Source organism: Sminthopsis crassicaudata, chromosome 1 (genome assembly GCF_048593235.1).
Source record: "Sminthopsis crassicaudata isolate SCR6 chromosome 1, ASM4859323v1, whole genome shotgun sequence".
Taxonomy (NCBI): Eukaryota; Metazoa; Chordata; class Mammalia; order Dasyuromorphia; family Dasyuridae; genus Sminthopsis; species Sminthopsis crassicaudata.
In genome coordinates this window covers 398,426,024-398,547,919 of record NC_133617.1, presented here as the reverse complement: position 1 = coordinate 398,547,919, position 121,896 = coordinate 398,426,024, and the positions used below count along the sequence as shown (strand labels likewise).

Sequence of the window (121,896 nt, the reverse complement as noted above, 5' to 3'; positions counted from 1 at the left end):
AAAAAATCTCTGCTTAAGGACGCTTTTTCTTCTCTCTTCTCCCTCCAGGGCTTCCGGACAAGATGCACATGCCGCCGGTAGGGCTATGGCAAAGCCTTCGAGGGTCACTTGAGGAGTAAAAGACCCTCTGTGAAGGAGGATTGCCGCGGTGCAGGCAAATGGTGCGGACAGCCTTGTCGCGCGGCAGGTGACGTCAGAGACCCAGGCCGCACATTTCTTGAAGGCCCGGGTTGTTGCCTCCCTCTAGGTCTGTGTCACCTAGCGTGCTCAGTTCCGCTCCTCATCCCTACCCTGGGAAGCTACTGGGAAGCCTTTTCCTGGGAGTGAGAAATGGCGCGGGAGCTCCGCGCACTGTTGGTGCTCTGGGGCCGACACGTAAGGCCTCTGCTCAGGCCGCGGGAGCCGGGGCTGCGGACTATCGCCGGAGGTAAGGCCGGCAGGGGCGACTACCCTCGCCCCCGCAGCTTCCTCGGGCCGTTCCGGAGAAAGAAGTGAGGCGCGGAGCGCCGCCGGGGGAGTTGGGCTGGGGAGGATCCGCGGCCGGCTGCGGAGGAGCTCCGACATCGGTCCGAAGGCAGCCCACGTGGGATTTCGGAAGCGGGGCTGGCCCTGGGGGATGCTGATCACTCAAAGCCACAAGTGTTTTCCTTCTCGTTTCCATTTAAGACTAAGATGTAAACGGTGTCATGCTTTCTGGCTTGGTGTGATTATTGATTAGTGAGCGCTTCCCAAAAAATCTGCCAATAACCACGTGTGCCTAGCGTAGAAGTAGAAGGAGCGGTGGCGGCCGCCGGAAGAGGCGTGACGGGAATGTAAGAGCCAGCTCCTGCGTGGGTAGGGTTAGTCTTATAGAGGGGGACGCTAGCGGGAGCCGTGAGATACTCGCATACTAAAGAGGCGTGAAGTGTCCGGGGCGCGTGCGCACAGTGGCGCTGTGCTGGAAACGCCGAAAGGACCAGAGAGAAGACAGGGTCTCAGACTACGAGGTCAGGTTAGTTTGAGCGGAGTAGATTGAGGGAAATTATAATGAGAAATAAGGCAGGAAAAGGAAGTGCGGTGGAGTAATGAAGGCCAGGCTAAGCAGTTCGATATTTACCTAGTAGGTAATAGGGAGTCGTTTAAAATTTTGAGCAGAGAAATCATGAGAAATCGTTTTGCAAGGGGGTGGGGGTGGCAAGGCCTGTTAGGAAGCTGATGCAATAGATTAAGTAATCGATAATGGAGAGAGGGAGGAGGGAAGAGACAGACAGGGAGAGAGAGAGAGAGAGAAAGAAATGGTGGAAAGAGAAAAATGAGATGATTGGCTGTGAGAGATTGGGGAGAGTTAAATCATTGACTTCTAAAATGTTGGAGGCAGTGCCTGGGTGGTAGCACTGACTTAAATTGTGAAAACGGGAGGAAAATTGGGCACTACCACTAGAGCACAGCGGTATGTGAAATAACTGGGTTCAATTAAAACAGATTTATTAACCTATACAATAAACATTGCAAGTTTTATTTCATTAAAGAATTTGTTATATGCAATTTATACTTTTGCTGCAATCACTTGCTTTTGTGGGATTTTATTGTAAGTATGGATGGAATATTTCGAAATTTTCTTTAATTCTTCTTGAAATTATAACTTTGAGCACATTTGATATTAAGCATACCACTGATCTATCACGTTTAAAACCCATATTAACATTTTCGTATACTGTATATAAAACAGCAAAAAGATTGTATGTGAAACTACAAATCTTTATCGCTTTCTTTTTAAGTATCTAATAAATTCAACATAGTTTTATGTTTAAAGCCTGTCCTGTTTTTTTTTTTTTTAAATCTCTAACTTCCTTTATGTCTCTCTCTCCCTTTCCTCTCCCTTTATTTTCATTGAGACAAAAACAAAACAAAAAACAAACCCATTTATGCATAGTCAAGGCAAATTTTGACATTGGTTCTCTGAAGATAACTGACAGTTCTGTACCTTGAGCATCAGGAGTCCTGAACAACATATTTCATCTGTTGTATTCTGGAAAAGGGGCTGGTCGCTGTGTTTCTAAGTCATTCAAAATAGTTCCTCCATCTAATCTTACACTTATCATGTATGTGGTTTTTGTTGGTTCTGTGTGAAGTGATTCACTCAGCATGATTTCATACAAATCTCAGTTTTCACTGAATCTATTCCTTGGATCATTTCTTATGGTGCAAAATAATCTAAAACATTTATATACTGTAGTTTGTTGAGTCATTCCCCCATTGACTTAATTTCCAGTTCTTTGATGCTACAAACAGATGCTATAAATATTTTTGTACATAAGAATTCTTTTACTCAGCCTTGATATATTTGGCATAGACACTTGTGGCATCACTGGGTCAAACAACTTTAACTTTGGGGGCATAGTTCCAGATTGCATTCCAAAAAGGCAACACCAGTAATGTACCATATGCTTGTTTTCCTGAAGCCCTTCCAACAATTGGCCTTTTCTTTTTTTGTTGTCTTTGGTAATAAATGTGAGGGGGACCTCAAATGTAAGTCATTTACATATCTTGGATATAAAACCTTTATTGGAGAAACTTAATGCAAAGATTCCTCCCCTCTCCCCAATTCACTGTTTCCCTTCTGATTTTTAACTGCATTGGGTTTGTACAAAAGTTCAAAATTTTTATGTAGTAAAACTGTCCATTTTATCTCCTGTTATCCTTTTTTTCCTACTGTTTGGTTGAGAATTTTTACTTATAATTTCTAATGCTATCCTTCCTTCTCTAATTTGTTCATGTTTTATGTTGAGGCCCTATAATATCTCTTTGGAACTTATTGTGGTATATTATATGACGTGTTGGTCTAAATCTAATTGCTCCCTAACTATTCAGTTCCTAGCAATTTTTGTTAAGTAGTGGGTCCTTACCCTAGTAATTGGGTTTGGGGGTTTATTGAACATTGAACTACTATGGGTTTTTTGCTTCTGTAGGTCACCTAATCTGTTCCATTGATCTAAATCTCTATTTTTAAACTAATATCAAATATTTTTGATGACAATTATAATTATAACTTTTTTCGTTGTGTCCCTTTCGTTGTATTGTTGACCTTTTGTTATTTTTTTTTAGCTCTAATTAATCATTTGATAGTTTGTTTAGTATGGTGTGGAAAAGGTTAAGTAGTACTGTCTTTTAAAAAATTATGAATATTTTATTTATCCCTAGATACACTACAAAAAAACTTTTAGCATTCATTTTTACAATATCTTGAGTTCCAGATTTTCCTCTCTTCCTCTCCTCTTTCTCTCCCCTCTTCCAAAGAAGATAGGCAGTTTGATTTAGTTTACACACGTGCCATATGCAAAACATTTATACACTTCATAATTGTGAAATAAGAAACAGATCAAAAAAAGAAAATAAGGGGAAAAAGTATGCTTTGATCTGCATTCATAAACGATCAGTTCTTTTTCTGAGTATGGATAGTATTTTTCTCTATAATTTCTTAGTTGTCTTGGATTTCTCTATTGCTAAGAACTGTCATGTCACCCACAGTTGATCATCTCACAATATTACTGTTATTCTGTACATAGTACATTTTTGCTTTGTATCACCTCATGAAGTCTTTACAGATTTGCTGAGAGCATCCATCATCATTTCTGATAACACAATAGTATTCCATCATAATAACAAACCATAATTTGTTTTGTCATTCCCCAATTTATGAGTGTCTTCTTATTTCCCAGTTCCCTGCCCCCAGAAAGGAGCTGCTATAAATGTTTTCTGTACATATAGATCCTTTTCTGTTTTGTTTTTTATCTCTTGGAAGGTACTGCTAGGTCAAAGGGTATGCATAGTTTTGTAATTCATGAGGCATAGTTCCAAATTGCTCTACCAAATAGTCTAGATCAGTTCACAATTTTACCTTCCCCCCCTTCTCCACTGTAAAAACTTTTTCGTCCATCTTTTATTTGAAAAAATTCTCATTCTACCCCGTACTACCTCTCCCTTTTCCATTCTCTCATTAGGTTCCTCTAACCCCTTAATTTTGTTTTTTTAGATATTCCTTCACATTCAACTAACACTTATATCCTGTGTGTGTGTGTGTGTGTGTGTGTGTGTGTGTGTAGTCATTCCTTCCAACTACCCCAATAATGAGAAAGTTCTTATGAGTACAGCTGTCACTTTCCTATTGGATGGGTGCACATGGCTCTCTTTATTATAAGTCTATTGGAATTGGCCTGAATCACTTCATTGTTGAAAAGAGCCACATCCTGCTTTTTAAGGTGTTTTCTTCAGTATCTTTTTTGTATCTCCTTTACCAAGCTGTTGTCTTTTTCATAATTTACTTGCATCACTCATTTCTCTCCCCAGTTTTTCCTGTATCTCTCTTACTTGATTTTCAAAATTCTTTTGAGCTCTTCCATGGCCTGGGACCAATTTAATTTTTTCTTGGAGGCTTTGGAAGTCAAAACTTTGTGTTATCTTCTGTGGATCTGTTTTGATCTTCCTTGTCATCATAATGTTATGTTCAAAATCTTGTTCTGTTGCTTGTTCATTTTCTCAGCCTATTATTTGATTTTTAACTCTTTGTTAAAGTAAGGCTCTGTTTCCAATGTGCAGAGTCCACTGTCCCAAGCTTCAGGGGGTTGGTGCAGCTGTTTTCAGGGAACCTGTAACTTTTCAGTTCTTCAAGGTATAACCTCTAAGGAGAGGTATGTTTACTCCTGTTCTGGCTTATGTTTTGGTCTGTGAGTGACCAAAAGCACTCTTTTCTGCCCAAGAATGGTGTTGAGAGTCCTTGCTTCATTATGGCCACAAGTTGTAGTGTGCTAATATTCCATCTTGCCCTAAGACTCGGATTTGACTACGGACAAAACAGTTGAGAACTGGTTCAGTGCTAGCAAAGAGCCCCCTTGTAATCTCTCTCTGATCAGTTGTTTGACCTCCTTACTGCCTGTGGACTGAGAGTTCTGGAAGCTACCAGCCCTGTTACTGCTAATTCAGGGGCTCTCAAGGCCTGCTCCTGGCTTGCTGGGGCCAGGCTTGTGCTATTGTGCCTGCTCTGCTCTGTTTTACTCTCACCCTGGTGCATTAGACCTATCTTGCTGATCTTCCAGATTGTTCTGGGCTGGAAAATTGTTTCACTCAGGTTTTTTTGGTAGATTCTGGTGCTCTAATATTTTTTGAGTCATTATTTAAAGATATTTGGAGGGATTTGGGGGAGAGCTCAGACAAGTCCCTGCCTTTACTTTGCCATTTTGGCTTTATCTCCTGATAATTTTAATATTCTAGGGTGCCCCTAAATATGAGCAACTACAATCCCTAGATAATTCAGTGAGGTTTAAATCAGCCAAATTCCCAAGCCATTGAGCTGGGTTTTTTTTTTTTTTTTCATCTCTTTTATCAGTTTCTGAGCCTTTTGTGATATGTTGATGCAAAACTATTGTGATATTCAATCATTATTTGGGAATTTTTGTAATTCCGGAATACTGCTTCTCAGTATGTCAGTACATTCATTGGAGTTGGCCTTTTCCTAGTAGATGCATGTTTCCTAAGTCCCTTTAATTCTTTAAGCTGATTTTAAAAATGGAATTATTTAATAACCTAATCTTTAATTTACAAATTGTATTATTCACATTACAGAAATAAACTAATAAAGCTATTTTAACAAATTTCCTTTTAGGAAATGATTTTTCTTCGTTGACTTCACTCCTATTCTACTTGATGGAACTGGTATTGTGGAAAGAACATTAGATCTGGAGTCAGATAACTTACATTCAAATTTTATCTTCAGTACTACCTCTGTGTGATCTTTTGGCAAGTCATTTTTCATTCCTGGTCCTCTGTTTTCTTAGCTGTAAAATGAAGAAGGTTGAATTAGATTGCCTTTTATGTCTCATTTAGCATTAGATATGTACTCAGATGATGTTCATTATTTTTAGGGTGAATTAAAATACATTTAACTAGTCAAGCTACTAGTGTAAGAGAAAACAGTATATAGTCCTACTTCCCAATGGCTACTCCAGCAAAAACTGTCAGACCAAGCATTGATTAGGAAATCTGAGGAAAAATCTTTTGAGGTGGGAATCTTTCTAGCCCCAAATCACAAATTTGACTCATAAGCAAGTGATCAAGGCAGAAAATATGGATGAGGGTAGTCCAGGATTTTAGACCCAGCCTTGGACTTAGTCAACAGTGTGGAATCTCCCAGAATGACTCCTATTGTAGAATTAGCCTTGGGGGTGAATCCTGATTTGAGAACAGAGTTAAATAAGTAATACCTCCATAAAGGATTGGGGAATTTAAATGTGGGCCCCAAACAATGTTAAGCCAACAGTGCAATAGCTCTGAATCTGCTGTGCCTTTTAGCTAGTTGATGGGGAAATGGGATCTATTGTATCTATTAGAGCAGGGTTTTTTAAACTTTTTCCACTTGTGATCACTTTTTTGCCTGAGAAATTTTTACACAACCCTGGGCATATAGGTATATAAAATAGATACACAAATCAACATTTACTCATTAAAAAATTTCCATTCAGTTACATGACAGATTTGAGAGTCACAATCTACAGCTTACAAAATTTTGTACTAAAGCATTTCCCACAGCTGTGTTACCTATACATAAAGCTTTCTGGGCATCAGAGAGCCTAGCAGGACAATAATCAGACTATGACCTTGATCTAACATAGAGCTTGCTGAAAGTATGTAGCTTCTTGACTTAAATTGAACCCTTCAAAAAAGGTTTTTTATTTTGTTTTTTTTTTTTGTTTTGTTTTGTTTTAATTTTTATATTTTATTTATTATTTTTATTTTAGCATTTATTTAGCATACATTTTATTTATTTTTATTTTAGCATTTATTCCTGAAGACTACCCAGGATCATCTAATATTTGAATCAGCTATTTACATATCTATTGTATATAAAACTTGTGCACAGAACCTGCTCTTGAAACAATGTCCCAATTCTGGAAATAAGTCTGGAAGAGTAAATAAAGAAAAAAGATAGGAACTATCATGATGCTAGAGATGCTCAAGACAAAAACCTGAAAGAGAATATAACACCTATAAGCAGATCCTCTGGGAAAAAGAGAAAACAACGTAGCTTTGACAAAAAGTCAACTATAATTCTCTTTTTTGTTTCTTCTAAATGTATTTCTACATTGATAATACTGCATAAGGAAAATCAGATCAAAAAGGAAAAAAGTGAGAAAAAAACAAGTAAACAACATCAAAAAAGATGCAAATGTTATGTTGTGATCTACACTCAATTCCCATAGTCTTCTCTCAATGCAGATGGCTCTCTTCATCCCAAGTCTAATGGAACTGGCCCGAATCACCTCATTTCTGAAAAGTCCCCTTCCTCAGAATTGATCATTGTATATTTTTGTTGCTGTGCACAATGATCTCCTGGTTTTGCTCATTTCACTTAGCATTAGTCTCTTTGAAATCATCCTGCTGGTTGTTTTTTAAAGAACAATAATATTTCACAACATTCATACAAACCATAACTTCTCCAGCCATTCTCCAACTGATGGGCATCCTTCAGTTTCCAGCTTCTTGCCACCACAAAAAGAGCTGCTACAAACATTTTTGCACATGTGGATCTTTTTCTCTTTTTTAATAATCTCCTTGGGATACATATGGCCCAGGAGAGGTACTACTAGATCAAAAGTTATGTACAGTTTTGATAGTCTTTTGGGCAAATAAACTATAATTCTTACCTAAATGAAAGACAATTTGAATTAAAAATTCTTATTAATGAAATGACATTGCTAGAGCAAAGAAATGGAAAAGAAAAAAGAGTTGACATCTTAGTGCAAGAGTTAACAAAAACATAGCCAAGCAACAGACCCCTTGAAAGTTACAATGGGCCAATCGGATATTATTAACTCTAGTTAAAGGTTATGAACAGGCAGATTTTTAGAAGAAGAAATCAAAGCTACCATAGTCATATGAAAAAATATTCTAAATCATTACTGATTAGAGAAATGTAATTTAAAACAACTCCATGGTACCTATCAGATTGATTAATATGACAGAAAAGGAAAATGTCAAATGTTGGAGGGGATGTGGAAAAACAAAGGAAATTAATGCAGTGTTCGTAGAGTTGTAAATTGTTCTAACTATTCTGAAGAACAATTTAGGACTATGCCCAAAAGGCTATTAAACTGCATACCCTTTGATCCAGCAATCCCACTACTAGGTCTATATTCCCAAGAGATCAAAGAAAAAGAAAAAAGGGCATGTATATAAAAAAATGTTCATAACAGCTTTTTTTGTGGTGGCAAAGAATTAAAAATTGGAGGGATATCTATCAGTTGGAAAATGGCTGAATAAATTGTGGCTTGTGATTGGGGTTCTGTGCTATAAGAGGTAATGAGCAGAATGCTTTCAGAAAAGCCTGGGAGATTTATATAAACTGATACAAATGAGCAGAACCAGAACACAGTACACAGTTACAGTGATAGTATATGACGATAAATAACTCTGAAATGACCTATATGATTCAAGACAATTCTGAACAACTTAGGATGAAAAATAATGCTACATGCTTCCAGAAAAAACTGATGGGACTATTTAATACAGATTGAAACATACTTTTTTTTTTTTTTTTTTCTTTTTTGGAGAGGGTCTGTTTTTGCAACAGGGTTAATAAAGTGTTTTACATGACTTCACAGGTATAATCTATATCAAATTAGTTTTCTCAAGAGTGAGGGATGGAGTAGAAAAGGAAGGAGAGAAATTTAAGAAATGCCAGTGTTAAAATATGTTTGCATTTCATTGAAAAAATAAAGATTTGAGATAATAAAAATATTAAAGACAAAAGAAAAAAATGAAGAAAACCTAAGGTATCTTGTAGCAAAAACAGTTGACTAGAAATCAAGGAGAGAAATAATATAAGAATCATTGGATTAAATGAAAAAGACAAGTCCTACAAAGAACTTACATATCATTTTTCAACAAATCATTTAAGAAAATTGCCAGACATATTTGAACCAGATAACAAAGTGGAAATAGTTACTTTGTGAAATAAACCCCCAAATGAAAACTATCAGGAACCGTATTGGTGAAAATCCAGAGCTTCCAGGTGAAATAAAAAATTCTGTATTCTACCAGAAACATTGAAATCAAGTACTAAAAAACTACCATGAGCTTATATAAGCTTTTAGCAATTATTAATATGAAGGAGTAGAAAGCTTGGAATATAATATACTAAATGTAAAAGATAAAACCTTTCAAGCCAGCAAAACTGAATGTTAATGCTTCTGGAGGGAAAGTGAGTATTTAATGAGATTTAAAGGTCTTACAGACATCACTGAGGAAAAGATCAGAGCTTAGCAGGAGCCTTGAAATACTGAGGAATAAAGAGAAGCATAAGCATAAAACGAGCAAATGGAAGACACTTTTATAAGATAAAATGCTTATATTCTAATATGGGGGTGATAGAAATCTCAGAAATTTAGTAGTATCATTGGTTATGAAATTAAATGTCAGAAGTGGGGGGCTTGTAATTTTATTATGTTTTGATAATCTTAAAAGAAAATGAAGGTTAAAGGAATACTCTAGGTAAGAAAGAGGGAGGAGCAGGGGAAGGAAACTTACTTAAATTGGGAACCATATAGAAGACTACAAATGAAGGGATTAGGGAGTGAGTGTTATAGAAGTCATATATATATATATATATAAATGAATCTTTAAATGAAGTCATATAAATAAATCTTGGATAAATATAGATGAATATTAATAAGGCAAAGTTTATTTGCAGAGGATATATATGTAACTTCTAGCCTGGGTCTCACTCAAACCAATTCCTTTGATAGTTAAGATATGATGGTGGAACGAAGGGGAACACTTGTAGATCATTCAGCTGTTAAAAAAGCCAGGGGTAGATATGCAGCAAAGACACCATATGCCTGATATGGCTAAATAGAATTTCTTGCATTTGAATTGCCCCATAGTGGTCTATTAGCAAATCACTCTGAGTTCTCTTGTATCTATTTATACTCAATCACAAACGATGTCAACATTAGCCACTTGGGGGGGTGACTAGTCCCTTTTCAGTTTCTAAGCCATATATTTAAACATGGTATCTGGAATTGCAGCTTGCTCTGCTTTCAAAGATTATTCTAAGGCATCCAGAAAAAGTGTCATTGAGATCACTTCATATGTGAAGTTACAACCCCCACATTTCATTACTTAGGGTAACGTTATTAAAAATCGTTTGCTTTTGATCTTTTGCTTTTACATCACTTAAATTCTTCTCTTTTCTCTCTTATCCTGCCCTTTCTCCCAGAGAACCATTTCTTGATTTTTTTTTTAAGAAAAAAAATTCACCAAATCCAATAAATCTGACATTATCTGCAATGTTCCCTCACTCACTACATTAACTACAAAAGAGTGAAAGGAAGTGAGGCACTTTTTCTGTGGGGGAGATTATTAGTGAAAGAATAAGCAAAGGAGACCATTGGATTAGTTGGATAGGAAGAGAACCAGAGGAAAGAAGATCCTGCAGGAAAAGGTGATGTGTCAAGTGCTACAGATCAGTCAAGAAGAATCAAAGTTGAAAAAAGGCAATGAGATTAGGTTATTAAGAAACACTGGTAACTTTCGAGGTCAGTTTCTTTTGAAAGATGTGTACTTAGCAACAATAAAATAGCCAGAATTCAGGAATGCTGAATGCTAATTTAAAATGCTCATTTATCTAGATTTTAGCAGAACTTTCAGTAAAGCATTTTGTATCATTCCTGTAGAGAGATGATTAGAGAAAACTTCATCAAATAGTGGTTGAATTATGGGCCTCAAAGAATAATTGTTAATGGTTCAATCTGTCTGGTGGGCCCTAGAGATTTAAATGGTCTTGGCCTATTTAACTTATTTGATTGGATAAAAACTTAGCATGCTCATCAGAATTACAAGACTGGGTGGGACAAAGCCTAATGATAATATAAATCTAAAAGTATTTTAATTGAAAAGCCAAATAAAATGAGATTCAGTAAAGAGAAAAATAAAGAGAAATTCAGATAAAGATAAATAAATATAGTTGTTACTAAAAAAAAATCAGTTTCATGGGTACAAGATGTAGAAGACATAGCATTCTGAAAAACACTATGGAGGTCATAGTGGATTGTAAGCTTATAATACTTATGAGTCAGAATGATTTCATAGCCAAAAAAACCTGTGCTATTTTGGGCTGCATTAAGAAAGAAGTATCTTCCGGAAATAAAATAATTAATTCCACTATACCCTGTACTTATCAGATTTTACCTGGAGTTCTCTGCACAATAGTTTAATAAGAATTCATTAAGACATGGAAGTGTTCACAGAGGAATAGTCAGTATGGAGTAGTGCAGGATGAGGCCTTCAAATTTTTGAAGGTAGTTACGTGGAAGAGGGCTCAATTTATTCTGTTTGGCCCCAGAAGACAGAATCAAAAGCAAAAAGTAGAAACCGAAGAGGCAAATTTAGATTTTTTTCCCCTTTTTTTTCTTTGTTAAAAATTCGTTTTTATTTTTAGTTTCTTATTTTCTCCATCACTTTCTTTGCCAACCATTGAGAAAGCAAGAAAAATAGAATCTGTAACAAATATGTATAGTGATGCAAAAAAAACTTTTTTTATTAGCTGTGTTCAAAAAAAAAAAAGGATAGAGAAGAATATATGCTTCAATCTGCACATTGAGTATATCAGTGCTCTGTGTGGGAATAGACAGCTTGTTTTATCATGAGTCCTTTGGAATTGTTTCGTTATTATGTTGCTCTAAGTTATTAGATTTTTCAAGATTATCTTTACAATAATGCTCGCTCTTTATAATTGTACTATTGGTTTTGCCTACTTTGTATTAGCTTATGCCAGTCTTCCCAGGTCTTTCTGAAACCATACCCATCATCATTTTTTTTATAGTATATGCATTCATGTACTATAATTTGTTTGGCCAGTTCCCAATTGATGAGCACCCCCTCAGTTTTCCCTTCTTTGTCACCACTAAAAGCTGCTATAAATATTTTTGTACTTAAGGTCCTTTTTCTCTTTCTTTGTTATTGACAATACAGTAGCAGTTTTGCTGGATAGGAGGATATATAGCATTTAATATTTTTTTTGAACCTAGTTTCAAATTGCTTTCCAGAATGGTTAGATTAGTTTGCAGCTCCACCAATAGCGCTTTAGTTTTTTTTTTTTTTTAACAGCAAACTAAACATTCTTTTTTATTTTTTTAATTTTTATTAAAACATTTTATTTTATTATTGCTCTGTAAGAAATGACCAGCAGGAGGAATACAGAGAGGCTTGGAGAGACTTAAATCAACTGTTGCTGAGTGAAATGAGCAGAACCAGAAGATCACTATACACTTCAACAACAATACTGTATGAGGATGTATTCTGATGGAAGTGGAAATCTTCAACATAAAGAAGATCCAACTCACTTCCAGTTGATCAATGATGGACAGAAATAACTATACCCAGAGAAGGAACACTGGGAAGCGAATGTAAATTGTTAGCACTACTGTCTATCTACCCACGTTACTTATACCTTCGGAAGCTAATAATTAATGTGCAACAAGAAAATGGTATTTACACACATATATTGTATCTAGGTTATATTGTAACACATGTAAAATGTATGGGATTACCTGCCATCGGGGAGAGGGAGTGGAGGGAGGGAGGGGATAATTTGGAAAAATGAATTTAAAAAAAAAATTTTATTTTTCAAAACATATGCATGGACAATTCTTCAACATTAGCCCTTGCAAAACCCTGTGTTCCAATTTCCCCCTTCCATCCACCACAACCTCTCTAAGATGGCAAGTAGTCCAATATATGTTAAATCAAATATATGTATACATATTTATACAATTATTGTACCACAAAAGAAAAAAAAAAAGAGAGAAGCAAAATAAAATGCAAGTAAACAACGAAAAGAATGAAAATATTCTGTTGTGATCCACACCCAGTTCCCATGGTCCTCTCTTTGGGTGTAAATGTCTCTCTTCATCACTGAACAATTAGAAGTGGTTTGAATCATCTCATGGTTGAAGAGAGTCATGTGCATCAGAACTGATCATCATTTAATCTTGTGGTTATCATGTATAATGATCTCCTGGTTCTGCTCATTTCACTTAGCATCTGTTCATGTAAGTCTCTCCAGGCCTCTCTGAGATCATCTTGTTGGTCTTTTCTTACAGAACAATAATATTCCATAATTCCATAATTTTTCAGCAACTCTCCAATTTATGGGCATCCATTCAATTTCCAGTTTCTTTTCTTTTTTTTTTTTATTGTTATAATTATAACATTTTCTTTGATAGTACATATTCATAGGTAATTTTTTTTTTTTAACAACATTATCCCTTGTACTCCCTTCTGTTCCAAATTTTTCCCCTCCTTCCCTCCACTCCCTCCCCTAGATGGCAGGCATTTCCATACATATTAAATATCTTATAGTATATCCTAGGCACAATATATATGTGCAGAACTGAATTTTGTTGTTGTTGTTGTTGCAAAGGAAAGATTGTATTCGGAAGCTAAAAATAATCTGGGAAGAAAAACAAAACAAAACAAAACAGTGCTCACAGTTTATACTCATTTCCCAGTGTTCCTTTTCTGGGTGTAGCTGATTCTGTCCATCATTGATCAATTGGAATTGGATTAGCTCTTCTCTATGTTGAATATATCCACTTCCATCAGAATATATCCTCATACAGTATCATTGTTGAAGTGTATAATGATCTCCTGGTTCTGCTCGTTTCACTTAGCATCAGTTGATGTAAGTCTCTCCAAGCCTCTCTGTATTCCTCCTGTTGGTCATTTCTTACAGAACAATAATATTCCCTAACATTCATATACCATAATTTACCCAACCATTCTCCAATTGATGGACATCCATTCATTTTCCAATAGCGCTTTAGTAAACCTATTTTCCCACATCACCTCCAACATGCCATTTTCCTTTTCTGTCTTCTTAGCCAATTTATTGCCTATGAAGTAGTACCTCAAAAGTTGTTTTTTTAATTTGTATTTCTGTAATTATTAATGATTTAGAGCATTTTTTCATACTATTTTTGAGTGTTTTGATTTCTTCTAAAAACTATCTAATCATAGCTTTTGTCTATCAAATGAGGAATGGCTCTTATTCTTTTTAATCTTTCAAAAGTATTTTATTTTTCCAACATATAGTTTCCAACATTCATTTTTGTAACACTTTGTGTTACAAAATTTTCCCCCTCTTTCTCTTACCCCTTTCTCCCTACAGACACCAAGCAATCTGATATAGATTAAGCATGTAGAATCCTTTATCCATATTTTTCACGTTGTACAAGAAAAAGCAGATCAAAAGGGGAAAAACCATGAGAAATAAAAAAGCAAACAGACAAAAAAGGTGAAAATTACTATGAATTTGATCCAGATTCAGTCTCTGTAGTTCTCTCTGGATGCAGATAGCTCCTTCATCACAAGTATATTGGAATTGCCTTGAATTACCTCATTGTTGAAAAGTCAAATCTATCACAGTTGATCATCACATAATTTTGCTGTTACTGTTTACAATATTCTCTTGGTTCTACTCACTTCACTCAGCTTCTGTTTGTTTAAGTCACTCCAGGCTTTTCTGAAATCAGCTATTGATCATTTCTTATAAAACAATCATATTTCATTGCATTCATATACCATAACTTACTCAGCCATTCCCCAAATGAAGGTTATCCTCAATTTCCAATTCTTTGAATGGCTCCTATTATAAAATTGATGCAATTTTCTACATATTTGGGAAATAAGACCTTGTCAGAAAGATTTACCAGTTCTTGCTTTTTTTAAGTTCTTTGGTTTTGTTTGTATAATAACTTAAATTTCATGTAATCAGTTATTCTTTTTGTTTGTTTACCTCTATATCTCTTCTTTGGTCATGAACTTTTACCTTAACCATGTACCCCAGATGATTTCTTTGATGATCTGCTAATTTTCTTATGATGTCAACTTTTATCTCTAAATCATGTACCCATTTAATATTATTTTGGTATATGATGTGAGATTTTGGTCTGTGCTTTGTTTCTGCCAGACTCCTTTCCAGTTTTCCCAACAATTCTGATCAAATTGTGAGTTCTTTCCCCCAACGTTGGAATCTTAGGATTTATCAAACTTAATCCATTCTACTGATTAATTTTTTTTAATCTCTGGTTATTTTATACAGTATCTCTCTGTTTCTTGTCCAGTATCAGGTTGTTTTGATGATTGCAGCTTTGTAGTATATTGTGAGATCTGGTATTACTAGTTTCCCACTTGCTTCCTCCTCTTCTTCCTTTTTTTCATTGATTCCAAGATCCTCTGTTCCTTCAGATAAAGGAGGAACTCTGTACAGTTATATAAAATAGTTCTGTGTAATAATTTGATTGGCATGGTACTGAATAAGCAAATTAATTTAGCTAGTATTATAATTTTTATTGTATTGGTTTGGCCTAGCCATTAGGAATCAATATTTCTCTTAATTATTTAGCTCTTTTATTTATGTGAAGATTGTTTTTTAATTGTGTTTATATAGTTCTTATGTGTCTTGGCAAGTAGACTTCCAACTATTTTTTACTCTTTGTAGTTATTTTAAATGGAATTTCTCTATCCTACCAGATTTAGTTGATAATATACAATAATATACAAAAAGGCTGAATGAAGATTTGTGGGAGGGTTTTTTTTTTTTAATGTCCTGAACTTTTGCTGAATTAATTGTTTCTGCTAGTTGAGTCTAGAAATCTCTAGGTAAGTCATCATATCTACAAAAAAGTAATAGTTTTGTTTCCTCATTGTTTACATATATTTCTTATTTTACTGCAATAACTAGCATTTCTATACAATATTGAATAGTAATGATGATAGCAGCCATATTTGCTTAACCTGTGATTTTATTATTAGAAAGGCTTTATAGATAATGCTTTTTTTTAGTTTGATAAATACTAGTTATCTTTTTCAGAAAAGAATCATCAATAGTGTTTTAATTTAAATAGAATGTGTGTTATGTTTTGTCCAAAACATTTTCTTCATTTATTGAAATAATTGTGATTTCTGTTTTTGTTGTTAATATGGGCAGTTATACTTACAGTTTTCCTGATTTCGAATCAACTCTACTTTCCTGGTATAAATCCAGTCGAGTTTACTGCTAAAATCTACTCATTAGTATTTTTAAAATTATTATGTTTATTTAAAAAAGGAACAATAGAAAAAAGAATAACAGAAAAGGGAAATAAAACAAAAATAGAACAAAATATTGTCTTTATTTTTTAAAAAATTTTAATTTTTAATTTTTTTTCTCAAAAATTTTAGTTAATTTTTATTCAAGAATTTACTCACAGGCAACATGTTTAAGAACACTTTAAAAATAAAAAAATGTGATTTTTAAAGGTCAAACTAAAAAAAAAATCAGCAAATATGACATTACTAAAAGAAAGATGATTCTCTTAATAAATTAACTTCTAAAAAGTTTTGTGGAGCCAGAGTTTATACATAAAGAATCTAGATGATGAAATCCATTCAAAACAAATAAAGTAAAAGTCAAAGATAACAGGCAAATGTTTTGATAAGCATAACCATCAGCTTCATTCTTCCAAAAGATGAAAACAAACATCAGACTCTGTGACAAAATTCAAATGTTTCAGTATTTTGACTTTAAAGTCTCTTTCTCCAGGAGCAAATCTGCATATCTTTGTTGAAGTTCCTTTTCTCTTTCTTGCTGTCGCTGGACATCTTCTTTTAAACACTCCAGTCTTCTTGGAATTGCTGAATCCTCATGTTTCTTTAACTCCTCAAAAGTACGAAGCTCCAAGTGAGCTTGCTCTATTTGGTCCCATAAATCATTCAACTGTTTCATTAGTTTCATCGCTCAAGATTGGTAGCCACCAAGCAAAATTTTTATCTTTTCCATTTTTGCTGCTCTTTTAGCTTCTGTGGTCATGTGATCCCTGTTTATCTCAAATCTCTTTTCAAGAGATTCAATCCTGCCTTTTTTGCTAGCCAAGTTGGTTTGTGTGTATCGGCTCTGCCCAGGTAAATATAAAACTTGACTGTAACATTCAGCTTGCCATGGCTCATTCCTTGCTTTACTACTTCTATCTCCTGTGTCAAAAGGTCTTGAGCCTTCTTCAGTTCATCTTTGGAGAATTTCTCATAGGGTTTGTGTTCTAGATAAGTTATATTCTCAGTACTATTATTTCCAGATCCTACAGTTTTCCCCTTTTTATTTCCAGCTTGTTCTCCATAAGGGTGATGGAGAAGATCATAATGAAGCATTGTAATAATTTCTTTTTTAATCAGTTCTTCACTTTTCTGTAGGTCTGTTAGTGGTGATTCTACATCTAAGGGTCTTAGGATAGTTTCATTTACTTCTGAAGGTCTTGGCAGATCCTTCTGAACAGCTTTGTGCATTTGTTTTAATTTCTTTACACGTTCTGCATCTCGGATAGCCTGCTTTCGAGCATCTACATCAGCAGCATCTTCTACATAAGTTTCATCAATTTCACAGTCTTCTAGCTCCTTTTCAGCATTTTCTGGGAAAACAATCTCAAAGTCATTCTTGGGAGCAGGAAAGCCCATCAAACCTAAAGGGAGATGCTCTCGAGATTCTCTTTCCATCTGCTTTACATATGAGGGATCATTGTAATCTGCCAATCCCTCTTCAGAGTTTATGTTTAACTTGTCCCTTACAGGGGTTCTGCCTGGGGTAATGCCAACAACAGGTTTAGGAGTCATCCCACCTCGAGGAGTCAATACTTCAGCTCCATGAGAAGGAATCCTGAATGGGGTAGACAACTGTGTTTGGTATCTGAATGATCTGTCATTGAGGAGTTACACCAGAGAAGTCACTCTCATGCAATGGTGTATTAAGACCACCTTTCAGTGAGGTGTTCACATTGGTAAGAGCCATCAAGTTCTGTGCTTCCTGCAGAATTCGATTTTGGGCAGCGGGAGTTTTGGGTGTCCTCAGAGCAATACTATTGTTGGTGACATTATATTCAGACAAAAGAGTACTGGAAGCAGAATTCATTATGCCAGATTCCTCTACTTTTTGACATGCAATTTCACTTGCTTGGCCAACTTTTACAACTTCCTGAAGTTCTGCATCTGAAATCTGAGGTGCAGGAAGTACTAATTTTTGCTTCTCTTTTTAGTAAATTCTGATACTCCACTGTTTTGAAGAATAGCTGATGGCAAATCAGACTCCTTTTTTCTTTTCAAATGCTGTTTGTCCTTCTTCCTATCTCTACTTTCTTTTTCAGATCTTAACTCCCCATTAAGATTGTGGGGTAATTTCTTAGTCAGCATTAAGTGCCTGATAATTTTCTTCAGATGTATCATAAAAACCTGGAGCAGGCTTTTTTTTCAAATGGAATTTCTGCATTATAATCTACTCCTCTTTTCTTTTTCCTTTTCTTCTGAATTTCTATGCCAGCTGCTCGAAGTTCTCTTCTCTTTTGGAGGGCAGCAAGGCGCCTTGATTCTTCCAGTTGCTTCTCTCTTGCTTTTCTCTTGGCCTTTTTTCCCTGGGTATTTGCCAAATGGGCTCTAGCTTCTGAGAGCTCTCATTTCAAGTTCATCCTCATCCATATCAATTGGATCAGGCCTAGCTGGTTTTGTTTCGAACAAAACATTGTCATGTGCCCAGAAGAACATCAGGGAGCATTTGAAATATATAACAATAAATTACCAGTTCAAAGCAGAATATATAATAGAAGAAGTTATATACACGAGTGTCCGTTTTTTCTTTGCTCCCTTGTAAGTTCTTTTCTTTTACGCTGTGCACTTTTTTTCTTTACTGTTTTTTTTTTTTTTGTTTGTTTGTTTTTTTGTAAGTAGATATGATTATAGGATCTGTGGTCTTTTATTGTGTCTACTGATAAATCTGTACAATTCTAATTGTAGCTTCAGCATATTTGAATTGTGTTTTCTTGTTTCTTGATCTCGGATTTCAAAATTTGGCAATACTATTCTTATGTGTTGTCCACAAAGGATCTCTTTGAAATAGTGATCGGTGGATTTTTTTCTATTTCTACTTTTCCCCACATGTCCTATCACACTAGGACAATTTTCTTGGATTATTTCTTGCATTATTGTGTCGGTTTTCTTTTTTTTGTCACTTTCAGGTAATTCAGTTTCTCTTTTTAATTTTTCTTCAAATCTGTTATTTTTCTTATAAGATATTTCGCATTCTGTTCTATTTTTTTCATCCTTTAACTTCTGTTTTGTTTTTCCTCCAATAGTTTATATAGTATTGAAATTAATTGTTCTTTAAATGTTTGCTAGAATTCACTTGTAAATCTATGGCCCTTGAGATTTTTTCTTTGGAAGTTCACTGATGGCTAGTTCAAATTTTTTTTTTTTTTTCTAAAATGAGGTTATTTTAAAATGTACTCTATTTCTTCTGCTAATCTGGGCAGCTTATATTTTATAAATATTCATCCATTTCATTTAGATTGTTAGATTTAATGGCATATTATTGGACAAAATAACTCCAAATTATTGCTTTAATTTTCTCTTCATTGGTAAATAACCAACCAAACAAAAAAAGGATGAATACCCATTTCATTTTTGATACTGCTAATTGTTTTATTTTTTTTAAATCAAATTAATTGAGTTTTTAATATAATTCATTGTAGGTTTCTTTTCATAAAACCAGCTCTTCTTTTTCATTTATTATTTTAATACTTTTCTTACTTTCAGTTTTATTAATCTCTCCTTTGACTTTCAGGATTCTTTATTTGGCATTTATTTGGGGATTTTTAATTTGTTCTTTTTCTAGCTTTTTTAGTTGCATGCCCAATTCATTGATCTGTTCATCTTTCTCTGTTTTACTGATGTAAGCATTTAGAAATATAAAAATTTCCCTAAGTACTGCTTTGGCAGCATCTCATAAATTTTGGTATACTGTCTTATTGTCATTCTCTTTGATTAAATTGTTGTTTTTATGTTTGACTCTCATTCTTTTTTTATTAATTTTATAATTATAATTTTTTTTGACAGTACATATGCATGGGTAATTTCTTTTTTTACAACATTATCCCTTGTATTCACTTCTTTTCCAAATTTTCCCCTCCCTCCTTCTACTCCCTCCCCTAGATGACAGGCAATCCCATACATGTTAAATGTGTTACCATATATCCTAGATACAATATATATGTGTAAAACCAAATTTCTTGTTGCATGCTAAGAATTGGATTCCGAAGGTAAAAGTAACCTGGGTAGAATGACAATAGTGCAAACAGTTTACACTCAATTCCCGGTGTTCCTTCTCTGGGTGTAGCTGTTTCTGTCCATCATTGATCAACTGGAACTGAATTAGATCTTCTCTATGTTGAAGATATCCACTTCAGTCAGAATATATCTTCATACAGTATCGTTGAAGTGTATAATGATCTCCTGGTTCTGCTCATTTCACTCAGCATCAGTTCATGTAAGTCTCTCCAAGCCTCTCTGTATTTATCCTGCTGGTCATTTTTTACAGAGCAATAATATTCCATGACATTCATATACCATAATTTACCCAACCATTCTCCAATTGTGACTCTCTCATTATTAAGAATTAGATTATTTACTTTACAATAATTTTTTTAAATAATAAATTTTTATTTTTAAAATATATGCAAAGATAGTTTTTAACATTCACCCTTGTAAAACTTTGTGTTCCAAATTTTTCTCTTTCCTTTCCTCTCACCCCTTCCCCTAGACAACAAGTGAGCCAATATATGTTAAACATGTGCTATTCTTATATACATATTTCCATATTTTTCCACATTTATCATGTTACATTAAAAAAAATCAAATCATAAAAAAGGGAAAAGAACCCACATGTGCAAAAATGTTTGTGGCAACACTTTTAGTAGTGGCAAGGAACTGGAAATTGAGTGGATGTCCATCAATTGGAGAATGGCAGAATAAGTTAGAGATATATCATATCTAACATCTCTAAAATTCTATTTACTTTCTTAACATCTTGTTTATTTTGTGTTTTTAGATTTGTCTAGTTTTGAGAGGGAAAGATTGAGGGTCCCCCATTAACATAGTTTTACTGTCCACTTCCTTCTGAAATTTGTCATCCTTTAGAAATTTGGATGTTATAACATTTGGTGCATAGATATATAAATAATATATAGTTATTAATTCATTGTGGTATCTTTTAACAAGATAGACTTTCCTTCCTTATCTCTTTTAATTAGCTCTATTTTCTCTTTATCTAGGATCATGAAAGCTACCTCTGCTTTTTTTTTATTTCAATTAAAGTATAATAGATTCTACTCCAGCCTTTTACCTTTATCTCTGTGTGTGGATCTCAACATCAAATGCATTTCTTGTAAACAGCATATTGTAGGATTCTGGTTTTTAATCTTCTTTGTTAACCACTTCTGTTTTATGAGAAAGTTCATCCCATTCCCATTAATAATTAAGATTACTTATATTTCCCTTCATCTTATTTTCTCCCTGTTTATACTTTTCTGTGTCTCTTTCTTTCACTTTGTAGGAATTTTGTTAAGTTTGTCTGGTTTGCTTTTTTTTTTTTTTTTTTTTTTTGAAGCTTTGCTTATAGAGATTTTCAAATCATTATCTTGAACTTCCTTGTCAATATAGTAAGTAGCTTTTTATGGTCAGGTTCTTTTTCTTTTTGCTCATTCTTCCAGCTTGCTTCTTGTCTCTGGACTTTATTAGTGCTAGATTCTCTTCACTTCTGTGTACATGTCTGACTTGAGCGCTTATCCTTTTATTTCATTCTACTACTTTCACAGCTCAATCTGGGAGCCTGAAAGTTTCCAGTGCTTTTAAAGTGGTATAGATCGTAAAATGGTCAGATTTTTGCTTAAGGAAAATCACCTTACCAGTAGTATTGTTTGGAAGGACACATTGAGGCAAAGATATCAATTAGGAGCCCATTGTAATATAGGCTGAAACTGATGAGGGCTTGAACTGAAATGGTGTATGTATGAGTAGATGGGGTGCTGGAGATAATTTGTAGTTAGAAATAGCAAGACTTAGCAACTGATTATGGGATAACAGAGGTTTTGAGCCTGAGACTATATAAATGGTGGTGTCTTAGTAAAGTTTGGTAAAGAGGTGAGTTTGATGGGAAAGATAATGAATTCTGTTTTGGACATAAGTTTGAGAAATATCTAGTTGAAAATATTTAATACCATACAAACTCATGAAAGAGATGATTATATATTTTTATCTGTGAGTCATCTGGCTTAGAGATAATAGACTTTGGGGAACTGATGCATGTGTGTGTGTAAGAGAGAGTGAATGAATGAATGAATAAAAACAGTGTCAATTGTAGCAGAGTTCAAATAGGATGAGGAGTATCAAATGGGCATCAGATTTGGCAGTTAAACCATTGGTAACTGAGCAATTTCAAGAATTTCCCATCTGCTTGGAAAGACAAAGTTCATGAATATTTGAAAAGTCAAATAATTGTAATATAAAAAATATAACAAGAATTCATTTTCAAATGTATGCTGCATATTAAGAGATATGAAGCCAGTGTGAGTTATTAGGTCAGGGTAGATAGGCTGCATGGAGGTAGAAGGGTTTTGAATTGAGCTTTCTTTGCACTATAGTAGGATTTTGGTTGGAATGAAATTTTTTTTTAAATAATTTTTTATTATATATTTTTTTATAATATTATCCCTTGTATTCATTTTTCCAAATTATCCCCCCCCCTCCTTCTACTCCCTCCCCCCGATGACAGGCAATCTCATACATTTTACATGTGTTACAATATAACCTAGATACAATACATGTGTGTAAATGCCATTTTCTTGTTGCACAATAAGCATTAGATTCCGAAGGTACATGTAACCTGGGCAGACAGATATTAGTGCTAACAATTTACATTCACTTCCCAGTGTTTCTTCTCTGGGTGTAGCTACCTCTGTCCATCATTGATCAACTGGAAGTGAGTTGGCTCTTCTTTATGTTGAAGATTTCCACTACCATCAGAATATATCCTCATACAGTATTGTTGTTGAAGTGTACAGTGATCTTCTGGTTCTGCTCATTTCACTCAGCATCAGTTGATGTAAGTCTCTCCAGGCCTCTCTGTATTCTTCCTGCTGGTCATTTCTTACAGAGCAATAATATTCCATAACCTTCATATACCATAATTTACCCAACCATTCTCCAACTGATGGACATCCATTCATCTTCCAGTTTCTAGCTACAACAAAAAGAGCTGCCACAAACATTTTGGCCACATATATGTCTCTTTCCGCTCTTTAGTATTTCTTTGGGATATAAGCCCAGTAGTAGCACTGCTGGGTCAAAGGGTATGCACAGTTTGATAACTTTTTGGGCATAGTTCCAAATTGCTCTCCAGAATGGCTGGATTCTTTCACAACTCCACCAGCAATGTATTAGTGTCCCAGTTTTCCCACATCCCCTCCAACATTCATCATTGTTTGTTCCTGTCATCTTAGCCAATCTGACAGGTGTGTAGTGGTATCTCAGAGTTGTCTTAATTTGCATTTCTCTGATCAGTAGTGATTTGGAACACTTTCATGTGAGTGGATATAGTTTCAATTTCTTCATCTGAGAATTGTCTGTTCATATCCTTTGACCATTTATCAATTGGAGAATGGTTCGGTTTCTTATAAATTAGGGTCAGTTCTCTATATATTTTGGAAATGAGACCTTTGTCAGAACCTTTGCTTTTAAAAATATTTTCCCAATTTGTTACTTCCCTTCTAATCTTGTTTGCATTAATATTATTTGTACAGAAACTTTTTAGTTTGATGTAATCAAAATCTTCTATTTTGTGATCAATAATGATCTCTAGTTCTCCTCTGGTCATAAATTCCTTCCTCCTCCACAGGTCTGAGAGGTAGACTATCCTCTGTTCCTCTAATCTGTTTATGATTTCATTCTTTATGCCTAAATCATGGACCCATTTTGATCTTATCTTGGTATATGGTGTTAAGTGTGGATCCATATCTAATTTCTGCCATATTAATTTCCAGTTTTCCCAACAGTTTTTTCCAAATAATGAATTTTTATCCCTAATGTTGGTATCTTTGGGTTTGTCAAAGATTAGATTGCTATAGATGTACCCTTTTTTGTCCTTTGTATCTAATCTGTTCCACTGATCTACCGGTCTATTTCTTAGCCAATACCAAATGGTTTTGGTGACTGCTGCTATATAATATAGCTTTAGATCAGGTACACTTAGACCACCTTCCTCTGAGTTTTTTTTTTTTCATCAGCTCCCTTGCAATTCTCGACCTTTTATTCTTCCATATGAATTTTGTTGTTATTTTTTTCTAGGTCATTAAAATAGTTTCTTGGGAGTCTGATTGGTATTGCACTAAATAAATAGATTAGTTTGGGGAGTATTGTCATCTTTATTATATTCGCTCGGCCTATCCAAGAGCACTGAATGTCTTTCCAATTATTTAAATCTGACTTTATTTTTGTGGCAAGTGTTTTGTAATTTTTCTCATATAATTCCTGACTTTTCTTTGGTAGATGGATTCCCAAATACTTTATACTCTCAACATTTGTTTGGAATGGAATTTCTCTTTGTATCTCTTGCTGTTGCATTTTGTTAGTGATATATAAAAATGCTGAGGATTTATGTGGATTTATTTTGTATCCTGCCACTTTGCTGAAATTTTGAATTATTTCTAGTAGCTTTTTAGCAGAGTCTTTGGGGTTCTCTAAGTATACCATCATGTCATCTGCAAAAAGTGATAGTTTGGTTTCCTCATTTCCTACTCTAGGAATGAAATTTTTAACATTGTTCTTCTTCACTTGGTCTTTTTTGTTTTTGTGGCACATTCTGTCTCTTAATGCTTTCTATTTTGGGTGACCTAAACCACTAAATAATTTAACACTAGAACATTGTAGTCTATCATTGAGGTTTGTGGTTTTTCCTTTGGGGTATTGGAGGAAAGAGGAAAAGGAAGAAGCAGTGTAGATAACATGTTTGGTATCTGGTTTAAATAGTGTTACATTATCAGTTTGAGACTTAATTCTAAATGTCCTTATTCACCTGAAATCTTGTTGGTCACTAGGCAGGTTTCTAATTATTATAACCTCAGAATTGTACTGGAAAATTGAAATCTCTTTTGGAAATTACAAAAGATCATACACTTCACCTCTTTAGTTTTCCTGGTTCTGGGTTCTGTTTTGAATTTTCACTTGATAGAAAAAGTAATTTTGGAATATTTCCTTAGATTTTCCTATTTCTTATGGAGCTTGTTTATATTTCCCTCTTCTAACTTTTTTTAATGGAGCCTTTGTTTAAGGCTTAGTTAAACAAAGTTCAAGAAGAATGTATAAAGATCCCTGAAATGGCTCATAGTTGTTTTTGGTTTGTTTGTTTTTTTGTTTTGTTTTTATTTGTTTCTTTGTTTTGAAGTCACAAAGATTAGAAGAGCAAAACAGTTTACCAAATGTTGTTCAATGAAATGAAGCACGAATTACTTATTAACAGTTCTTACTAAAGTGAAAAATTAGCAGCTTTTCCCTCGTTCGCTATTTAAACCTTTTCATGGTCAGTAAGTCAACAGGTCCTGATGAAGGACTTGTTCTATGTCTAATATTGTGCTGGTGCTGTAGGGGAAAATAGAATGAACATGGCTTCAGGGGCAGATATTTATGTGAACATGTGAAAATGGCATTTGTGAGGAACAGGGAGCAAACTGGACTGGTATGGAAGAATAAATTAAGGCTGGACCAGTTGTTAAATGATTTTCAGGGCCAGAATAAGATATTTAGATTTGGTCTGAGAGGCAGTAGAGAATCAACCATATTACTTTCTTATGAAGCCAATGAGATTTATTTTAGAAGACTCACCTGTCATTAATATATGATAATTTGAGGTGAGACATGAAAACAAATTAAGGAGAATTTTGAAATAATTCATGTATAATTGCCTGAAGAACTGACAACACTTTATGTCTATGTAGATATAATTGAAACTATTGGGTTTTCAAGCACTTGGATGTTAGTTACAGTTCCTTTATTCTAAGTAGAATGTGACTTTTCTGAGATGAGGGACTGCTTTATTTTTCATTTTTATATCTCCAAGGCCTATCTAGCATAGCACCTATTTATATAGTGGATCCTTAATAAATGCTTGTTAAATTGAATACTTTCTTGGTTGTCCTTTAGCCTTTTTAATTTCCTCTGTCAGGAATTCTTGTCTGGCATCTTAGAGCAATAGGTCATTCATTGATCTTTTGCTATAGTAACATATATAGTAACATATCTTGTTCAGTTGTTTTTTTTTTGTTTTTTTTTCTAAAGGAACTCATTGAAATTTAGCACTGATTTACTTTGTTATAACTCTCCAAGTAAGAATAAAGCACATTAGAAAAGTGTTGACTGAAACCAAATGGCTAGAATGGCATTGATTCTTTAAAATTAATGCTCAAATTCTCTTGGACTTAGAAAAGGGTTTCTCTTAGGAGAGAAAAAAAAAAAGTGAATAAGATTCTTTGAATGAAAAAGTAGAGCAATTCTTTTTGTGGTGGCAAAAATTAGAAATTAAGGGAGTGCCTATCATTTGGAGAATGGGCAAACAAATTATGGTATATTAATATAATGGAATACTATGATATTTTAAGAAATGAAGAAAAAAAACAATTTCAGAGAGGAAACATAGAATAATTTGTATGGATTGATGCCAAATGAAGTAAGTAGAACCAAAAGAACAATTTATATTATAATATCAACATGTAAAAACAATTCATTTTGAAAGATTTAAGAATTTATGACCATTGTAATGATAGTTAATCTGAAGAATTGGACACAATTTTGGATATAGTCAGCATGAATTTATTTTTCTTGACATACTTATTTGTGATAAGGACTTTGTTTTTCTTTTCTTTTTTTTTTCCCCCCAAGTATAGAAAAGGAGTGGGATGGAGGAAAAGTTGTTTCAAAATTGGTAGAAAAATGTTTTTAATAAAAGCAAAAACAAAACAAAATGATAGCACTTATGGTGCCAGCCATTGAAGTTGGTTTTCTTGATATCTTTTTAAATTTTATTATATGTATGTACCTGTCTTGTCTCTGCTAAATGATCAGCTCCAAGAAGGCAGGGACCCTATGATACCTATTTTCTTTCTCCTTCTACCACTCTCCCTCTCCCCCCTACCCCTTTTCTCTTTCTCTCTCTGTTCTTTAATTTATAATTTTTTCTTTACCATCCTTCATTCATTTATAATCTCCTTTGGCGAGATACACATTGATTTTCACAGAGCAATTACTCAATAAGGATATTTAGGATTCTCTATAATATGGCTTCTACTTAATCTTTCCAATCTTATTTCATATCACTATTCTTTTTTAAAAAACATTTCCCCTGGGGCAACTAGGTGGCACAGTGGATAGAGCACCAGCCTTGAATTCAGGAGGATCGGAGTTCAAATGTAGGCTCAGGCACTTAACACTTGTGCTAGCTGTGTGACCCTGGGCAAGTCACTTAACCCCAGCCTCAGAAAAAAAATAAAATAAAATTTCCCCACTGAGTGGATGCCCATCAATTGGAGAATGGCTGAATAAATTGTGGTATATGAATATTATGGAATATTATTGTTCTGTAAGAAATAACCAGAAGATGATTTCAGAAAGGCCTGGAGAGACTTACGTGAATTGATGCTGAGTGAAATGAGCAGGACCAAGAGATCATACTTTAATAACAGTATTGTATGATGATCAATTCTGATGAATGTGGCCCTCTTCAACAATGAGATGAACCAAATCAGTTCCAATAGAGCAGTAATGAACTGAACCAGCTACACCCAGAGAAGGAACACTGGGAGATGACAATGACCCAGTACATAGAATTCCCAATCCCTCTATTTTTGTCCGCCTGCATTTTTTATTTCCTTCACAGGCTAATTGTACACTATTTCAAAGTCTGATTCATAAATATGAACATGTATACATGTATTATATTTAACTTATACTTTAACATATTTAACATGTATTGGTCAACCTGCCATTTGGGGGAAGGAGGGAAAAAGTTGGAACAAAAGGTTTTGCAATTGTCAGTGCTGAAAAATTACCCATGCATATATATGTGCAGAACCGAATTTTGTTGTTGTTGCAAAGGAAGAATTGGATTCGGAAGGTAAAAATAATCTGGAGAGAAAAACAAAAAATGCTAACAGTTTACACTCATTTCCTAGTGTTCCTTCTCTGGGTGTAGCTGATTCTGTCCATCATTTATCAATTGGAATTGGATTAGCTCTTCTCTATGTTGAAGATATCTACTTCCATCAGAATACATCCTCATAGAGTATCATTGTTGAAGTGTATAATGATCTCCTAGTTCTGCTCGTTTCACTCAGTCTCAGTTGATGTAAGTCTCTTTAAGCCTCTCTGTATTCATCTTGCTGGTCATTTCTTACAGAACAATAATATTCCCTAACATTCATATACCATAATTTACCCAACCATTCTCCAATTGATGGGCATCCGTTCATTTTCCAATTTCTAGCCACTACAAAAAGGGCTGCCACATTTTGGCACATACAGGTCCCTTTCCCTTCTTTAGTATTTCCTTGGGATATAAGCCCAGTAGTAGCTCTGCTGGATCAAAGGGTATGCACAGTTTAAGATAGTTTTCAACATTTATTTTTATAAGATTTTGATTTCCAATTTTTTCCTCTTTCTTTCCCCCTCCCTCCAAATCTATTCCAATATAGGTTTACGTATATAATTATATTAAACATTTTTCCCCATTAGTAACTATTTGCATTCTTTTTTCAGTTGGACTGCCCTGTTAGCTCTTTATTGTACAGGATGTGCCATCTCTTTCCTTCATGTCTTTACCTTCTCTCTGCCTCATTGAATCCTTAGCTTCCTTCAAAGCTGAGCTCATATTGCCAAATCTTACTGTAACTTTTTTTTTTCCTGAACTTCCCTACCTTTTCCATGCTGTTATTACCTTCTCTCTTGAGATTATTTTGTATTTACTTATCTGTGTATATGTAGTTTCCCTTCCAGCAGAATGCAAACTTCTTTCCCATTAATTTTGTTTGTTTTTGTCTTTGTAGTCCTAGTATCTAACATTTTTATTTGCAAGTATTCATATAATAAATGTGTATTGAATTGAAATGATTGGTGAGTAGATGGCATAAGACAGTATAGTAGTTCATTGACAGGTTTCATTAGAAGTCTGGAGACCTAAGGTATAAATCAATTATGTTTTCTGAATTTCCTCAAAGTCCTAGGGTACCTTAGTTTTTGAGATGTACAAGGAAAGATAATCAGAATAATACAATTCAATAAAGTGTGGAAAACTTTGTAACTTCAAGTACTTCATTTCTTGTGGGGAATTATGGACATTTTGACAAAATTGACAGCTTAAAAAAATCTGCATAGAGGTTAGAGTACAATAGAGTACAATAACTTGTTCAAGCTTGGACTTGGAGTCGGGAAGACTTGAGTTTGAAATCTACTTTAGCCACTTAGCTGTATGTCCTTGGACAAATTATTATCTCCTTAATGCTTCAGCTTCCTCATCTGTAAAATGGGGAGAAAAATATAATTCATCTTACAGGGCTTTTGTGGGTTAAGGTGGGTTAACATGGAAAGCACTTTGAAAATTTTAATGTGCTATATGAATAAATACTATTGCTATTATTTTCCAACCATTTTGAATTTTTTTTTTCCCCAGGAAGACTCTCCCCATGTCTGTGGAGAAATGTCAAAGTTGTGAGCCCTATGCGGAACTTGGCTGTTTCTGGCATCAATGGTGGACAGAAATATAGCACCCAAGCAGCTGAAGATAAAAAAGAGGAGCCACTGCACACTATTATCGGCAGTACAGAGACTGTTCAGGGTATTGAGAAGGAACTGAATTGTCTATTGCTATTGGGCTCAACAATTGGAGATAGTTCAGATGATGGAAGCAATTATGTGATACAGCTATTTGTTAACTTTGAATATAGCAGGTTGCAGGCACATGAGATATCATACTTTCCCCCCTAACAGTAAAGACTTCTGGCTTTCATCCTAATGTATCTCACACCCTCTGGTGGCTACCTATAAAACTAGGGGATGTTGATTTTACTAGTGATCATGGTTACTGTATGAGATTCTACAAGGATTCCTTTTTTGAATTCCTATCTTTTGTTCCCCAAGGATTATAGAAACTATAAAGATGAACCTCATAGCCATTCTTGAAATCTGTCCATTTCTGGTTTTCAGTGTCCAGGTAAAAACAGAAAGGATGAGATATAAAGGGATGGTGTTAGATTCAGTTTCTTGAATATAGTTTAGGGCTGATAATCAAGTTAAAAAAAAGATTTACTTTAGAGATTGCCAGATAATTGTGCTGTTCTATAATCTCTGAAAAGAATATTTAAGACCAATTCCAGTTTTAAGGTATTTGCCAAATTGATACTAATAGAATCTTTTTTTAAAGCATGATCCAGTGGTACAGTCATTTTTATGTGTTTTTTTTCTCATCTATAATTAAATTTTTTTTTTTTGTCAATTAGATGTTAAACAATTTTTAATGTATTTTTTTAAATTTTGTGTTCCATATACTAATCTTTCCTCTTCCCTTCCCTCCCCTTTCCCTGAGATTAGTAATCAAATATATGTTATTTCTATATTATTAATTTTGACCAATATCTATCTATCTATTTATTTATTTATTTTAAAGATTCATATTATTTGAAGTTTTCATTATGTAAAATGTTGGTTCCAGGCTACCCAATGGAAATAGGCATTAGGACTTCAAATAATAGAATCATTTCAGGAGAGTGAGTTATTTATATTAATTGATTCCTAGCTATAGTGTTAGTGTCTTTTTCATTCTGTTGTAAAAAGAAACCCTAGAAAGCCTAAATCCATTGATCAAGGTGGGAAATACAGTTATTTTGTAGGACTTCCTTACCAGTAAGACTCACACAAAAGTTATGTGTTCCTAAAATGTTCAGTGATTCTCTTCATACTGTTCACTATTTTAAAAAAGAATTGCAAAAATCATTAAAAGTAACCTCATTGCTAATCATTTTAATGTATCCTTTCAGGAAAATAGAAATTAGACTTCAGTGGCTATGTATGTAATTATTTGCTAGGTTCTGTCTCCAAACATGAATTCCAGGCTGAGACAAAGAAGCTTTTGGACATTGTTGCTCGATCATTGTACTCAGAGAAGGAGGTATAGTATCTGTAATCACTCCTATTGCTGGCATTGTTTCTTTTGGCAAAGGTGTGTTTTTAGACAGTTCTGAGGAATGCCAGATAGTATGTTAGTTAAGAGAATGTACTGAACGGGCAGGTTCTGTTCTAAGTTACCATAGAGTCCTTTAAACAGAAATTTGTTCCTAGTTTCACTGATAAATATAGCCAAATGGTCCTTTGTATAGGTTTACTCTGGAAATAATTTAATTTAGTTGACAATTTAAATCAGTAAATCCCCTTAACAAGTTAAAGGGGGTGATAAGAAATTGGACTAATTTAAATCTAAAATAACTAAAATTCCATTATGATGAATTTTTGATATACATTATGCTTAGTAAATATGCTGCTGCCTCCTTTAACTAGTAAGTTTTAGAGAGTTGTGAGAGGATTGCTTAAAAATCGGCCAGTGAGCCATCTTTATAGAATATCTATTATATGCTGTATAACAAGCTCTCTGAGGAGCTTAGAATTCTGAAAGACAGAATACTTAAGAAATGAAAAATAGAAAAGAGTAGGGCAGCTAGCTAGTGGCGCATTGAGTAGATAGAGCACCAGTCCTGAAGTCAGGAGGACCCGAGTTCAAATTTGATCTCAGACACTTAACACTTCCTAGCTATGTCACCCTGGGCAAGTTACTTAACCCCAATTGCCTCATCTTAAGTGTGTGTGGGGTGTGGGGGGGCATTTACTGTAGAACATAAATACATAATTGAGTATTGTTTTACAGAGAAAAGTAGAATAAAAGGGTAAATTGTATATTGTAAGAGAAGGGGGTCTTAAAAGAAATATTATTGTATAAAGCCCAGTTTTAAGTACCTCACTTTACCCTAGATTCAGTTCTTCTTGAGGTTAATTTAGATACTCTGGGCACTGTGTGTAATTTTGAATCATATATATTTGTCTGTAAAGTGAAGTCAGTCATAACTTGTTTTCAATTGTCTCCGATAATGTAGTAAGCCTTAATATGTCTGTAAAATACATTTGATTTCTGTTTTTAATATTTAATTGAATAGAGATATTTAATTGAAACTCAGTATTTGGAAAAGAAGCAGTAAACCTTTCTCCCTTTATGCAGTAGAAGAGATATGGTTTGGCTACAAAAAATTCCTTGATAGCATTTATCTTTTATTTTAGAATTTTACATGGCAGTTTCTAACATAAATTCAGAAAAATTTTCAGGTTGTGGCTTTATCTCTCCTGAAGAAAGGGTTTTGTGGAGAAATCTTGAGGAAACCCCCTTGTAATTAAAAAGTCAGGAAAACCTCTATGTTCAAAGAATCTAATATGATGAGATGATTATTCCCAATTCTATGGAAATTTAAATTGTAGATAATTAAATATCACAGTGTTTACTACAGATTGCTTCTATTTTATATCTTTTCAATAGGTATTTATAAGAGAACTGATCTCCAATAGTAGTGATGCCTTAGAAAAATTGCGCCATAAGTTGATTTCAGAAGGCCAGACATTGCCAGAAATGGAGATTCACTTGCAGACAGACACTGAGAAAGGGACCATCACAATCCAGGTATTCCTTTTAAATATCTCTCCTTCTCTTTCAGCACATCTAAAGAGATTATGGAAGGATTTATGTTACATTATAGCTAATGGGGATATTTTACTTATTAATTTCAGAAAGTGGACATCCTACCCTTTTGTTCTAAGTTGATAAGTTTGTAGGAATATAGGATCTTAGAACCTCGAGCCTTAGAGATCAAGCATGGAACCTTGAACATAATAGGTACTTAATAAATAAAATAAATTGAGTCAGGTATACCTTTATTATTTTCAGATGAATTCTGAAAGGTTAACTGACTTGTTCAAGATGGCACAGCTAATTAGTGATACAACTGTAACTCTTAACCACGTTTTTCTAATTTGATCGCCATTGATGTAGACATTCCCTTCATCACTATAGATCTAAATTATCTTTTCCTTTTCAACCTGCGTATTTCTTATTCATGTTCTCTCATAAGTCCTTTAGAGAGGATCTGCCAAATACCTTTGAAGCATTTCTCTGTGTATTTTTACATATAACATATAGATTTCATTAGTGATAGCAAAATGCTTAACTCAGTGCTGACACCTAGTAGAAACTGTCTCTCTGAAACTTATTTTTATAGTCTTTGCTTATATTGTTTTTCTAGTTCTGATTTCTTCACTTACATGAGTTCATGTAAGTTTTTCCATACTTTATATTCATTATTATTTCTACATGGTAATATTCTATTACATTCTTGTATTACAATTTGTTTGGCCATTTCTGAGTCAAACACTGGGTTATTATATATTTGTATTTGGTGCTTGCTAATTTCATCTGATTCACAAATCCTACATTTTTGTTTTTAAGCAGAACCAAATCATTTTGATTTTTTACTCCTCTATAATATAGTTTGAGATTTGAGAGTATGGTATTCTTCATTCCTATTTTTCCCCCTTGCTATTTACTTAAAATTCTTTGTTGCTCCAGTTGTATTTTGTCCAGTTTTATAAATTCCTTTTCTATTTTGACTTTGGTTAATATGTGACTTCATTAAGAACTTCTTGTATTAGCAGTAGAGAGACAAAAGTAATGATTTATTTAGATATGTAATAATATGAAATATCCATTGATTTAGAATAGGTCTTAGAGGAAATCTAGTTTATATGTAACTACAGTAAACCTAGTACAAGTTCCTCTTTTGTATATTTCTAATTGTTAGGAAATTTTCTTTGACATCAGGCCTAAATTTTACCTCTTTTCAACTTTCATGCAATGTTCCTAGTTCTGTGTTTTGGAATGTAGTAGAGCAAATTGAATCCCTTTTCCATTTGACAGTTTTTCAAATACTGAAATACAGCTATCATGTCTCCTTAAGTTTCAAGTCTTTACATTAAACATTCTTGAGACCCTTTGCTGTCTTAGTTGCCTTCCTCTAAATGCTCTCCAGCTCATTAATGTCCTTTTAGCACTAAATTGTAGTTCTCCTGATGTGGTATGGCCATGATAGAGTGTAGTGAGATCACTTTCTTAGTCCTGGACATGATGCCTCACAATATACTTCAAGGTTGCCAATTCACACTGTGGAATCATAGAGGACTGACAGTTCAGATATTTTAAAAAACAAACTGCTAGTGGTATGCTAATAAATGTTTTATAATTGGCTCTCCACATGCTTTTGAATTTAATTTGCCTTATCGCTAGTTTGTCCATTACTTTTTTTCAAGTCTCAAGTTCATCATTATCTCAAGTTCATTGACAAAACAATAAATCAAGTTCTGGTTTTTAACAGTTATTGGCTCCTAAGGTGTAAGTACTCACACTGAAAATATAATACTAGGTTTTCAGAGATGATACAAACTGCTGTCTAGCCATGCATCACCCACTTTATATTTGTCAACTTGATTATTTTAAAATTTTAATTTTTAACTTAAAGATGAAAAAGTATTTCCATATATTTAGCTGACTATAAAAGGGACTATATATGAAATTATGAATTTCCATTTCAGACTACTTGTGCTTAATAAACTACACACATTATTTTTATTTTATTTATTTTTATTTTTTATAATATTATCCCTTGTATTAATTTTTCCAAATTACCCCCCCTCCCTCTATTCCCTCCCCCCGATGACAGGCAATCCCATACATTTTACACACACATTATTTTTAAAACTATCCTCTTTCTCTCCTCTTCTTTGCATTTAAAAAAATGGCCCCAGGGTAGGGGAGGTATCAGGATTTCTTACCCCTTTTTTCCCCTTTCACCTATACTTTTTTAAAAAAATGCAACAAACAACAAAACAACAACAAAAAATTTCTTACAGTGAAAACATGCAGTCAGACAAAAAAATATATATTTCTTTCTACATCAAGTCCATCCCTTCCTTGTCAGGAAGTGCTCCATCATAGAGAATATGGTTGATTATTGCATTCATCACAGTTTCAAAGCTGTTTTTCCTTAGAATGTAGGTTTTTTGGTCTATATATTTTTCTAATTCTGCTGACTTCACTCTGTAACCTATAGTACCCAAAAATCTCTGAAATAATCCCTTTCATCATTTTTTTACAATTCAGTCATACTATATTACATTCATTTGCTGCACTTCAGCCATTTCTCAACTGGTAGAGACCCCTCTCCTTCCTTCCTTCCTTCTTTTAATGGTCTTTTCAAAATTAGGAAGCTTGTTTTGCTTACTTTCCTGATATTAACACTTCGAACATTCTCAACCTGATTGTTTCCCCGTTGAGTTTGATGTATTTCTACTTACAAACTCTGTGTGTTTGTTCAGTCCTCCTTTGTCCTTTTCAGATAAAAATGAAGTTAATTTGATGCCTGCTTTCCTCACCCCCTCCTCCCATGTTTGTATACTTAAGTAACTCACTTATGAGAAGGAGCAAGTACCAACACTTCTTTTCCTTCTTTCTAATTTTTAGTATGTACCTTTTGCTCTTTCACTCCTTTATACACTTCTACAAGCATTTATCTGTCTTATCTCCCTTATTAAACTTTTTTTTTTTTTTTTAAGCAAATCTTCATAATATGTATATTTTAGCAGAACAAATCCCCATATTGGTCTTGTTCTGCATTCTTTCTCTATCAGGAGGTTTATAGTGTGTTTTATCTTTGGTACTCTAGAATCCTGGTTTATCATTGTATTAATCAGAGTTTGCAGGTTTTTCAAAGTTGTTTTTCTTATATAATGTATGTAATTAGGAAGGACAATAACATGGCAACATTGAATCCAGAGTTTGAATTTGATAAGGCATGAGTGTTGATAAAGAACAAAGGGAGTAAAGGATTTGACATTAAACGATATTGTAGCTTTGAACAGCTATAGGATTCAAATTGGGAAGGGAAGAAAGTGAATTTAGGACAAGGTGTTTTCATTACTGTGAAAGTACTGAGGGATAAGGGGAATTGGAGATTCTGATACCAATGGTTTAGGAACAGGGTGTGGATATAGTAAAAGATCAAATTTGAACACCAACCTAAGTTCTGAGAATTCCTTTATTACTTGGTCACAGGGACAGTGAATTTTTCAGCCACAGGAACTTTCAAGAAACATCTGTGAAGTGATTTTTGTGTAGTGAGTGGTCATTTTAGTATTTCTAATTATTTAATTGGTGCATTTTCCCCCCTCCTTTTTTGAATCAAGTTTATCTAAAGTTTTTCTTTTTGTTTTCAAAGAAAGTTTTTAATCAGTTAAATTTTTCTATTTTTAATTTTGTTTACCTTTGGTTGCCAGATTTTCTTTTAAAAATTTTTTTCATTCTTTGTTAATAAAATTATTTATAAATATAAATTTTCTCCTAATAACTAATTTGATTATATCTCCAAAATTGTGATATATTGTCAATTATATTTTATTAAATGAAATTATCCATTGTCTGATTTATTGACCCATATTTTTTAGAATGATATAATTTAATTTCTACTTAAGTTCATAACTCTTCAAATGACCTTTATGGTAATTTTTATTATATTGTGGTTAGTAAAAGATATGTTTAATATTTATGCTTTTCGTCATTTGTTTTATAAGCTTTTTAATGTCTTAACACACATAGTCAATTTTTTTAAAAGATACGATTTTGTATTCCCATTCTGACCCTAGAAATCTATATCTAGCTTTTCCTGAATTATTCAGGTATTTAATTTTGTTGTTGTTTTGTTGTTGTTGTTGTTGTTGTTTTTGTTTTTGTTTTAAGATTTATTTAGATCTAGGGGGCAGCTAGATGGCACAGTAGATAGAGCACCAGCCTTGAAGTCAGGAGGATCTGAGTTCAAATCTGGATTCAGACACTTAATATTTCCTAGCTATGTGACCCTGGGCAAGTCACTTAACCCCAGTTGTCTCAGCAAAAAAAAAAAAAGAAAGAAGATTTATTTAGGTCTGAAGTGGAAAATCACAATCTTTGAAAATCAGGATGATTAGACTTTTACTAACTTTCTTCCTATAATATGATTAGTTTTTCCATCTAGTACTTAGTAATTTAGGGGGTTCTTAACCTGTTGGGGCATGGACCTTTGGCTGTTAGGTGAACTTCCTTCTCAATAATATTTTAAATGAATAAAATAAATAGTATTATAAAGAAAACCAATTATATTGAAATGAAGTAAAAAAAAAATTTTCCCCAATCCAAGCAAAAGGGAAATTAGGGAACTGAAATTTATCCATAGATCCCTTTGGGATCAGGTTAAGAACTCTGAACTTAGAAACAGTTCCACTTGTGCATATATTTTGAGTTTGGATATTAATACATTATTTATAGTGCTCTTTTCTTAATTATATGTATTTTTGCTGTTGCTTTGCCTGAAATCATTATTGCCATTCCTTTGTTTTTTTACATTTGCCTGAAGTATGCATAGTAAATTCTATTCCAACCCTATATTTTGTGGTTCAGGTATGTTTTATGTAAATAATATGTTAATGAAGAAACAAAATAAAGAAAAACTTCTTTAAAGAGACACAGAAGAAAAGAAACTCTACCAAATAGAAGAAATTTGAGAGCTAGGAAAGGAGAGATTGGATGTAACCAAATTAAAAAAAAAAATTAGTTGAAACATCCTTACTTAGAAAATGGATAATATAAGATTACTATATTATTATAAAATTTCATAATAGTAGTAAGAACCTTTAATGTTCTTCCCTTGGACCTGGACAAATTAACAGAAAGCAAAGCAAAAGGGAGAATAGGGATGAAAAACTTGGAGAATTTAGAACTAAAGGATTTATAGGTTATAATGAATAGGTGTATTAGAGGGTATACATGTTTCTCAGCACCATATGGCACATTTTCAAAAATCAACTATGTACCACAGAAATTTTAAATTTTAAAAAGCAAAAATATTGAATGTGTGCCATATATAGATGATCACATAGTAAAAAATAATGATTATAAGGAGTTACAAGCAAAGGACATAGAGATTTGATGGCATCCTGCACATTGTGATTAATAAATCACAAAAATAATTAATGACTAAAAGACAATGATTAATGTCAAGATAACACAACAACATTTCTGGAATGCAACTAAAGTAGTTCTTAGAGGAAAAATTATATTCCCTTTCCTCTCTCCCCCAAGATGCGTGAACAAAATAGACAATTACTGAACATGATGTAAAATTGGAAAATTTTGAAAAATGAAAAATAAACTGGCAATAAACATGGAAGGGGAAATCTTAAAATTAGAGAAAATGGGAAAATTGGAAAGAGACCAAAAATTAGTTTCTTGAGAAGACTTAACAAAAAAAAAAAATTAAACCAACCTGGAGGAAGATCAAATTAACAAAAAAAAAAAAAAAAAAAAATCAAAAAACAATGTAAAGTCATAATAGAGAACAATAAAAAGAATTTTCAGGAGAAACATTATTGAATTCTACTTTGTACTGCATTTTAAAACCCTTCTGCCTCTTAGGAAAAGAGAAACAAAGTAAAGTATTGAATTCCAAGAGCTCCTATGCTTTTTAGGCTCATGTGATCCTGACTATGTATCCTTGAAAAATGAACCTTTTTTCTCCCTTTGTTCACAGTATTTTTTTCTTTAACCTGAAACTCTGCATTTATTCTATGATACTCCCAGTCGTTTTCAGTTTGAAGTTTCTTTCATCTATTCCTGGGATTCACATGACCAAGCTTTCTTTCCTTCCCCTCTCCTTCAAAACTTCTTGTATTTATTTGGCAGTTTTTCTCTTGTAGATAGGTTACATCTGTTGAAGCAAAGTATTGGCATTCCACTATTTTTAGGCAGAAGTTTTTCAGTAGTATTTTCCATTTTTATGTAAAGATAGTGTTCAACATTCATTTTTGTAAGATTTTGAGTTTCATATTTTCTGTCCCCACTCTCTTTTGCCTCTCCCTTCTCCAAGCCAGCAAGTAATCTGATAACGATTATACATGAGTAATCATTTTAAGCATATTTCCCTTTTAGTTGTGTTGTAAAAGAAAAACCTGAGCAAACAGGAAAAAATCATGAGAAAAAAAGCAAACAGGAAGAAAAGGTGAAATAATATGGCTTCGATCCTCATTCAGTCTTTACAGCAATTCTGTGCCTGTGGATGGCATTTTCTATCCCAAGTCTATTGGAATTGTCTTGGATCAGTGTATTGCTCAGAAGAACTAAGTCTATCATAGTTGCTCATCACATAATCTTGCTGTTACTGTGTACACTGTCCTCCTGATTCTGATCACTTTACTCAGCATCAGTTCATATAGGTTTTTCCAGACTTTTCTGAAATCAACCTACTTATCATTATTATAACAATATTATAGCAATAATATTCCATTACATTCCTATACCATAACTTATTCATTTACCAGTTGATGGGCATCCACTCTTCCATAGGCAAAAGGTTTTCACAAACTATTTTATTTATTATCAATCTAATATTCATGCATTTCTAGCATAGAGAGAACTAAACCAGCTTAGTTTCTTCTCTCCAAAGCTCTTAATCAAGTCCTATCTCAAGATTATAGGAGGTAACATAAGAATCTTGAATAAAAGATAATAATAGGTTAAAATACAGTTTGGGGTTTAATGTTTCAGAACAATAATCACTATTTTATTCCTTTATTCCTTTATTCTCCTTCCTTATATAGTCTGGACCTTATATATCAGGACCTTTTTCTTCAGATCATTAGCTTAGTCCTTTCTGAATTGAGAAGAAGACTTTGCTTCTAGGTGAGCTACAACCTAAATTGTTTCTAGAAATAGGGAAGATCAGAATCTTACAAAGACAAGTTGTTCTCTTTAATTTCCATTCTTACTCATTTCCTTAAGAAAGATTTTTTCCCCCCTTGTTCTGCTAGACAGCTGCTGGCATAGTAAATGGAACCTTGGGAGGAGGCTGGAAAACAAGAATTCAGATTGGCCTTAGACAATTATTAGCTGTGTTACACTGTTATAGCAAGTCATTTAACTTCTTTTTCCCTCAGTGTCCTTTCAGGATTGTTGTAAGAGTCAAATAAGATAATATTTGTAAAAGACTTAGTACAGTTCCTGGCACATAGTAGGTGCTGTATAAATGCTTATTTCCTTCTCTTTATTTATCCCAACCCACCCGAGGAGACAAGCTGAGAAAAGGTTTTTCGACAGAGAAATATTTTGTAATTTTTGTAAAGAAACTGAAAAGGAGGTTTTTAATAGGCTCTAACACATGGTACCCAAGTAAAATTGATTTACTGTTACATAGCTTATTGGAGCAAATAATACACTAATAAAACACCCTCATCAGTGAATACAATCAAACTTTATTTAGACTACTCAACAATTTAAGTGTCAATCCCTCTGAGACCGAACAAACCCCAACTTGGTTCCTAAAGGTAAGTGTCTCCTATTTGGTATTCATGACAAAGTTTCTTCTCTGCCCAGCCAGAGGCTATCCATGTCTCTGTTTGAGATGGCAAAGTCTGTTTATCAGCACTGGTTCTTGACTAAACAGATAGTCAGATTTCTAAATGTGGGAAGCAAGGTGTCTATCCTGGTCATGAACTAGTAGCTGACTGACATCTGGACCTCTGATAGATTTTTGTGATTCTGGCTGTGTCTAACAACATTTTAAAACTACTTCAATGCTTCTTGCAGAAAACCATTTAACATAATAAATACTTAAGCACAGAATAATTTGAAAAACAAAATGGAGTTGTTCACCTTAAGTTAACTTATTAATTCGCATATCCCCATTGCACATATTTCTATTTCTTGGGCTTCTTTCATCATATAGTATTTCTTCAATGTATTCAGAGTTTTCTTCTGTTTACTTTTCTTCCTGGTATAGTTTCTTTCTTTCTTTCTTTCTTTCTTTCTTTCTTTCTTTCTTTCTTTCTTTCTTTCTTTCTTTCTTTCTTTCTTTCTTTCTTTCTTTCTTTCTTTCTTTCTTTCTTTCTCTTTCTTTCTTTCTTTCTCTTTCTTTCTTTCTTTCTTTCTTTTCTTTCTTTTCTTTCTTTCTTTTCTTTCTTTTCTTTCTTTCTTTCTTTTCTTTCTTTCTTCTTGTTTTTATTTACAAGATATATGCATGGGTAATTTTACATCATTGACAATTGCCAAACCTTTTGTTCTAATTTTTCCCCTCCTTACTCCCCCCCTCCCCATGGCAGGTTGACCAATACATGTTAAATATAAATTAAATACAATATATATATACATATCCAAACAGTTGTTTTGCTGTACAAAAAGAATTGGACTTTGAAATAGTGTACAATTAGCCTGTGAAGGAAATGCAGGCGGACAAAATTACAGAGATTGGGAATTCTCTGTAGTGGTTCATAGTCATCTCCCAGAGTTCTTTCTCTGGGTGTAGCTAGTTCAGTTTATTACTGCTCTATTGGAACCGATTTGGTTCATCTCGTTGTTGAAAATGGCCACATCCATCAGAATTGATCATCATATAGCATTGTTGTTGAAGTATACAATGATCTCCTGATTCTGGTATAGTTTCTTGTAGAGGGCTAGAACTTTGGAGAAGTATACTTGAAAAAAGGATATTTGCAACAAAGTGTTAACTCAGTGGAATTGATGAGATGATGGTTCTTTAGTTTACATATACTTAGTACTTAGCATGGTGATGTATTGGTTCTCTAGTTGACACATATTCAGGATGCTGTAATGATGTAATTGTAATGGAACATTTAAGGGCTGAGAGGACTGGAAATGAGACATTCCATCTTTGACCATCCTCCTGGTGGCTCTCCTGCCTCCTACACTCCTCCACTAAAATCAAGACTGGGTAAGACTGGGACAGATACACAGATTGTGAAGGAGACAATAAAGAATTTAGACTCTATTCCTGATTATCTTCGTGGTGACTATCTTGGCGAGATCAAGGCCCCGTCCAGAGGACCTCTGGAAAGCTAGCCTAGACATTATAGTTTCCATATTGAAATTCTATGCCAATATTAGGCCCTTCTAGATCTTTTTTTTTTTTTTAGTAGCTTTTTATTGACAAAACATATGCATAGGTAATTTTTCAGCATTAACCCTTGTAAAAACTTGCGTTCCAACTTTTCCCCTCCTTCCCTCCACCCCCTCCCCTAGTTGGCAGGTACTCCCATACATGTTAAATATGTTAAAGTATATCTTAAATACAATATATGTATACATATTTATACAGTTGTCTTGCTACACAAGAAAAATCGGATTTAGAAAGAAGGTAAAAATAACCTGGAAAGAAAAACAAAAATGCAAGCAAACAATAACAGAAAGAGTGTAATGCTGTATTGTGGTCCACACCCACTTCCCAGTGTTTTTTTTGCTGGGTGTAGCTGGTTCTGTTCATTACTGATCAATTGGAACTGATTTGGATCCTCTCATTGGTGAAAAAAGCCTTGTCCATCAGAATTGATCATCATATAGTATTGTTGTTGAAGTGTATAATGATATCCTGGTTCTGCTCATTTTACTCAGCATCAGTTCAGTTTTCTGAACTTCTGAAATCTGAAGGCTTTTCTGAAATCATCCTGTTGGTCATTTCTTATAGAACAATAATATTCCATAACATTCATATATCACAACTTATTCAGCCATTCTCCAATTGATGGACATCCATTTAATTTCCAGTTTCTAGCCATTACAAAAAGGGCTGCCACAAACATTTTGGCACATATGGGTCGCTTTCCCTTCTTTAAGATCTCTTTGGGATATAAGCCCAGTAGAAACACTGCTGGATCAAAGGATTTGCACAGTTTGATAACTTTTTGAGCATAATTCCAAATTGCTCTCCAGAATGTCTGGATCCATTCACAGTTCCACCAACAATTCATCAGTGTCCCAGTTTTCCTGCATCCTCTCCAACATCATTATTTTTTCCTATCAACTTAGCCAATCTGAGAGGTGGGTAGTGGTATCTCAGAGTTGTCTTAATTTGCATTTCTCTGATCAATAGTGATTTAGAGCACCTTTTCATATGAGTACAAATAGTTTCAATTTCATCATCTGAAAATTGTTCATATGCTTTGACCATTTATCAATTGGAGAAGGGCTTAATTTCTTATAAATTTGAGTCAGTTCTCTATATATTTTCCTTCCAGATCATTTAGTCTCTAGACTGGTTACTGTGCTAGAAGTCTTATCTAGATTAGGTGGCAGCAATCCGGCCTTCACTGGTTCTATCTCTCACTTTTGGGGTGATCTCAATGGGAATTCCATCCCCTTCTGTGGCCCTGACAGGCTCCAAGTCAGATGTGGAAGACTATAAGTGGTCTAAAGTTTTTAAGAAGCTTTTGTCTCCCTGCAGCAATGACCAACAGCCTTTTACTCTGTATCTTAGCTCTGATAGGTCATGTTAGAATTGGATAGGATACAGATTCTCTTTAAAAGTGATTTAATGAATGAATGAATGAAACATTTTAACTGCTTATTCTGTGAAAAGCACTAGGAATACAGATAAAAAAGTGAGAGAAATTCCTGCTTTCAAGGAGAATATATAATGTGAGGAGATAACATAGATTTGCAACCTGGAGTTTTCAGTTATAAGTCAGATGGAAAAGTTCTTCAATCTTTAGGGTATAGTGACGAAGCAGATGTTACTGCTTTTTTTTTACTGTTAGCTATACTGTTAAAATCATAATGAACGTCTTACATTAATAAATCATTTGAGAGTGCCAAGAACTTTCTTTTCTGGGTCTTTAGTAGCTGTGGCTGCAACTCCTGCAGGAAAATTGCTAGGCTGCTTCTCCACCAGAATTGCTTCCCAGGAATAAAGTCTGAAGTCACTAGACTAGAAGCATTGCTTATTCTCCAAGGCTCTTAATTAGACTGACTTTACACCCTGGTGCCATTGCAACACTGTTTAGAGCTCTAGAAGGCTTTTGACTTTCTTCTTGTGTGGTCCTGAACCAAATTGGGAATCTTAATGGTATTTCCCTTTGATTTTATTAATCACTTTTTCCTCTAGTGTCCTATTTTATATTTTTGTTGCAGTGTTCTTTGGGACACCTGGGCTGATTGGGACTTTTCATGTTTCTACTTTAACTAGACATATTGATAATTTTGTCTTAACTTCTTTCTGTTACTTTCTTTTCTCTCCACTCCACTCCAATTAAAATACTTTATTATAGCAAACAAGTAAAATTAAGCAAAACAAACCAACATATTGTCCATGACTTAATTTTACCATAAGCCCTCTAGAGTCAGTATTGGTTACTGCATTGATCAGAGTTCTGATGTCTTTCTTTTTAAAAATTATATTAATTTTTTTCCATGAATAAAAATCTTATTTTCTTTTTCCCACTTCTTTCGCCCCCACCTCCCAAGAAAAGAAAAAGAAAAATCTTACAATGGATATACATAGTCAAGTAAAACAAATCAATTACATGTTAAGACAGTTTTCAACATTCATTTTTGTCAGATTTTGAGTTTCAATTTTTTTTTCTGCCCTTTCTCTTACCTCTCCTTCTCCCCAAGACTACAAGCAATCTGATATAGGCTATTATATATGTACAATTATTTTATATACATTTCTATATTAGTTGTGTTGTGAAAGAAAAAATAGTTCTTAAGTGTTTCAGAGATGTTTGTCTTAAAATGTGTTTATTGTATAAATTGTTCTCTTAAGTCTTTCTTCATTCCATATCATACTCATCTCAGATTTTTCTGAAATAATCCCATTAGTTATATTCCCTAATAGATAGCTATTCTCTAATTAATAGGTACTTTTAGTTTTCATTTGTTTGCCCCAAGAAGATATTTTTGTTTTTTCATGTCTTTGATCTCTTTGGATAAAGATCTAATACTGGTATTGCCAAGTTGAAGTATATTTACAGTTCAGTGACTTGGGGAGGCTTGCTTTCTAGACCAATTCATAGCTCTGCCAGTAGTTTATCATCAGTGTGGCTATTTTCCCACAATCCTACCTGTGCTTACCATTTTCTGTTTTTTTGTCATCTTTGCCAATTGTATGCTTTTCTTAACTTTGAGATAGAACTTCATAGTTGTTTTAATTTTCATTTCTCTTATTTTTAGTGATTAGGAGTATTTTTATATGGCTATTGATAGCTTGAATTTCTTTCTTTGAAAACTTCTGTTCATATCTTTTGAATATCAGTTGGGGAATAACCCTTATTTTTATAAATTTTAATCATTTCCATACATATTTTGATAATTTCATTCTTTTTAGACATTCACTGCTAAGATTTTTTTTACCCTGGTTAATCCATTTCCCTTATAATTTCACCTGCATTATTTTTGTTTGTTCAAAACCTTTTTAATTTTTTGTAATCAAAATAGTCCATTTTATTTTTTTTGTGGTCCCCTCTATCTCTTGATCTTGAATTATCTCCATAACCATAGATCTGAAAAATAATTTCATCCTTGTACTTCTCATTTGTTTGATATCACCTTCTCTAAATCATACATCTACTTAATTTCTGCCAAACATGCCATTTTTTTAGCAGGTTTTTTTTTTTTTTTTTTTTTTTTTTTTAATAGTGAGTTCTTACCTCAGTATCTTAAGTTTTTGTTAAATCATATACCAGGCTTTATATGTTATATACCAAATCCATTCACTGATTGCATTTTCTGTTTTTTAATCAGTACCAATTTGTTTTTTATGATTAATTCTTTGTAATTCAGTTTGAGAACTGGTATTGTAGATCCCACTTTTTATTTTGTGTTGGTAAGTTTTCCTAATATTAAACCATCCCCAAATTTCTAATATTAATCCAATCTGGTCATAATATATAATCTTTTTTCATTTGATTATATTATCTCAAGAAAAACAATGAAAATAAGAGGAAAAGAATATTGTACCTGCTTGTTTAGTTATAAATTGAAGAACATTAATTTGTTTTAAGCTTATGGATATATAATGGTTTCTAAAATCCATATTATTCTTAGGGAGCTTATTTAAACAAAAAATTACAAGTTCAATCCCAATCTCTCTGAAACCCCCAGTTAGGAAAACTAATAACATTTAGGTAGAGGATTGGGTAAAAAACTTACCATTTATGACTATCTCTAGAGTTTACCCCTTTCCTATTGTTTAAAGCAGAGTTCAGTTTACTAAAAACATCTGGATAATAAAATAATACTCTCACAGTATCTGAATAGAGGGGTAAAAAGAGGTGATATGGAAGAAGGAGCCAGTCTTTCTTTGGGATCTATCCTGGACCTTTGCTTTAATGATGCCTGTGGAGCTCATGACCTTCTTTGATATCTCCTTTCCCTTATTTTGACCTTTGTCTCCCTAAAGAGGGGCGTTAGGGGATGCCATGGTGTACGGGGCACTGGGCCCGGACGGAGTCAGGAAGACTCATCTCCCAGCGTTCAAATCTGACTTCAGACACTTAATGGCTGTGTGATCCTGGACAAGTCACTTAATTCTGTGTGCCTCAGTTTTCTCATCCGTCAAATAAGCCAGAGAAAGAATTGATGAATCACTGCAGTATCTTTGCCAAGAATAATCTAGATGGGCTCATGAAGTATTGGATATGACTGAAACAACTGAAGAGCTACGATTTCTTAGGGATATGATGGAATGTCACAATTTTTCCAACTTAATTTTCCCTGCAGCCTCTAGTCTTTCCCCTTTTCTATGGTTTCCCAGGTCATCATTCTTACTCTGGGTTATTTTCCTTCCTACCTAATCTTGACCCCATGATCAACCAGTTTAATTCTACTTTATCCTTTACCCTCAAGTCTCTTGTCCTCCTATTTGATTGCCATTTATGCTTTCTAAACTGTAATTCTAGATCATTTCCATCTACCTTCTCTATTATCCGTAGATTGTCAAATGCCAAAGAAATCACACAATTGAGTTTTATCTCACTCCTTCCATGTGTACACAGCAATAATTTTGTTCTTTTCTGATTAATTCTATCATATCCTTCTATTCCTCAGGTTTCAACCTCAATTTCTTTCCCCTTCATCTCAGAAAACTTCAGTTCATACTTCTATAAGTCATCAGTCATGAGTTCATTTTTCTCTTCTGCTCAATGTTTCAAGTTGACCTCCCACTCTCTCCTGATGTAAACCTAAAGAGATCATCCCCAAAACTTGTCTTTTTTATCATCCCATCTCCTTTATCAAACCCTGTCTCTTTCTGTATTGGTTATAGACATGCCCAAATCTACCCTATCCTTAAAAACCTTCACTTGGTCTTTCTGGCTCCTTTTAATCGTATTTGTCTTCTTAAGCTCAGCTAAACTTCTGAGAAAAGCTATTTATAGTTCTTGCTTCCACTTTCTCACTTCCACTAACCTTCTTCAATTTCATTTCTAACTTTCATTTCACTAACCCTTTCAATTTCATTTCCACAATCTCATCACTCACCTGTTTACTCCACGGTTAGTAATTTTTTAATTGCCAAATCCAATGGCCTTTTCTCAGTCCCATTTCTTCTTCGTGACTCCAGTGCTACCTAAGGCCACTTCCCTCTTTGACCCTTGCTTTGCTGACCTCTTGAAACCTCCATTTCCATTGTTTACCCTCACCTGAGTTCTACCGGTTCCCTGTCTGTATAAATGTTTCTCTTCAATCTTCAAGTACTTAAAGTAGTATTGTGAGCAGATATTAGAAATAGGCTTGGCAACTGATTGGATATGGGGATGAAAGAGGGAATTCATAGAATTTGAGAACTGAAAGTTATTTTAAAGTGTACCTATCTTATTTTATACATGAGGACCCAAGAAGGGAAATAACTTTGCCAAGAGTATATAACTAGTAAGTGGAGAGTGAGGGCTTGAACCTAGGTCATTTTCATCCTATTTTAGTGCATTTGGTACAAGTTGGATATAGATTTTAGAAGAAATTTTGTTCTCTTCTGAGTCAACTGTCATGTACAGAACACTTTTATTATTTTTTTGGACTGATTGAATGGAATTCAGCTGCAGTTTGGAGGTTTTTTCCTATATTTTCTGATGTTATTTATTCAGATTTCTAGACTCTATGACGTAAAGACTCATTCTTGCATTAAGTCACAAAAATAATTATTTGTTTCTATACTTCAATTTAAAAAAAATAGGTTAATTCATTTCTTAAGGATATCTAAGCTGCTGCTACTGCTTTCTCTATATTCCTCAATTCCTTCTAAAAGTATCATGCGAACAAGACCTGTCATTTTGAGTTTACCTTCTGCTTTGGTACATTCTTAGTTCACCTTCTGCTTTGGTATCTTTATCTTTGATATTTTTCTCTAGAGGAGTTACTAAACTAAAAAAAGTTACTAAATTATGTTTGTCCCTTGAGTCATTCTTCTTCTCCTAAAGGTAGTTTTTAAATTTTTTTTCCCTTCTTTAATTTTTTCTTTCTTTTCAGAATTTCAGTACTTATTGAACCAACATGTTCTAGTCACTGTGCTTGAACTGTGTCCTGGTGGTGTAGGATTCTACAGCCATGCTGTCCTGACTCTGTAACTGTTAGATCTTGATAAATCATTTTCTCTCTGTGAACTTGTAAATACTTTACAAATATAAAGTTGTAATGAATGTTAAATCATCTATTATTTATAATTATACATAAATTTCCAGCAAGGTTACTTAACCAAGTGCATCAGAAGATTCTATAGTAAAAGTATTGAAGAAACTGTTCAGGAAAACCAAAATCTGATCTATTTTCGTAAAGAAATATAGCTTAGGAGCCTGAAAAGGTAAATTCTTGTCAGGAAGCTATTATATAATTCATTAGTTTTTTTTTGCCCTCTTAATTTTGCATTATGCATTTTGGCAAGATGTACCTCTTCCTTGTCTGCAGGGGGTCCACCTGTATGGAAGACAATTCCTGACTCTTTGTTGAGGATCATCCTTTTGGGGGTTCCTGTTCAAAGGGTTTTTCTTGAAAAAAATGATTGGTAATAAGGAACAGTGCCATCTGGTAGCTTCAGGTGGGAAGTGCAATAGTTTTTCCAATGTGATAAAGCCTTGTACAATTGGATATATTTAAAGAAGAGCACAGTAGCAAAGGAATGTTTTTAAGTTTGTACTGCTTTCAAAGGATTTTTTTTCCCTGTTCAGAAATAATTAAATAGTGGCCAATTAAAAAAGTTACAAATGCTTATAACTTGTTCTTCATTCTGTAGTATGGGAGCTGTTTTTTCAAATACTTAAGTTAAAAAGCGAGGCTTTCACATTAGACATCTGCACATCCATTTGGTCAGAGAAAGTTTTTAGGTTTATGTTTTCATTCTTAGTGTTCATTTTTCATGTATACTATATCAACATTAAATTACTTTGTGATTTAATAAAGTAATAGAGATTTAGTTTCAGAAAAATATTCCAATTGCTTTATTAACAATGTTACTTCTAACTGTTGTATCTCTCCTTTTCCCATATAGTAATGGAGCTTTGAATACCAAAAAATATGTATGACTTTAGTATTTGCCTTATGTAAATATATTTGCATATGTCTTTTTCCTAGTGGATTCGGAATTCAAAGGACAATGACATTAGGCACTAACATCAGGAAGGAGACATTTATTTGATAATAATGATTTCTGGTTGTGATCATCTCTCCAAATAAATGTTTGTCCTGAATCGTGTTGCCATTTTAAACTTAAATGTGACATAATAGTTAGCACTTCTAGCTGTGTTTTAACTTAAAAGAAATCATAGAATCATAGGAACAAGAAGGAAATTAGAAATCACCTAGTTCATTTTACAGATGAAGAGTCTAAAGTCCAGAAAAAGTAAGTGGGCTGTTCATAGTGACATAGCAAGTTAAACTCTTGAGACTTGAACTCAGGTCTTTTGAATTCTGTTTCTTCATCTTTTACACTATATTTTACTGTTTCTTTACCCTAAATAAATACCTTTGTGGGATTTCTAATACCGATTCTCAATTGAAAATTAACATTTCAGATGGATTCTATGAGTGTGGTTTACTTATACAGCAAATGCACTAGGGAAACTTTCTATTCAAAAGAATTGCAAAGAAATCTTTTGTAAAATGAAGCATGCTTGAGGAACTTAAGGTTATTTGTTTTATAAATTCAAATGTTTGTGTAATAATAGTAACAGCCATTTATATATATTGCTTACATAATGTAAACTTTTAATTGACCAATAGTCCTATAAAATAGGTTGTGTGTTTAATTTTCCTTATCTTAAAAATTAGGAAACTGAAACTCAGAAGTTTCTGAGGATTTGTTTACTGTCACAACTCTTATCCAAATCTTTCTAGCTCCATATCTAGTGTTCTTTTTACCAAACCGCTTTTTTCAGTGTAAAACAAACTTGGGCATTATCAAAAGATTTGCATTTATAAAGCTATGAAATATACATAAATCTGGAAAATAATTTTAAAATATCTCACCATAGAGTATCATTCTGTGGGCTAGATAATATACCTTTATATAGTTTGTATATAATGAAGAACACCTAGACTTTCATAACACAACCTGTAAGTTATTTGTCTTGTCCTCAATCTCAGGATTCTATTGAGATTTGATAATGTATTTAGATAAATATTTCTACTAAGCATATCTCCTATTTATAAAACAACTAAAGCATCCTCAAAAAGTGCATTAACTGCAAAGAGCAAAATTTAGATGGTAATAATGGGGTAAACAGTAATCTACAGAAAATTGTAATATTTTAATAATTTATCAACATATCATAAGCAAGTCTGTCCTTTAAACCATTTACAAATATTAAGTTACCATTTGCAAGGTATAAATGCATCATATTTCAACCTATGAAAACTCAAAATATTATCTTCTTTCCCACCCCACTCCCACCTTAAAATTGCATCAAATATCCTGACATAATTTCCAAGGGATACCTTGCCAGATTAGGGTATAGCTAAAATGTTTGACCCTTTCTAATTGTGTTGATAGATTCAGCTGCAGTTTGGAGGTTTTTTTCCTATATTTTCTGATGTTATTTAGAAAATCTGAATTTATATTTATATTAAGACTAAGACTTACCTGAAAGCCCATATTCAGACCCTTGGGAATAAACCCACCAATCTGTCACCTGACTCTAAAGGATGGTGTGAAACAAATATCAGTAAACTTCAATAAGAAGAGTTAACTGTAGTACATTTTTGAGTAATTGGTCAATAAAGAATCAATAAAAGAATTCACATTTCCATGATTGAAAATGACTGATAAGAAATAGCCATTTCTTTCTTGTATTACAAGATTAGATTATATACATATACAGATGTGTATATATATGAACAAAGATGCTTGATTAAAAAAGGAACTGCGCTAAATCCCTATGTTTAGAAGTAATGTTGCTAAAATAAACTGTAGATCTTTTTTTTTTTTTTTTTTTTTTTTCCAGAGGCAATTGGAGTTAAGTGACTTCCTCAGGGTCACACAATTAGGAAATGTTAATTGTCTGAAGCCAAATTTGAACTCAGGTCTTCCTGACTTCAGGGCTGGTGTTCTATCCACTGTACCAATTAGCTGCCCCAAGGTCATTTTTAAAAAAAAGACTATTTGGAGATATTCTATTCATCCTCCCTTAGTTCAGTGAAATTTAAAATCAGTCAATGGACAGCTATCTAGTTCTCCTCCTTTCTCTTTATTATTCCATAGGAAGAAGGTTGAGTTTTTTTCTGATCCTTATTTCTTCTAATGATGAATGAATAGATAGAATTAGAATCCTAAAATCATAGTATGTTAGATCTGGAAGTGATCTTGAAGGTAATTTAGTTTAACCTTCTTATTCTACAGATTAAAAGACTAAGATCTACAAAGGAGAAGAAGCAAAAGGCAAAATTAGGCATAAGAGTTAGAAGTTGTCAAAAGAAAAACAGACTAGTTCAATGTAAAGAAAATATATTTTTTAACAATTAGTGCAATCTGATAGTGAAATAAACTGCCTCAGAAATGATGGATTTTTTTTTTTTTTCTTACTATTGGTCTTTGGTTGAAGGTTATATGACCAATTGTTGAATCCTTGGTCAAATTTAGGTTGGATTAGTTGCTTCTGAGGTCTTTTTCAATTCTGAAATTCTGGGATTTTCTTAAGAGCAAAAGAGCTGGGAGAAGAATTCAGACTTTCTGGTTTCTTGATGAGTACTCTGTACTAAACCACAAAATAATCCCTTCCCTATATTATCATAGCACTCTGGTGCTTGTTTTGTTTTATTTTCTTTTGTTTAATTGTTGTGGATGTTCTGAATTTCTGTGCCTATTTGCTGTATGATGGATATTCATGAAATTTAAAAGTTCGATTACTGTGGGAAGACCTAGCAAATTGTCTTTTAATGGTATTAATATTATTTAACTTTCTCCCTCAGGACACTGGCATAGGCATGACACAAGAGGAGCTGGTGTCCAACCTGGGAACTATTGCTAGATCGGGCTCAAAGGTAAATAAATTCCTCTTGAATTGTTTTGTAAAGATTTTTGATTCAGCTTCAGCATCCAAGGGCCTTTCTTTTTAGAGCAGTTACCTTTAAAATAAGCCTCTTTAGAAGCAAACCCTAGTCTCCTTTGGACTCTGCCTGACAAGTTATTTAAGCAATACATTCATTATGAAGTTTCATATGAATTGTTTTCCTTAGACTATTGGTTTTGAAGACTCCATGTTTTATCACATTTGGGCCAAAATCTTTCATTCCTGGGTATTTCCTTAATGATTGTAGATTGATCTTTATCACCATTAAAACTTTGTCATAGAGGCAAACCAATTTTTTGTGATCTTTAGGACCAGTTTTGACTTTGTAACTGACTGTAGAAATATATTTTAAGATATATATATATATATATAAATTTGACTGCTATATTACTTCAATCTTTTTCTTCCTCGGTTGTTGTATTTTACAAAGCTTCTTAAACTTAGAGTCTTGACCCCATATGGGGCTGTATAATTGAATGTGGGGATCTCAAAATTGTGATTTATTTATCAGCAAATATTGGATTTGTATATCTGTGTATGCTTTTGGCTCCCAGGATCTCTCTGTTTTATCTAGGTTATTGTGATCCTTAGAAGTGCCTTCTAGATTGGAAGTCAAAGGGAGTGCCCATTAATTTGGGGATGGCTACACTGTAGTATATATTTGAAATGAAATATTATTGTGCTATTAAAAAATAACAAGGACTAATGAAACATGCTACCTGCCTCCAGTGAAAGAATTGATATTAATTGAATATAGACTAAAGCATGCTATTTTTTTCACTTCTTTAATTCTTTTATTTGTATTTTTATACAAAATGATTAATATGTAAATGTTTTGCATAATTGCACAACATAACCTATAACCTGTGTCCAATTGTTTGTGGGTTTTGTTTTTTGTTTTTTATCTTAGAGGTGATAGCCTATGGAACTAGAAACTTTAAAGAAAAATGTTTTTTTAAAAAAAATTTTTAAAGAACTGCTTTCTAAATTTCTTCTGCCTAATATCATTTATCTCCACATTAATCTCCAGATATAAATAATAGTCATCAAGTGTGATAGTTTTCTGGAGGCTCTCAAACTAGATACAAGTCCCAGGTAGGCTGTAGACTTCCAGTTTTTATGTTAGGTTAACTGATAGCAGCCTTTATACTTTTCAGCAGGGAGTCTTCAGCAATCTCCCCTCTTTCTCTCTCTGACCATTATTGGATGATTTTTTCATTTGATGTCTCCTGTAAATCTAAGTCATCATTTTTTGCAACATAAGACGTCTTTTCTCCAGAGATAGTTTGGCTTCTCCTATATACAAGAGCCCCAATATATATTACATAACTCTAAATAGTCCATAGACCTTTTTCCTTCCTCCTTTGTCTCTCCCTTCACTCTAGATTTCTTGTGTCCTCTCCCATCACTTCATTTATCTTGTATTTATTTTGTACATATCTGTTTGTGTATACATCTCTCCAGTTGAATGTTAACTGCTGCAGAGCCAAAACTGTTACAATTTTGCCTTTGTTTCCTCAGGCCCAGCAATGGGCTTTGCATATATACACAGCTAGTTTGATTAATACTTGATTGTTAGATTATTCTATCTTTGAGCTTCTTGACACAATTTCAGATTTCACTCTTACCTCTCATTGTTTCCCTATTGTCATCCTTTTCAACTTTAAATAAACAAAAGACTTTATTTCTTTCAAGGAATCATGTGTCCTCCCTGTTTCTACTTTCTCCTGGATAGTAGAGATAGGTTTTTCCCAATCCTTTCCCTTTATTTGTAAAGACAGACATAGGTCAGATGATACCAACAAGAAAACAACTATAGCCCACATACTGAAGATCCCAGTAAAGCTTTGTTCCCTGTCCAGAGAGACATTTAATGGAGATCATCAAGGATTATTTATGAAGACCATCTTAACCCAAATGAAAAGCAGTTATGGAGAGAGACATTCGTGATTCATGCATGCCCCCACTATGGATTCATTTGGTTTGAGCTTGGAGATCTCTTAGGAAGGTTGAACAAAGAACAAATAATTACCTCCTTATAGAAGAATTAGCATGGTAAACTTTTGACTATTCTCTTTTCCTCCTTTTCAACACAGGCATTTCTGGATGCCCTGCAAAACCAGAGTGAGGCAAGCAGCAAGATCATTGGGCAGTTTGGAGTGGGCTTTTATTCTGCTTTCATGGTAGCTGACAAAGTGGAAGTTTATTCACAGTCAGCAGAGCCTGGGAGTCCAGCTTACCAGTGGCTCTCAGATGGGTGAGTGTCTGAAGAAAGGTTTGAAAATATCACAAAGGGAGGGTTCAGAATTTTTTCCCCCAACTAGACAGGCATCTCCTGTTTGCATCTGAAATCCAGGTTGGAAAATCATTAATTTTGAAAGAATTAAGAGAAAATACTTAAAAGCCATGGGATGGAAAGAATCCATTTTTTTAGGTGACATCTAGTAACTTCTGAAAAGTCAATGATACTTGCTGTAGTAAATGGTGAGTTTATCAGCCATATGAGATGTTGAGAATTCTGCAAGCTTTTATACAGAGCTAAGATTTTTCTATCAGTTCCTTTCATATAGTAAGTAGTTGCTTTCCAAATCTTTCTTAAACAATTGAGTTGAAAAATCTGAGATAATAAATTGAATCTTTTATTCAACTTACCTCCTCACCAGAGGGTTGGACATTAGATAATGATGTCCTCTTTGGCCTCTGCAATCATGAAATTGTGGAGGTTTTATTCTACAATGTGGAATGTTAATTCGTGGTATTCTAAGTCATTATGCAGCCTGTAGGGATCAATTCTGTTTGAGTTTGACCCCTCTGTTCTACAGACTACTAGGTTACTACCCTTCCTTTCTTTTGAGTTCAGTAGCTGGTTGACAATTTTTCTTTCCTCTCCTTAGAATGAGAGACCATCTTTCATATTGACTCTTCCTTAAACACCTTCACCACTCAGATCCTTTACCTATTGTAAGATTAATCTAGATTCAGAATTCATATTCAATAGGCATAGTCTTAAAGAAGATGGTACTAGTTTAGTTCTGCTTAGAACAGTAAGACATAAGGGAAGAGGAAACTCATAGCATAAAAGTAATATACAAATAACATGATGGTCACCATGACAATAAAGACACTATAACAAACATACAATATACATCACTATCACTCCAAAGAAGCACTAACATCTGAATTCCTTGGCTGGGAGGACACATGATCACAGCTATTCAGAGTCTCCAGTAGGAGCCATTAGTAGGCAAGCTGTACAGTACTTCCTAGCTGAATCCTCAAAGTCCCTTTCCACTAAGGGGTTGTTGTAGGCTAATAACAAAGAAGACACTAGTTAAGTATTCTCATTTGATATATGACCCTTGGGACAGTGCCATCCCCTTAGTTACAGGATGCTCCATCACAAGAGGCCCACCTGTGTACTCCAGGAACTGACCAGGTTTCCAGGGTAAACACAGGCCTTCAATAAAGGATACTCATTAAGGCACCAGAAGGGTACCAGAAGCACCTGTGTGCTTCCTGAGATTCTATCAGATAACTCAAGCACTTTTCAATGTTCTCATTAAACATATTTACACAAAGGAATGGCTGAGGCTCAGGGGAATTCCTCACTAGGATTTCTTACACTTACTCACTCCCATGCCCTCCTCCTAATCCACCTCAGATACAAAGATAGTCATATTTTTTATCTTGTTATCACCCACAAATATTCTGCCTCCCACTTTAAGGATTCAAAAATCTTAACTTACTTGCCCTCTTCTCTTGAGTCCCTGGCCCCGTTATCATATTGCTGAACTTTCCTGTCAAACTTTGGCCTTGAATGACTCACAATCCATTGCCTTTGTTTCTTATACACTAGAAAATCTAAACTGCTCTGAATCCAGTATGAATTTATGCTGTGCAGCCTAAAAGGCAAATCTTCTGTACTTTCTAACTTACTCACTTTCCTACTGAGTTTTCTACATTTTTTCATCCCTCCTTTTCCATCCCATGATTCCCTTTCCCCCAACTCTCTCAGCTGGATAACTGCCTCATGTTTTACAAAAAAAAGTTGAAGCCATTTGCTGAGAGCAGTTCCCTTCTTTCCTTCTCATCTTTTATCTTTCACCAGATGCCTTTTGCTATCTCCTCCCTCCTTGCTAACTCCTTCCATTCCCACTATCATCCTATATCCCTTCTGCTCTTTGTAGCTAAACTTAGCACAATAGGTGTCTTAACTTTCTTAACTCCCTACAATCCAAGTTCCAGCCTCATCATTCTACAAACCTGCTCTCTCTAAAGTTATGAGTGCTTTCTTAATTGACAAATCCAGTGGCTTTTCTCTTGAAATTCTTCTCTCTAAATTTTCAGGACACCACTCTCTCCTTACTCATCAGACTGCTCCTTCTTAATCTCCTTTGTTGGACAGTCATCCACAGCACATCTAAGGGTTAATCTAAACCTTCTCTTTTTATACAATTTCATTTAGTGATCTCATAAGCTCCCATAGATTTAATTACCACTTCTATACTGATGATTCTTTCTCTAATCTACATATCTGTTAACCTCCAGTCTCTTGCATCAATCAGCCTTTTAGACTTCAGAACTGGAGGTCTAATCGACACCTTAAACCCATCATGTCCAAAACTGAACTTAATTATTTTTCTTCTCAAACTTTCCCCTCACTCTCAAACTTTTCTGTTACAATATCCTCTTAGTACCCTGTACTTGAAACCTAAATATTACTTATCCTCAGCTCTTCAATATCTTTAACCTCCCTACTATCCCCCTTAAATCTGTTGGCAAGGCCTGTTGATTTCACCTTTGTACCATCTCTCTAATAAGCCAGTTCTTTCCTCGATATTCCATCTGTCTGGTCCAGGGCTAATTACCACATGCCTACACTATATCCATAACCTGCTTGTGGGTCTGTAGCCTCAAGTCTCTCCCTAGAGACTCCAGCTGCCAAAGTGAAGTTCTAAAGCACAGATCCAACCATGTCAATCCCTACTCAATAAACTCCAGTGTCTCTCTATCAATTTTATCAAATAACAACTTAGCCCCTGTCAAAAATATCTAAAAAAAGTTAAAACCCAATGTTAGTGGAATACTCTGATACATTGTTGGAGAGAATGGTCCAGCTATTTAGAGAACAGAATAGCAACATATAATAAAAGAGCACAGAATTGATCATAACTTTTTTGTAAAAGCAGACTACATGTCTCTTCCTTCATTTGAAATTTTAAGAAAGAATTTAAAGATTAACCTACTCTGAGGCCTTTGGACTAATCTCAAAGAGAATAGAGTTTTTCTTTTAACTATCAATTCCAAAATAATGTCCTGCTCCCCTTCGAGAGTCCAAGGAGAATTTCTCCCTAAACTAATTAGGGCTGTCTGTCACCTGATAAAGATTAGCAGGTGGGGGAGAACCAACCTTGATTGATTGATCTGGATAGAGTATTTTTTCCCCTAAGGAATTAGCTTAATGATACACTTAAAAGAAACCAGAAATCTCTTTCATTATTTAAGTTTAAAGAAGTATACTTTGGATTCTTTTTTGACCAACTAGAAAGAATTTCACTCTAAGAGTGAGTGGAAAGTTAAAAGATTTACTCTGATGAAGCTGTTAACTGAATTATTACCTACTATGTAGACCCTTGCTTGCTCTTGACTGATGACTGAAATTTACTTTGTGACATCAAAATGATTTTAGTTAGGCATCATAAGGAATAAAGACATTCTAAAATTTAAATATTTCTTTCTTAGAGTAATCATAAATGAATAAAAATTGTTCTGGAAGTTTTATGTATAAAATATAGAGTACAGAATTTTCTTCAGCACTTTCACCTCTGTTATTCCTTTGGTAGAAATCTATCCCAAAGCTACTAAAAAAGGAAAGAAAGAATCCATGTATTTAAAAAAAAAAAAAATCACAGCTTCTTCTCTATTTGAAATTGGAAAAAAATTAGAAACCATCTGGAGAATAGCAGGATAAAGTTATGGCATTCTAATATTAGTATTTTATGGTTCTGTAAAAAATATTGTAAGTATGTATAATAGAGGTAGCATGAAGTGGAGGATAGAATGATCTCTTTGGAATTAAGAAATCCTGCATTCTCATCTCACCTAACATTTACTATCTGTATGATACTGAAGCAGGAGGGAATGTTTCCTTTACTAAAGTTTTCTTTAAGAAACTATTTCCTTTTGATCTGTGATCTCTTTCAGAGATTCAGCCCCTCCTGGGGATAAGTTATCTTTCCAAGATGCCAAAGCCTTTGATTCAATTAGAAATCCTGGTCAAAAAGCACCCTTTGAAGTGTTGTTAATTCCAGTAGGAGATCTGGGCTGAAAACTGATAAGAATCTAAGCTTGGAAAGCTTGGCTCCTGAAGCCCTCATCAAGAATCCTGATCTGATCAGCTCAGGCTGTCCCAGCCCCCATCAAGATACCCAATATAACAGCTTCCCACAACCAAGGTCTTTGCAGATGGCCCTAGGTAGCTTGAGATCTCTGTCACTCTCAGCTCCCAGGATCCTTCTACCCAATGAGAAAGCATTCTCAGTGCCAAAACTCCATTTCCCACTAGAAACTGATTTCTATCCAACAATAAACTTTCATTTTGCAACTAATAATTCGGGAATGAGTGAATTCTTTGACTCCTAAACGTGCAGCTGATTTAAAGGGGATATTTAACAACTCTCTTATTGCCTCTGACTTCTTGACCACCAGGAACTGAGACCATTCAAACTGAATCAATACTATGAATAAATCACTTAGTAGAGTTTATTAAATGTTTACAGAATCTCAGTCACTGTGCTAAGTGATGGGAATAGAAAGAATGGCAAAGACAGTCCCTGCCCTCTTAAGAGCTTACCATCTAATGGGGAAATTTAACACATACAAAGAAGCTGACTTGGGGTGGGGAGGTTATGATGTGAAGCCCTACAGCTGGTGTCAGAAATGATCTGAGGAGATATAGTTACAAAGTTGAAGATTTCATATTTCAGAATGAGTTCAGAAGCTGGATTATAGAAAGTTAAGAAGAGCAAGATCAGATGGTCAGCATCTTTTAATTCTAAGTTTATTTCTTGATTTTTTTTTTTAACATCAAATTTTTCTTTTTTCTGGCCCTTTGATGATCATTTTTGAGCTGTACTGAATTTTGCCTGATCTTTTTGCATGTCATTTATTCAGTTGAGGATGTCTCTTAAGATATCTTGTGTAAGCTTCCTTTTGTACTTCATTTGCTTTAGGTTACTATAAAAAATTGTTTTTTATGTGGAAGCATTTTTTTGTTAATTATTTTAAAATTATGATAGGTTTTTCTTTTCTTTTTTAACTGCTTTTTTCTCATAATAGTTTCTTTTCTGGGATGGGGTTTGGCGAGGGGTATGAGAAGCTTAGCTTCCTTTGAACATCTTAACTAACATCTTGGATTAAGTCTTTCCTTCTGAGGGCTTTTTGATAGTAAAAAGAGAAATTAAGTCTATTAAGTTTAAACTTCAGCTCCAATTTCCTTTTTCCAAAGACTTTCTTCATTTTATTTTTCCCAACCTACATAATTTCCTTTTCTATCATGGCCTCCGGGTTTCCTTCTTTCATTTTTGTCATAGACCATAATCCTTTTTAGATTTTTCTGATATGGTATTTGGAAGACAACAAGTCTGCAGCATTCTCCTCAGTTTCCAGTGTCTCCCCCTTGAGATATTGACATTTGTTTAGAAGAAAATTTCCATTGGTACCTTATATTTTTTTCTTACATTCCTCACAGTCACCCCCACCAATCTTCCACATAGCTTATAATGTTTTTTAAAATATTTTTTAAAAGGTGGGCAAAACTAACCATAATCATAAAAGTCTGATACCTATGCAAAAAAGAAAGAAGAAATTCTTAATCATTTGCAGCTTTCACTTTGTATTTTGGTGTTCTTATTGTTATTCTTCATTTGGTATAATTCCCTGGTTCTTTTTACTTTGTATTGTTTCACTTAGTTTTCCCATCCTTCTTTATATTTTTATTCATTATTTCTAAGACCACGATGATATATCTCATCACATTTATATATCCACAGTTTATTTATCCAGTATTTTCCAGTATATGGACATCTTATTTTGTTTCTAATTTCTTAGCTACTACAAAAAAGGGCTACTATAAATTTTTTGGCATACACAAAATTTTTTTTTTCCATTCTTTTATCCTCATAAGATAGTTGTTTACGGACTCTGTGTCTAAGAGTGTGAACAGTTTTATTACTTTCTTCATAAATTTCCAAAGATGTCCTCTAAGAAAGGAGTGTTTTTCTGTTGTTTTTCCCTTCCCTCAAAATAATTCTGAGTGGGTAGAATTTCTCTTATTTTTATTCCTTTATATCATATCTAACACTAATACCAGCAAACCTACAGTTTAAAGGAAATACTAAATACATATATATTCAGTTATTTATAACTATGAAAACTGCCACTGTTACAAATTTCCAATGTTTATTTTATGAAAATAAAACCAAGTTAATACTTAGGCATCCTATCAGAGTACCCTTTTCTGGTTCTCCCTATTCTTCACATATTTTTGCAGAAAGTTTTTCCAGTTGATTTTCTTTTCTTCATTAGAGGCATAAGACCTGGAAGGAAGAGCATAAAAAACACTAGATAGGACCAGAGATGTCCAGTTTATACTAGGAAAGTCAATTGTTAAAAATTTTCAGTGAGAGCATATCCACCCTGGAAGCTGGTAAATGCTACAAATCAGGACTTGTTTTGTCTGGACAAACAACCAACTTGAGCCAGGTTGAAAAACAATTGGGAAGTATATAACAAAATAAATGAAAATACAATAGAATATTTGGTATTATTAATATGTGGTTTTCCAAGTCAACATGCTACCTGTAGAGATTCTTACCTAATGTTTAGTGATCCCATTTCTATAAGTTTAACACCAATGGTCTTGACTTAAAGAAAGTAGAAAAATGTCAGTAATACAGATTAAAGTTAAAAATATAATGTGTGTATGTGTGTGTATTTTTGTTTTGAATGAAGAGCCAATTGTTAAATGCTTATTTACCCTGGTAGGCCTCAGGAAAGTAATTAGAATCTTTACAAAGTATTCAATATTATGTTAGCCTTCCAAAATACCTCCTTGTTAGAGCAATAAGCAATCACTAGTGTTTCCTAGATCAGAGTAGCAATTGTTCGTGCTTTAAATTTTTCTTTAATAAAAAGAGGAAGACAAGATCTTTTTTTTTGTTGTTAATTTTTAAAATTAATTTACTTAATGTTTGTCCCATGTACATTAAAAACAATTCTTTTATACTTTTTTTTAAGGATGTAAGCTTTTAAACTTTATTTTATTATTATTATTAAAGCTTTTTATTTACAAAGCATATTGCATAGATTAATTTTTCCAACATTCACCTTTGCATAACCTTTTGTTCAAAATTTTTCCCTCCTTCCCCTTACCCCCTCCCCTAGCTGGCAGGTAGTCTAATACATGTTAAATATGTTGAATGCTAGATCCAATATATGTATACATATTTCTACAGTTATCTTGTTGCACAAGAAAAATCAGACCAAGAAGGAAGAAAAAGAAAAACTGAGAAAGAAAACAAAATTCAAGCAAATAATAGAGGGTGAGAATGCTATGTTGTAGTCCACACTTTGTTACTGCGGTTCTCTCTCTGGGTGTAGATGGCTCTCTTCATCACTGCACAAGTGGAACTGGTTTGAATCATCTCAATCTTGAAGAGAGCCACGAAAGAAAAAGGATCTTAAAGGTGGAAAGGGACCCACATGTGTAAAAATGTTTGTGGCAGCCTTTTGTCTAGTCGCAAGAAATTGGAAGCTGGATGGATACCTATTAATTGGAAAATGGCTGGATAAGTTATGATATATGAATGTTATGGAATATTATTGTTCTATAAGAAATGACTAGCAGGATGATTTTAGAGAGCCCTGGAGAGGCTTACGTGAACTGATGCTAAGTGAAATGAGTAGAACCAGGAGAATATTGTTCATGGCAACAAGATTGTACCACAATCAATTCTGATGGAATTGGCTCTCTTCAACAGTGAGATGATTTAGGCCAGTTCCAATGTCTTGTGATGAAGAGAGCCATCTGCACTCAGAGAGAGGAATGGAAGAATTGACTGAGGGCCACAATGTAGCATTTTCACTTTTTTCTCTCTTTTTTTTTTTTTTTTCTCTTTTTGATCTGATTCTTCTTGTGCGGCAAGATAATGTATAAATACATATATCTAATTGGATTTACATATATTTTTACCATGTTTAACATATGTTGTATTACTTGCCATCTAGGAGAGGGAATGGAAAAAAGCAGGAAAATTTGAATACAAAGTTTTGCAAGCGCCTGTGGTGAAAAATTATCCTTGCATATGTTTTGAAAATGAAAAGCTTCAATTTAAAAAAAGATTAAAAATAATAATAACAATAAGAGGAAGAGGAAGAGAACAAGCATTTTAATTGTCTACTATAAGCCAGGCATTGTGTTAAGTGGGTTACAAATAATCTCACTTGATCCTGACAACAACACTGGGAGGTAGGTGTTAGTATTATCTCCATTTTATAATTGAGGAAATTTAAGACAGACAGAGGTTAAACAAGTTGCTCAGAGTTTTAGTTAGCAAGTGTCTGAGGCTGATTTTGACCTCAGATCTTTCTGATTCCAGGCCCAGAACTCTGCCCATTGGACTACCAGTTGCCAGTAAATAAGAGTTGTATACATATCTGTAAGTGCAAGTATTAGTGGCCTCATTTTACAGAATAGGAAATCAAGACTGGGAGAAGGTAACTGATTGGTTTCCCATACATTGTTCTAGCTGTTGAGGGTCAGAGCCAGGACGTCAGGCACTGTGTGGAATGAATGTTCTTTCCTGGACAGTATGCTCACTGCTACACTGTAGTTTTCATGAAGTGAATGGTATCATCTTGGTTACATGAGTGTGTATAAGAGGAAAAACTGTAATCAAGCAAATGGCTGTCATTATTCCTTACTCTAGCTGGTCATTTAGGATCTGTACTTAGTTTTTGCCTAGCATTTGAAAATGTTCTCAGGTAAAGTAACTGATTTTTTTGTTGTGAAGATTTATTTGTACTTATATAGCATTATTTTTTTCCCTGGTTTTTCTTCTTAGCTCTGGAGTATTTGAAATTGCAGAAGCTTCAGGTGTTAGAACTGGAACCAAAATAATCATTCACCTTAAATCAGATTGTAAAGAGTTTGCTAATGAAGACCGGGTCCGAGGTGAGTAGAGAAGGAAGGACTTTTTTGCTTTTTGCCTGGCCTCTTTCTTCACAGCTAGACCTGATTTGTAGTGAATCTCAGTATCTATCTCCCATGATCTTCCCTTTCTGCTGTCCCACAGAAACATCTGACTTGAGGTGGGACATGAATGAAGAGTAGTGGTACTCTCCTATAAGGGACCTTTGATGAAAATCCCAGTATCCTTTTGAAGAGTAACATAAGGGGAAAAGATATAGATAGGGACCAATAACAATACATGTATGTATAAAGAGGAAAATCCTTTTGAGTGGGTTGGTATTATAATAATCATAACGTAGTAAAAGTTTACATTTGTATTTTGCAATTTTAAAAAGCATTTTTCTCTTCATAACCCTGAGAAGTAGGTAGATTCAGCAAGGATCCAAACTCAGTTCTTCTGAGTACAAACTCATAGCCCTTTGTGCTACATTGCCCTGTGTCCGATAAAGCTTTCTGGATGGTTTCATGGTTGCCGTATGGTCAGAGTTTTCATTTAAATCTTATAAAAAGACATTATTTGGAAGCAGAGGATTTTTTGATCCCATTTCTTTTACAGCTTTCTATGTTCTGTACATGTTCTTATTTTGAAATTTTCCATTTGAAATCTTCCCTGCTCATGCAGTTGTTTACTTTTGCTCACACAGACACAATCAGCCACATGCCCTTCAAATCCACTTCCTTGATTTTCATAAGATCCATTTCATCCCCAGTACAGACTTAGATCACAATGGAGGAGTTGTTGTAGCCAACATTCTAGTGATAAATCCCATTGCCTTTAGCTGGTTAATTCATTCAGCAGGATCCCAAACTTGTTTTCTTACTCTTAGTTGTAATCTAATGATTAATGAATAATGAATAATATTTTTATTTTGTGTTGTTGTTTTTTTTTCCAGAGGTAGTGACAAAATACAGTAACTTTGTTAGCTTTCCCCTTTACCTAAATGGAAAACGCATCAATACATTACAGGTAAGACTTAGTCAAAGATCTCAGAAATATATTAAGTATGAGGTCTTGGGAACAAATAGCCAGCAGGAAGGATCTATGGAAGTTGTGAATAACAACGAAAGAATCCAATAACCAGTCCAACTCTCATCTGCACAGAAATCTGCTCTTCAAATTCCTCAAATAAATGACTACATCATCCTCACTTGAAAACAGAAATCCATGCATCAACAAGTATTTATTAAATGCTTAGTATGTGCTGTTGATGCACAGGAGTAAACAAAGATAAAGCAAAAACAGCTCTCATCCTCAAGGGATATACATCTAATTGGGGTGAAATAGAACAGCATGTACATTAGACTATTTAAATGAGAAAGAATTGATGGAAGGTAACCTTAGAGAGAATGATAGTGAGGGAAGCAACAAGAATGGTGAATGGCGTCCTAGTCAAGTTGGCTTGAGCCGAGTCTTAAAGCAAGCCGAAGATTTTAAGCCCCAGAGATTGGGAAGAAGGATCTTTCAGATATGATTAACAGCTGATGCAGAGGCCTGAAGATGGGAGATATGGTGTCCTATTTGAGGAGCAACAAGTATCCTCTGGGGCTAAATCCTAAGAGTATTTTAAAGGGAATGGACTGTAACATTAGAAAGATATAAAGTGTCATAGTTGGGAAGAGCTTTAAATGACCAAAATCTCTAGAATGTAGTCATGGAGGTAATAAAAAAAACCCTGAAATTGATTGAATATAGGAGTTATATTGTCAGACTTCACTTTAAAAAAAATCATTTTGGTGGAGAACAGATTGGAATGGAAAAAGTCTTGAGGTGTAGGGATTCCATTTAAGAGATAATTTAAGTAGTCTGGGCAAAAAAAAATAATTATATAAAGCTTAACTAGTCTGATGGCTTTGTAATTGTATGTAAGAAGTCATAGAGAAAGAAATTGGGGTAGCTAGATGGCACAGTGGATAGAGCACCAGGCCTTAAGTCAGGAGGATCTGAGTTCAAATCTGGCCTCAGACACTTAACACTTCCTGGCTATGTGACCTGGGCAAGTCACTTTATCCCAATTGCCTCAGTTTAAAAAAAAAAAAAAATTACAAGTTTTGGCAACTGATTAGATCTGTGTGGTAAGCAAGAAAAAGGTACAGCACTCCCTTTCAAACCTGGATGACTTGGAGTAGAGGAGAAAAAGGAAGTACACCAAATGTAGATTATTTTCTTAAAGAGTAACTGAGAAAGTGAAGAAAACTATAGAATGAAAGATGGGAAGAGTAGAATTTAGTGAGGTGGTTTTTTTTGTATGTGATTGTGATGTTAAATGTGCACATTTGTAGCAAAAGAACTAGTAGATAGGGAAGAGATATGAAGAATGCAGAGGACTTACTTGTCTGATGCTAAGGTTGGTGCTGGGAAAATTGGGAATAATTCAGGTTTGGGATTTGGCATTATGATCAGTGATAAACTTTATGTTTTAATAGTATTTTATATTTCCCAATTATATGTAAAGACAATTGTAAAATTCATTTAAAATTTTTTTGAGTTCCAAATTTTTCCTTCCTTCCTCATCTTCTTTAAGACAGTAAACAGTTTTATATCGGTTAAATATGTGTAATAATGTAAAACCTACATTCATATTAGCCATGTTGTAAAAGACCAAAAGACCAAAAAACAAAGACAGTGTAAAAATGGTATGGTTCAGTCTACATTTATACTCCATTACTTCTTTCTTTGAATGCTGATATTTTTTCATCATGAGTCCTTGGGAATTGTCTTAGATCATTGTATTGCTGAGAACTAAGAGAACTAAGTTATTCATAGTTGATCATCATATATTTTTGTTGTTACTGTGTATAATGTTCTCCTGATTCTGCTTACTTCATTTCTCTGAAATCAGCCTATTTGTCACTTCTTATAGAATGATAGTATTTCATTACATTCATAAGCCACAATTTGTTCAGCAAATCTCCAATTTATGAGAATTCTTTTAATTTCCAATTCTTTGCCACCACAACAAAGCTACTATAAATATTTTTGTACAACTAGGTCTTTCTCTTCTTATCTCTTTGGGTTACATACTTAGTAAAGGTATTACTAGATCAAAGGGTATGCACCCTTTTTGTTCCAAATTGCTCTCCAGAATGGTTGAAAGTGATAGACTTTATTATTATTTTTAAAAAGTTATTTATTTTTAATACACATTGCTTTATGAATCATGTTGGGAGAGAAAATTCAGAGCAAAGGGGAAAAACCATGGGAGAGAAAAACAAACAAAAAAAGAAGTGAACATAGCATATGTTGATTTACATTCAGTCTCCATAGTTCTTTTTTTGGATTCAAATGGCATATTCTATTCAAAATCTGTTGAGATTGCTTTGGATCACTGAACCACTGAGAAGAACCAAGTCTTTCATAGTTGATAGTGATAGACTTTAAAAGATTCACAGAGGAGTTTCTGTTTGATCCTAGAGGCAATAAGGAGTCACTACAGTTTGAGTAGGGGAGTGACAGATATGTGCCTAAGGAAAATCATTGGCAGGTATCCATATGTAGAATAGTGTAGAGTAAAGAGAGATTTTAGGCAAGAATACTTTTTAGATGATCATTGCAATAGTCTTATCAAGTGATGAGGACTTGAAGTAAATAAGATGGTAGCCATGTAGGACGTGTTGTGAAGATAGAAACAGTGAGATTTGATAACTGGACGCAATAAATTTATTATAAACATAAAATTAATATGGATTTTTAAAATGGCAAGCAACTAGAAATTTTTTTGTGTACAGAAGTAACATGATCAGATCTGCACTTACAGAAAATCAAACTAGTTCAGCAAAAACTGGCCTTTCTCTTTTTATCTCACTGCCTTTGCTCTGGTCTTCTTTAGTAGAATAAACTTTTGCCTCACTTTCTTATAAAATCCCTTTTTTTCATTAAGACACAATGCCAGCACCAATTTCTACCTGAAGCCTTTCTACATTCCCCCAAACATTAGTGTCCTTCCTCCCTAGCCTCTTCGTATAATTATCTCTATTTTGTATTTAGTATTATATAAGCATTTTTGGTCATTGTATGCCTAATTCCGTGCATAGTGTCTGCTGTGTAGTAAGTACTTACTGATTGATGTTCTTAGGTTTGGCCCACTATTCTAAGTTCTTATTTTTTAAGGTCTATGCCAGCTTTGTGTTGTCTGCAGATGTGGTAAGCATGGCTCCATTACATCCCCAGTACTTGGCAGATAGAAGATCCTTAACAGGATCATAAATCTGGACCTGGAAGAAACTTCAGAGGTCGCCCAATCCTACTCTCTCATTTTGTAAATAATGAAACTCAAGCCCAGGGAAAACACAAGAAATATGCATCAGAGGCAGGGTTTCAGTTTAGAAACTGACTACAGTTAATATTTTTTCCACTGTACTACAGTGATTGATGACCTGCCTTCAATTTAAACCATTATGTATTTTTTAAAAGTTGGCATAGGGAGAAGGAGAGATCCCTGGGGCATTATACTACAGACTTTCCTACAAGTTAACATTGACAGATAAATGATTATTTTGGGTCATTCATTTTTATTGAAATGAAGTTTTCTCAAAGATTTCTTAAATGGTGGTTTATTGTGAACCCCATCACTCTAGCCAAGTTTTTCCTCTTAATGTTTGAGATCTTTGTCTTATTTCCTTCATCAATTTGAAGCAAAATACTTGCTTCCAAATCCATTTATTCTCTTGTTTTCATCCTATTTCTATTATAATCTTGTGCGTGTGTGTGTAAGATCTCAAAATATATCACTTCCAAAAGTAATGCATAGATAGGCCAGAGAATGAGGACTGTTGATTCTGACTTTTTTTTCATGCCTCCCCATAAACACTCAGTCTATTTTATACATCCTCTATAAGAGCTTGGAAAAAGAATGAGTTCTCCTCTGATTGATTTGCTAAGTCAAATACTATAAGAAATCCAGACCCTGAGCATCATTTTCTTAACTAGAGTTAACACCATAGATGTTGATTCACTAAAAAATTAAGTTAGATATGCTTGTTTACATTTACTTGATAGAAAGAAGCATTTTAAATGGATTGCCTTCCCAATTTATCTCTTTTTGCAGGCACTTTGGACGATGGACTCTAAAGACATTAGTGAGTGGCAACATGAGGAATTCTACCGTTACATTGCCCAAGCTTATGATAAGCCCCGATATACTCTTCACTACAAGACTGATGCCCCACTTAACATACGGAGTATCTTCTATGTGCCAGAAACAGTGAGATACTCATACTTTGATTTTAAGTCTTAGTGGATGTGATGAGACTACAGAATGGAAAAGAATGCACAGTACATTTCTTTACTTAAGGAATAAACGTTCCACAGTTGCTTTCAATGTGGAAATCCCTTAGTTGTGACCAAATGAAGAACAAGGACAAAAAAAGCTAAATAACTTTCCAGCAGTGGCAGCACCTTACCTTCTTCATCATGAATAATTCCTTATTCACAAATAGAATTTAGGAGTTACATCTAAAAGAAAAATATGTTTGTGGGTGGATTGTAAATATAGAAGAACTCCCACATGTGGGTCAGAGACACTTTGAAATTTTTGAGATTATATTTTTCAGGAGAGATAGATAAAAGTCCAGCCATATAGCACTCTAGGCCTAAATCTATTTTGGGCTAATAATGTGACTCAAAGATACCCCTTGTGGGTCGCAGCTGCCATCTATGAGATACTTTTTCCTCTAGTTGCCATTGTGCAGGAATGCAATGCTTGTTTTGAGCTCCTGACAGCAGGACAAAGAGATAGTAAAAAGAGAGAAGGCAAGGGTGGGAATAGAGTATAAAAAGATTGAAAAAATACCATTAAATACTACAAGATGCTATTATTTTATTATGAAGTATTAGTTTACTTGTAAAATAAAACTCCCTGTTTTTAAAATTTTAAATTCTATTTAACATTTAGCAGAATCTGTTTCACATTGAGTAAGACCCTGAATGGGTTGAGGGTGAGGGTGAAGGCATGGCAGGAGAAAAGAGGAAGTGGGAGGAGCAAATACCTTCCTTCACAGTTTTGTCCTGGCCTAGCTCTGAACTCCAGTATTATTTTATACAGTTTCTTATTTCCAGTTAAAATCAATATCTTGATGACTTCCATTGGCTTTTTTAAAAATAGATTTTTATTGATCTTTTATTTTTAAATCATCTTAATTTCTGTCTCCTCCCAGAGCCATTCCTTATAACAAGTAATTGGTTTCAGAAAAAAAATCAGCAAAATTATTCATTATATTGAAAAAATATGTCATATTTGATATTCTCCACCTGCTAAACTTCTCACCACCCCATTGTGTCTTCTCATGTCAAATCTCTTCTGGGGGAGTTAAGTTTCTTTTTTATGATTTTGCAAGAGTCATCTTTGTTTTGTAGTTCTTTTCTATTTACATTGAAATAGTCATCCCACTGGCTTTTAATACTTTTTCTTCCTGTTCTACAGAAGCCATCCATGTTTGATGTTAGTCGGGAGCTGGGCTCTAGTGTTGCACTCTATAGCCGTAAAGTTCTGATCCAGACCAAAGCTTCTGACATCCTGCCCAAGTGGCTGCGCTTCCTGCGAGGTGTGAAGGCTAGACTTCTTTGCTTCCTTCCTTAGAAATGGTGCAACTTGGCCACATGTATGAATGATATGTGATGGCTAATGTCTATGTTGAAATTATGCTCAGGGAAATTCATTTACAAAAATAATTCAGTTAGTCTTTGTGTCTAAGACTATTTTAAATAAGTGACCACAGACAGATTTCTACCTTTTCTTATATGGCAGATCTCTTTTTTATTATCTGTGGATTTTAATCTCAAAAAAATACAAAAAATGTGCTTGGAAGAACACAAAGAAAAATTGTCTCCCATTATCTTTTCTTCTCTTTTACTTACCTACTACCCTGAGCTGAGCTCATTTTTAGTATTAGCTGGGAAAATGAAAGAAATAACTTGGCTCAGTTACAGAAAGACTGTGACAGCAGTAAGAATAATTTGGTGGATGAATATGAATAGAGAATTTGTAGGTCAGAGACAGACTTTTGAGAGAGTTAACTTTATTTTGGATTTTGTTTTGTTTTTTATACAAGGTGTTGTGGACAGTGAGGATATTCCTTTGAATCTCAGTCGGGAGCTTCTTCAAGAAAGTGCCCTCATCCGGTAAGCATGTGTGTTAGATGAGGAAACATTGCATTTAAAAATGAGGTCTCCAAGCTAGTGTGTTTGTCCTCTTACCAAGTTTCAAGTTGTCAGCTGAGAAAATAAGGACTCCGGAAATACACTATTTTAGATGTCACATTCACAAGTAAATCACAAGATTCAAATACACCATCACCTTTTCATCCAAAACTATATTGAGGTAGTCCTTTGAAGAAAGGACTCAACTGAATCTTTTCATCTTTTCATTAACGTCTGTATCAGGAAAGATCTTACGTCCAAAATGTGAGAGGAGATAGAAAGGCTTGAAATGTTGTAGAATATTGGTTAATGGTATTATTTTGATCCAGTATGACTCCATGTAAAGTCAATGAGGAGTTAAAATCTGGAAGGCTTCTTGTAGACTCATAGCCCTGAGAACTGTTGTGGGGCAGTGTAGATTTCTGTCTTTTAGTCTCTTGTTTCCAATAGCCTGGACTAGCAATACGATATAAGGGAGGAAAATGGGGAAAAGAGTGACAATGTGAAAAAAGTATAGAGGAGATAATCTTTTCATTTTCCTTTTATATATTCTTGTTCATTTTGTTGCTCCATATTATTTTGGTACAGTAGACTCTTACAATAAATGCCTAACAATCAATCCATTGCTTAGAGAGAAAGATGCTTCTTTTGACATTGACAATGTTACTAACAGTAAGCATTGTAATTGACCAGTGTTTTACTGACTCTACAAGTTGATGTTCTTTATAAAATTGTCATTGTACATATTGTTCTTTTGTTTCTGCTTTTCTGTTGTATATCACTCCATACAAGTCTTCCCAGCTTATTCACATTGATCATTCCTATAATGTGTTAATATTCCATTGCACATATGTGCTATTCCCCCATTCACAATTGTTTAGCACATTTATTTTTTATTGTCACAAATCATGCTATGTTAGAGACTTTTTTTGTGCATTTAGATCTTTTCTTGCTATGATTGCTTGGGATATTTTCCTTTAGTGGAAGCTTTAGGTCAAAGAGTATGAATAGTTTGGTAAGTTTTATTGTACTGTTTTCCAGTTCAGAATTTAATCATCAGCAAACTAGTATTCATCTCTTACTATGGCATTGCCAATGGTGTATTTTTCCTTTTTTTTTTTTAGCATATTTGCTAGTTTGGTCAATGCCAGGTAAATATTCTTAAGATTATGTTAATTTGCATTTCTCTTATTGGTTTTAACATTTCTTTTTGGTGATTATTCATAATTTTAGAAATTTATTACTTTGCTCTGTGTGCAGAACACAGGACTGAGAAATGTTCCAATCTATACTTTCAAGGAATTCTGTAGGAAAATGTTTGAAATTAATGTTTTATCATAATAGAAATTAATGTTTTATTATGATAATGTTTCATTCTCCAGAAAACTCAGAGATGTTTTACAACAGAGGCTGATAAAATTTTTCGTTGACCAGAGCAAAAAAGACCCTGAGAAATATGCCAAGTTCTTTGAAGATTATGGGTTGTTTATGAGAGAGGGAATTGTCACTATTGCCGAACAGGAAGTCAAGGTAAGAGCTTTACTTATCTTAGATCTTGAGGCTTCATTGAGGCAAAGCAAATTTCTGGAAAAAATAGGAAGGGATTACTGCTAGGAATTAAGGATTCTGGACTGGATTATAAGGCAGTGATTTTCTGACATCTTATCCACTATGTAGTGTTAACAGGACACTCCCAACTTATCAGAAGGGATAATCCTAATCATGCAAAATTTTTTAGCATCATTAGCAATATCACCATCAGACTTTTCAGGAAGGATTAGTCAATTAGCAAGGAATTTATTCATTAAGTACCTACACTGTGCCAGTCATAGTGAATGTAGAAAGACAGTTACCAAAATGTTTTTGCTCTCAAGGAATTTGTATTCTATTGGGAAAAACAATATATGCACAGAAAATAAAAATATATATTATATTATTATAAAGATGTTTCATTTGTTTTGATTATCAGTGCTCCTTTCCATGATTCTTATTTTTTTCTTACCAAGACTTGAGTTTTGCACTAGAGAGATTTTGGAGGGAGATATAGCCCTCTCTCTCTCATACTCATAAATTGATATTGTGGATTTGCTGGCTCTAGTCACCTGAGATACCCTGATTAACTTGACCAAGTAGGGACCTGAAATCCTAGGTTTGGGCATCCCATTCTCTCCCTGTGTTCACAGACACTGTCTCCAGCCTCATTTTCCCTTTTTGTTTTGTTGGTTGCTTTTTTTAAAATGCATTTTTATTGATATCCTAAGGTTTTTATACCATCTTTTTTTTTTTTTTTTTTTTTTTTTTTTTTTTGCCAGTATATCCCTTTCCCTTCTTCCTTACAGAAACCATCCCTTCTGATAAAGAACAGTATTGAAAAGTCTGATATCATATGCAGTGGTCCACAATTCTAGTCTTCTCCCTCTGCAAATAAGGAACGTGCAGAAATGCCCTGTGGCTTTGCTTAAGGGTCAAGTTTGAGCATTATAATTTTAACAGATTAATTTGTATTATGTCTGTATTGTTGTAATAATATGCATTTCTTGATTCTGCTTCATTTTGTATTGTTTCATTTAAGTTTTTTCATGGTTTTTTGTATTCATCAAAGCTATCATTTCTTAATGTGTAGTGAATTGTTTCGTTATATTCCTGTGTCAGAATTTGTTTATATATGCCTCAGTGGGTACCCACTTTGTTTCTAGTGCTTTGCTGTTACAAAAAGCACTGCTATAATTATGTTGATGTGTCCCTTTACTCTAAGTTCTGGTAATCCTTGCTTTCTTTGGAAGGTATAAACAGGTTCATATTTTTAATCCCTTCTATAATATGTGTATAATGTGTTACACCTTATTACGGTGGGATTTCTTAATAACAACTGGATGGACTTTGGTTTCCTGTTTCCATACCATCTGTCTAATTTGGGTCTGTAAAAAAGTTAATTTTTAGAGAATAGGAATTCAGTAGAAGAGTCCTCAGTCCAGGAGGTAGGACTGAGTCATACTAGTAGAAAATCTCTGGTTGGAAGCAACCACATTTCTTATGCAAGGATGCCCAAATTAGTTGAATACATTATAACTATTTTAAGACATGACCAGCCAACCCACTTCATTTTGGAATTATATCAATCCAAATAACTTCTGTTCCCTCTCTGATTCCTATGTTTATTTGGATGAGCTGATTTCCTAGTTCCTTTGTGTTTTTTTTGTTTTGTTTTGTTTTTTTTGCTTTGTTTTCCTACTATTTCACACCATGTGCTTCTTGAAGTTATTTGATCAGAAATTTCAGTCTATTTAAAGGGACCTTAAACTGCTTGCTGGCATGTCCTCTTAACTAGGAATTGACTTCAGGTCAGAACTGTCCTTACTGTAGAATATATATTAGTTCCAAGGTCCTGAACCACCTGTGATAGACCCAAGGGAGGTCATAGAAACATCTTGGTAATTAGTTGCCTTGTCATTACCTTCTTCCCATTAATAAGAAACTTCAGATCTAATACAGAAGATTACATGACTGAAGTACCCTCTCTAGTTTCAGTAGATACCTGTCTCATAATTTTTGAGCTGAAAGAAACCCTAGAAGTTATTTGACTTAATGCCCTATTTTATATGAGGAAACAGACCATATGGTTAAGTATTTGTCCATAATTTGTTGGTAGAGGTTAATGTAAAATTCAAATATCTACTTACCAGGAAGCACTTTTTACACTATGGAAAAATATTTAAGGCTTGATTTGGGATGAGAGGTTGAGGGGTGTCATTTGCTACATGAACAAACTAGTGCAAAATAACCTCTTTAACTAATAGTTTTTTAGGGTCATTTTATAGTCCTGAGAAATCCAGCCTAATTCATCTTGGAATTAATCCCTGAAATCTCTTACCTCTATTTCTAGGAGGACATTGCAAAGCTCTTGCGTTATGAGTCATCGGCTCTGCCTGCTGGCCAGTTGACCAGCCTTGTGGAATATGCCAGTCGAATGCGGGCTGGTACCAGGAACATCTACTACCTGTGTACCCCCAACCGACATCTGGCTGAAAATTCACCGTATTATGAAGCCATGAAGCAGAAGAATATGGAAGTAGGTGAACTGTCATAGTCCTGTGTGCTTACCTGAATAGCAACTAAGGGAAGCCTGCAATTAACCCTTTTTCATATAAAGTTAAAGTTGCCAGGATAGGATCCGAAACGAGAAGCAGAGTCACTCACTCATTATTTAACAGTCACCATGACTTGTAAGATTGGAAGTGTACAGTACCTTAACAGCATTTTAGTTCAATTCCCTTATTCTGAAGAAGAGGAAAATGAGACACAGAATGATTAAGTAACCTACCTAGAGTCTTTAAGACTAATAAGTGAAGTGGAATTTGAACTAAGATCTTTTGTGATTCCAAATCCAATACTTTTCCATTGTGTCAGCTGCCTTCCCATGGTCCAACTTTAATCATTCATTATCTTTATCCTCCCCATTGCTTTTGTTCACCTCTGAGCTGCCTCAATTTCCTGCTACCTGTGTTCTTTTATTCTTTCTCCCAGATATCCAATGTATTAGAGTTATGTGAGATTAAGGTTTTTAAACATAATCTTAAATGAATTGTATATATTTTCCTTCTATATTATAAATAAATAATATATTTATCCAGGAAATATATTTCATATTCTGTAGTCTCCAAGCTAATTATAATGTTGCTGCTACTGTGTTGAATATTAACAGATAAATGAATGATTTATATCAAAGAAAACTGATTAAGACCCTGAAAGAGGATTTGCTTTGGTTAATATTTTATCCTTGCTCATATTGTCTTTATACAAAGGAAATTATAATGAAATATTTTAATAGAATTCATGTAGATTTTAAGAACTAACAGGTACTTTAGAGACCATCTGGTCCATTTCCTACCTATATCTGTAAGTGATAGGGATTTTACAAATAGTTCCAGATACTATACCTAGTATCTTAACATAGTGAGACTCTTTCCATGTTATAAACCATTTCTAAAAACAATTCCAAATAATCTGTAACTTTCCCCCCAGTATATTATAGGCCATCCCTAACTAGGAAATTCAGTGGTTTCTTTTTTTTTTTTTTCCTTATTTTTATTCACTATACTCATTGTTATTCTACCAGCAGCTGGTAACTTTGGGTCTATATAAATGCTATCTGACTCTTCACAGGTGCTCTTCTGCTATGAGCAGTTTGATGAATTGACCTTACTGCACCTCCGAGAGTTTGACAAGAAAAAGCTGATTTCTGTGGAAACTGATATTGTTGTTGATCACTACAAAGAGGAGAAATTTGAAGAAAGTTCTCAAGGTGGGCTTCCTACATATTTACAGATCCCCATTTTCCCACTAGTAGGTAGTAGCATAGCAGCACATCCTGCCATGGCAACCCATCTTTCCTAATTACTTAGTCCTTGTTTTTATTTAAATGGGGGAGGGTAGATGTTACAATAAATTAAAGCATCAGACTAGCTATAGTATACAGTCTTTTACTTAGGATTCTTTACTATTTTACATATTAGTGAATTTAGTGCATTTAAAAAAAATTAATTATGTAATGTTCACAGTGGTTCACAGAAATTGATTGACTTAGGAACCTGACTCCTTGAAATTGAACAAGCTTCCTATTCTTATTTTAAAAATTATACTTTGGTTATTTCAATAATATCATCTGGACTTTTTTCAAGATCCTAGATGACAAGTATCTTTTCTATTTGTCTTTCTAAGGTTTTAAATAAATAAGTCTTAGTGCATTTTTTTTTTTCTCCTGTAATCATAGAGCCAATTCAAGTATCAAGCCCATTGGTGTTTTGCAGTGAAATTTTGGTTTCCACTGGAGAAGTGTACCTGGATATAAACTAAAAATCCAGGCATTTGTAGGAAATGTCAGTTAAAGAGAGAGCTTAGTTTCTAGTTTTCTTTCTGTTCTAGCTACTGAACGTCTGTCAGAGAAAGAGGCAGAAGATCTGACAGCTTGGATAAGAAATGCACTGGGTACTCGGATCACCAATGTTAAGGTGAGGCTGCCCTTGGTATTTGAGGCTGAAGGTACACAAAGAGAAAGGCAGGGAGAGCAAGAGTGTTGTGGGTGGGAGCATGAGGAGGAGGATGTGGGTGTGTGTTCATGGCTCTCTGCCCTATTACTATTCAGGAAAAATTAAATAGACTTTCCTCTCAGCTCATATACTAAAACAAATAATCTTGACATAGCCAAACATACAGAATACACAGTGGGACAGTTATGTACAAATTACAGCAAATAGCTATCTATTCATAGAACATTTAATATTGTCTCATATCATATCTCAAGTTATGTTATGTATGATTGTCTTCAAAGGAAAAATAGTGAATCTCCACATTTTTCTCCTATTTTGTGGAAAAAAAGCTTTGTAAAGAAGGTAGGAACCTAAGCAGACTCATAAAGTAGGAGACTTAAAGTTCCTGGTAGACTGTGAAAAAGGAATCTTTTTAGCTTCCAATATTTGAGTTACAACTCTTCACAGAATACTGAAAGAGGAATACTACGTGAGCTACTGTAGGAAGATAGAAAAGAATTAAGGTACAAACCCTGTTCTCAATAAATTTAAAGCTCCTTGAAAGTCTAAACAGAAATACAGAACTTAATAAACACAGGAATTTAAGAACATTCACCAAGAAATACAAATAAAAATTAATATAGGGTGGACCAAATGAAGATATGATTAAGTGTTGATGGGCTATAGAGGAAAAGAGGATACAGTCTAAATGAAGTCGAACCAGGTTTTGGAGAATGAGAAGAGGCATGGATTGAACAGTGAGTGAGAGAGCATTCTTGGCAGAGGCATGCAAATGAAAACATCCAGTCAGGAAAAGATAATTAAATTAACTTCTCTCAACTTTTATCTTTTAAGTAAATTAAGAATAAGTAAAATTTGTAGGGTAGGCAAAGTGTACCAGAGTTTGATGAAGCACCTTGAATACTGGACTGATTTTGTATCTTATGTAATGGTGGCCATAATAGTACATTATACATCCTTGAAGAAGGAAGGAATATGATGAAAATGGAGCTTGATTATTTTAGCTGTTGTGAGAGATTATTCTAGCAGATGTGTTTAGCATGAAATGGTGAGAAGGGAGAATTTAAGGCAAAAACATGAAATAAACTGATGCAACCACCAATGAAAGGTAACGGCAGAATGACTGAACCGTAGGTAACAGAAGTGGGGAATAATTTCAATCAAGATTTTGTAAACTCTCCCTCAGCACACATGAAATTCCCTAAACATGTGCTTCTTCTCATAAGGATAATTGCTCAGGTTTTCAATTATTACTTTTACAATTGGTGAATAATTGAGAGGGAAGCTAACTAAGGTTTGTAAAAATATATTTCTTCAGAAGAAGAGTTAAGGGTTAATCATATCTAATCGTCAAAGAAGAATTTGAACATTCATTCACCTTATTTAAATTCTGGTGTCCTTTTCTGTGTCTTCTCATCACACTTGGTTTTCAGGTGACTCTTCGCTTAGACACGCACCCTGCCATGATTACAGTGTTGGAGATGGGGGCTGCCAGGCATTTCCTGCGCATGCAGCAGTTGGCCAAAACCAATGAGGAGCGGGCCCAGATTCTACAGCCCACCCTTGAAATCAATACCAGGTACAGCTGACTATGCCTAGGGGTTCAGTCAGTATCATTACCCTGTAATAAATAGTCATTTAAACTGCTAGTAAATTATCAGGCTAATTTTTAGTTAATAACATGTCTTCCTTTGTATCATCATGGAGCAAGAACGTTTTGTCATGTTTGTTAAAAAAAAAAAAACAGGCTTAATATTGAGAAGCAGGAAAGGTGAGGCAGTGTCAGGGGTAATTAGGGTCTCAGGTCATTGGAGGGAAGGAATTGGGTGTGTAGATCCAGCCAAGAGGCCAGGGTATGCCATAGCAGCAGGACTGGCATTAATCTTAAATTTGTCACCAGTGCCCCTTCCTTGGCCTAATGGCTAGGTAGCAGGATTTTTAGTTTGACTTTTGTAATCCACAAGGCATAATAAATACTTCATAACATTGATATGTAGACAGCCTGACTCTGAGCTCTGGAATAGAGTATGAGGAGTAGTATAGAAAGTATTATAGAAAATTCATACCAAAAAAATTAATTCTCTGAATAATCAAGGAGTTAGGAATAGAATATGTATTATAATAGGAACTTATGTTTATAATCAAGAAGAAGGCATAGTGATCAAATAAAATACTATATTCTTGCTCCATTGGCTCAGTATAAAAATGTCATCTGCAAGGGTGCTAAGGAGGATGACTTACCTTGAATACAAAATAAGTTAGAAAAAATAGAAATTAATCACTATACAGAGGACCTCTTAGAAGCCTTAAAATTTTTTTATAGCATATATCTATGAAAACTTTCCAACCTATATAGATAATCCACTTATTTTCCTTATAATTTATTTTAATTCTCTCATTGCTAATTTTAAATATTTATTTATATTTGATAAGTTGAATCTCAGTTTTTAATAATAACTCAATAAGGAAAAAAAACATTGAATTAATGTATTTATAACAACTTTCTTGAAATGTTGCTTTTCGGTAGTTTCTTTTATTTTTAGATATAAATAGGGATTAAGATAAAAGGTAGACTTCCAGTCTACCTGTGTGAGATACTGAAATTTTATAACTAGTTAAATCTTTCTCTTTGTACACAGGAATTAACTTTAAGTATAGCCCTAGCCCTTAATGACCCTCCAAAAGCACTCTTAAAAGAATAGCAACTGATGGGTTGTTTTCTGCTTATAGCAAAGTTGAGGAAACTAGATGATAATTTTGATCATAAAATAATTTTGAATACTGTACTACATTTATATAAGTAGTTTCATTTGAAAAAGAAAACTAAAGTTTATTTTCACATAACTCCTTAACAGTTCTGAGGAAATGATATTCTATTCTGTGTGATTTAAAATTTTCTATTTTTTGTATCCAAACACATAGTGGCAAAAAGCTCCTTTCATCAGACATCTCATTTCCCTTAAACATTGGTCCTTTTTCTTCTTTGACTCCCTTCTTCGTCCTGATATAGGATGATTTTTGAGATCCTCTTAGGCTTTGGATATATGACCCTATGGTTCTTTAGAATTTGCTCTCAAAATCTAACATGCTTATCAAGATTATGCTTAACTTTATTCTGTCACAAGTTGGAGCCCCATCATTTTCACTCATAGCAACCTGTTAGTAATATTCAGAACAAAATTTTGCCTTGTCCTTCACCTCTTAAAGGAAAAAAATAATTATTAGAAAGCCAAGGAAAGAGAGAAAGAGAGAGACAAAGATTGCTGTAGCAAATGTCTGGATAAGTGAAGTCTCTCCTTACTTATTTCTGTGTAGGACTTGTGATCTATTTCCCAAAAATGTCTCTTTACTCTGTTTATTCAGATGGTCTACTCTATAGGATACTATAGTGAAAAGTTCCCTGTTTTTGCCTCCATTCAATTTTACCCAAATAATTGGTTCTATCATGTCTTCCTACTCTAGATGCTGATTTTCCTCAAGATACATGTCCTTCTCTTTCTTTTATCCATTCGTTTTTTCTGAGTATCATGTACCAAAATTCCTGCCATAGATTTCACCTCACCAACTTTGTAACACTTGGGAGGTCAAATTTGCCTCTTTACACTAGGACCTTTAAGAAGCTCATCTTTCTTGTTGCCTAAGCTTTTTTAAAATTAATTTTATAATTATAACATTTTTTGACAGTACATATGCATAGGTAATTTTTTACAACATTATCCCTTGTACTCCCTTCTATTCCGAATTTTCCTCTCCTTCCCATGTCCATCCCCTCTCCTAGATGATGCCTAAGCTTTGAATATCTGTGTCTAGACAAAATGGATTTGAGGCTTTGGATTTTACTTCTGGTTCCTTTTCTTGAATTTTATCATTAACTTTTGGTTTTCTGACCTGCTATTCTTTCATTTTAGCTGCTCTTTGTAGCTGGCAAGGCTTTTCTGTCCCTGAAATAACATCTTCATTGTCTTAGTGCTTGAAATCCCACTACTAGGGATTCAAAATATGCTGGATTTTTGACAGCTTTTCAGTGTTCAGGATTTTTCCATTGAAATAAAAACTCTAGAAAAGGTAATGTTTCAAGCTTTTGTCACTTAAAACTTTAGTAGTGATTATTTGGCAACTACCTGACCTCATACTGGGGACAGTTTGAAAGGGTATGGTTTTATTGAGTACCAGGAACAGTAAATAAGGGCAAAGACTAAACAATTTTATCTCTCCAGTCTTGATTAGGAAAAGAGTATAGGACTTGGGGAGGGAGATCTTAGTGGAAGCCTTTTCCTGTTCTCTAAGGACTGTTTGAGGTACTTGTCTTTCCTGAGTTCAGTGATGAGATTATTAATTTTTGTTTTTTATTTCATCTTTCTTTGTTCTAATCATCATTGATCCAGACATTGCTAGCTGTAAAGTACTAATTGTTTCCATAAAATTCATGAACTTAATAGAGCTAGCTCATCATGCATTATGTTTCCCAGTTGGGTACTCGAGTACCCTGGGTAGGATTGCTTTTAGGTTCATTCTGCATATTTATCTTTCCCTCCCTTTGGAGCATTTCTGCCCATCAGGAAGTTTCTAGAAGAAGAAAGTAATGAACACAAAACAACTCACCAAGAACTTCTGGAAATTATTGGAAAACTGATCATTACTTTAATTGACTTGTTGTATATAGATATACTCCACTTTAAATAAACCATATATGAAAATCCATATTTTCAAAGCAGATCAATTAGAAACATTTACCTTACAAAATGATTATTGATTTTATCAAGGATTCATGATAGGATTATTTTAAATAGTGAGCTCCTTTAGTACAATTTTAAAAATCCTTCCTGTATATCATTGTTTAAAATAAAGTGCATCAATTGTATAAGAGCAATATGCTATTTTCCAAGCATTGTTACAATAATAGCTGGTTTCAGAAACATTCTCATCACAGTGACCTATATTGCAGGCATCCTCTGATCAAGAAGCTGAATCAGTTGAGAGAGGGTCAACCTGACCTCGCCCAGCTATTGATTGATCAGGTGGGTATCTTTTTGGGGAAGAATGGTTTTCAGCACCTTTGAGAAAGAAACTCCATCTCAGTTCTCTTTTTATTGTGGTTCTGGAGCTTTTCCAGCTTATTGTAGAAAATAACCTTAAAAACAAAAACAACTCAGTAGATTTGAGGAGTTTTAGCTGCTGCTGAGACATTTGTACTTTCCCCTTAAATCTCATTTTGAGAAAGAAGATCCACTCTTTTTATCTTTTATCAGTCAAGAGAAAAATGTTTTCTTGACATCTTTGTTTATATTTAGAATAGGAATGAGAGACTTGCCTTCTTTGCACTCCTGGTTTAGAAAAGCCTTATCTTCTTGTGACAGCTGAACCAGAGCCCTGGAGTCTGTAAATGCTAAGGATTCCTGGCTCATTGTGGCTTTTTCTTTTTTCCTAATACATATTGATAATTATTTCTTCTCTTTTCCTTTGCTTTGCAGATATATGAGAATGCCATGATAGCAGCAGGACTCAATGATGACCCTAGACCAATGGTGGGTCGTTTGAATGAACTTCTCACTAAAGTTCTTGAAAAATACTGACCAGTAGTTTTCAAAAGACAGAAATCTTTTTCTGACCAATTCTAAGAGTTCTTTAAGGAACTGAATTAGTTTTGAATTTATGGAGCATCAGAAGTTGTGTTCTTACATAGCTGGGGTGATGAATGGAAACATGTATAATTTGTAGTTCCTCTGACCTGTCATAAAAGTAACAAGAAATCTTCCTTTTATGTAAAATCAGACTTGAACTGTGAAGAATTGTATATGCAAAGAGAGTATCAGAGATACAAACCTCTTTTGTCTCATTCAAGGAAATTAAAGTGTTTTTTAAAACCCCTCTTATTGTGCTTCCAAAAAGGATGAGTGGCTAAAATGATATTCTTTTTTTTTTTCTCACATAATAGTATTTTTTTAAATTATTATTTGTAGTTTTTCATTGACAAAACATTCATAGGTAATTTTTCAACATTGACCCTTGCAAAAACTTCTGTTGCAAGTTTTCCCCTCCTTCCCTCCACCCCTTCCTTAGCTGGCAGATAGTCCCATACATATTAAATATGTTAAAGTATATCTTAAATACAATATGTATACATATTTATACAGTTATCTTGTTGCACAAGAAAAATCGGATTTAGAAAAAAAGTAAAAATAACCTATGAAGAAAAACAAAAAATGCAGGCTCAATCCAGTTGGGTGTCTGGAACAGATAGCTATAGCCAGCTGAAGCTGATTGGGTGTCTAGAACAGATAGCTATAGCAGGCTCAATCCAGTTGGGTGTCTGGAACAGATAGCTATAGCAGGCTCAATCCAGTTGGGTGTCTGGAACAGATAGCTATAGCCAGCTGAAGCTGATTGGGTGTCTAGAACAGATAGCTATAGCCAGCTGAAGCTGATTGGGTGTAGATAGGTATAGCAGATAACTATAGCCAGCTGAAGCTGATTGGGTGTCTAGAACAGATAGGTATAGCAGGTTCAAGCCAGTTGGGTGTCTGGAACAGATAGCTATAGCAGGCTCAATCCAGTTGGGTGTCTGGAACAGATAGCTATAGCCAGCTGAAGCTGATTGGATGTCTAGAACAGATAGGTATAGTAGGTTCAGGCTAGTTAGATGTCTGGAACAGATAGCTATAGCAGGCTCAATCCAGTTGGGTGTCTGGTACAGATAGCTATAGCAGGCTCAAGCCAGTTGGGTGTCTGGAACAGATAGCTGTAGCAGGCTCCAGCCAGTAGGAGAGGCACCAGGCTGCTTAAGGAGGGACAGACCAACCCAGGTCAAAAACTGAGTAGGTCAGAACTCCCATGCCAGTCAGTAATAGCATCAATCCCATGAATGCCATTGTACTTCCAGTCCACCCAATGTTTCTCCTTATCTCCTCCCCCATCCAAAAAAAAAAATTGATTTGTGGTTTCCTACAAGTGGGAATGGAATTTACATTGGGGCATCCCTGCTTTCCCACCCAATCCTCCTTCTGACTTGTAGCACATTTGCAAGGTGTCTTTCAAGGATCCAAATATATTCAATCTATAGTCATGGAGACCAGTAAAGCCAATTGTGTATCTATTAACAAGTTTGTAATATATGCATATATATGTACATATGTTTGTTGTGTTTGTACACATATTTGTGTGCCCATGTACATAGATAGAAGCACAAGTATAACTATGATTATATATTTTTGCTAATGTGAATGTCTGCCTTTTTTAAACCTCTGGTCTGTTACGTCTCTGAGTTTGTGAGAGCCCCTCTGTTCTCTACCTCTGGGACACAAAAGGCCAATACAATTACAAGTTACAGCATGAACATCCCCAAAGCCTGTGTGAGTTTGCCACAGGGAGAAACCAGTTTTCTCAGGAAAGTTTTGAAGGTATGAAAAGGTTTTGTCTAAGCTCTATCCCGCTCACAGGCAGAACTATAATAAGGAGTCCTTTGGTTGGAGCAACCATTTGCATTGGAAGGCAAAATTGGGGTGGGGGAGTTTGACCTGTGGGCAGTTATGTCTCAGTGGTGCTGTTCTAACACATAAAGACACTAAGGCAAAGCACTGAGTGTGGTTTTGGGGAAAAAAATTTGTGTCCTCCCAAGACAGTCTCCTCACTGTCATTCCCATCCCCACCCTGTTAACCTTTTAGGGCAAAACTCTAGTGATCTTGTAATGGTTAAAGCTCTAATCACAGATGAGCTTCATCAAATAAGGTAAAAAGAAGGGGAAAGAGACTGGAAAACTCCCTTGTTAAAAGCTGTAAAAAGTCAGACTAAAAGACTATTCCTAATCTAAAAGCTTTATAACATAATTCTATAATCACTTATAATTATGTTGTATTGAGACATATACAAGAGCAGACACAACGTGGTTAATATTTGGAATGTTAACAAATTGCAGTCTAAACCACTTTTTAATATGTACTGAAGAATAGGAATGAATGAATGAAAAAAGCATTTATTGAGCAATTAACTATATTTCAAACACTATGCTAAATATTAATAAGTAGTCCTTGCCCTTACAGAGCTTATATTCTAATAAGGAGAGACATCACACATAAAGGAGTGGTGGCGAGTGTGTAAGGCTGTAGCATATATCCTTCCTTCTAGGAATAATGACCATTTACTTTCCTAGATTCCATTTAAGGTCTTTTTAAATAATTCTGTGCTTTAATTCTGCAGCAACTTGGAAATGGGTGTTTTCAGGACTCTGATTCTGGGATAAGATATCAATTTTAAAACTTAATCAACTTATTTTTCTCTTTCAGGCCTATGAAGGTAGTAGGTATTGTTTTATAACTAAATCAGAGAGCATACTGTCATCTTATGTCTTCAACAGATCCTATAACCTTAGTTTATCAAAATCTTACAGTATATTGCTTTGCACATTGACATTTAGGAGCCCACATTAGGGGAATGAAGGCAAATAAAAGCATCAGCCATCATTTTCAGTTCTTTTGGTGACTTCGGCCATGGTTTTAATCGGAAGCAGAGAGGAAATTACAGAAGTACATGAAATAAGGAAGTTTGATAAAAATGGAGATTCAGGCTTTCTTCAGTGTTACCTCCACAGGATAATGATCACTGATAGCTAGAGCCTAAACAAAACAAAAAAAACCATATGATTAGGGCCGTGCAACCCTGGTAGGAACATCATTAAACAAACATGGACTAGCCCCACTTTTCAAGGCAATGGGCTTAGTCTCTAGAGGGAGGAAAATGTTACAGATGTGAGTTTTTGTCCTCAAGGAACATACTCTAGTTAGGGGAATGAAGCCAAAACCTGAGGAAGATAACTGACACAAAATACCCACAATAGCATGAACAAAAGGGCCAAGTGAGCTATAACACTTGTCGGTACAGAGAGAAATGAATTCCAGCCGTGTGTGGTGGTAATAGAGGTAGAAGGTATGTATGGGGGCAAGAGGAGATAGGATGTGGTGGATCATGAAATATCAGAACAAGAAGAGTGCATTTGATCCCTTTGTGGGAAGCTGCTATTGAAGTTTTCTGAGGTGGAATGCAAGCCAAATATCTGGGGGAAATTATCATGGCAACATGTGGACGAATTCATTTAGAGGGAGGAGATGAGTACTGTAATTTATGTGTGAGAAGATAGGGATGGGGACTAGGGTGGTGACAGACAGGAACAGATGTGGAAAACATTGGAAGTATTGATAAGGATTGATTGGATGAATGACAATCTACAAAGGTAACAAATCAGAATTCTACTTCTAGAAGGAACCTTAAGATTGCCTGGTCCAATCTCATTTGACTAATTTGTCCGAAGTTATATGGGTAACAGCTGCCACTTGAGCTCAGACTAAAGACTCCACATCCAGTGAATACCCCGGTGCTTATTTCAAGCCTGGGTGACTGAGAGAAGACTAGATCAGATTTCTTTAGAAAAGATTGTAGAGGGGCAGCTAGGTGGTACAGTGGATAGAGCATCAGCCCTGAATTCAGGAGGACCTGAGTTCAAATCTGATCTCAGACACTTAACACTTCCTAACTGTGTGACCCTGAGCAAGTCACTTAACCCCAGCCTCAGGGGGGGGAAAAAAAGAAAGAAAGAAAGAAAAGATTGTAGAAAAAAGCCTGATGCTTGGAAAGTTTATATTTGGAGGGGTTGAGGAGCTGAAGATGAAGGTAAAGTAAACAGAAAGGAAAGCTCCATCCATTCCACTGAGCCACTAAAGCCCAATATTCCTAACTCGTTTGGTACCATGCTAGTTCCTAAAGGAAGCTTCCATTTCAATGGGAGATGCAGGGATGTGTGAGCACAAGCATTGTATGTCTCCAATTCCCAAGTGGAAGTAAGAAGCTGCAGAAGCAGTAGTTATATGTGCTCTTGGCATTAGCTGATCAGCAGTTGAGAGATTTGTTTTATTTTTACTCAATACCAGTCTTTGAGGAAGGGCCTTTATAATATACCCATAAGATAGGAAAATAGTTTATCAAGGGCCAGATAGTACAAGTTTCACCTGAAACGACAATCTGCTGAGAAAAGGAATAACTAACATTATAAGCTCCTATTTAATTAAACTTCAAAACAGGATAAAAAACGAATGAGAAAAACTTACAGTTTCATCACTCAATTTATATGCTGCCTGGAAATTAAATGTGGTGGCTGATCCTGGCACAATAGCTCTTTGGAGCTCAGTTCCAGAGGCTACAATCCTGTAACAGATACCAAAGTACAAAGATCAAATTTCCCCCTGAATTTCAGGATCAACATACCTGGAATCACCATTGCTACCTATGCCTCAGTCTTACTGAGAAGAAATGGGCCTGTAAGGTGAAGAGTCAGTATAATGGTATGACAAACACACAGCCTATAAAACCCAGCTTCCTATTATACCCAGTGTGGTCCTTGGATCAAGGCTGGTTTCCATAACTTCAGAGGAATGTATAGAAGTTGGACAGGAATAAAATGGCAACTACAAAGTCAGAAAACAGTGTATGAGAGACTCAATTGAAGATGAGACTGAAAAAGCAACTTTCAGGATCCTGGAACCCCAAGTGCATTGAAAACAAGGGACAAAGTTTAGCATTGGAGAGTCAACCAGAGGCAAAGCATTACTCTGGCCAGACAGATCAGCGTCTTCAGGTCAGAATCCTGAATTGCTGCTAGTCCAGAGAGGTATCTAGGAACTTGGTGGCTGAGTTCATTCCTGCTTTTCCTTCACCTGTCCAGCTAGGATTGGTTGTTATTTGTTCTTCCTTTTCAAGAAGACCATGACTTGGCTCTTTTCATCAATGAAGTGATTCAAGGCTTTCCAATAGACTTGTGATAGAGCCAACTGCATTCAGGGAGAGAACTGTGGAGATTGAATGTGGATAAAAGTATAGTATTTTTCTCTTTTTATTGTTGTTTGTTTGCTATGTTTTTTTCCCTTTTACTTTTTCCATCTGATTTTTCTTGGGCAGCATGATAAATGTGGAAATACATTTAGAAGAATTTTACAAGTTTAATCTATATTGGATTACTTACTATTCAAGGGAGAGGAATGGCAGGAAGGAAGTGAGAAAAATTTGGAACACAGGGTTTTGCAAGGGTGAATGTTATTTTGAAAGATTAAAAAGCTATTACTATTTTTAAAAAATAAACCACTCTGAAAATTATTAAATGCTTAAAAACTGTGAGAAACATTATGGAAATATACTTTAGAATAAAGTGTTTTTAATTATGGGAAACAGAACAGTACCATGACAATCAGGAAGGTGATGCTATGACTTGCAAGTGAATTGGATTTAAGTGAAACAGTACAAAGTCACCAGCCTCACTTTCTCCCCCAATCACTGGATCCAGCAGCAAGCTATAGATGGGATACTGCTTTCCAGTACATTATGTAATGACGACTTTGGGGCTGAATTCTGGGGATTATAGGAAGATAAGAGAGAAGAAGGCAGAAGACTTTGCAACCCTGAAAACTCTTGTAAAGGAGCTTTTAAGAGAACTACCTCCTGGGAAGGAATTTATGACTAGAGAACTAGAGATCATTATTGATCACAAAATAGAAGATTTTGATTATATCAAATTAAAAAGCTTTTGTACAAACAAAACTAATGCAAACAAGATTAGAAGGGAAGTAACAAATTGGGAAAATATTTTTACAGTTAAAGGTTCTGATAAAGGTCTCATTTCCAAAATATATAGAGAATTGACTCTAATTTATAAGGAATCAAACCATTTTCCAATTGATAAATGACCAAAGGATATGAACAGACAATTTTCAGATGATGAAATTGGAATTATATCTACTCATATGAAAGAGTGTTCCAAATCACTACTGATCAGAGAAATTCAAATTAAGACAACTCTTGAGATACCACTACACACCTGTCAGATTGGCTAAGATGACAGGAACAAATAATGATGAATGTTGGAGGGGATGTGGGAAAACTGGGACACTGATGCATTGTTGGTGGAATTGTGAAAGAATCTGGAATTATGCCCAAAAAGTTATCAAACTGTGCATACCCTTTGATCCAGCAGTATTACTAATGGGCTTATCTCCCAAAGAAATACTAAAGAGGGGAAAGGGACCCACATGTGCCAAAATGTTTGTGGCAGCCCTTTTTGTAGTGGCTAGAAACTGGAAAATGAATGGATGCCCATCAATTGGAGAATGGTTGGGTAAATTATGGTATATGAAGGCTATGGAATGTTATTGCTCTGTAAGAAATGACCAGCAGGATGAATTCAGAAAGGCTTGGAGAGACTTACATGAACTGATGCTGAGTGAAATGAGCAGAACTAGGAGATCACTGTACACTTCAACAACAATACTGTATGAGGATATATTCTGATGGAAGTGGATATCTTCAACATAAAGAAGATCCAACTCACTTCCAGTTGATCAATGATGGACCGAAACAACTACACCCAGAGAAGGAACACTGGGAAGTGAATGTAAATTGTTAGTACTACTGTCTATCTACCCAGGTTACTTATACCTTCGGAATCCAATACTTAACGTGCAACAAGAAAATTGGATTTATACACATATATTGTATCTAGGTTATATTGTAACACATGTAAAATGTATGAGATTGCCTGTCATCGAGGGGAAAGAGAGGGAGGGGAAAATTTGGAAAAATGATTACAAGGGATAATGTTATTAAAAAATTGCTCATGCATATGTACTGTCAAAAAAATTTATAAGTATAAAATTAATTAAAAAAAAGAGAGAGAGAGAAAACTACCTCCTGACACATGGCATAATGTTAGATAAGTCTCCAGCTTTCCATACATTGTAATGCTGGATCTCAAGTAGGAAAGGAAGCAGTCTTATTGCCTCAGAGGGCGTTGTGAAATGGAACGACTTAACAAAGTCTGAAAAATCAAAACACTAGCATTCATTCTGTTCAATAATCAGGTTTTTTACATCTTCGTTTAAAATGTTAGAAGTGGAAGAGACCACAGGAATTGTTCACCATATTCTTTTTATAAAGACTAGGCATTGTTCACTCAAATTCATAGTTTAGCTTCATCTAAAAAAATGTATTTGCATGGCTTTTATTCCCCAGTACACGGTTTTCTTCTGTGCTGCATGCTCTTTGCATGTTCTAAGAGTATGGGACTTACTTATGAGGTGGGAAATTAAGGGACAAAGGAAATGGCTTCTCCTGGCCTGACAGCCTGATCTTGCCACTGGATCCAGATGAATGGGCGAGAGAGTGAGACTGGTGACTTTGCAGGGGCTTCCTCACTTGTCAGATTCATTTGCAAGTTATGGCATCCCTTCCTGATTCATGGTCCCCTTTGAGAATGAAGGACAACAATCCAAACTAATCTTAGCTGGACAGGTGAAGGAAAGGCAGGAGTGAGCACAGCCTCCAAGTTCCTAGATACCCTCTCTGCACTAGCGGCAATTCAGGGAGTCTGATCTGAACACACTGACCTGTCTGGCCAGGGTAACGCTGACTCTGATGCTAAACTTGCTTTCAACACGTCCAGGGTTCCGGGATCCTGAAAGTTGCTTTCTCAGTGTCATTTTCGATTGAGACTGTTTATCATGTCCTGGATAATTTAGCCTGCTTTTGTTGCAGGCCTATAACATTAGACTAGGTGGGACTGAGAGATCACATAATCCGACCACTTTATTTGATGAGTGAGGTAAGTAGGCCGTGAGAGAGGAAAGTTGGATTGCTGAACATTGTAGTTCCTGGCCGTCAGGGCTGGAACGTAGCGAAGCTACCTGGCACAGGGAGTCACCTGGACCCATCTTTCTGTGTGTGTGAAACAACCAGAAGCAGGCCCAATGGCCCCAGCCAGCCCTCTGAGCCAGGACTTGGGACCTTACCTGTCATAAGCACAGTCTGTAGAGGTCACAGTGGTGTCTGTGGTGTCAGGAATCAGCCACTGGAACACGGGGCTGGTGCGCAGACGGATGGATGGCCACTGCAAAGGGGTGACGTAGGTGCACCCCGCGTTGAAGTCTCCCATGAACAGTATGTTCTGTCAAGCACAGCCTTTTGTTAGCCAGGAGCACTGTCCTGAGCCTCTGTCAGTGGACACTGAACATGTAGAACACCTTTGGCCACCAGGGATAAGGAGTCCCCCTTCCTGGCACCCAGCTGCGCCTTCTGGGCAGTGATATCAGGGCCTCTTGGCCAATCTGCTTTGCTTGTAGCGTTTTCAGGTAGACAGGGCACAGCTGGGGTTGCCTTGCAGCATCTTCCCTTGGTTGGTTCAAGCAACGCTTGAGGATGGGAGGGAATTTAATATTTTCTTTGGTACAAGGTCAACGATGGAACCTAATTTTGGTGTTTTTGGGTATCTGGACTTTATTTTTTTAAGTTTAGAAAAAAGCAGTTGAGGCTGGGCCAACGGAGCTGTGCTCCAGTCTGTAGGTGATATCAATTAGACCCCTCCAGACCTCCTTTCTCCCTCCTCCCCAAGAATGAGGTGAGGGAGTTGAACAGCAATTATTTTACTCTCTTCTTTCCCTAGGTTAGGCCCTGAAGCTGAGGGGCCTGTCTACCATTAACCACAAAGAGGACTCTTTTTGCTCTGCTGTGAACAGCTGTAAATTTATTTATTTATATCTCTTGATATTATGCCTATGTGAGTAGAGACTCAGACATTCAGGGCTCAGGAGGAGGCAGAACCAATAACAGGCTGCTGAGTGTGATATACTACCAATATACTGATATACTACTGGATCTGTAATCACTGGTATAGGAAACTCCTTCCACCAGTGCACAGTAGTACCTTCTCAACAATTTGTAATCTTACAGAGTTGCTAGTGCACCAAGAACTTCAGGGGCTTGTCTAGGAGGGCATAGTGGATAGAGAACTGGCCTCCAAGCAAGGGAAATCTGGGTTCAAATCCTTCAAGTGCAATAATAAAAACAAATTGGGGGAAACGCCGTCCTTACCTCACCTTCCAAATCTCCTGCCTGGCTGTGGAGAAGTGAGAGGTGGGTAATCTGTGTTCAGGTCCCTGTCTCATACCTCTGTGTTCCATTTTTGGCGAATATCTAAGTAGACATCATAGAGAGCATCAATCTCAGCAACAGCATCATTCGGGGCTGCATGCAGAGGAACGATGACAAACTCTCTCACCTCTGAGGAAGCAGCAACAAGATATACGGTTAGTGCTCATCTCGAGCTCTAATGTCCCGGCCCGCTCTCCATCACCCCTGCTCACTCCCGCCCAGGAACAGCAGTCTGTGTCCTGTGCTTGCTGAGAGGTGGTAGGACAGGGAAGAGGTAAAGGGAGAGAGTAATGGGGAAAATGAAATGCTCTTAGGTTGTGGGACGATACAGAAAAAGCCTAGAGGAGGTTGGCTTCCGAGATGCCAATAAGTCTTTCTCCTTTGAATACTTCTTGCCTGTAGTTGGGGAGAAGAATTTGACGATGGCGGGTTCCCGGCTGAAGGTGTCATTTCCACAAGGTTCACAACCATCGTCATATTGATAGCTGTCCAGGACAGACACTTTGTCGGGTCTGCAGAGGGAGAGTTTAGGCAGAAATGAGCTTAAGGAGTGGTATATATTCTCTTCCCTAGCTGGTAGGGAAGTAGAGGATGTTGGGGAAAGAATGAAGGAAGGAGAAATGGATAAATAGCTGGCAGGTTTTGCCTCATTTCTTGCTTCTGACTTCCAAAATCAGATATGAGCCTTCAGCTTTTCCTATTATCTAAAGTGGTCCTCCTATAAAAATAAGACTAGAGGATCAGGGATGCTCTTATGAGCATCCTTTTATTGATTTAATCCTGGCCTTGGAGGATTGGGCCACTAAAGATGTTTGGCAGCTTTCCCTGCCTCCCCGTCTCATCCTAGATGTGGATTTTAGGTTCAGATCTCAGTAACCTTGTTTCTCCTGGTCTCTAGATTCTGAGTGTGGTCCTGCTGAAGATATAAGCTAGTTAGCTCTGCATCACCTATTTCTGACTCTGACACATTCTTTTCTGATTCTTTTCTATCTGATTTTCTATCAGAATTTCTGATTCTGATTCTATCAGGTATTTCTGATAAGTGTCTTCATGTGAAACTGGACCACCAGCTTTTTCTAGTTTCTGCTGACAGTGACACTGAAACCCCAATTAAATCGGAACAGAACAATGGAATCCTGGGTGGGCGTGGCAGATGGGAAGAGGGTAGGAAGGTGCCTTTCAAGCAGTTTCTATCCTTACAGATAGAATCTCACCTGATGATATGAGTGCTATCTGTTACCCTTCTATGCTTGGGGAAATAAGGAAGGTGGTAGTAAAGGCTTAAAGATTTCAAAGTTCTTTATTTTTCTTTCCAAAAGAAGCATCTTTGCTTCCTCTCCCAATTTGGGGACATTATTACCTGAATACAAAGAGATAACGTTCTTTATAAGAGTTCCGCCCTAGAGGTTCACTGACCACAAAATGATAGGCATTTGGTGAGTCTCTGAAAAGAAATGAAAAATTAACCATTTTATTCCTGTAATTGGAGGGACCTCAAAGAAGATTGGGGTCAATTATGTTCCATCTCATTCAACTCTACACATTTTCTTGCTAGATGTGCTGGAGGATGAGGTGATCACCATGGCTGGAATTAAGAGGGAAAGAGCCTGTTCTCATCCTAAATATCCTTGGGCTGATCATGAAGGTTTATGTGTTCATTGTGGGTCTGTCTCAACCTGCCATATCATAGCTCTTCTGGATTTCATGGGCTGAGGTTCAAACCCAGGGTCTCTCCTGGCAGCTCTCTTTCACATCCTGAGATGTACAATTCTCAGCTACTTACTTATTGAGTTTATCCATCAGTTTCCCCACAGCTGTGAGATGTTTGTCTCTCACCTCCTGGATGAGCGCAATATCATACTGATTCAGGATCTGCAAGTGGAGAAAGACTCATTGCACTGAAGAGTGAATATCTGAATAAGGAAAAGCTGGTATACTTTTCCCTATGCTGCAGGTGGCCTTCCCAAATCTCATCATCCCAACCATTTTTCTTCCACTCCTAGAGTTACCCCCAGCCCTTCTCATGCTCCCCAGATTCCCTACAATGACCTGGTCTGAGGGTCTCCTTGGAGTCAGATTTTTACTTTGTAAGCCCGCAGCAAGCAGAATTCTGTCTGTTAAGCTACTCTCAATTTCAGAGTGCTAGTAAAAGCCAGTACAAAACCATCATTCAATTCATCCAATAGGCAGGCCTCCTTCTCTATTTGAATTTCAATCCTTACACTTTCTTCTGCCAGAATGAATTCTATGTTAAACAGTAAATATTTCATATCGTTTGCCTTTTTAAGAATATTACTTTCAAAATTGTCCTGTTTGTTTATGCTCCCTCTTGAAATTCCTTATTTTCTTTGGTACACTTTTTAAAATGTGTCTATGACCATCTTTTTTTTTTTTCCATTACTCTTATAAAAATAAAAAATAAAACTTCCCCCTCAGATTAATGGGAAAAGAAGAGAGTGGGGAGAATCTTTGTAATAGATAAATGTAATAAAAGAAAACAAACTCTGGGATCATCTCTAAAAATGGCCCCTGTCAGGAGGTGGTTAACATCCTTCCTCAGGATGTTGTCTTCCTTTGGAGACAAGTGACCCTCCAACCTTGCTATCTTGGGATGCAGGGGCCTTAGGCTCCATAGGTCCCTGGCCTCTCTAGTTACACTGAATAATCCTACCATGCATTGATAGCATCTCCCTTTATTTCCCTCAGGCTTCTGAGTTGTACAGTTTTTGGACAGAATAAATCACCAAAGTTTCTCCTTAGATTTCTTTAATTGGTCTGATGCAAATTTCAGGATTTTGTTGGAGTAGGTATAGAGGAGCTGGGTGGTCTGCTCGTCAATCTCCATTTCTTCCTTCAGACAAACATCTTAGTTGGAAGTCTCATGATTACTTTCAAAATACACTAAAAAGATATACTGGTAAATGTTTAACAACAACTTGTTCTCAGGAGAAAAATGTATATATGACACACTTTCAAGTTTAACATATTTTTGACAATCTCCATTACTTTTCTTAAGTCTAGACAAAGAACAAAACAATAAATTAGTTAATTAAGCCCTAACATGAAGAATTTGCCCATTTCCAAGATGAAAACTTAGCAATCAACTCAGAGCTGGCTTTAGTATACACCTATTTCTCAGTCAAGCTCAGTTATGGTGACTGGTTCACCAGGGCACCCGGGACTTACCATCACAATATAATCAGAGATGGTGTTATTGGACATCTTGGTCTCACCAAAGGTCCTGATGTTGAAAGAGGCAATTCTCAAGCACAGAACAACTTGCAGCAGATAAGCCAGGAAGAGGAGTGATGCTATTAGCTTCATAGTTCATCTAGGTAGGAGTCAATAATTAGTGATATTGGCACCCTGATACTAACTTTGGACTCAAAATACAAACTGATGAGATATGGAAGAAGAGAAAAAATGTGATACTTTATTCAACTAGTGGATTCCCCACACACAGATGGAAGTCTGGACTCAACCAGTACTAGAGTAGCCACTAAGATTATTCTGAAGATCTGAATGTTGGCTTAAACACTAGGTGTGTGAGCCCAGGCAAGTCACCTTTCTGTGGCTCAGTTTCCTCATCTGTACAAAACAGTACCAACCTCAGGGCTGTTGTGAGAATCAAATATGTTATCCATGCAACAAATACTAAGTGTCTAATCTGTAGGGAGCTGCTCAGTGGATTTTTAGATCTTGAGCTAATTCTATAAAGAGAAATACTGTCAGTCTTAGTTATCAGACTCAAAAATAGGCCTTGAGCTTTTAAAATTAATTTTTTAATTAAAAAAAATTGATTTTTTTTCTATCTCTCACCCTCCCTCACTGCACTGAGAAAAAGAAATTACTTGTAACACATGCTTAGTCAAGCTAAACAGATTCTCTTGGCTATGTCCAAAAAAAATTTCTGCTTTATGTTTTAGTATGAAGCAAAACATATCTGTTTCTTTCTATAACTTGAATCCATCCCTTCTCTGTCAGGAGGTAGATAATATGCTTCATCATCAGTCCTTTGGAATTATGGATGGCTATTATATTGATTAGAGTTTTCAAAATTTTAAAATTTGTGCCCTTTGAATTTAACAGATCTCTAAAACCTTCTCATACATGGGACTCCAGCTTAGGAGATTTAATGTAGGAATCAGCCATTAAAGTGTCAAGGGAAGGGTTTACCCGTAATTTCTCAGTTAGGTGAGGGAGAGGAAGTGAAGGATATACCCCTGTTCTTTAATAGGAGTGGGCTTTGGGGAAGAAGGACAGCATTGCTCTGGCTCTGTCCACAAAGGGCAGTGATTTCTACATATATCCTTTTTCATTCCCTTCCAAACCTCATTTTCAGGATCAGCCTGGACCCTCACCTGGACATCTAGGACTACTTTTCTTTTAAACTTCTCCTTTACCATAGTGAAATCCCTATCTGCCATGGTTTGATTTAAAAAAAGAAAAAAAGCATCTTGAGCAGTGGGACACAGTAAAGTAGCTTCCAGATCAAGAAATACACTTTGTATCCATTTGTGGGCTATAATCACAACCACTCTTCTGCTCATATGCATAACATCCCCCATGCTCGTGTCACCAACTAGAAAGCTAAGAGAGAAATACCTGCTCATCATTCCCCTCTCTTTCCATGAACCTTAAACCATGATCTGGTAACTGCAATTCCCATGAAACCTAGAGAATTCAGCTACCCTCATTTCCAGAAAGATACCCTTGGTTGAAAGTAGCATCTAAGCAGTCAGGGACTTTTTCCTACTTAAGATACACATCAAAGAACTAAATCCAGTTTGTCCTTAGGTGCTTGCAACCTATCTAAAGTGATAGTCTTTATGCTTTAGTACAAAGCAGAAAATTACAATTTAAAAGTATATTTAGGTAAATGAGTCCCAAGAAGCTTATGTGAATAGACTGTAAGCTTTTCACCCAGTAAAGCACCCTGGAGAAAGAGGTACTTTCTGCAGACCACTTCTGCATGAAGAAGGTGGGGGACAAGGTAGGAAAAGCAAGTCTCTTAGAGGCAGTTTATTAGCCTTCAACACAAATATGAGAAACTTTAGCTTTCCTAAACAGATAAATAAAGAGGGTAATTTTCACTTTACTTTAAAAGAATTTTACAGATTACTCCCTTTATACATTTAAATTATGGATTTATAAAGATAAGACATATCACTTTTTATATAAAGATCAAATGAGATACCCTATAAAGTATTTTATAAATCCTAAAGTCCTACATAAAATGCCAGCTGTTACTATTAAAGCAAGATATGCCCAACAATCCAATCTTCAGAAAACAGTGTTATTATTGGGGTTTTTTTTTGCTATAACAAAAGGAACATTATTTTAAAATAAGTTTTTGACAGACATGGGTTCATGGAAAAGCTCTTAATTGGCTATGTATGGGAATGGAAAATAATAAATAACATTGGTATTACAGACCTTTAACATTAACAACGCATTGGCAAACAATGGACTTAACACAAAATTAATTTTAAATCTCTGCTAATTCTCTGCAAGAATATTTACCTGTTTCTTTACAGGTGAGTTTTTGTTTTTTTTCTTTTTTAAGGCATTGTGCCTTGCTGGAAAGACAGCCCCATCTACCTATAAGCCAGCAATTTCTAAAATGGACACAGCTTTCATAAAAATTGAATTTGATTTCTTTAGCAGTATGATCCTGAATAGAAATATTGCAGTTTTCCAAATCAATATTACTGTCTCTGAAAAGAACTACAAGATTACTCCTCTATGAAACAAAGAGATTGGTCTAGAAGATAATTTAAGATCCCTTCTGGATTCTAACCTTTCTCCTGAGCATCCCAATTGACTGAGTTAGTTGCATGGACTATGGATCAGAACTTGAAAGAAATAAGGTCTCACCTGAGATAGAGTTTCCACAAGCACTGGCACGGGTAATCTCAAAAATTGGTGGCAGTGATGTTTTTCCCTTTAGCCTCAATTGTCCTATATACGGTACCTGGAAAAATCTTTTGCAAAGTAATAAGTCTGGAGGGGAAGAGGTAATTCCAAGATACCTTAGCCTGGCTCCTCATTTGTAGTTGTGAGAATTCTCCTCCTTTCAGGGGTTTTAAATGTTTAAGCAGCCATGACCTTTCTTAAGGTGTATTTGTCCATTACGTCATCTCTGAGAATGAAGAACAATGACACTGTGTTGGTTTTCAAGTAGGGTAGTCTGTTGCTGCCTCCGTATATTTATTCTCAGGCCTAGATGGATTCTTCAACTACCATAAAAATTGAACATCACATGATATTAGATAATAGTATTTACATTTGTTTTGTTTTTATTTCTGAGATTAGCTCCAAAGACACTTACATTGCCAGTATTTGAATCTAGGTCAAGGGATTCAAACAAGGTATTCATCCAGAAAAAGTCAAAGCAGAATCAAATTTTCCCCTTTTAATTTAGTCTCTCTAGTTTCCTGGACCTCTTTTCTAGGAAGAGAATCCATAGTCTTGTGCCTGACATTCCCAAATAGACTTTAGGCTGTTAAGAATCTAACACTGTGTTAGGTTAAGGTTTATGAATTTGCTCCCACAGAATGGCTCATTCCCACAACAGAGTCTAAGGTACCAGGTTTTATAAAAATATATATAAAATAAAATATAAAATAAAAAATGAATAATAATAATGAATTATAAAAAAGAAAATAAGAATTAACAGTATAGTCCTTATAACAAAAGCACTTATTGCATCCTATGATTAATATTACTACTACAATACAAAGAGATACATAGACCAAGAGAGAAGAAAAGAAAGAATTGCATCACTGATTAGGGGAAGCACCAACTTTGCAGACCTCAGGCTGAGGAATCCCAGATCACAGCCCTGAAAGTCCAAACCGGGAGGGTCCCAGGTAGAGCATCCTCTCCATGGGTTAGATTCCAATTTGGGTATTACTCTATCATGACTTAAACATCCCAGGGAACAAAGATGTCTAAATGGCAGCAATACTGGCTTCACTTTCTTGAGCTACTCCAGAAGGAAGGCCAGTCCTGCCAGAGCCTGCCAAGAGTGAAGCTTTATTCCTGGAGTGGCTAGTTCCAGTACATAAATAATGCTTCCTTGGTGGATTTGGCCAGAATTCACCCAGGATGTTGTCCTTTATGTTATATTTGTTCCTGAGACCATCTAGTAGCAGTCACGTGGTGGGAGTGAATAATCGATCATTATTCTATAGGGGTGAACAATGGTTCATTGAACTATAATTACCTTATGGGAGCAAAGGAAGGTTTGCTTACAGGCTGAGGCCTACATAATCTCACTGTATCTCACTAGATACCTATATATACACTGTCAAAAATGAAATCAAATTGTTCATTCCATAGTCAGACAGTTCTGTTCCCTGGAAAGTTCTGTACATTAAACTTAAATCTGCTCTTTCTACTTCTTCCCTCCACCTAAAATGTCCTTCTTGTTCATTTCTGCTGAGAAAATCTTATCCAACCTTCAAGGATCAGCTCAAATGCCATCTCTCCCTGAATCCTTCCAATAGAGAAGTAAAAATGGATCAGATTATCACAGGGGACCTTCCATTTTCAGATCTTATGATCCTAAGCTCTCCCTCTTCGAGGTTCCCATGATACTTAGCTTGAAGCATTACCCCATTCAGCCTGTATTTATTTGTGTTTGCTTTATGTACCCTGGTAGATTTTAAATTCCTTGAGGGAAGAAACCATGTCTTTGTTTTTTTTCCTAAACTGAATTCTACTCCTTTCAGCCTAGTCCTACCCTTTGGAATTTTCCTTAGATTATTAAAAGGATTCACCATACATAAATAGGTGGAGTATAATAATAGCATATTCTGCAGGTAAGCATTACCATTGAGATACCCAATTCACAGGCAAGTCAAGCCATCATCCTTGTGATGCCATTGGTCATCTTTGAGAACAAAGGATGAACAATAACCAAAAGACTTAAAAATGCCTCAGGATTTGGTCCATTTTTAAGATAATGAGTTCCCTAAAGATCAACCAAGGGCAATCTTTTCCTGATTAAAAAAGATCTTAAACTAGTATCCCTAAAACGAACTAGGGATAGAGAGGTGTCCTGTGAGTAGCCTTGAGGAAATGCCTCTGCTCCTCCCGGCCTTGGTTCTTTATCTACACAAGAAAAGGAATGGGCTAGATCAGTGGTATCAAGCTCAGATAGAAATTGTGGTCCATTAATCTGCACATAAGAATCCTTACAGTCTTCATACAAGTTTTAAAATATTGGCTGTCTCCATTTCATTGTTACAATATTTCCCAATTACATTTTAGCCTGGTGAAAGCCACACTTGAGGGGCTGGGCTGCACAGGACATCCCTGAGCTATAGCATCTCTAAAGTCTATGACTTTTCCTAATTTTCTTTTCCCTAATGAATTCTCTGAGCAATTCCCACTCCTATTTTTGCCTCCTACCCATATATTTGTTTCCATCCTCAACACCTATCCTCTGGGGCCCACTCTCATTTTCCATTTTAATCCACATAAATCATCAGCACTTTTACATATTACCAACAAAGTCCAGCAGCAAGAGATACAAAGAGAAATTCCATTTAAAATAACTGTCGATAACATAAAATATTTGAGAGTTTATCTCACTTTCCCTTTTCCTGCTTAATGTTCCTAGCCTTAAACTGTGGGAAGAAGCAAAGAGGCTTGGATTGGAATCAGCAGTCGGCATAGCAAGGGAAAATTTGGTGAGAAGGAAATGCTAGCAGACCTTGGTTTAACTTCTGCAAGGAGGGAGGAAGCTAGACAAGACCAGGTGACATCAGCAGTGAGTGATCTGGAGTATTTTGGGTAGATGAGAGTGGGATCTGTGAAGGGATGCTTGGCAAGTCCAGAGACAACATACATTGCCAAGGAACTTAAGAAACACCTGCACTACTGGCAATAACCATGCCCTGAAGTAGTGACTCCAGCACTGAGGGAAGACTGGATCATACATGTGAGAGATTATATGCTGCAAAGAATGGCTTCTGAGTAAGGAACGACTTAGGTCTGAATCATGGCATCTGGAGGGACCAAAAGGCATCAAGACTGGAGTTTGAATTTTGCCTAAGCTGCGGGCAAATCACTCAGCCCATCTCTCTGTTTCCCCATCTATAAAATGGGGATATAATAGCACCTATATCACAAGATTTTGAGAATCAGATATGTAAAGTGTTTTGCAGTCCACACATACACACATATATTTATATGTATATATCATATGTATATACATATATGTATATGTACATACATACATATACATAAACACACACATGTGTGTATCTATATATACTGCTATTACTATTATCCTATTAGTGTATGCTGTATACTATTAATATCCTAGGTATAATATTTTCTATTTTTTCTTAGAGAATTTACTTTTTATTCAAATGTGTATGGGATATTTATAAAAAGTGATCCCACTTTGAGATATAAAGAATTTGGAACTCTAAGCAAGTCACTTTATCTCTGAATCTGTTTCCTCGTCTATGAAAAGGCAAGAATGCTACTTATATTATCTATGCCACAGGGTTGTTGTACAACACTTATCTATATGAAATGTTGAAACTAAGTAAGGGCAAATGGGCATTTTGTAGAAAGTGCTTTTCTTAGCCTGAAAGTATTATATAAATGTGAGCTGGATTTCCTAAAGCATGTTGCTAGTACAGTTTGCTTTGGCTAAGTGTTGGAGGTTGGGGAAGAAAAATTTGGCATGTGGATAATGGGGTCCCAGTCCAATTCAGAGTGACCCAAGGTCAGCACAAGGGAATTTATAAAAATCTCTGCCAGCTAGACTTGGAGTGAGTGGCTGACCTAATTAGGACTAAAACAGAAAAGAGGTAAATTACAGAACTTAAATTTATTTTATCCTTAGAGATACCTTCAACACTGTTCTGCTCTCCTTCTTCTCTTCTTCCCCCTTCTTCCTTTTTCTTTCCCTTTTCCCCCTTCCCCTTTCTTCCCTTCTTTAAGTAATAAAGGTGTGTTGACAAGTCTTCTGCTGGCACACAACTCAAATCAACTTGTTTTGGCTAAAATAAATTCCTTTAAAGTTGCAGAATGACTAAACAAATTATGTTATCCGAGTGTGATGGAATATTACTATACTGTAAAAAAACAGAGTATTAAGAATATAAGAGACAGATGGGAAGATTTAAATGAACTGATACAAAGTTAAGTAAGAAGAATCAGGAAAACAATTTATTCAGCTACAGCAACAGAAATACAAAGAGCAACAAACCAATCAAGTTTGCTCCCCCCCCCAAAAAAAGAGATTTAAGAAGGAACCCTTACTTACCTTCTTTGCAGAGTTGGGGGGCTACACGTCTGGAACACCAAATATGTTGGGCATGGTTGATGTGTTGGCTACTTTGTTGAGCTTTTGTTCTCTCTTTTTTTTTCTTTGTTAGAAAGATGGCTTTTTGGGAGAGAGAAGAATAGATTGGGAAAAGATAGTAATATAGAAACATGAAGCATTAGCAAACAATAATAATTTCCTTGTAAGAACTAATTTTTTATTTTTCATTATTTTTATCATATAAAGTCATCTCATTAAGAGTTCTAGTAGCAACAATTTTTGTGCCTGTTAAAGGTTTTTTGGCTATGTCTTGGATAAGCTTTCTTGACATTCAGACCTCGTTAATCAGTACCAAGGGGTGCGACAATTTGTGTGTGAGCACTTATAAGAAATATGTGGGCAGCTGGGCTAAAAGGGCATTTTATCAGAGAAAAGTATTGCAAGAGTCAGATAACTTAAAGGAAAAGAACCAGGTGATGGGAAAATGAACACTCCCCAGGTCTATGTTCAATAAGCACCTGTAGTTTTCAGGTGGAGGGGCAAAGAGGACAGGAATAGGCAAGTCTGAGCTTTAGACAGTTTGTTCAGTGTTACTTCAGCTGGGAAATGGTTGTCTATGACTGATGCTAACAAAAGAAGGTCTGCAAAAACTATATAAGAACTTTGATGGTTCCTGCTCCTGTGAGAAATCCTTCCTTGTGTGTTGCAATAATAGGTACAAGGGGGAGTACAGCCTAGCAATCAATCATTTAGAATCAAATGATCAAGCCAAATCAAACGGACCCACCTGCAGAGGTAGAGCTGATGTTTCGTTCCAGCTCAGCTAACATTCTTATAATAGGGTCTTTCTGCTTCCATCTTTATCTGACAATTGCTGGGAATTCACTCTCTTAGGTGTTCAGAGAAGAATATCTTCCTCAGTTCTTTGGAAACTCTGGAATTTTCAGGCAGGGACTTATGCGACTTCACATTATGGCCCATCAACTCCCCCCTCCATTTGGAAAGCAGAGGGAAAAGGTTTTGAGGGGTTCTTCTCTAGATCTTCCCTTTTCTATTTTTTCTCCTTTTTTCAAGAAGCAGATAAATCAAGTGGATTTCTAATTTAGGATTATACATTTAAAGGTGGAAGGGACTGCAGGAACCAGCAGGGTCTAGGGAAATTAACCTACTTATTCAATGTCACACAGGTAGTAATCATCAAAAGTATGATTTGAACTGATCCAAAGCTAGTGGTCTTTCCACAGAATCATTAGAGAAAATCCAGAGCACGAATGTCCCTTCCTTCTCACCATCTGAGATCTTATACCTTTTTAAGGATATTTTATTTGGCCAGAGACAGATTAATACATACTGAGGCACTGAAGTAAAATCTAGAAAAAGAGAGTACAAAGTGTACCCAACGGAAAATTGTAGCTCCCTTTTTTTTATTAGAGGGAGCATGGAAGCAAAGCATGAATTCCTATACTGAGAGGGGGAAAGAACACTGATACACAGAATTCCCTTTTTTCTTTCCTTTTCTTTTCTTTTTTTTAACACAGACCTATTAAGTTTTTCTGGCTATATTATCTTCTAATAATCAAGCCTTCCTCTTATTTTTCTGCCCCTAGGCTTTGTTAAGGAATCATCAGAGAACAATGGATCATCTTATGTTGAGGTTCCCTACCTTGCTGGGAGGAAAGCTGTGCAAGTTATTATTTTTGAATGTAGCAGTAGTATAGAAGTGAATTTCTGGTTATATTCTGATAAAGAGTTTAGTCACATCTTACTAGCCCCTATAGTCAAAGCAGCATTACTCCTTTCCAGCTCTTTCACCAGGCCATGACTTTCTTTATGTCACTAAATTCCAACTTTTTCAGGAAATAGTTTTCCTTTCAAAGTGGCTTTAGGAAGGAAATTGTGAGGAAAACAATCAATATGGAGCACCTCTCATTCCTGATCTAGTTTGTCACAACCTCTTCATACCCAAATTACTGATTAAATGTTTTTGCCTAAGAGTATCTGGAGCCAAGTTTCTCTTTTTGCTTTGGAAAGTTGTAAAAATGGATGAATCTTTCTTTTATTTTGACTCTGAGTCCCATTCAGAGAAAAATGTTTCTTCTCAATATATATTGCAATTAAGAAGAGCACTTCTCTCAGGCATTCCACTTCTGTTATCTTTTTTTTTTTTTAAACAAGGACATTCATGGATCAGTAATTCAATGATTAACCTTAAATAACCTTGGAAAAACAATTGTTAAAGTAAAAAGGAAAAAATAAATATATTCTTAAGAAATGAAGATTCAATTCCAAAAGACTCGTGATGGAGTCATTCCCATCTAGAGAAAGAATTATGGAGACTGAATGTGGACCACAACATAATATTTTCACCTTTTTGTTGTTGTTTACTTGGTTTTTTCCCCTCTCATTTTTCCCTTTTTGATTAGATTTTTCTTATATAGCAAGATAAATGTGGAAATATGTTTAGAAGAATTGTATATGTTTAACCTATATTGGATTGTTTGCTGTCTAGGAGAGGAAGGGAGAAAAATTTGGAACACAGGGATTTGCAGGAGTGAATGTTGAACACTGTCTTTGTATTTTGAAAAATAAAAAGCTATTATTTAAAAAAAAAGAAGTGAAGAGTCAGGGAACAAATATGTCTCCCTAGCAAGAAGAGGAGGTTTCGTTAGTTCTTTTCTCCAACAGAGAAGTTAGTCCCAGCAGTTTGAGAGAACTTAGCATCTTTTCTTATGTCTCTTCTAGCTTGCATCCCAGCAATGAGTGATTTAAGAATGGTATATTCTCCAGTGTAGTTGCTGGTAATGGTGGTGATGGTGGTGACAGGAACAGTTTTGGGAGACTTCCTGCTTCCCTTAATTCCCAGCACAGCTTCTAGGAATGCTCAAGCTCTTTTTTCAACTTCAGCTGATTTCTTCCTCTCTTAAAACTGACAAAGGATACCTATTATTAAAAAAGCATTTATTAAGTGCGTTTGGGCAATTTCTATCCTGTCATTTATCTCCACTTTATCCTGTATCCATCATGTTTGTATGTAGTTATTTTCATGTTGTTTTCCCCATCAACTGTGAGCTCCTTGAAATTAGGAACTTGCCTTTCTTTGTTCTCTCCAGTGCTTAACACAGTGCCTGGCATATAGTAGGCACTTAATAAATGCTTATTGAATAACTGACATGGTTAGACTGTGATTAATGAAGTCAGTCTCTAGTACTTATATCTAGGAATCCAGGTCCTCCTGATTCAGGGCTGGTGCTCTATCCACTGCACTGCAAAATTATCCTTAGTATTGCCTTCAGAGGTCAACTGGAACAAGTCTAATATTTCTTCCCTGTATCAGCCCTTCAAATACAAATTGACTATGTCCCTCACTAAATCTTTTCTCCAAGTTAACTATACCCATTTCCTTCAGTCAATCCTTTCATGACATTGTCATTCTGGTTATCATCCTCTGGCTTTGTTATAATTTGTCAATATTTTTCTTAAATTATGTAACTTATAGGACTGGCTAATTACTGCTTGATAATTTCTCTCAATACAAACCTGGATTACATTAGCTATTTTAGGATCCTAATATTAGATATTAGGATCCTGATTCTGTTATTTGCCATCTTCATATCTTCTGCAGTTTTGATGAGCATATTGTCCATACTTGCATACAAGTCACTGATAAAGAATATTGAACAGAACAGGGCTAATGGTGCTGGAACACTAAGGCTCTCACCTGTAGTCTTCTGTCCAGTATCCTGAGTATGACAGAATGAAAAGATTATTGGAATTGGAATCAGAAGTCCTGTGACCCGATTCTGCTTCTTACACTTACTTGCTAGAGAGGTCATTTGATTGAAAATGTTATAATAATATCTATAGCACTTATCCTAAAGGGTTGTTGAGTTGGATAATGTATATGAAATGCTTTGAAAACTTTATTAATTTGATTATTAATATGGTCAATTATACTAATAGTTTTCCTAATATTAAACCAGCCCTGCATTCCTGGTATAAATCCCACTTGGTCATAGTGTATTATCCTGGGGATGATTTTCTGAAGTCTATTTGCTAATATCTTATTTAAGATTTTAGCATCAATATTCATTAAGGAAATTGGTCTATAGTTTTCTTTCTCCGTTTTCGATCTACCTGGTTTAGGTATCAGTACCATGTCTGTGTCATAGAAGGAATTTGGTAGGACTCCTTCAATCCCTATTTTTTCAAATAGTTTACATAACATTGGAGTTAGTTGTTCTTTAAATGTTTGGTAGAATTCACCTGTAAATCCATCTGGTCCTGGGGACTTTTTCTTAGGAAGTTGGTTAATAGCTTGGTCTATTTCTTTTTCTGAGATGGGACTATTTAGACTACTTACTTCTTCCTCTGTTAATCTGGGCAAGCTATATTTTTGAAGGTATTCTTCCATTTCATTTAAGTTATCGAATTTATCGGCATAAAGTTGAGCAAAGTAGCTCCTAACTATTGTTCTAATTTCCTCTTCATTAGTGGTGAGTTCACCCTTTTCATTTTCAAAACTATCAATTTGCTTTTTCTCTTTCCTTTTTTTAATCAGGTTTACTAAGGGTTTGTCTATTTTGTTGGTTTTTTCATAAAACCAACTCTTAGTTTTATTAATTAATTCAATAGTTTTTTTACTTTCAATTTTATTAATCTCACCTTTTATTTTTTGAATTTCAAGTTTTGTGTTTGTCTGGGGGTTTTTAATTTGTTCCTTTTCTAGAAGTTTTAGTTGTAAGCCCAATTCGTTGGCCCTCTCTTTCTCTATTTTATGCAAATAGGCCTGTAGAGATATAAAACTTCCCCTTATTACTGCTTTGGCTGGCTTTGAAAACTTTAATGTGTTATATGAACAATATCAGTTATCCTGGCATTAATCCATTAATCGTCTTCTTCAAGAACAGTCATTTAACTATATTTCTGAAACTTAGCTGTAGCAGAAAACATGATAAATATATTGGATAACAGTGTGAAATAGTAAAACAATCACTGGATTTCAAGTTCAGAGGACTCTGCTTTGAATCCCAACTCTGTAACCTATGTGGTCTTTAGCAACTCGTTTTACCACTTTGTACCTCAGTTTCTTCATAAATAAAGGGAAAAGAATAGATGATGTAAAAATTCTCTTCCAGCTTTAAATCCTATGAGCCTATGATATAATCCCATATTTCCATCCATGTCTTAAGAATATCGTAAGAAACTTTGCTGCTTTTATCTCCATAATAAAATACAGTGAACAGATAGGGAAGCAGATACTTAAAAAAATACTTGATTGATTAAATGCTTTGCTGAAATCTAGCTATAGAACATCTTGTGGTTTTTCCACAATCTACTAATCTAACAACTCCATCAATAAAGGAAACGAGAGTAGCATATTCCAACCATGAGTCATATTTTACCAGGTTCATAGTGATGCCAGTTTATTTCCATGAGCCATGACCTCGACTTTATTGTTTATTATCTATACTCCGTTCATTTTACAGAGATAACTGAAGCTTCAAGGTTATTATTATTATTATAACTTGGTTTTCTTGGAAATTATATCCTATTAATTAATTATGAGTTATCTCCACTAATATTATTCTTACTTTGTTACATTCTATTTTGTTACTTGTTAAATTGCACTTATTTTGTTACTCTCAATGGCAACTGAATTGACATATAGACCTGACCTTTTTCTATTTCCACCTCCATTTTTGGATTAAAGGTCTCTTGGTATTAAGACTCAAGGCAAATATATTTGCATTGACCCTCATTTTGGGCCCTTTATCCCCAAGTCCACCAGTCCTCTATCTTAGTTATTTACACTTTAGTGTGACCCAAAGACTCTTGGGGATCTTTAAAAAACCTTTTCAAGGGGTCCACAAAGTCAAAACTATTTTTGTAATAATACTAAGATGTTTTTTGCCTTTTAAAATATCTTCGCTTTTCCAACAAATGTTCATATAAGTCCAGATTTTCTTCATATACTTCAATCAAAAAATATATCACAACAGATTGAATGCAGAAACAGATATAAAAATCCAGATGTCTTCCATTAAGTGAGACATTAAAGAGATTTGCAAAAATATGTTAAACAATGCCATTCTTCTTCTCAAATTGTTTTTGCTTTGGAAAACAGGTTTTTTCCTCATAAAAACATGCTATTTCTATTAATATTTATTACTTTTATATTATTTTAAAATTATTACATTAAAATGTATTCATTTTAATTTCTAACATAGTAAATATGTATATATTTATAATGCACATAAACAAAAATCATTTAGGGTCTTCAATATATTTTTTTGAATGCAATTGGAATTGTGACTTGTCCAGAGTCTACATAATAAGTGTTTGAGCTCAGCTTTGAACTCAGGTGCTCCTGATTCTAGGGCCAGTGCTCTATATTCACTGCACAATCTTGGCTACTGCTCTCAATAATTTTTAAGAGTCTAAATAGTTTCTCAATAACTTTTAATACTGTAAAATTTGGAAACTAGTGCTCTATCTGAAGTCATGATATAGAAATTCAAATCTCAGGTACCATCTTCTTAAGTATTCACTTCCTAGATGATCTTTAATATTCTAAAGGTCTTACCTTCAGAATCCATGTCCAAATAACAGAGGTTCATGAAAGATAAAATAGATAATTTTGAATATATAAAATGAAAAAGATTTTATACCAACAAAATCCATAGTTAAAATTAGAAGAAAAACTTGTAACCAGAGGAAGTGTTTTATAGCAAGTTTCTCTGATAAAGATGTCATATCCAAGATCTATAAGGAAATTATTCAAATCTATAAAAATAAAATACATTCTCCAAGTGATAAATGATTAACAGATATTCACAGTTGGTTTTTAAAGAAAGAAATCCAAGCTATGAATCGTCATTTGGAAAAAATTCTCAAAATCATGAATAATTAGTGAAATGCAAATGAAAACAACCTAGGGGACCCCACTTCAAACTTGTCAGATTGGCATAAATAACAAAAAAGAAATGTTAAACATTATAGGAACTTTAGGGAAACAGGCACACTAATGCATTTCTTTTTTTTTTAACTTTTAAAAAAATTATTTCATCACCAGCAGGAGGAATACAGAGAGGCCTGGAGAGACTTAAATCAACTGATGCTGAGTGAAATGAGCAGAACCAGAAGATCACTGTACACTTCAACAACAATACTGTATGAGGATGTATTCTGATGGAAGTGGAAATCTTCAACATAAAGAAGAGCCAACTCACTTCCAGTTGATCAATGATGGACAGAGGTAGCTACACCCAGAGAAGAAACACTGGGAGGGGAATGTAAATTGTTAGCACTAATATCTGTTTGCCCAGGTTACATGTACCTTCGGAATCTAAAGTTTATTGTGCAACAAGAAAATGGTATTTACACACATGTATTGTACCTAGACTATATTGTAACACATGTAAAATGTATGGGATTGCCTGTCATCGGGGGGAGGGAATAGAGGGAGGGGGGGATAATTTGGAAAAATGAATACAAGGGATAATATTATAAAATATATATATATATAATAAAAAATTAAAAAAAAATTATTTCAAAATAAACAAGCAAACAAAATAGAAAAAAAATTAGCTTGTGCACAGCAGAATGTAAAAGGATTCAAAATATGAGACAATAAACTTCCATTTCTTTTTTTTTATAGAGCGTATCTATATTTATTATATATTTATTATTTACATTTGTTTTTTTTAAATTTGGGTTCTAAATTCTCTCCTTCCTTCCCTCCCTCTTTCCATCTCTGTCTCTCTCTCTTTTTAAATAAAACCTTTTATTTTCAAAACATATGCACAGATAATTTGATAACATTGACCCTTGCATAGCCTTGTGTTTCAGATTTTCTCCTCCTTCCCCTCACCCTTTCCCCTAGATGGCAAACAATTCAATATATGTTAAAGATGTTAAAATATATGTTAAATACAATATGTATAAACTTATTTATACAATTATCTTGCTGCATAAAAGAAATCAGATAAAAAAGAAAGTTAATAAGTAAGAAACAAAATGCAAGCGAACAATATCAAAAAGAGTGAGAATATCATATTGTGATCCACATTCAGTTCCTACAGTCTTTTCTAGCTGTAGATTGCCATGTACAATGATCTCCTGGTTCTGTTCATTTCACTTAGCATCAATTCATGTAAGTTTTTTCAAGCCTTCCTAAAATCATCCTCCTGATCATTTCTTATAGAACAATAATATTCCATAACATTCATATATCATAACTTCTTTAGCCATTCTCCAATTGATGGACATCCACTCAGTTTCGAGTTTCTAGCCACTACAAAAAGGACTGTCACAAACATTTTTGCACATACAGGTCTCTTTCCCTCCTTTAGAATCTCTTTGGGATATAAGCTCAGTAAAAACACTGCTGGGTCAAAGGGTATGCAGAGTTTGATAACTTTTTGAACATAGTTCCAAATGGCTCTCAGAATGGCTGGATTTGTTCACAACTCCATCAAAATGTATTAATGTCCCAGTTTTCCCACATCCCCTCCAACATTCATCATGTCTTTTCTTGTCATCTTAGCCAATCTGAAAAGTGTGTAATGCTATCTCTGAGTTCTCTTAATTTGCATTTCTCTGATCAATAATGATTTAGAGCACCTTCTCATATAATTAGAAATAGTTTTAATTTCTTTCTTTTTTTTTTTTTTAGTTTTAATTTCTTTATCTGAAAATTGTCTGTTCATATCTTATGACCACTTATCAATTGGAGAATGGCTTGGATTCTTATAAATTTGAGTCAATTGTCTATATATTTTAGAAATGAGGTCTTTATCAGAACCCTTAAATGTAAAAATGATTTCCCAATTTATTGTTTCCCTTCTGATCTTGTATGCATTAGTTGTGTTTGTACAAAAAACTTTTTAGTTTAATATAATCAAAAATATCTATCTGGTGTTCAATTGTGTTTCATTTCTTTTTTGGACATAAATTTGGTCCTTTGCCACAGATCTGAGAGATAAATTATGTTCCTCTAATTTGTTTATGATATCACTCTTTATGTTTCAATCATGAACCCCTTTAGATCTTATCTTGGTATGTGGTGTTAGGTATGGGTCAAGCCCTAATTTCTTCCATATTAGTTTCCAATTTTCCCAGCAGTTTTTGTTAAATAGTGAGTTCTTATCACAAAAACTGGGGTCTTTGGGTTTGTCAAACACTAAATTGCTGTAGTTATTGCCAATTTTGTCCTGTGATCCTAACTTATTCTGATAGATGATTTTGTTTCTTAGCCAGAAACAAATGGTTTTGATGACCGCTGCTCTATAATATAGTTTTAGGTTTGGCACAGCTAGGCCACCTACCTTCATTAGCATTTTTTTCATTAATACTCTTGGAATTCTTGACCTTTGTTCTTCCAGATGAACTTTGTTACTATTTTTTCTAGATCTGTATAATAATTTCTTGGGAGTTTGATTGGTATGGCACTAAATAAGTAGATTAATTTAGGTAGTATTGTCATTTAAACTATATTTGCTTGGCCTACCCATGGGCACTTGATATTCTTCCAATTGATTATGTCTGACTTTATTTGTGTGGAAATTCTTTTGTAGTTGTGTTCATATAGTTCCTGACTATCCCTTGGCAGATAGATTCCCAAATATTTTATATTATCAACAGTTATTTTGAATGGAATTTCTTTTGTATCTCTTGCTTCTGGACTTTGTTGATAATATATAAAAATGCTGATGATTTTTGTGGATTTATTTTGTATCCTGCAACTTTGCTAAAGTTGTGAATTGTTTCTAGTAGTTTTTTAATTGATTCTCTAGGGTTTTCTAAGTATACCATCATGTCATCTGCAAAGAATGATAATTTGGTTTCTTTATGACCTACTTTAATTCTTTAATCTCTTTTTTCTTCTTTTATTACCAAAGCTAACATGTCTAATACAATATTGAATAGTAATGGTGATAGTGGGCAGATCTTATTGGGAATGATTCTAGTTTATCCCCATTACAGATGATGCTTGCTGATGGTTTTCTTTATTTTTATTTCTTTCTTTATTTTTTATGAGGCACTTGGAGTTAAGTGATTTGCCCAGAATCACAAGCTAGAAAGTGTTAAGTGTTTGAGACAAGATTTGAGCTTCGGTCGTCCTGATTTCAGGGTGGTGCTCTATCCACTGCAGCACCTAGCTGCCCCTTGCTGATGGTTTTAAATAAATGCTATTGATCATTTTAAGGAAAAGTCCATTTATTCCTGTGTTTTTAATAGGAATGGATGTTGAATTTTTTTCAAATACTTTTTCTGCATCTATTGAGATAATCATATGATTTTTGTTAGTTTGGTTATTAATATAGTTGATTATGCTAATAGTTTCCCAAATATTGAACCATCCCTGTATTCCTGGTATAAATTCTATTTGGTAATAGTGTATTATCCTGGGGATGGCTTTCTGTAATCTCGTTGCTAATATTTATTTAAGATTTTTGCACCAATATTCATTAGGGCAATTGCTCTATAATTTTCTTTCTTTGTTTTCATCCTATCTGGTTTAGCTATCAGCACCATATCTGTGCCCTAAAAAGAATTTAGTAGGATTCCTTCTTTCCCTATTTTTTCAAATAGCTTATATAGTATTGGAATTAATTGTTCTTTGAATGTTTGGTAGAATTCATATGCAAATCCATCTGGCCCTGGAGATTTTTTTCTTAGGGAGTTGATTAATAGCTTGTTCTATTTCTTTTTCTAAAATGGGACTATTTAAATAATTTCCTTTCTCTTCTGTTAACCTGGGTAATCTATATTTTTATAGATATTCCTCCATTTCGCTTAGGTTATCAAATTTGTTGGCATATAGTTGGGCAACATAACTCCTAATTATTGCTTTAATTTCCTCTTCTCTTGGTGGAAAGTTCTTCCTTTTCATTTTGAGACTAACAATTTGATTTTCTTCTTTCCTTTTTTAAATCAAATTAACTAAAAGTTTATCAATTTTGTTGTTTTTTTTTTTTCACAAAACCAACTCTTCATTTTACTTATTAATTCAATAGTGTTTTTTTTTTGTTTGTTTGTTTTCAATTTTATTGATCTCCCCTTTTATTTTCAGAATTTCAAATTTGGTATTTAATTGAGGGTTTTTAATTCATTCTTTTTCTAGCTTTTTTAGTTGTAAGCCCAATTCATTGATCTTTTCTTCTTCTATTTTATGCAAGTGAGCATCTAGAGATATAAAATTTCCCCTTATAACTACTTTGGCTGTATCCCACAAATTTTGGTATGTTATCTCATTATCGTCATTCTCTTGGATAAAATTATTGATTGTCTCTATGATTTGCTGTTTCATCCATTCTTTCTTTAGGATTAGATTGTTTAATTTCCAACTAACCTTTGGTCTATTTTCTCCTGGAATAAACTTCCATTTCAAAAAAGCCTATATAAGAAATACTACATATTGTGCTCAGAGCTGTCAATCTTTTCTTTGCTTCCTTGTAGGTTTTCTTTTGTTCTCTGTTATGTACTTTTTACTTTATTCTTTTTTTCCCCTTTCTCTTCCCCACCATTTTCCCTAAGGAGACTATAATTAAGCACAGATATATTTATATATAAATACATACATAAAAATATCTATAATCACATGTATATATATGATACACACACACATCCACACACACACATGTACATTCACATACATCTGTATAAGGCCATACTATATTTGTTTGTCCTCTGTTTCTCTGAAAGTGGATAATGTTCATCCATCATAAATTCAAGTCTTTCCATATTATTTTGAATCCACCAACACATCATTTTCTACAATACAGCAATATTCCAACTTCAAACTATCTGGTTATTTTAAATAGTCTGAAATAATATTGACTAATATGACTGAGATATAGTGTAGTTTCTCTATTTTCCTTTTTTGATTAAATCTATTTTAGCTTTAACTTTGTCTAAAATCAATGGTCCCTAGCTCTGCTTTTCTTTCCTAATGAATTCTGCTCCTAATTATTGTTATTATTTTTGTGTGTATCTCTTATTTCCTATCTCTACTGACTCCTCTGCTTTACTTCTACCCACTATTTTGATGTGCTATTATTTAACTTACTCTCACACACTCCCTCAAGGTTCTCTCCCTTATTCTCTTCCCTCATTCTCTTTATCCTATTCCCATTAATTTATACACTCTTCTAGAACTTCCCTCCCTTATCTTATTCCCTCTCCCTCTTATTTTTAAAATATATTTAGAAGACTTTTATATCCTTCTAAATGTATATGTATTGTTTCTTCTTTAACCCATTTCTGATGTGAGTAGGATTCCAGAACTACCAACTTGTCTTCTCCCATCTAATTCCTGTGCATCAGTTCTTGCTCTCACAGCTTATTTGCATAACATAATTACTCTTTTTATCTTTTTCTATGTGGTTTTGTTTTTTAGAATCACATAATACTCAGCTTTACTTCAATCTTTCTTTCAAACTACCCCAATTACTAACAATCTTAGACATATGGTTTAACATCTCCATGTGTAAAAACATAAACAATTTGTCCTTGAATCTCTTGAAATTAGTCTTTGATGTTTGCCTTATGTTTCTCTTGTATCTTATGTGTCAAATTTTCTATTAAGTATAGATCTTTTTGCAACAAAATCCTGAAACTGGGCAATTCATTGAATATCCATTTTTTTTTTCATTCATGATTATGCTTAACTTTCTGGATATGATATTTTCAGTGACAACCCTAATTCTTTTGCTCTTCAATATGTAGTATTCTAAAATCTTTTTTATATAACTGCTTCTCCATCTTCTGTAATTCAAATTGTGGCTCCACCATATTTGATTTTTGCTGCTTGTTTATAAAATTTTCTCCTTGATCTGGGGTGCTCTTGTAGGTTTTCATTGTAGCATTTCTTTCAAGGGGTGATCCGTACATTTTTTTCTATTTCTACTTTTCCCTCTTGTTCTAATACTCTAGGACAATTTTCTTTAACTATTCCAAGATTCTTTTTCTGATAATAGCTTTCAGATTGTTTTTTTTTTTTCAGATTATCTTCTTGATCTGTTCTAGATATATTTTTTCTTATTAAATTTCTCACATTCTCTTCTATTTTTAAAATTTTTTATATTTTGTTTTATTATTTCTTATTCTCTTTATAACATTACTGGTTTCTTCTTGCCCAATTCTAGTTTTTAAGAAGTAATTTTCTTCCTTAAGGTTCTGGATCTCCTTTTCTAATTGGTTGACTTTCTTTTCATATTCTTCTTGTATTTCTTGGATTGTTGTTTTGTTTTTTAGGATTGTTTTTTTTTTTTTTTTTCATTCTCTCATTTGATTTTTAAAGTCTCATTTCAGTTCTTCTATGAATTATTTTTGGGCAAGTGATCATTTAACATTACTCTTTTAGGTAGAAGAGGCTTCTATGGGTTGGGTTCTTTCTCCTTTACCTACTCATTTTTTAAATTATTTTTTAAATAAGAGCTTGTTGGTGTAATCACCTTTACCTACTCCAGTGTGGGTTGGCAGGAGGGGAATAGTGTCTGTACCCTCAGGTCTCCTTCAGTTCTCCTCTCTAGTCTAGAACCTGAAATCAGAAACTCCACCTTTCTTTAAGTGCTCACAGCCACCAGAGTCCCTGCCTCACTGCTTCTTCACTTACCTGGTGTGTACTGGTTCCTTCTGGCGCAGGGACTTCTCTCAGCAGCACAGCTGGGCCTGGCATGCCTCATCAGCAGAAATTCCCTCAATCTTTGGGACTCAGATGCCTGACTCCCCACACTGTCTGGAAGATGAAAGTTCCTGTGGCTGGAACTGAGGCTACCTCCCAACCCAGTTAAAACTAGGGCTCGCTGCTTATTGTTTCAGCAGAACTAGCCTGAAGATATTTACTCTAACGGCCAAACTTTATATGTCTTCTCTAATTGTCCCAGGAGGACCACTGTTCTGCCCCAACTATTTGTTTTTGGTGGCTCCATGTTCATCTGGAGGTGCAGTTTTGTCTAGTTTGTGGGGAAAATCTGGACATCTTGGAATTTTCTGACCTACCCTGCCATGTTCCCAGAATCCTTCCCCATTAATGCACTTCTAATGAAGCTGGGATTACCATTCCAACCATTCTAGAAAGGAATTTGGAACTATTCTCCATAGGTCATTAAGTGTTACTACTAAGGATAGACACCAAAGAAATAAAAGAAAGAAGAAAAGGACTCATAATTCAAAAATATTTTTAGTAGCTCTTTTTATTTGTAGAAAAAAAGTTGGAAACTAAAAAGTTCTCACCTCTTGGGGAATGATTAAACAAATCATGGTATATGAATCTAATAGTATATTAGTGGGCCATAGGAAATGATAAAATGAATAGTTTCAGAGAAAACTGAGAAGGCCTGTATTATCTGATGCAGAGTTAAGTGAACAGAATCAATAAGAATAATTTATAGTATAAAATTATTATAAATTTTAAAAAGTATACTTTTTATAAAATTTTAAAAGAAAAACAATTTTGAGAGACTTTGAAAAGCTGATCAATGTAATGACAAATTCCAGTGGATTGAAGATGAAGCATTCTAGCCATCTCTTGACAGATATGATGGACTCAAAATATTTAATATTTTTGTACATGGCTAGTAAAGGAATTTACTTTGCTTGATTTTGTATATTTGCTATAAGGAGAAAATATAAATTTATGTTAATTGAAAATAATTACAGAATTAAATTTAAAAAATAAGTCCCCATCTTTATTTAGTAATAGTGATGAAAATATCACTTGTGCCCCTGTAGTCTTCCTCTACCTTTGACAGCTCCAGTCAAGTTAGATTAATATCACTAAAGACTGCTTACTAAAGTAGAAAAGTATACGAAATTGTTTTAGGTTTCTAACAAGAAGGATTTTTTGATTACCAGTTATCTAGAAAGTTCAATTCATCAGAATCTTCTGCTCTATTCTGACATTCTAACAATGGCTATCCTAGGGAGCATGTTTAGAGTTGTTCTTGATCCTACTTGACCACTTGGGAGTTTTGGGACCTACATCAGTGATGTGGTGACTCAAAGCGGAAAGCACTAGGAAGTATATGTGTATGTGGCAATCCCTGGGCAGTCTTTCACTTGTCTCAGGGTAATACCAAGAGGAGTGGCACATTGTATCAGTTAAATGAAGAGACCTGTCCTTTGACTCTCCTGTAAGTAATGATGTTCTATCTCTAGACCTTCCCTGAAGGGATTTGAGGAGATGAGCTGTGGTCTTTTCCACTGTCCATCACTATAGCTCTCACAGGAAGCATACATTCAACTTGGTGAGCTTGCACTTGGACACAAGGCAGGCTTTTCCTGCTTTCCTTTCCTGAGTAACCTTGTATCTAAGTTAGGAACTCATCTTTAGAATTGAAGAAGTTCTTATTCTCTTCTTTGAAATCATCACCATTCTAGAGCAGATCCTTATCATTTTATGCTTGCTGGTGGGCCTGCCCACCTCAAATCTTTCTCCGCTTCAATTCATTTTCAATTCAGCCACTAAGGTCATTTTCCTAACATTCTGGTCCAGTTGTAAGAAACAAGGAACTCTGTTGATTTGCTGATGAAGCCAGAAAAATATTTTTATTCACAATCTTGCAAGAACATATTATTGTTCCATAAGAAATGATCAACAGGATGATTTCAGAAAATCCTGGAGATATTTACATGGACTGATGCTAAATGAAGTGAACAGAACCAGAAGACCATTATACACAACAAGAAGATTATGTGATGACAGTGAGATGATTCAGGCCAATTCCAAGAGTTGTGATGAAGAGAGCCATCTACATCCAGAGAGAGGACTGTGGGAACTGAGTGTGGATCACAACACAGTATTTTCACCTTTTTTATTGTTGTTTGCTTGCTTTTTTTTTCTTTCTCATTTTTTCTTTTTGATCTGATTTTTCTTGTGCAACATGGTAATTGTGAAAATATTTATAGAAGAATTGAGGGAAGGGAGGGAAAAAAAGTTGGAATCTTAGGTTTTGCAAGGATGAATGTTGAAAATTATCTTTGCATATATTTTAAAAATAAAAAGTCATACTTGGTCATAGTTCCCCATAAATGACTATGTTGACAAAAACCAGTTACATGTTCTCTGACATGTGGGTTATCATGTAAGTATCTCCACCCTGATGCAGAAGCAACATTTTGGACCACATTTTTTACACAATCATATCATCTCTCCATTCAGTAAACTCATGGCTTCTTACAAATACAAAAGACTCTGTTTGGCATTAAAAGTTCTTTATATCTTTGCCGCCTTCTAGCTTTCCAGTCTCCTGGCACCTTACTCTCCACCACATGCTCTTCAATCCAATGATACTGACTTCTTGGTTATTGTATGAACAAAGACATTCCATAGCTTGATTGCAGGCATTCTCCCTGGCTGTCCCCAAGACTGGAAGGAAGGAAGTCTTGCTCCCTTCTCATGCAAAACACATTCCTTGGCCATGAGTAGAGGGACACCTTAGTGAGAAAGGGGATGTGGTCAGTACTCCAGCCCCTCTTGGTTCAGCAATGTTTTTATATTAAACCAGTCTCATAAGGGAAAATATGAACACATGATTACAGTAAAGAATAAGTCAGAATCTACTTTGTTGAGAAGCCTCAACCTTCCAAGGTTCACCCAAGTAGAGGTGCATCACAAATGTATTTTTGAATCCTGTTATTCCCAGTTTCAAGGTTAGCTTCCTAACCACTATTATATGTAGTCTCCCATTTAAGGAAGTCACAGGAGCTTTCTCTTTTTTTCTTCCATGTGGATTGGAGAGTAGAGGATCAGGAAATAGCAACTAGGTATTTCTCACCTTATGAAAATCCTAAGACTTCAAAGGAAATTTCATGGATTTTTGATGGGTGGGAGAAGGATTCATGAATAATAGAGCAGGAAAAAATGACTTACAGTGAATAGAGATTAAAAGTTGGAGGCCTTCCTTCTACATTACTAAGCTGTATGATTCAGGATTAGTTACTCAGGAAATTATAAATTGCATGTTGCAGAAGGCATTTCATTGCTAAAGGTAATTTCCTCATAAGGCTTTTCCTGCACCAAAGAAATCATAAGTTGCAGTTAAACAAAAAATGAATAAGCAGGCTGAGAGCACTGATCACCATGGCAGGAAGCAGGAAGATATTTGTGCTTGGCAATTAACTTAATAACTCTTGCACTAAGTTAAAATCAATACTACACAATGAATCTGCTATGAATTATTATAAAAATTGATCATACAATACTGTAATAGTAAGCCATTTATAAAGATTTATTATGTACTTACTAGATGCCTCGCATTATGCTAAGTCCTGGGGGTTATTAAAAAAAAAAAAAAAAAAAAAAAAAAAGACAGTCCTTACCTCAAAGAGTTCACTATCTAATGGGAGAAAACATGAAAACAACTATGTAGGGAGGATAAACTGGTAGTTCTCTAAAAGAGAAGGCATTAAAATTAAGAAAGAACAGTTCAATTCTTCAAGAATTATGTGAATGTGTATGAAAAGTATTTGTGAATATCACCAAATTACTGTTTTGGTGGGAAGTTGACATTTTGTAAAATAATATTATGCAAATAAGGGTGATAGGATCCCATTCAGCCTGAGAACAAGCTCCACAACAGCTAAAGATAGCTCCCTTAATGCTTTTGAGTGAGACATCACACTAGAGATAAAACCTTCAATCTGAGGAACATTGTTTATGTTAGACCTGAGCAATACTTAGTTGGGATAATACAAAAAGGATACAGTAAAACAAGTTCAGATGAAAATTCATTTGGAGTCACAACAGAAGCTCCTATATGATCTGCAAACCATCTTCTCTGGGATATTTTCAAGTTATGGTTTCCCTTTTCTGAACTCATTAAAAACTGTATTTGTGTAAATACATTCATAAATGAATGAACAAGTGAAAAAATGTATAATAATAGTTACAGGCATATATTTGGTCAAGTCTCTTGTGTGTGTGAATGCTGGACTTCCCAAAGCTGTAGTTAATAAATCTCTGAAAGGTGGATTTCCAGGTTAAATGGTGATTCATCCCAATTGTATCTGGCTCTTATCTCATAGGACTATATCAGGGTCAACTGTTATTTGTATTATTATTAGCTAATGTAGATAGAGTCATAGGACTATGTAACACAAAGCTAGAAGCAATCTGGGAGATCATGTAGTCCAAAAGATATTGAGATCCAGAGGGGTAAAGAAATTTAATCAAAAGTTTCATGATCTGAAATTTGTCTCTAAATCCTCTTACTCCAAATCTACATTCTTTCCCCAACACTACACTTTTAAATATTGCTGGTGTAGTAAATGCTGGGCTGGAGTTAAAGAAGATCCAAGTTCAAATCCTTCCTTTGATACTTGCTATCTTAAGTGACCCTGGAGTATCCTCATCTATATAATGAGAGGACTCTAAGGTCCTTTCCAACTCTAAATTTATGAACTTCTGCTTGAGGTAATGAATATATTTGCCCTATCATCTGACTTCCTTTTCTCACTGTTCTTAGAAGGTAGAAGATGCTCAATTTCTCTGTGGTTTTTTGTTTTTGTTTTTAAAGGCAGACATAAGGTTCTCATTGTAGAAGCAAATAAAAAGCAGGCCACAAAGTTTTGTTTGTTTTTTGATCCTACATTGAAAAGTAATGAGAAATACCATTTTATAGGACATTTGCTTATCTTTTATTGCAGTACTCGCATTAAGTGTAAGGTATCCCTTTCTTATATAGATATTTTATTTACTGAAAGGATCAGAAAAGAACAATTGAGTGAAAAAAAAAACAGCTTGAAGGGAAACAAATAGTTTTGGGAAGATCTAAGAGAAAAGGGGCAGTTAAGGGGCAAAGTAGATAGAGCACTGAGCTAAACAAGAAGATCACCTGTTCCTGAGTTCAAATTGGGCTTTGGACACTTACTAGTTGTATGACTCTGGGCAAGTCATTTAACTCTGTCTCAATTTTTCATCTGTAAAATGAGTTGAGAAGAAAATAGCAAACCACTCCAGTATCTCTGCCAAGAAAACCCCAAATGGTTTCATGAAGAGTTGGACATGACTGAAACAACTAAACAACAAAAGAGAAAAATAGCTCTTTAATTAAAAGTGCTTGGGGACAGAAGAGAGTTCTGAGAAGATCTAAAGTGAAAGCAGCCATTCAGACACAAGAGTATTGATTAATAGTCAAAATAGCTAGAATGTAGTTTCCCAGAAGCTAATTTACATATGAGTGGCTTTTATTTTTAGAGCAATGAAGTTTATTTCTGGGAAAGTGAATCAAAGAAACTTCTTGGGACCCTAAAAATTTGTGTATTGACTATATCTATCATAAATAACAGAAATGCAGATTTGGCATTTCTCAATTTAAGTTAGAGGTTGGGTCATTACACACAAGGAGGCTCTGAATATAAGTAGAAGATTTAGAGAAGGCAGGGGAAAGACAATAGAAGCAAGTGTTAAATGAAGAGGTCAAAGTAGATAGCCCAGTATGCAAATGGTTAACAGAATCTTACATCCTCAAGGGAAATCCCTTTCTTATACAAACTTCAAAGGATTTACAGCCTTCTAAGAAACCCCTTTGATAAACAAACTTCTCTATATCTGAAGGAAACAGAAAAGTCCTTTGTAAATACAAACTCTGTTTTATGATCCTGTTTGTGCATAAAATGAAGCTCCAAAATTCTATTCCTTGCAATAGGCTTTTCTCCCTGGAGGCCTTTTGCCCTGCTGACCCTGTGCGTGTCCCTTTCCTAATCAATAAAGATTTTGTTTTAACATAGCATTGAGTAGGCGAGAATTCGCTATGGATCCGGCCTTGGCACTTTGGAGGGAGGAGGAGAGAGACAGACAGACAGACAGCTATGCAGAAAGAAACTCTGACCTAT

General features: G+C 34.9%; 2 protein-coding genes and 1 pseudogene across 4 annotated transcripts; 1 reads left to right on the top strand and 2 right to left on the bottom strand.

Annotated features, from left to right (window-relative positions):
* Nucleotides 1–200: 200 nt before the first annotated feature.
* TRAP1 (TNF receptor associated protein 1) lies at nucleotides 201–82,674 on the top strand. Of its 2 annotated transcripts, none has more exons than XM_074279988.1 (18): nucleotides 201–427; nucleotides 29,597–29,761; nucleotides 31,008–31,090; nucleotides 32,501–32,641; nucleotides 52,274–52,345; nucleotides 54,471–54,631; nucleotides 63,498–63,607; nucleotides 64,519–64,592; nucleotides 68,671–68,826; nucleotides 70,045–70,165; nucleotides 70,673–70,742; nucleotides 72,143–72,290; nucleotides 74,644–74,829; nucleotides 75,924–76,062; nucleotides 76,683–76,768; nucleotides 78,241–78,386; nucleotides 81,753–81,825; nucleotides 82,279–82,674. In XM_074279988.1, exons 1-18 carry the CDS (start codon nucleotides 331–333, stop codon nucleotides 82,378–82,380), a joined length of 2,130 nt encoding a protein of 709 aa, XP_074136089.1. In that variant the 5' UTR covers nucleotides 201–330; the 3' UTR covers nucleotides 82,381–82,674. The 2 variants fall into 2 exon arrangements, with proteins under 2 accessions (XP_074136089.1, XP_074136090.1); XM_074279989.1 differs by lacking the exon at nucleotides 201–427 and adding an exon at nucleotides 837–991.
* On the bottom strand, nucleotides 16,541–18,597 carry LOC141552225 (cell division cycle 5-like protein pseudogene; annotated as a pseudogene).
* Nucleotides 82,675–84,761: 2,087 nt separating the features above from the next.
* On the bottom strand, nucleotides 84,762–102,363 carry DNASE1 (deoxyribonuclease 1). Of its 2 annotated transcripts, XM_074279990.1 has the most exons (10): nucleotides 102,058–102,363; nucleotides 97,644–97,908; nucleotides 94,953–95,097; nucleotides 93,550–93,638; nucleotides 93,127–93,210; nucleotides 92,163–92,278; nucleotides 91,783–91,895; nucleotides 90,629–90,783; nucleotides 86,903–86,999; nucleotides 84,762–85,417 (listed from the first exon to the last, which is right to left on the bottom strand). In XM_074279990.1, exons 3-10 carry the CDS (start codon nucleotides 95,088–95,090, stop codon nucleotides 85,364–85,366), a joined length of 846 nt encoding a protein of 281 aa, XP_074136091.1. In that variant the 5' UTR covers nucleotides 95,091–95,097; nucleotides 97,644–97,908; nucleotides 102,058–102,363; the 3' UTR covers nucleotides 84,762–85,363. The 2 variants fall into 2 exon arrangements, with proteins under 2 accessions (XP_074136091.1, XP_074136092.1); XM_074279991.1 differs by lacking the exon at nucleotides 102,058–102,363 and having other exon boundaries at nucleotides 97,644–97,948.
* Nucleotides 102,364–121,896: the final 19,533 nt, after the last annotated feature.

Bases quoted from the DNA above. Each gene is read 5' to 3' on its own strand.
- TRAP1 (XM_074279988.1), top strand. From the start codon at position 331: ATGGCGCGGGAGCTCCGCGCACTGTTGGTGCTCTGGGGCCGACACGTA. The intron at 64,593-68,670 runs GTAAGACTTAGT...CTCTTTTTGCAG, and splicing joins AACGCATCAATACATTACAG to GCACTTTGGACGATGGACTC. The intron at 78,387-81,752 runs GTACAGCTGACT...CCTATATTGCAG, and splicing joins ACCCTTGAAATCAATACCAG to GCATCCTCTGATCAAGAAGC.
- DNASE1 (XM_074279990.1), bottom strand. From the start codon at position 95,090: ATGAAGCTAATAGCATCACTCCTCTTCCTGGCTTATCTGCTGCAAGTT. The intron at 93,639-94,952 runs GTAAGTCCCGGG...CTCCACTTGCAG, and splicing joins TCTCTGATTATATTGTGATG to ATCCTGAATCAGTATGATAT. The intron at 93,211-93,549 runs GTAAGTAGCTGA...ATTTCTTTTCAG, and splicing joins CTGATGGATAAACTCAATAA to AGACTCACCAAATGCCTATC.